This window comes from Ochlerotatus camptorhynchus, unplaced genomic scaffold (genome assembly GCF_037179485.1).
Source record: "Ochlerotatus camptorhynchus isolate MF236.1 unplaced genomic scaffold, CSIRO-AGI_Acam_v1.1 ptg000349l, whole genome shotgun sequence".
NCBI lineage: Eukaryota > Metazoa > Arthropoda > Insecta > Diptera > Culicidae > Ochlerotatus > Ochlerotatus camptorhynchus.
In genome coordinates this window covers 69,804-179,170 of record NW_027040837.1, presented here as the reverse complement: position 1 = coordinate 179,170, position 109,367 = coordinate 69,804, and the positions used below count along the sequence as shown (strand labels likewise).

Below are 109,367 nucleotides of genomic sequence, written 5' to 3'. Positions count from 1 at the left end.
AATTTGACAGATGGAAGGTTATCGGTTAACCCTGCTATCCGAGCGTGATTATTTCTGTCAGACAAGAAGTTAAATGTTGACAACCGTAGCTGAGTTCTTCTCGAAAACCGGTCGATCGACAGCACAGGGATTTTCGAACATCAAGAATAACTTTGTGGTACATATAGAAGATACATGAATATGAAAACTAAGTGTGTACTCTTTATATATCATAACCAAGGAATCAAAAATATCTCCAAATGACAAAATGACAAGCGATCAACGAACCGAATAATAACGCTATGTCAGAAGTGCAAAGCAATAATGATATAATCTTCTTCGTTCTTTTTTATGACAAGCAGCCCGTGCGACACAACTCATTCGGGGCGGTAGAAGGAAACGAGCAATTTGTTGGCAAACTGCTTCACGAAGTAAAGCCGAAGATGATACACGTGTGTTAATGGGAATTTTTTTGTTATGTCTTTTCTCGATTCATATCAAGCTATGTCCTCATCGGTGTATATTGCAACAAAGCAGGCAAGCAATATATCATTATCCTTTTACCACTCGGATCGAGCTATGTTAACGATCGAGTTTGTCATGGTAGTCGTAGCAACCATTTTGTCTTTATCGTTGGTTGCTTTATGTGTTTGGATTCGCTGATCGTAACAATTTAGACTGGTAAGTTACTGTAGTAACTGTAGTACTTAGGTTAAACATTAAATGTAATTTATTTTGAATTAGGAAAAAAATACAAATAACAAAATAGAACATGTAACGCAATTATGGACGATTTTGAACGTTACTAACTTAGCTGCCCCTAGACCAATTTCAATAATTTTATCACCAATCGATCAGAAATATTTCTACAGATTGACAACAATGATTTTTACTGTTAACAAGAAACTTTTGAAAAAGTGGTAAATGTCAAGGATTATCCAAAAGCGTCGAAATAACTATCAAATCCAAAATTACGTACATGCATATGCTGCTTCCCCAACACAGTCATCAGAGAATCGTTTCTAGACGAAACAAGTCGAAGTGGCATTCGTCTCCGATCTTTAGGTGTGTGTGAATAGGGAGCATACAATTGCGTAACATTTTGCACACTCATCGCCATATTCAGAACCACACGCCCCCAGAGACCACACAAAATGCTCTTCAGAGTTGTAAACTTGGAAGCAGGGGTGCAAGTGATTTTGATCGATTCTCTTCATTAACTTTCTGTTTCGTTAATAACTCAACGGCAAACATATTCATTGATACGTTTGTTGTTCTGGATGAAAGAAGAGCATCTCAGAAATAGTGCTAATTTGGTTAGTGAAGCCATGGTCCACGAATGAGGAAATCGATGAAGATAATTGACTTTCATCCCTCTGCTTCTAAGCACCTTAATGTAGTCGTCGTCATAGCAATGAAAACTAGCATCGCACCGCTTTTGGTTCTTGGGTTACACTTGCTGGTTGCAATTGTGCTGTTCGACGTTTTCGAAGGACCGGAAAAAAACATGAAATTACCAAGGGTAGATCACTCCGCCCACCAATCTTGGGTCATCTTTTTTGTCAGTGTGCCACAAGTGTGCCGCAGGTGTACCGATTGTGCCGGTCATAGAGCAAGCTGCGATTGTTTGTAAAATACCCATCCCGGCAACCCGGTATTTCTGACACCTTGAATGTTTTGGTTTGAAATCGCAAGGATAAATCGGATTAAGAAACGAGGGGAGGGGCGGGTAAGCGAAATTTTGGTGTTTTGTGTTCCATACACACCCCTTTTTTTACTGCTGGAAATCAGCAAAATTTTGCTGGATTTTGCCTAGCTGGAAGTTCAGCAATCTTTACAGCAAAATATGTTTGCTGGATGACCAGCAATGTGGATTGAAGTCAAAGTGACAACACATTACTGAAAAATCAGCAATCTATACTGAATATACAGTAAAGTTGAGTAACAAACTTTTTGCTGGAATCTCAGCTAGTTTTATGTACCTATGGTCTTTTCATATTAGCAGCAAATAAATAGATTACTGAATTGCATATACTTGATAACATTAATTTATTACACTGTTATGTTGATTAAATATCCCTTTTAACGCTGATTATGAACCATCAATCATAAATACGGTCATTAATGATAGGCAGAGAGGATCATTGGCAGGATATAACTCTTAGCTTATTGAACAAGTTTATCTTTAATTGGAGAGGCTGTAAAGAATAGGGAGTTGTTATCTTTCACGAAACACAAAGATGTTTATATTTATTCAATGGTTTAATAAATATTTACCTGCATTTCCTTAAATTTTATCAGAGGATTGGCAAGAAAAACTCCTTACAGTATGTACAACATGGAGTTCGCAACGAAAATCAATAAACAGTTTGACAGTTCATTAAATTCACTGAGCTTCCAGCAAAATTAGCATATTTGCTGAATGTACAGTAAAATTTGCCAGCAAATCATTTTGCTGGAACTCGATTTCAAAATTTGGTGTGTAGGGTAATAAAGTACTGCACACTAATCCAGGCCTCCGTCGTTCGGTAAATTTTGAACTACAGAACTGTTCGGTAAAAGTTTAAAAATCAGTGAAAAATCCAATTATTAAAAAATTTATCCCAAACTTGTACAGAAGTTGTTCAGTTTACCCCATTTATTGATGAAAAATAAAATTAATATATTTTCTTGATTTCTCACGTGTAACGCTCATTTGAAAATTTTACCGAGTTGTTCTGCAGTTCAAAAACCCAGTAAATTTCTACCGGCTTCGGTGGTCTGAATTAAGTGTGTGTGTTTTAGTGTTTTATAAAGCCCTCAAAGGCAGACCAGAAACCTAGCCTTTCGGCCGGAAAAGGTTGGAACCGGTGGGAAGCATTGTTGGAAACCGTTCTATAGTCGGTGACGATGAATAGACTTCTTTAGTTTGTTTTATGTGAGTTGCAGCATTATTTGAATTAAGGGTACTAATGGGGTCTGATTAACTGCCTCTTTCTCTTGAGCCCACTCTAGAACCTTAATTTCTTGTTTAGATCTGTAAGTGAACTGCTTGGAAATTACACTATTTTCTAGGAATGTCTAAAATTCCAATTATTCGATTAACGATTAATCGTAAACATTTTTTCCAGCTGTTCGATTAAATATTTCCAATTTTCAATTATTCGAGCGTGTAACCGACATCCCTTCTTATTTCTGCTCGTTTGATTTAGCGCAGTAGAGAAAATAAATAAAAGTACTAATTTATCTGAACAGGCATAGAGAAGAACCATGACTTGAAACAGGATCATAAATTCACCGAAAAAAGTGTTAAGCGTCTTTCAGCTAAAGGCCAAGATTTACCAACTTGCTGAGTTTAACGAGAAAAACTGAAAAGTGGAGGAGCATTCGCTGGGTGGACACTGATATTTTGTGGCCTTCAAACCTGTCAACAGTTCAACCTCTGTCCAGCAGCAGACGGGCCGAGCCTCTTGCGAGTGCCCAATCATTGGGATTGTCCGGTCCGATTTGCTGACCCAGCTGCCTACACGTCATCATCATCTCCCAAAGGCTTTAAGCCTGTACTACCATCGGCCTTTTTCAGGGCAACCAAGATTTTCCAAGAGTTAAATTTCTGAACATGTCCCATATTTGAAATTCATATCAAAAGGTTCTTTTCAGGGCAATCATAGTCATACTAAAGAGTATAAACAGAGAGAACCCCGCTCAAATTTCTATTCCTACACAAAACACATGCTCCTGCTGCAGTTAACAAATAACATTTATTTGCCACACTCTTACGTAAACTATTTCCATACTTCAAATCGGTCCTCTTTGTGAAGACATAAGTCAATGATTGCTTTGTCCAATATTTGTCTTGATTTTAGTACGTTATTTTCCATAAAAGCATATGATCAATCGTAATTCAAATCACCGAGTCACCGACGAAGGAAAAATCAATCCGGTGCCATCAATTTGAATCAATTCGATAATTGGACCAAGGAAGTTTGAATTTCAGCACCAACTAAGGCCATTTCGGTTTGATGTTTCAATTTGTCAACGGAATTATTTGCTTGAGGGTCGTGTTATTTTGGAGATTTTCTTCAATAAGTTTTCCATCGGGATTCGTTCTATAAAGGTAATTGTAAAACTTTAAAATTCCTCGTTATTATATGATACAAAGTCATCGCGTTTGCCGTCCTGCTAGTTCGCAAACTATTCAACACATAGGGCATAGTGCCAAACACGACGAAAGGGGAACCAATTTGCTAACGGTGGTGGCATCCAAGCGCCATCATGGCAGACACCGAAATGGGAACAGGAAATTAGTAGAATGATTAAACTATCGAGGTCGTTCTTGCTCTACTCCTGCTACACGGAATGGAGAGCAGCAAAGCATAAGGGAAAAGGATACGAAATGGTAATGGTTGTCCTGCTCTATGGATTGAATTCAGCTCCAACGTAGGTAATGATTTGCTATACAGTTTGATTCTTCAGTCAACTATTCCTCGCTGAAAAGATTCCATTCTTCACATTCAAATGGCTTAGAAATTCACACCGTGATGGAAACAGACCGAGATAAACAACAATCACAAACAATACTCCGGCATGCAGCGATGATGCTGATGATGTGCACTAGCAATTATCATACACCCGACAATTGTTTCTTCTACGGGTGCTATTTTAAAACTACCTTAATTAATTCAACAATAAGTGATCACATGTTGACAGGCTCCTAATGCCGAACCAGTGTACACACTAATCGAGTCAGTACGGTTTTACTGAGTTTTTGAATTGCGGAACTGTTCGGTAAAAGTTTAAAATCTGTGGAAAATCTATTAATAAGAAAATTTGTTCTGAACTTGTGTATACTTAGTTATGTTAACCCCATTTAATGATAAAAAATAAAATTGGTCGATTTCATTGATTCCTTACGGATAACGGTCATTTGAATTTTTACCGACTTTTTCAGCAATTCAAAAACCCAGTAAAAAAATACTGACTCCTGTAAAAAAATCTTAGTGTGTAGGCTTTGTTGCGATTCCAAGTTGCCAAGTCAGGTGCACTTATGTGACTCTACACATTCAATTAGCATCCCAAATCATTCGCTAATGAACAGTTGACATCGATTTGCCGACGAGATCTGATATGACACTTCGTAACTTCACAAAGTTGTGAAATCATTCGCTAGATCTGCGAAATCTAGTTGTTGCTAGAAGCGGTTGACTTTGGATTGCCGATGGATGGATCAATTCATTGTCATGATTTCGTTGTTTACTATTTCGATGGACGACGATCCGGAAACCGTCACTACAAAGTCGCGTGGCAGATGGGCAGATCAATTGGTAGTCTCGGACGTTCTAGCTCGAGACGTAAACATGTGGCGTCAATTGGGCCTCGTTAAGTGACTAGATCAACTTGTTGATAATCGGTTCTAATCGATGTATGGTCAGTTCCGCTGCAATGGAATGCGCAATGACGACAAAAGTGGGAATAGACATGACGTCAAGCAAAAACGATCATCCTTGATATGCATTCCAGCATAATTCATATTTCCAGCACACAATTGCTCGATAACAATCCGGATGTGAAAGGCAAACGGTGGCATACGAAAGGTAGACGTTTTGTTTGAGGTATACTGATTTTTATTCATTTCTTTGGTGTTCAGATTTCGGTCTCGGACGGTACAATGCTTCCGATGGCCACAACTAGCATGCTGTTGAAGACTGGCATACCCAAGTAACCAACATATAATATGACTTTCAGTCATAAATACCTATCATATATATGTACCTAACCTCGTATTAATGCTGCTGCTGCTCAATGCAAAAACCATGATCTACTTTCCAAGTGTAAGCATGTATAATAGAGCCATTATTAATTTGTTTGATGCTGAATTAACGCATAACGAAAATGAGCAAAGAACCTTAAAACTAATTTGTGAAAACTTTAAAATTTCGGTGGAGGAACAGAAACGTCAGAATCACAAGATTCATATACTCGCCATTAAATACAAATAAAAGTGGCTTGAAGTTAATCGCATTAAAATCTGACTAAAGGTAAATTGGTACGCATAAAAAGACCTGTAATTCGTGATTCAATAAGATTAAAAAGTCCATCAATGGTTGATTTACAGTACTTTTATTAAAACTTCAAAGTTACAGCATTAGATGGTTACATTTCTCCAGTTCGAACGAAATCTCGAACCTTCTTCTTGATGGAGCCCATCAGCGCCCGCACAGATTTCCACCGCGCCTTTAGGATTTCCACCATACGATGTGATTGGAGCAGTGAAAAAAAAAATCACTAGAATTCATCGAAGAAAGCGCATAGAAAATAAGAGTAACACTCCAGGCGCTGATGGAAAATACAGTGGACCGAATCGAAATAATATTATTGGAAATTCGTCGATGCAGAATTGTCCAATCTGTGGAGCAACTCCAAATATAATGAATGACATAGATAAATTTGAGGAAGGATCTACATCAAACGAAAAGGCATTGCATTACGGCATATCTCCACTTCATGCTTGGATACGATTTTTGAATGCCTTTTGCATATTGCATATACAGGGGTTACTCAAAATAACTAGGATAGGCAAATTTTTGGTCAACTTTGGAGTGTTGTAACTTCGTCAAATATGATCCGATTTTAAATCTTCCAAGAGCATTTGACTGGAATACTAATATTGTTCTACGGTGTAGCCACGAAAATAAACCTGGTCACCGGATACCGGAGATATTCCGAGTTTCCGGAGGGCATAGACAACTTGCTAAATTTTTGGTGAAATTTTATACCAAATATTATATGCTGGTTCAATATATATTTATTTTTAGTGACTCCGGAAAGGTCAATGTGGTCAATGATCCAATTCAATTCTATAGAAAGCATATTCATGAAAATCCATGAAGAAAGAGCTGTCGCACGGCATGTTTTTGAGTAAAAACGCAATTTTCCCCTGCTACAGGTTCCCCCGGAGGTATCCAGTGGTTCCGAGAGCGGCCAATGTGATCAATGATTCACTTTAAGTCTATAGAAAACCTATTCTTGAAAATCCATGAAGAATAAGCTGTCGCACGGCATGTTTTGGTGTAAAAATGCAATTGTCCCCTGCTCCAGGTTCCCCCGGGGGCATACTAGATGTTCCGAGAGTGGCCAATGTGGTCAATGATGCATTTAAAGTTTATCGAAAGTCTATTGATGAGAAATCATGAAGAAAGAGCTGTCACACGGCATGTTTTGAGTGATTAAATGATCTGCCCGCATTCAGAACCCTCCCCAGAACCAGGGAAATGGCCATATATCGGTTGATTATAGGCCGATTTTAATTCTTGGCATATGATTCGCTTTAGAAATGGTTCTTCTTTCGTTGTATTTACTAAAAAATATATCTATATTTAACCAGTATCATACATACAATTTCCCCAAAAATTTAGCAAGTTAGACAAGCCCTCCGGAAACCCACTTCATTCTCGAAATCTTTAATTATCTTCGAGTTCTCACGATCTTGTTGTCTCTGGATCCTGACTTGCCGTTGCAATCTTGCCGCCTCCGTTTCTTCCATTTCGTCCGTGGATATCTCATCGTCGACGTCTTCGGTGATCAGCTCGATGCGCATCCGAGCGTCAATGAACTTCTGCCAGATATCATCCATTCTGGCTATGCGCATGTCCAGCGAACGTCTATTAGTTCCACCTTGAATCGATTGGACAAACTCCTTAATGTTGTCCTGAAAAATACGCAAGGAACGCTCCAGCTTGTGTAACAGCCGTAGATCATCGTTTGCTGGCATAATTCGACACTATCACAATTACTTGATCACTTCACTCGAACGCGAAACTCGAATTCAAATTCAAAATGGGAGATCAAGAACAAGGTCAGCCAACCTACAAAGCGGACAAAGCCAATAAGATGGTGAGATGGTCAGGGCTCAACTCAGCTTCAAATAAATTGGACACCACAAATTTGATCATGCAAGCAATTTATATAATCTTTATTCACGGTAGTAAATCGATTTCGTTTCACTTCGATTCACTCGGGGCCCTCAGTACTTTTGAAATGCAAACTTCGAAAGCAGATAATATGCCCCCCAGGATTCATTGCTCCTGGCCTACAGGATTCTAAATTCGGCACTGTCCTCAACAAACATTATACCGTATGCGTGATAATGTTTGCACCATCGTACAAATAAGGTTCCCGTTTCACCTTGCATGCACGTAATCTATAGCTCATACCGTAGTAGCATAGAGGTAACTCTAAGACCACTGGGTCCCGAAGAAAATCATTATTATTTTTGGCTCACTCAGTACCAGAACAACGGTCCCAAGCAGTCCCAAGCTATTTCACTCACCCCTGCATGTTCTGCATGAATCCACACACCCCTGATGTTATCTGTCAAACTTTCATAGCGAATCAAAACAAACATAGTGTAGTAATAGAATTTCGACTAGAATAGGGTACGTTAATCGTTTGCTTGGGACCAATAGGCTACTAAAGTGGTGAGCCAATTTAAAATCGTTAGTTTCGTATTGATTGTTGGTAGTAGGCTGTATATAAAAGAAAATGATTTACTTAGTTCGACAGTTGCACCATGACGAAGTGGCAGTGCATTCGTGATTTGTCCCACGTGCAAATGTCGCAAAAAGACATTTCAATCGCCGTGGGAATGTCCCGTCAAAAGGGTTTTAGACCGAGAAAAGAAAGGAACACGGGATCAGTGACTTTACGGCACGGAAGATCGTCAAATAAGATTGCGGGGCGAAGTCGAGGGCACGGAAAAAAAAACTCATATGATTACCAACCGCATCCGGGAGTTACGCGTTGAACGATGCAAGAAAATCTTGAACTTCCTTAAGCGAAAAAAAATCCGGTAATCCTGTTCACCGACGAGAGTATGTTTACCGTCGATCTCGTATCAAATTCCAGAACCGACCGGTATATTACTTCTGTTCCGGTAAAAGACGTGCCGAACGAGCACAACAACATGTATCTGACCAAGCATCCTGCTAGCGTTATGGTGGCTTCCGATGGAAAAAAAAATGGACTCGGGGTTCATTACAGAAGGTGACAAGGTCAACACGAAAGTCTACATCGGTATTTTAAGTAAGTATGTTCTTCCGTGGATCAAAGAACAGTACGGTCCGAAGCCACATATTGTATTTCAACAAGATTGGGCTCCGTGCCACACCTCGAACCGCACTCAGAAGTGGTTGCAGGAACATCTTCCATTCTGGGCGAAGGATATGTGGCCGCCATTCAGCCCCGATCTTCTTAATCCACTGGATTACTCAATATGGCGCGTCATGAAGGCCAAGGCCTGTTCTTAACGCCACCCGAGTACAGCAAGCCTCAGACAAACATTGACCCGTACCTGAAGAGAAATGGATCCAGACTACATTATTAGAACCTGCCGTGCATTCCGGAAGCGTGTAGAGGCCGTAATTGCAGCAAGTGGAAACTCGAACGATGATTAACATAGTTTAAGACTCTGAAAACTTTGAGAATATTTTTAATTTTGACATTGCTCAATGGTGCAAACATTATCACGCATACGGTATAAGGAGAAGATCCGAAGTTCAAATTCCATAAAGAGGACGGATACACCGGACGCAATTCGGACAGTGATCGAGAGAGCTAAAATATCGATGAAACAAAAACGGAGGGGAAATCGATATTGCGCCGTGATAACGATTAACATCAAGAACGCACTTAATAGCGCGAGTTGGGAAGCCGTCCTCGAAACTTTGCACAGAATGAGGGCAACTGATTACTTTTCAATGATTCTTAAGCACTATTTACTGAACCCTCCGTTCTATTTTCAGAGACGATTCAGCCCATCACGGAAAGTATCTGTAATAAATAATAGTCCCATGTGTGGACAGAGATCAATTAGAAACACTTCAGGATTTCCACAAGGCTTCATGCTTGGTCCAACGCTCTGGAACGGTATGTACAACGGTGTGCTGACGATTAAGCTGTACAAAGGAGCCGAGGTCGTTGGCTTTACTGATGATGTTGTCTTAACCCGTAAAAGCCCGGAACAAACTTTTTATTTTCAAAAATTTGTATCTCAGAGATGCCATGGCCGATAAAAATGACTTTTTTTTAACATCATTCCGGTGAGTGGTTCTGACATTTGTTGGGTGATACTCCCCCCCAGGACCCTACATCTTTTCTATATATTCAAGAATGTGTTGGCGCGTTGGTGTTTTTTCAATCTTTATCATATATCTTCCATATCATCACGACAACATATTGATTTTTTTCGAGGAACTCCCGGAAATGATAAAGAACATTCATAAGATCACATGCCTACCATGGAATCGGTTCCGGATATTCCGGATTATGGTTCCGTATGGTCAAATTTTATATCGCTCATAACCATACCAAGCGGCATATCAAATCACATCTACTTGACGAAATATGACCAATGGCACTCAAAACAACAACTATAGAGCCATATGGCTTGCGTAGAACCGGTTCCGGATATTCCGGATTATGGTTCTGTATGGTCAAATTTTATATCGCTCATAACCATACCAAGCGACACATCAAATCACATCTACTCAACCAAATATGATCAATGGCACTCAACACGACTATCACAGAGCCATAGAACCGGTTCCAGATATTCCGGGTTATGGTTCTGTATTATCAAATTTGATATCGCTCATAACCATACCAAGCCGAATCACATCTACTCGACGAAATATGACCAATGGCACTCAAAACAACAACAATAGAGCCATATGGCCACCGTGGAACCGGTCCCAGATATTCCGAATTATGGTTCCGTATGATCGAATTTTGTATCTCACAAAACCATATCAAGCGACATATCAAATCACATCTACTCAACGAAATATGATCAATAGCACTTAAAACGACTATCACAGAGCCATATAGCTACCGTAGAACCGGTTCCAGATATTTCGAATTATGGTTCCGTATGATCGAATTTTGTATCCTTTGGAATCATATCACGTAACATTTCAAATCGCATCTACTCGATGAAATATGACCAATGGCACTCAAAACAACAACTATAGAGCCATAGGGCCACCGATTTCCGATTTTTTGTGAAATAAGTTGAGAGAACGGAAACGGAATTCTCTTTCGGAATCGTTTGCACATCTCGTCTACATAGCTGGCGCCGGTGGTGTAGTGGTAAGCTTGACTTATTTCTCACCCCAATGGGTCTGGGTTCAAACCCAGCCGAGGTCCATGGGATTTTTTGTGGCATAAAAACCTCTGGTCACGTCTTCCTTCGGAAGGAAAGTAAAGCCGTTGGTCCCGGCCCATGTGTGTTGAATGTGTGCGATATCCTGCGCAGGTGTGGAAGCTGCCTTCCTGCACATTCGATTGCCGTCAATGGATGGCAATCGATGTCCGTCGGTGATTGTTTCATCAAGTAGATGTGATTTGAAATGTTACGTGACATGATTCCAAAGGATACAAAATTCGATCATACGGAACTACAATTCGGAATACCTGGAACCGGTTTCCCGCTGTCCCTATGGCTCTATTGTTGTTGTTTTGAGTGCCATTGGTCATATTTCGCCGAGTAAATGTGATTTGATATGTCGCTTGGTATGGTTATGAGCGATATCAAATTTGATCATACAGAACCATAACCCGGAATATCTGGAACCGTTTCTATGGTAGCCATATGGCTCTGTGATAGTTGGTTGAGTAGATGTGGATTGATAAGTCGTTGATATGGTTGTGTGAGATATAAAATTCGATCATACGGAACCATAATTCGGAATATCTGGAACCGGTTCCACGGTGGCCCTATGGCTCTATTATTGTTTTTGTTTTCAGTGCCATTGGACATATTTCGCCGAGTAGATGTGATTTGATATGTCGCATGGTATGAGTATGTGCGATATCAAATTTGACCATTCAGAACCATAATCCGGAATATCCGGAACCGGTTCTACGGTTGCCATATGGCTCTATAGTTGTTGTTTTGAGTGTCATTGGTCATATTTCGTCAAGTAGATGTGATTTGATATGTCGCATGATATGGTTGTGTGAGATATAAAATTCGATCATACGGAACCATAACCTGGAATATCTGGAACCGGTTCTACGGTAGTCATATGGCTCTGTGATAGTCGTTTTGAGTGCCATTGATATTTGGTTGAGTAGATGTGATTTGATATGTCGCTCGGTATGGTTATGAGCGATATAAAATTTGACCATACAGAACCATAATCCGGAATATCCGGAACCGGTTCTACGGAAGCCAAATGGCTCTATAGTTGTTCTTTGACTATATGTTTTAGTATTACTTCTACGTGAAGTCAACGATTTACATAGTTGAAGATGCTAATTTCAAATAACAGACTGTAGATGAAAGCATAGAGTTGATAGTTCCGTTAGAGTACGGCAGTGTGAAGATTGCATATAGATATTAGAATAGCGAGCTAGGACAACTTTTAAGGAAGGTACAAATCGGTTGTTTCATCTCTTTTTACCAAACTCCCCCTTTGGAGAGGGATGGTGAGGGGTGTCCCCCCCCCCCCCTGGTGTAGTTGTTGTTTTGAGTGCCATTGGTCATATTTCGTCGAGTAGATGTGATTTGATTTGTCGCTTGGTATAGGTATGAGCGATATCAAATTTGACCATACGGAACCATAATCCGGAATATCTGGAACCGGTTCCACGGTGGCCCTATGGCTCTGTGGACGTGGTTTTGAGTGCCATTGGTCTTATTTCGTCAAGTAGATGTGATTTTATATGTTGCTTGATATTGTTATGACAGACAATAAATTTGACCATATGGAACCATAATCCGGAACATCCGGAACCGATTCCATGGTAAGCATGTGATCTTATGAATGTTCTTTATCATTTCCGGGAGTTCCACGAAAAAAATCAATATGTTGTCGCGATGATATGGAAGATATATGATAAAGATTAAAAAAACACCCCCGTGCCAATGCATTCTTGAATATATAGAAAAGAGGGAGGGTCCTGGGGGGAAGTACCACCCAACAAATGTAGGAACCACTCACCGGAATGATGTAAAAAAAAAAGTCATTTTAATCGACCATGGCATCTCTGAGACACAAATTTTTGAAAATAAAAAGTTTGTCCCGGGCTTTTACGGGTTAAGGGGGAACACCTGTGTTGGTGAGTTTAAAAAAATCGAAATTTTGTATTTGCATTTTCGGCATCCTTATACCTTCTAGACTGTTGTGATGAAATTAATGGAAAAGCAGAAAGAATGTATGCTGCTGTTAGTCTTGTGTTAAACGCACCTTAATATAACTCAAATCTTCAAACAAGTTTATCTTGAAGGTTCTCGGAGACTATTCGATCAATTTAGCTGATTCTTCTGTTCGTGATGTAAAAATGAATTATTTAAAATCTAATAGGATTTTTCGGATATTCCAACTTATCAATTTTTTACGCGCATTTGAGTAGCGATTTTTTTTCAACGAAAAATCGAACAGTGTTGCTTAACAACATACTGAAAACCCGAAGTGATTGCATTTATTCTAATGGTAAAAAAATTAACAAAACATACCCTTTTTTGAGAGATCTCAACAGGTGTCCCCCCTTAAACGGTAATAGGTGAGACTAGAGCAGAAGTTGAAATGATAGCAACCGAGGTGATCGAAACGGTTCAGAATTGGATGCAAGGAGCGATCCTGCAGATAGCGCATCACAAAACGGAAGTGCTATTAATCAGCAACTGCAAAGTGGCTCAGCAGCAAGAGTCAATTCCATAAAGATAGACAGACAAACAGATAGAAGGATATGAATAACCACACGGCGAATGAGAACGACCCAAATTTGAGTTTAGCTAACTCATAAATCATATAAGTGCAGGAACTCAGCGATGAGTAAAATTCTAAACTGAGTAAAATTTGCGACAATTTTCCTCACTTTCCAGCAGCTTTTTAGGTTTTCCACCGGAAAACATGTGGCAAATTTACTCATCACTAAGTTCCTGCACTTTTGGCAATTATGGGTGAACTAAGCCCAAATTAGGGTAGTTCTTCTTCGCTAATTTGAACTATCTAATTACAAAAAAATCTGAACCTTCACAATAAAACGAAAAATGAAAGGACACTACAAAAATTGAAAGCACTAGTTGAACAAAAATGGCCCATTACATAAGGTGCAGAACAACGCCGAAAGGCGTACGACAAATTGCGAAGTGAAGTGATATTTTGCTTCGAATCCTTCCTATGAAAAATTAGCACTCCTGCTGAAAAAGATACATGAAAGTGATGAAAATTTAATTATGACTCGACACGACACGGCCCGGTATGCCTCTGTTCGAGGAGCACTAGTGTGCTGTAACGGGCATACGGGTGAATTGAAAATTAATTATGAAATGTATGCCCCTTCATGGGTAGGTCCGACAGAGATTCCTAGTTTAATGCGAATCTTCTAGGAGGTGGAACGGGGTAGCGGATGATTTTCTAATGGTTAATATGAGCAAGATGATGAAGCAACGATTTGCCTGAGACACTCCCCCGCTACCACCGGAGTTCGTTTGTCCTCCAGTAGCTGGAGGAAGGACATGAGCGAGAAGCACAACTAATGGCGTAACAGCTGAGGAATGACGTAATAGGTTTTTCCTCGCACATCGGAGAGTAAGAGAGGGTTTGTGATCATCGCTCGAGAGGAAAACATCGCATGAAAAACTGGAAAGTCGGAGGAAAATCGGTTACACAATCAAACCGTGAAGACTGGAACAGCTCACTGGAATGAACTAGAGTGAATGGAGAGGAGAGAATTTTCCCGACTTTTGGAAACTGGAGACTCTTTCCACCTTACGACCAGAATCCAGTTCAAGGAGATCCACTTGCATAGAGAAGTCGGTTCTATGTGGTCATAGTGAGCGCGTTTGTCCTTTCTTGTGTGCTCTTCAGTGGTGTTCAGTGATTCTGGTGAAAATTTTTGTGATCCTACAGAAACCGTAAGATTTTCGTTTTTTCGATCCCTTTTGAGCCTCTGCACTAGCTGGTCGCCTGCCTGCTCTAGAGCAGTGAAATAGGAGACTTTTGGAATCGTTGACATAATCCGGGAAAGGGAATTGGGAAAAGCGAAAAGAGAAGGGAATTTTTACATTTTCACTCCCTAGTCCAACGACAGCGCACAAACTTCGCGGATAGGTTTTGCAAAATTTTCACCCGAATGTTCCGAGCAAGTGAAAGAAGTGAACTTTTGGATCAGAAAGTGCTCGTGAAAAAAAATTCTCCCCACTGAGGAGCAGGGAACCGAGGAGGTGTAAAGCAGTGTACGAGACTAGGAATCAGGAACGAGGACACTCACGCTTTCCCATATACCAACCGACCACTACCGCCGCCGTCCGATCTCGGACAAGTAGACAACCAAGCGACCCCTTCGAAATCGACTTCCTTGCTGGCCGCTCGCATCACTGTGTTAGTATCACTGCAGCGTCGATCGAAGTGGGAGCGCATGCGGCCTGATCCGTTTTGCGCAAACAAACGGAAAAGTCAGTAGTGAAAATTCACAGCATGGATTCAGCTAGCGCTCTCTCCCATTCTCTTGCTCACCCCCCCTTCCCCCCTTTCAAGTGCCGCTCGCTCGGATGTGTGTGAAAATGTGTGAAAAACTGTGAACAACTCTCAATACTCAACATTGCCACAATGTTGTTTCCATGTTCCATGCTCTCTCTTTCTCTCACTGACGACGGCTCCTCTCGCTCTCACGTGCAGTTTGATGTTCCTCTCTGTCTCTATGAATTCGGGTGCAAGAAGAGCGAATGATTCCAGTGCAAGCACGCGCCAAGGAAAATACCCACTGTGGGTCGTTCGATGAGATGGGAACGGTCAAAAGAGAGAATGATTGCATTTTTATGCAATTTTGCGGTGTCAACACGAGGATCGGTTCCGTATCGATTGGGAACTATAATCGCTTTCCATTGCCTATATCTTTCGCATGTTGAATCTATTGCTATCAGGTTAACTGAAGGAGCAAGTAAGAATTGGTTGGTGATTTGAAATATGTTTTTAATTAATAGAAAAATTGTTGATGGAGACGTTAAGTTAATATCGTAATTAGTATATGATTGTATTATACATCTAGCCTGTTGTGTGCTGTTGAAAATTACGTTCGGCTGCTCGATTGGAAGACGTGTCTTTTTATTCAAGAAAATTGAGCTGAATGAACTTTATATCAGCTTTACATAACAAAAAGATTAATGAGTAACTTAGGTGTGGTGCACATCGCTAGGAGCATTTGTTTTAAATATATTGTTACACGTTTAACGTTTAACGTTTTTTAACGTTTCGTAATACGAAAGATTCAGCCCATAATACCCATTTTTATATGAAGACAATAAAAACTGGTAGAAGATCAATTACAATGAAAATTCACTGTTCCACTATATTTTATCTCCAAGAGCTTGGACAGAGAGTAGTTCTGTTAAATCCACCCGTAAATCATAAAATAATGAATTTTTACCACCACAAATGTTCCGTAGAGAAGTTTGCAAACAATCCCACATCAGACCACCAAAAGTATTGTTTATGATGATGATGATGATGATGATGATGATGATGATGATGATGATGATGATGATGATGATGATGATGATGATGATGATGATGATGATGGTCCCACCCGTAAAAAGGATTTAGCTTGACGATTTATCTTTAAGATAATTAAGTGTAACATCTTAACCAGATTAGCAAACAAGCTGGTTACAGTTACAGGTATAAATTTTCTCACACCGAGACAAATACACCTCATTCACAAGCATAATTTTCAACAACGTCAGGAATACTCACGAACCACCGACATTCAACTACTAGTTCACGACATCTACCAAATAAGCTTCATAGTTAGCGGTACCGGTGGTGTAGTGGTAAGCGTGATTACCTCTCACCCCAGCAGGCCTGGTTTCAATCCCAGTCGGCACCGCCGGGATGTTCTGAGACATAACATCTCTGATCACGCCTTCCTTCGGAAGGGAAGTAAAGCCGTTGGTCGCCGGTTCATGAGTTGATGGATCGATAGGTAGGGTCCAGGTGTGGCAGCTGCCTGCCTCCCTGGCGTCGGTAACATTGATGCTCAGCAAAAAAAAAAAACAAGATCGACGGGAAATAAATCCAGGAAAGCTTCATAGTTCCATTTTTTTTAATCAAATTTTAAATTCATTCCTCTATATCCGTAATACGTGTGTGAGGCTCAAACCCTTGCAGACTTTTAATTTTTTTATTATTATTATCAACTACTATTAATTCAAATATCAAAAATCGCCATCGTAACGAACAAAATAGTTTTTGCAGCGATTCAATAATTATTAAAATGTCGTTATGACAGCTATCCATACAAAATAATCCATTGAAGATAGCTTCGTAAAGATACATAATTTTTCAAATCATAGAAATTCACTGGATAACAGTTTTAACATATGAAATGCAATATCTCTTGAATTCTGCTAGTGTTATTGCACGTTTAATATGTCAAAGTATCGAATTGAAAACATTTATGCTTTTAAAATAAAATGAATTCTGTGAAGCAAATTTCAAGAAATGTGGTGCTCTTATTTCATCCGCGTTTCTAGTATTAAATCTATGAAAGACACTTTCTCTTTCAATTCGATCACACAAATATTTAAAAATGAATATCATAGTGAAATATACAATTATTTGCACCGACAACCATTTTAAAGCGTGAATCAATAACATCTCAAAATCAAACGCATTATTTACACGGCAAGCGCTGTAAAGACTGTTCATTAAAGAAAGTAGACACCTGTTTCTCAAGTTTCTAAGTTAACTTTATATAAATGAAAATCATGTTGAATGTTTACTTCTCATTTTTGAAGAACGCTCAAACTTTTCTCTTGATACCACCCATTAGATTCTGCATAACTTTCTTCTTAACTTTTCGTTGTGCTGCAGACCAATTTTTTTTTTGAGGCAGTCAACAAGAGCTTACTTCTCTTCCATCTTTCCTAAGGTGCCGTTTAATGATTGCCCAGTATCTTTCGATAGGACGCAGTTCAGAGCAGGTTAGGAATTTTTGAATTTTTCAACAAATTGACTTTTTCCTTATTGAGCATCTTCAACCTAGCAGAAGCATAGTGAGCAGATGCCATATCCGGCCAAAACAATGGAGGATCCGTATGCTTTCGGTAGATAAGTAGAAGCCGTTTTTTGATGCATTCTTTTCTCTAATTTTCACCATTGATTGTGCCCGTTGTGAAATACGAAGAACTCTTCAAGCTACAGGAGCATATGGCTTGCCACACCAAAACCTTTTTTTTTCAAAATTTTTGGTTCGGATGTATTGCACATCATCAGGCACATCTATCCTCTGCTCAGCGTTGAACAATTGCGGCCCGGGAAGTGTATTGGTATCCAATTTGACGTACGTCTCGTCGACCATCAAAATGTACCGGTTCGGCCTTTGAAGGAGAACGTCATACAAGTTCCATGACCATATTTTCGAAGAAGGTTTCTGTGAATCCGTCCCTTTTGGGTGCTTTTTGCTTCTTGTAGGTTCTGATATTGTAACGTTTTTTTGATATTCTGCACAGTTTCGACGCTAATGTCCAATTTTTTGGCAATTTCACGAACGGAACACGGTTTATGCGATTTCAAAATCGCACTGCTGCCAGCTCCTTTTTCTGGTTCGATGCCCCCTTTTTGCGCCCAGATTGCGGTAAATCTTCAAGAGAACAAGTTTCTCCAAACTTCTTAACAATCTTGAACAGTGTAGATTTACTGCACTTCACACTTTTTGCCAATTCTCGAAACAACAACTGTTCGCAAAACCATTGGTGCAGAATTAATCTGCGAGTTGATAACCTGTCCGACCCATCGTTCGAAATTTCTCACTTTTTTATTTATCAGGTGTGTTGCCAAAATAAACAATGTTTTATACACACCGAGCAAAAATTCACAATTTTTCGTTACGTTTTAACCCTAAACCATTGATAAAAAGGTGTCCACTTTCTTTAATGAACAGTCCTTAATCTCGATATTTGTGTTTCATTGACCAAAAATATTATGTAAGGGCTAAAGTCCAGATGAAGAGAGATGATTGGTTTGTATAGCTGTATTTTGCTGGCAATAGTTAAATAGTTTTCAACCGACATTGAATTCTATACTTCTTGGCAATTATCTAGATGACATTGTCAATGGGAGAGTTGAACTTAATTTTGCCATCAATAATCATCGATGTGATCAAAAGCCTTATCAACAGAGACGTTCTCATTTACTTGATTCCACCAAATTACCATGAATTTAGTTTTACTTATATTTAATCTCAATTGATTTTACTTCCACCATCTACTTAGAGAATGCAAATCTTTATTTGTCATCATCAAAATCCTTATCTGCAATAAATAACACAGTATCATCTGCAAAAATATTAATGTCTAAAATCGACGCATGTAATTAAAATCACAGAGAACAGACATCCAAGCTTGAACAAATGTTACAAAAAATTGTGTGTAAGAATTCAAATTAAAATACGTTAGAAACACTAGCGCCGCCATACGGAATGTTGCGACAAGAGTTTGCGATTAATGAGTAAACTGAACTAAAATTTGGGTTGACCTTATTGGCCGTGGCCATAGTCAAATCAGTTCAAAACAAACAAAACAAAACAACGAAAATCGATCGAGTTTCTGCGGAACCATTATTTTCAAATAAAAAACTAAGCGGTGGAATGTTAGTTATTGTGATAATTTATTGCAACAATGATTTGTTTCAAATCAATTTCAAAGAGGAATTCGAAAAGCCTCCGGGGGGAAGTGGTCGTAACATAACTTTTTCGTTGCTAGCGCTTGGATTCCACGGGAGAAGAAAATCTCCTGTAGTTCGGGTGACTCGCAGCGATTTATTCAGTGGCTGCACCGACAATTTGGAAGGATGTTTATGAATGAATCGATGTAAAACGAAACAATAAGCAAATACTTACAATTAAGCATCCTTTGTTTGACCATTGTGAAATTTTTTTCGCTTGGTAACACCTTGTTTATTTGTGCACCAGTAAAACTTGCGGCCCATGTTTTGATCGGTTGTTTTGCTCATACACATTTTGACATTTATGTAAATATGGCGTCTGCCGGTCGTCGACGTTGCTAGTTTAAAATGTCTATTCAAAATAGCAGTTACATTTCTTACACACTTTAGGAATTTGACTTGGATGTCTGTTTTCTGTGTTAAAATACATAATAAGTAAAAGAATCCCCATTATACTTCCCTGGGGCAATCCATGGTTATTCCTCACGGAAATCAGAATATTTAAGAACAGTCCGTTGAGTAATGTCACACAAATAGCCTTCAAATCAATTATATTCAGTACTCGTATTTCCAAAGCGTTTGATGAATCTTGACAATAAGGGCCTAGAAATTGTTTCAAAAGCGCGTTTTAGATCCCAAAAATCAGCAGCAATCGTATCACTCCAAGTTATCTTTCCACTTCGTTTACACCAAATTCAATGCGGTTTCACAATAATGACCTTCCAGATATCCCGATTGTCCTGGTATGAACAAACTACCCAACAAACATTGAATGTTGAATAAGAGCTTATTCAGGCAAAAATGAGCTTCTTCAGCTTAAAAATAGCTTATTCAGCTGTTGATCAACTCGAATTGTATGTTGGGTATTACCATAGAGGTAACTCTAAGACCACTGGGTCCCGAAGAAAATCATTATTATTTTTGGCTCACTCAGTACCAGAACAACGGTCCCAAGCAGTCCCAAGCTATTTCACTCACCCTTGCATGTTCTGCATGAATCCACACACCCCTGATGTTATCTGTCAAACTTTCATAGCGAATCAAAACAAACATAGTGTAGTAATAGAATTTCAACTAGAATAGGGTACGTTAATCGTTTGCTTGGGACCAATAGGCTACTAAAGTGGTGAGCCAATTTAAAATCGTTAGTTTCGTATTGATTGTTGGTATTACCATTTAAATACTCCAACAGTTGGCCTTTCACAACATGTTCCAATTTTTCTAATGTATGTAACATTTTGATGGGGCGAAACTCTTCAGCTTTAATCGTTCCAGTAACTTTTTTCAATAGGATCAACTAAGAATGAGATTTGAGGCGATCGCCTATCACAAGGATCGAGTTAAAATTGATTCCGAACCACTTCGTCAATTAATCACTCAGTCGAGCAGTTTTGGGACAACTACCCAACTAACAATCGCCTATTGAAGAAACAACTTCTTGACGTTTTTATTCAACTGCATGCTAAGTAATACTTGCATTATTTTTAATAATAACTTCTGCTCAGGCTTTGTTCACACAAATCTGGAGAATTTATTCAACCACAACGTATTGAATTATTGGTGTTGGTGTTGTATAAGGTATGTCAAGAAGCTGTTATTCGACTTATATGAGTTGTAACAGAGCTTATTCGATGACATTTTTGATTATTCAGCGTTTATTAGACATCACTGCTTCCCCTTAATTAAAACAGTGATGCTCTGTACACGTTGATTCTCATGTGAAGTAACGTAGTTAGACATTATTATACATTTATTAAACAATAAATTCAACTGTGGAAAATTAACCCGAAAATAAAGAGAGACAGGGATGGGTGTTAGTTATTCTTAAGTATTAGAAAATGAACTACATGCATAAAGGGCGAACACGAAATTATTGCGACACCGAAAATGTCATGCCAATTTTCTTATAATGTTTAGAATCAAACCAAAATTTTAGGGTAGTTTTATACATATATTTACTTAAAAAATCGAAAGAAAAGTTAATCTATGGAACCTTGAGTGTAAAATTGAACGCATTTTCGCTTGATGCCCTCCAACAAAGTCTTTACAGTGTCATCCGGTACCAGTTCCTGAGTTTTTTTTTCCATTTTCTTAACATGTCCTTCTCGTCTTTGACTGTCTTCTTGCTCTTACGAAGTTCCCGCTTCATTATTGCCCAGTACTGCTCCACCGGGCGCAGCTCCGGACAGTTTGGCGGATTCATGTCCTTTGGAACAAAATGGACAGAATTGGCCTCATACCACTCCAGGACACTTTAAGAATAGTGGCATGATGCCAAATCTGGCCAAAATAGCGGAGCTTTGTCGTGCTGCTGCAAGAACGGCAAAAGGCGCTTCTCGAGGCACTCAGATTTGTAGATCTCGCCATTTACTGTGCTTTTTGTCACGAAAGGTTCACTCCTCAGTCCGCAAGAGCAGATGGCCTGCCAAATGAGATATTTGGAGGCGAACTTCGACATTTTCTTCTTCTTAAATTTGTCGTCCACATCGAACTTGCTCTTGCCGGTGAAAAACTCCAACCCCGGAATTTGCTTAAAATCGGCTTTTATATACGTTTCGTCGTCCATCACACAGCAGCCATATTTTGTCAGCATCTTCTCGTAGAGCTTCCGTGCCCGAGTTTTAGCCGTCGATTGTTGCCGCTCATCGCGGTTTGGGAAGTTCTGTACCTTGTATGTATGTAGTCCAGCTCTCTTCTTTGCATTCTGGACGTAGCTCTGCGACATGCCGATCTTTTTAGCCAAATCACGGCTTAAGACGTTGGGATTTGCTTTAATCATCCGCTTCACGTTTCCCTCCGTCTTTTTGTTCTCCGGTCCCGGTTTTCTTCCAGCTTCTTTGCCGTGGTCCAACGTCAACCGCTCCTGGAACCGCTTCAACACTCTGGAGACGGTTGAATGGTGAATGTTCAACATTTTTCCCAACTGCCGGTGCGACAGGTCAGGAAATTCCAGGTGTTTGGAAAGAATTTGTTCTCTCAACTCGCGTTGGTTCACCTCCATTTTCGTTGAATCGAAAAACACGACTTCGAGTTTGACAGCATGTACACAATACACATCAATGAGAAAGTGTGCAAAATTTGATTGATTTTTACCCAATGGTAAAAAGGTTATGCCCTGTTGAATGTGTCGCAATAATTTCGTGTTCGCCCTTTATACATGTCGTTGTATGGGATTCGAACCATGGATCTTCCGATCACCAGCCGCTTGCCTTGTCATATGAGCTATCCTAGAATTCATCATATGGACAACTCAATAATCAATAAAAGCTTGCTTGAAAGTGAATACCTATCAGCGCTTCCGAACGCAACTCTAGCTTCTTAAAGGCCTGATTGTTACCTCTTCACCTCTCCAATTCTAAGGAAAGGATGCTCGGTTATTTTTTTTAACCTAGTTCAATGCATTCATTGTCGTGAGTCAAGTGATCGATGATTACCATTTAAGTTAATTAGGCGTAGAATACAAATATAAAAAAAGGGTTGAGCTTGGGGATTGAACTCACGTCCTTCTACTTGGAAAGCAGAAACAGTAACCACTACTCTACTGATTTCGTCTTGTTGTTAGTCTGAACCAGTGTTGTGTAATAATTAATCTAATACGTCGTTTACTAAGCATTTACAAGGCATGTGATTAAAACATGGACGCATAGTGGTATAAGAGCTATTATGCTGACTGTATTCACCTTTATTCAGCAATATTGTAAAGCAATGCAATGAAATCTAATAATGAAGCTTCATCTTTTCTTCTTATTCGCATTTCAAGCTTATTGCTTAGCGCAAATTAGCTTTTTGCTTGCTCTCAACTTAGTGTTCTAAATGCACTTCCACAGTTATTAATTGAGAGCTTTCGATGCCAATACCAATGCATGAATTTGTATATTGTGTGACAAGCACAATGATACTCTATGCCCAGGGAAGTCGAGAAAATTTCCAACCCAAAAGATTCCCTCGACCGGACCGGGAATCGAATACCGTGCCTTTACTGACTAGACTATGAGGCCCCTACAGAACATTTATTAGACGTCTTATAAAGCATGTTATTAAGTCAATTGAAAACAGTCGAATTAAAGTGTCAATGTATGTACACATTACAGTTACTCAGTTTGTTATTAGATCAAACTTCAGGCGTTGAATTGGGAAGATAGTCAACGATTATACAGCTTTTAATAAGAAAATTAATCAGATCTTAGCAAACAGTGGAATAAATGTGCATCTATCGATCTCAATAAGGTTTTTTCAGCACATAATTCGACTACTCGTTTTATTCAGCATTGTACACTGTAAATCAGCATTTATTCAATATATATGCTTATTTGTGACTCTGAATTGTTTGTTGGGTAGAGATTCTATGACAATGAAGCAATACATTCTAGATTTATTTACCTTAGCGTAATAAAACCCTCTTTTTTACAAAATTCTAGAATAAATAATCTCAAAAACTGACTCATTAACTAGTAAATCGGCCGGTTATGTTTTTATAAGTTATTTTTTAAAGAATCTATGAAAGATTTTGATATATTTTTACAATATTTTTAGAAAAACCTAAACGTGTCTGATTTTTTTTCGGAGTGGTAAGCATTCCGATAATCTCATCAAATGAGCACTTTTAAGTGACATTCCCTACAAATCGATCTTTACTGTGAATCAATATTTTGAGATTTGTTTCCTTCAAGAACCTCGAGGAAACGGGGTTTTATTTATGCTCTCTCTAAAAAATCTGCAAATTGTTATCGCATTTCTTTAAACCCCTTGTAGAAGGTCGTCTAAAAACTGATCGGCTATGAGTTAAATTAAGTGTTCACTCTGCTGTCGACAGAGGCAGACCACTCTCCATGTGTCTCACGCGATCGTCTGTTTACTCGGCAGCAACCCTTGTGTGGTCCTCCTTATTGTTCTTCATCAGCAGTTCTTTCAGTCGATGCGTCGTCGACTTTGGAAAGCAACCGTTTCGTGATGTATGTGTGAGTGCTGACCACAATTTGCGTTCATTGCTGCAATAGAAGCGCTCTGACCCCCGTAGGCGAAACTGCCATACAATGAAACCACTGGAAGCGGTACCCGTTTTGGTGGAGGAGGCTTATTGGATAGCGGAAGATAAAATGTTTATTGTGTTGTACCTTTTGACTATAGTTTTAAGCTGTATTGTATAGTGAACAAGAATTCTCGGCTCTGTAAAGTTAATTCGTTTGAGCTTTATCAAATAAATTAATAAACAAAAAAATGTTTTAAATTGGGAAGTTATTTGATTCTCCGATGCTATGACTCTCGATTTATCCTGTCTCTCAGCGGTTCTCAAACTGTTGTCGATTGCGACCCACTTTGAGACATTCCATAAGCTCGCGACCCACCAACATTAAACACAGATTAATGATGGTGGACTCGAACTTGAGGGGAATTGCTTACTTTAACGGCTTTCTGAGTCTTAAGTACTCTAACAACTACGATGTAATCTGCCCGTTGGTTTGGCCATGGGTTGTGCTTGGGCATACTACATCGTAGTCGTTAGACTATTTAAGACTGAGAAAGCCGTTAAACTAAGCAATTGAACACAGATTTCGTAAAGCCTAAATGACCTTTAAACTGTCAACTGGCATCAAATCGCTAAAGAAAACTGATCGATTGCCTGAAACCCTAAACCAGACTGGCATTTGAACGGGTTGAAAATGCCGAAATAGCCCCAAACAAAAATGCCAAAAAGAGATAAAAAAAAAGTTGAAGCCGACAAAACTGCGCTAAAACGGCAAATCAGTCCATAAACGGCTTTAAATGGGCGAAAATGAATCACTAAAAAGCAATCGAAACGCATTAGTAGAAAATGCCAAAGTAGTATTAAAGTTTTATAGAAAAATACACCAAATGGATGAAATGATTAAACCCAACTCTGAGCCAACTTTCAACGCCAAATAGTCTTGAAAGAATATTTAAAAAATGCTTAGTTTCGCATAAAAGACTATCGACTGCTTCGTGAAAATCCACATCACAATCTTTAAAATGTCAAAACATATAAAAAAATTTGTCTATAATTTCCAAAATTAATTTTAATCACTAAAATGGCCTAGAATAGGTTTGGAAACGCCAAAACTTCCTTAAATTATTACAACTCTTATTATAATCTTGAAACTTCAAAATTAAGGGTGTATTCGATAAAAATGGTTCACACGTAAACAGTCGTTGAGGCTGTAGAGTAGACTGGCCCACAAAAATAAAAGTTCTTATTTTCCACCACGGTCCAACCTTTAGATTTGTGCCTATGGGTGAGAAAACCATTATCTGAAAGTTTCAGTACATTTGGTCCTTCTAGTTTGAATTTGGTTTGGAAAATTTGGTTAAAACTCATGAAAAATGACTCTCCTACACTCTATTGATCATAAAAAAGTTTGCTTATTCTCAATTTGATTCAGATTGTCAAAACTTATAGTTCAAACAATGAGCAACAACCTTGCTGAAGATTGCATCATGAATCCAGTTAGTTTATTGAGATATTCGCTTTTGGATGTATATGAGCATTTTGTATATGTACATTTCAACCAAATCTCCTAAATGAACATTAAACTAAAAGCACCAGCCCACGAGTCAGGATGTTGGCCTGTGGAAATATGAACTTTTTTTTAGTTGTAATCTAGTTGATACGTTGCATAAGCTGCCTGTATTTTGTTGCAATATACGAGCAGAATGCACATAATTAATTAATATCTCCATAATATTTACTTGAATCATGATGCTGTCTTGAGCAAAGTTATTCCTTATAGTTTAAGCTACGTATGCTGAAATTCTGAGTTTAATCGAGTTTGCTGAACCAGTTATATGCACGAAAGAGTGAAGAAATGTTATTCCTCCATACATTTCAACCAATATCCCCATATAAATTTAAATCAAAAGCGCCAGCTCGTGTTACATCCAAACGTGCTGATATTTTCAGAGAGTGGTTTTCTCATCTAATGGCACAAATCTGATGGATGGCCCGTTGAAAAAAATGATAAAAAATTTCCCCCATATAAATGTGGGCTAGTCTACTGTAGAGTATTTCCACTCCAAATAGCAAATCGGTTGGACATGACTCTCTTCGATATGATTGAAACTTGAATGAAATGTAGGTTGCTACCCAAGATGATATTTTCCATAAAAAAAATTCTGATCATTTTTTCATAAGGGCTTATGCAAAAAAATAGGTTTTATTTTTTCAAAAAATCATAAAATGAATAATGTTTATTTGAGCAAAATAACGGTTGAGAAAAAGTTGTACGGATTAGTATGGTCTATCTGAAATAAATATACACTAGACTGATGCAAAATTTGAAATTTCCGCTCTACAGTGCTCGAACGGTTTCAAATCAGGTCCTGATTACCCTCCCAAAATTTAAACTCATTTGGTAAGAAACCGACTTGGCACAAACTATTCGTTTATATAGAAATTACTATGGGAAAACTTAACTTTTTGTTCATTGTCTTCTGCTCATTTTCTATATTGCTTTTTCGAAAGTTTCTATAACCATTCTTACGGGAAATTTTCTAAGCTACAACTTTGCGCAATATTGTTTTTCAGCCAAATGTCAAATTAAATTGTTTAAGGGATTGATAATCTTATGGCATGATCAAGCAGCTGTTCCGTGGGCAAAACTGTATTCTGCAGTGTGACATAGTAGCCATGATATTTGTGCTCTATTCTTCGCACCAGAAACACCAATGTTGCCTGCTGAACAGTTGAATGAGCATAATCATAAGACATCAGTGACTTGAATCATTAATAATTTTTGTTCCTTATATTTGATTGAAAAGTGGTTTTCAACAAAGTTTTAGCTGAGAAAATTTGCTACAATTATTGTTATCATTTTTAAAAACATAGTGATGTGGTGAATTGTTAGATAGATATGAACAAAAATATAAGTTTTCCCATAGTAATTCCCATATAAACTTGAAATGGTTTGTGCCAAGTCAGTTTCTTACTAAAGTAGTTCAAATTTTGAGAGGCTAAGCAGGACCCAATTTGGAACCGTTTAAGCACTGAGGAGCGAAAATTTCAAATTTTGCATCAGCTTAATAATGCAAGCCTCAGTTATGCCCTCAAATCTGGCGCTGAGTGTTTGATGGTAGTATGCTTCAACGGATTTTTTAAATACATTTTGTTTTTCCAAATTTTAAAGCATATTCAAATTTCGTTTTTTTAAATTAATTACTACCTTAAACGGATTTTGTGCATCATCTTTAATGGAGCAGTTTATATTCACACTTATCCTTCATATTCACATCAGTTCATCTGATCTCAAGTTGTTGCGAATTTTAAAAATAGGGAATTATGTATCTCTATTATTTTAGTTCTTTTTCTTATGTTAGTCTCGACGTCCAGCTACTAAATGCATTTGTCATGATTGCATATTATATAACAATAAAATTATCGTCAGACACGGAGACTGTCAGAATCACCCGTTCTGTTTTAGCCTCAACCGAAGAAAAACAAGTTCATGTTGTCCAATATACCCAAGACGAATTTCACACCAACTCTACCAATGGTTGGCAGTACCCCCCTCAGATTCCAAATGACACTACTTAGGTGTAAAGACTTTGAATTATTAAGCAATCTTTGCATACATGTCTTCCAGCAAAAACTGGACAACTTTTTTGTTATTTTTAAAATGTCGAACTTGAAAATCCACAGAAGATTTTTAAAAGCTTTTTTAATAAAAAATAAAATCAAAAATTATTGAAGATGGCCGCTTGAGCCATCCAAAATGTTCGTTACTTTATAAATTGTTCGAGTGACAATTGCCATCATCTATCAATGAAACAGTCATCGGTCATCATTGAAAAGCAATACAACCATGTTCTGTCAATCTAATTGAAACTTTATTGGCTCTGTTGTCTTGTGAATTTTTGCTATAACGGCCTCTTTTCTGATTTTTATCTCTCAAAAGTGATGTCTATACAACAGCCTCCTTCACCCCCTGCACCCCTTCTCCACCATCGCCCCCTCTCACAACCGTACCCCCAAAATTGCTGCGACCCCACTGCCATAAAACTTACCCAGACGACGTGAAAGGTCCGTGGATTGTTTTTGTCTGGCCCAAACAAAAACAATTGAAATATTGATTGGATTTCGAAGGACTCGCAAAAAATGTTTCAGTCGTTAGCGATATCTTTAGAGTGACGCCAAATAAACTGCGCGTCACCGTTGCTGAACTGAAGCAGGCAACCCGGATTGTTGCCTATGAGCTTTTTACGATGGAATATCGAGTCTACATCCCCAGTTGCGACGTAGAAATCGAAGGAGTGGTCACCGAGGCGAGTCTAACTTCCTTCGGTATTTTTAAAAACCGTGCCCTTCCGAAAGTAAAGATTCTGGATTGCATCCAAATGCAATCCGTGTTCCTCACTGGCACGAAGAAAACGTATTCTCTGTCGGACTTGTTCCGAGTGACCTTTTCAGGATGGGCGCTACCTGACTACGCTACAATTGAGAAGGTTCGACTGCCTGTACGCTTGTTTGTACCGTTGCTAATGAACTGGTCGAAATGCAAGCAGCTTGGTCACACCGGCCCTTGCCGGGCTACCCCAAAAGATGTTTACTGCAAGGATACTCTCAGTGCTGTAAATTCTCAAAATCAATTGAACATTTTTGATGAAAATGAGAAAAGCAGCTTTAGCGGCGCCGGTGGTGTAGTGGTAAGCGTGATTACCTCTCACCCCAGCAGGCCTGGGTTCTGAGGCATAACATCTCTGATCACGTCTTAAAGTAAAGCCGTAAAAGAAGTAAAGCCGTTGGTCCCCGGTTCATGAGTCATGAATTCGGTGGACAAGATGTCATGAGATGGGTCGATAGGTAGGGTCCAGGTGAGGGAGCTACCTCTCTGGCGTCGGTAGCATTGGTGCTCAGCACGGTAAACAAGATCGACGGAAAACAAATCAAGGAAAAAAAAAGAAAAGCAGCTATCCGCTATCAAAGGGGACCTCCTTCGAATGGGTGATATCAGTTGCTTAGTCATTTGACGAAAGCATGGATCATTTTCATTTGAGAAACGCTTGATATCATTCAATTGAGTGTAAACTACACATAAACGGATCTCTGGTCGACACTATTAGGCGAAAAAGCTAATCCAACCCGACACCAACCTAACTTATACCAAACCCCAACCCGATGTTGACCCGACATTGACCCGAAAGAAACGCAAAATTGCCCCGACAACAACACGACATCGGGTCGACATCGACCTTAAATTTGCCTTACATTGATCCGCCATTGTGTCGACCTGTCTGTTAGGGACCATTTTGCAGGGTTTCTTTCATACTCCACTGTCGTATATCAAATGATAGTGAGTGACTCAATTTACAGTGATGATGAGCTTCGAATGAGAAAGGGGCTCTTCAAATTATAGTCATGTGAGAATTGGTTTTCACAGAATTGATTCAATGGTTGTATTGGTTCATCTTCAATCAAATGATATGAAATGGATACTCTGCATGCTTTGGTTGATTGCCCGAAGTACAAACAGCTGTGAGAAAAACTTAAGCGGTCTTTGCAAGCTCGCTCGAAGAGGTCATTTGCAGAACTATTAAAAATACACTGCTTTATCTTCCCAAACCACCCCAAAAAGCAAAAAAACACATTCCCATTTGCCTGTTGATGATCAGGGCTCTCAGAGGTCAGTGAAGATAGTTCCTTTGTCTTTAAAGGCAAAAGCGATTTAAAAAAAAAACGTCACGTATGGACTCTTAACCCACCTTGACAAATTTGAGAGTTAGTGGAAATATACCGCAACCCCCATCACCGGGATTTAAATCCTGTATTTTTAACAAGGACTTTCTGCCACATCCGGGATCATCTTAAACCCCAGAAATCTCATTACTTTCAGCCAGGAAAACAGCTGAATAATCAGCAAGAACATGATGCCATGTTCACGTTTTCTGAAATTGTGGAGAGCATCTTCAATATATTCTGACTCAACGATTTAGTGCTTCCATTTGCGAAACCTCTTTTGAAGCAACTAGCTTCTAGGTGGTCCTTCCTTGCATCGATCATATCTTTTGATGAATAATTTTCCAGATGAGGTCGGGGATATGATCTATGTTCTTTAGTGGAACTGCAGAAGTGTCATACCGAAATTAGACACATTCAAATGTTTAGTTCACAACTCACTTTGTGATGCATTGGTTCTTTGTGAAACATGGCTTTCTTCAGACACCGATCTCCCTTTCCACGATTTTAACATTATTCGCCTTGATCGAGCAGATTTGTATAGAGCGGTGCTTCTCGGGACTAACAAGCTCCATTCATTTTATAGAATCGATCTGCCTTCCGTGGTAGGCATTGAAGTTGTCGCAGTTCAGGTAAATATTCGAGGGAAAAGCCTTAGAATTGCCACAGTACATCTTCCTCTGAGAACTGCGATTTCTCGCCAAGGTCTCTTAGATATCTGCTTAGTTTTATCTGAGCCTCGGTTGATCTTAGGAGATTTTAACTCCCACGGTACAGTCTGGGGGGAACTGTACGATGACAACCGTTGATATACGATCTAACTTCAATATGACAATTCTAAACACTAGGGAAGTAACACGAGTGGCCTGCCCCGTAACGTGGGTAGATCACCTTTTCGTGGTACGTTATGGGATGTAAGATTTATTACCGATTCCTAGTCCTGACTACTTCAAACTTGGGGAACAGGATTTTTCAGTAATCAAAAAAACACATCGTAGTCCTTGTTACTTTTTATTCCTTGTTGATAGTGACAAGACTCTGCTTTGTCCACCGAGTATAAAGAGCGGGACCTTTCAATTAGAGTCGGATCCTTGCGATAAATGCAAGAATGACAACTGTAAAAAAACGAATACTTCATCATTTCTCAATAGTGATGGAGTAATACGACGAATAAAATTAATGGTCGCAATGGTGTTAGGTCCCGAATAGAGGAAAAAACACGAGTGGCCTAACATCCATCAAAAGAATGAAGATTATATGGTTCGAGTTCGCTATCGTTGTGAAGTAATCCAAGATTCCTACGGTAGTGACCACTTGCCAATCAAAAATTCTGTTACCAATGGTTCATTGTCCACCCTTTTTATCGCCACTCATCGTTGATTGCGCTCTTCAAGCACAGACAAAACACGTTCCGGGTATTTCTGTTCACAAACGACCTCCAACTTCATGAGGGGATAAGGAATTATCCGACGCAAACAGCGAGAAGTCCGCCGCGTTTAAACGCTTTCGCAAACACGGTAGGGTCGAAGATTTCGAGCGATACACGGGCCTCGAGAAAAAGTTAAATATACCCGTTTACTGGCGTCGGTTCGTCGACGGTCTATCGCGAGAGACATCCATGAGACCGCTCTGGAAGATCGGCAAAAAAAATACAAAACGCGTCATCGCCGGCCAACGAATACACGGACTATTCTCTTATAGATGGATCCTTAGCTTTGCGCGCAAAGTTTGTCCTGATTCAGTGCCAGTTTAAAGCAATGTTCTTGATCCTCCATCGGGTAGGATCGTCATAGATTCCCTTTTTTCGATGACAGAATTCTCAGTTGCTCTCCTTTCATGTAACAATTCAGCTCCGGGAAACAATAGAATCAAGTTCAACTTGCTTAAAAATCTCCCAGACGACGCGAAAAGACGTTTGTTGAACTTATTCAATCCATTCCTAGAGCAGAACTGTTCTGGATGATTGGAAGCAAGTGCTATTGCCATTCCTGGTAAACCCGCGTCGGATTATAACTCGGACCATACTACGCAAGTAACCAACAAGCCCTCTAATTCGCCTTTATGCAATATAAGGCCAATATGCGATTAATATAAAGCTTACCATGCCCTATGTTAGCCGTGTATTGCCTTATTGCCTTATATTGCAAAAAGACGAATTAGCGGGCTTGTTGGTTACTTGGGTATCGCGATCCAGCATACGAAAATTGATGGAAGAAAGATTCGTCTTCGTCTGGACAAATGTAACGGTCGATCATTCACAATTGAGCTAAAACTCCGCAATTTTTAAGGTCCTACAAAAAATTAAAACTTGTGTATTATATGTTTTTTTAACAAATCATATCTCGAAAACGTCACTTGAATCGAAATGACGTCGGAGACAAAGTTGAAGAAAAAATAATTGCTTTTCGGAGAAAAAAACACACACTCAACTCTGTTTTTACGCAATTTTTTAACTCTCTATTTTTGAACCCGTAATTTCGATTTTCAACCAAATGTAATGCAACTTGTTTCAAACAACCGAAATCAATGAAAAATCAGGAGCTCCAATTCACGAGAAAAGCACACAAGAAGCTTTGATTACAAAAGCTGATGAGACTTTTTCAATTTAGTGCTATGCGTGAAAATCTGGGGGGGGGGGGACGTGCTGTCAAATCAGCCTACTGATCATTCTTGTATGAAACTGGTTCCAAACGTAATCAAACGCTGTAGGTTTCTTATGGCTTGTTTACGTTTGGAACCAGTTATGCGAGGTAGGCGACGATTGTTTGAATTTGATAGACACCTCCCCCCCCCCCCTCCCCCCTTAGTGAAAGTGGGAATATGATTGCGAAGATTTTTTTCCTTCACGTAACACCCTAATGACTCGATAGGCTGGTTCAAATGGGACAATCCATTTTAAATCACGTAGGGTGAAATGTAGGGTTAATATATAATTTCCATCATACTAAGCACAACCAACACTTACCCTCTCTTTTTCATACTAGTTTGAACATAAAATAAAGTGTTTCTATCCAACTCCGTTGTTGCCAGATCAGCTGTAATTACACAGAGAACCAATAGACGTTGTCTAGGATTAACAATTATCCTCAATGTGTAAATACTGGTGATCTAGAACCAGGCAATTCCAGCGCCGGCCATGTTCGAATGCTGGTCAAGAAAGGAATGGGTAGGAATATGTTGACGTGATACTCGCTTTAACGAAAGTCGAGAACACATCTGCACTTTCACGAGAAATCACTGGGATGTTGGATATAAGGGTTTGAACCCACGGACTTCTGCTCAGTAAACAAAATCGGTTGCTACAAGGCCACCGAACTCCTTATATCACAAAGTTTCAAAGAGTTTCAATTCCGTCCAACCACAGTGAAACGTCATTGGATTCACTTCGGTATATGGATGAAGGTGGAAAAAATAAATTCACTTTTAGCGCTTCTTTTGATTTTGAGAGGAATTGATGTAACTATTGATATTATGCCATAGACTTTATTTAGTTGCTTTTGAACTAAACTATCGTAATAAAATGATTGGTTTGTTCACGTCGAAATCATTCATGTACACTCAATTCTGTTTTTACGCGATTTTCCTTTTTTCGATTTTGCCTTTATGCAGGATAGGTACGGTATTTTTTTTTTTAGATTTTTCGAAATAAGTTGCATACTGAGATCACACGATCCGAAATAGAGGCGGACAAAATTGTGCAATAACAGAATTGAGTATATTTGATGTTTCCGCTCGCTTTAACGAAAATTGACGACTATGCCGAAGTAGTTCTCTGCCCTACGTGGAGATTATTTACAAAATATTAAAAAAAAATCATCAAAAGGTTGTCAAATGTAATCAAATCGATGGCATTAATGTTCTTCTCGGTGACAACCGAAATACATCGGCAGAATAAAAAATCTCTAATTTATTACACCACTTTACGACGACTCTCTTTTGACCGATTATTCCACTTCCGACGATCCACCGTGCCCAACATAATGTCACACTCTCAGAGTCTTGCCATTTGCTCCCCCACCCACTGGACGACATGTTAACATCGAATAATGTCATTGGGAAATTCTCACTTTTGGCTCTCCAGCCAGCAACACGCTACTCAGCTCCACGCTCTGCTCCCCCAAGATGGAACAGACATAAGCTCTCCGCGAGTTTCGCCTTTTTGGAGTATATATAATCAGCGCTCACAGGAGAGCAACACACTGCTCAGAGTCGAACGGCACGCGTTCCATTCAACTTGTTCCGATTCTTGGAGAGGAGCGACGTCGACGTCGACGTCGTTGGAAAAAGAAACGGTTCAGCAGGTTCAGAGGCTCAGGACACAGGATCAACTGCTTGCACGGTGGAGTTCGTGTCGTGCAGTGCTGAAGAGCGGACAGCTTTGTGGGAACTGTTGGAGGCCTACTATGTGAGTTTGGGAAGTTGGTGCTAGTGAGTGTGACAATAGTAACTGTTAGAAGTGATTGATACTGGACATGATCTGAAATCGCGAATCAAAGGACAGTGGAGAATATTATTTTCTAAATTAGTGATTTGAAGTGGAGGAAACTTCTGAATCGTGATTTCTTGTGCGGTTATTATTAAGGACTTTGGAAAAAAGTGAGAAGGGAAAATTCACTGGAAAGCATGTGATGGAGTGAGCGAGTAGGAGTGAATGGGCGCTTTTCGTGTGTAAGGGAGCTGGAGAGAAAGCTGGAGTGAGAACACAAATAGGACACGCTGGTCGGAGAGTGTAGTCGCGAAGAATTTTCATTACTGGCAGATTGTTACATAAAAATTCAAGGAAAATCGGATCGGAAAAACGAAAAATCGCCAAGACTTGAGGGGCCGTGTGTGCGCGTTTCTAGTTTGCAATAAGCTTTTGGATGAATTTTGTGTGTAATTTTGATGTTGGTTTCTACTTGCAGTCTTGAATGCTGGTTTCGGTGAGGAAGTGAAAAGTTGAATTTGGTCAGCAGCAAAACGAGATCAAAGATTTCGCGAGTTCGGTAATACATCACGGGAACGGTTTTCTTCTCGCCTAGCACTTAGTTTGAAAGGAAGGATTAGCCAGTGTGAAAGGGCACAGCCATGGCCGATAAGAAAGTAGCGGAACAATATTATACCCCACCCGAAAAACTGGGAAAATGGGAAGGATTCAGTAAATTCTGCTGGAACAGCGAAACCAGCCAATGCCTTGGAAGAACCGGTTCGAGTTGGGGTAAGTAGATTTTCTGACTCGTATGAGTCATAATTATCCATCCCTTCTAGTGTTGCAGGGATCCTTCGGGGGACAAGTTGTCCTTCTGTTTCTAGAGAGCAGCCATCTTGTTTTTCCCACCCTCCTTGCAAAAGGGGGTGTTAAACTTCTCCCTCTCTCGAATTTTCCGTTATCGCTCTCACTCCATTCGACGTCCAACGGCTATGGGTATCGACTCTGCATTTGGCATATCCTTGAAAGATCCTCTCATTTTTTGAAACACATTCTCTCGCACACCTTCCGAACAACCCCCACAATCTCACCAAACCTCTCGATACTCGCACATATCCAAGTGAGAAAAACTGATTACATAAATTTTCCAATGAAGTAAGATTCCTATCAATATTGCGATATTCCTGGCTGAAATAAAATCCCCAATCCACCCCATAAACCAAATCAATGCATGCAAATATTTCCAATCCAGCTACAACTGAAATCAATCATCGAAAAACTTCCCCTTCTCATCGCATCGCGAAGGCGGTGAGATTGAAATAAAAACGAAAACTGGTTTACCATCTTCAGAAAATCGATACTTTGACATGAGTTCGAATAAAAAAAAAGAACTTTTGTTTCATCGGTAACGAAATGACCTCAATCCGATTACGGCCCGTGTGGGTGGAAATCTTCCTCGCATATCCAGATCACTACCGGGGTTGGGAAATAGTCTCCTACAATAGGAATGTTTTGTATCTGCGGACTGGAAACCGTGCGGTGAAAGCAATTTTCCAGTTACATAACCCTTTTTTCTCTGCATTCTCCACTTTGGACCGAGACCTATCGACGGACCTACCAACCATCCGACCGACCGACCAATGCATTGGTTGGCTAGTTTTATATGTATGTGATTGCTTGGAGGATATATCGCCGTAGGTGGTTAATGGGTAGAAACAATAGGATGACACTTGATCATTTGAAACTGATATCATTATGCGATTGGATACACACCTGGGATGATATTAAGATGTGAGATTACAATTATGCTGATATCTGGTAATTCAAAAATTTGCCCAGAAATGTTCATTCGATGACTGAATCGTTATAATCGAAAATGTTACTAGAGCTTCTGAACATTTTAAAAAGCGCACTTTATTAACGGAAAGCCATCGTACAGACAAATCTTGTTTAGCTGATGGTACTAAAACCTGCATTATTCATGTTGTGCCTTTGTCCAGTGCTGAAAAATTTCAGGACTATCATTTGAGGATGTTGAAATAGGTGCTATCACTGTCATGGGACCATGTCACGAGATTTCACATAATTTTTCACTGACATAGAATATTTTTTAACACATTTTTTTGTAACATTTTACATGAATTAAAATAGGCAAGTATTGTATGGAATTAATATTCAGAGAAGCGATCATCGAGATATTTAATTATCAAGTCTTAAAATAACAATCCAATGCAAAATCGCTATCACAGTAGCCATGGAATGCATTTTTACTATGGTTCTATAACTCGATATCGAGTTAGTGGACATCTTGGGGATGGTTGACTGTATTTTGAAAATACACTTATCCATACGTCACCATTATGTGCCTCACACTTAGGTTCGTGCAAATTATGAAACACGCCCATTTCGTGTGTGAAACTTATGCTATGAAAAATTCCACAATTCAAATACAGCTATCCCCCGAAGAACGCGTTACCCTCTGAGTTCCACCCACGTCGGAGAATTTTCATTACTGGGAGATTGTTACATAAAAATTCATGGAACATCGTTCAATCAGGGTTGCTCCCACTCACTTCGCGATAAAAAAAGTTTTTCGAAATTATGAAATGATTGCATGCTACAATCATATTTTGGGCTTGTAAGCTACAAGAAGAGACTGAAATGTATGTGCTTGATTCATAAAACCTGCCGATTTCGTTTTCAGAGAGTCACAATCAGCGATTTTATGATTCGTGATCGTTCACTCAAAATGAGCGCTCACAAATCATAAAATCGCTGATTGTCACTCTCTGAAAGCGAAATTAACTGGTTTAATGTGTGAAACACATACTTTTCAACTTCTTCTTGTAGCTTCCAAGTACAAAATACCATTAAAGCATCCAAGCATTCGAAAAACATTATTTTATAGCGAAGTGAATGGAAGCAATCATAGTAACAATAATTCCAGTAAATCAGCTTCTAATGGGCAGCCCATAAGCCATTTAGACTGTTTTTGAAGCAGTTTAGACCCAAAGGGGTCTTTGTGGTCTATGAACAGACTCTAATTGCAATTTTAGATATCCAGCAACTCATCACCCATATTTGACAAATAGCTGTTTCCGCTATAAATTTTTATGGTGTAATCAAGTGTAATCTAAGCAACCTCTGATCTAGCATCGAACTACTAGAACTGTTAATTCTTTTTCTGTACACGGTAAGAAAAAAGTACCCAAAATTAAGTTCTTTTCACTCATCTCGGCACTATAAAGGGTGTCCCACATCAAATTGCATCACGGAAAAAACGCTGTAGAAAATTACCTAGTTGACCGATCCTTTTCAAACTTTTATGCAATAAAATATAACCCATTAGTAAGCTTTTGGCATATTTATTTCATTCAACATCAATACCATAACCGTATGCTCGCACCTTACGCTTAACTCCACTCATTAGGTTCTGTACAACATCTGGCTGCAGCTTCTTCTGTACCCACTTTTTCTTCATGTCTTCCTCAGATTTGAACTTCTTGGGAGGCTTCCGTAGTGCCTGCTACATAATAACCCAGTATTTTTCGATAGGCCTTAGTTCCAGTACGTTGGGAGGATTCATGTCCTTGGGTACGAAAGTGGCCCCGTTGTGGTAGCTAGATCCGGCCAGAAGATCGTAGAGCCCTCGTGTTGCTTCAACAGAGGAAGCAGACGCTTCTGTAGACACTCCTTGAGGTAGATCTCCCCGTTTACAATCCCAGTAGTCACGAACGGCGCACTCCGTTTGCCACATGAGCAGATCGCTTGACAAATCATGTATTTATTGACAAACTTTGAAAGTTTCTGCTTCCTTACTTCCTCCGGAACATCAAACTTGTGGTGGGAGGTGAAAAACAGTAGCTCCGGAAGCTGCCGGAAGTCCGCCTTGACGTAAGTCTCATCATCCATGATGAGACAATGAGACTTCGTCAGCATCTGGGTGTACAGTTTCCGGGTCCGTAGCTTTCCCATCGTATTTTGCCGTTCGTCACGATTTGGAGTATTTTGCACTTTGTACGTATGCAGTCCCTCCCGGTCCTTGGCTCTTTGAATGAAAGAGTTGGACAGATTCAACTTTTTGGCTGCATCCCTGGCCGAAGTATTGGGATTCCGCTTAAACGCTGCCATGACACGCTTGGGATCCTGATCACTAATATACTTCTCTGACGTTTGTGAAATGCACAAGTATTAGTGCATAACTTGGGGTAAATTATAAGTATTAGTGCAAGAATTTACCCAAAGTTCTGCACTAATGCTTGTGCAAATAACAAACGTCAGAGAAGTCTATAGAACTGATAGCATTTCTCCTTCCGTTCGATACTCAGAGTTTCGTAGTAACATTTAATCACACGACTCACCGTTAACTGCAAGATTCCGAGTTGTTTTCCGATGTCCCGATGAGAGAGTTGAGGATTTTCCAGGTGCTTTCGCAAAATCAATTCGCGACGTTGCTTTTCGGGTGACGCCATTTTTTCTAACTTTCGAAAAACTGACAGCTATAAAAAATACATTGTAATCAATACACTCTAAACTACTTCCACCCAAATTTTCAAGAGAAAATACTCAATTTTCTACAGCGTTTTTCCCGTGATATCAACTAATGTGTAACTTTCCTAATAATAATTAACCTTTGTAAAATCAAACACATTTCTTTAATAATTACCTTTCATTCAGCCATTATTCAGCTCAGAACTATCATCGGATTCTCCTTGTACTAACAATGAAAATATCCATGGAACTTTTTTCGAACCTTGAATTTCTCGTCAGAATCCTTTAGATAACCCCCCCCCCTTATTGTAATATTCCTCAGCTCTGAATTTCCTTTGATTTTTTTTTTCAAATTTTAGTCAAAACATTCAACAATAACCCTCCTGAGTCTATTCCTTTAGCAATTATACTCAGAACACTCTTTAAAGACTGTTTATCCACAGACAAACAGACGTAACAGTTTAATTCCAGTCATCGTACATCTATTTAACGTGCATTTTGAATATCTTTAGTTTTGTGAACCCTCCGCTCAGCGCTGGCATCGGATCACTTTGACGTTTCTTTACATTCTGATGAACTTGTATGCATCATTGCATTGTTTGCGACGTATAAAGCAAGCTTATTTTACTTTTACGCGAATAGCTCGCTAGATGTCGTCAGGGAGTTTCGTGAGATATTTTAAAGACAGATTGTTCAAATAGATACGTATGTTTGTCTGTGGTTTAACATTCTCTTTGAATTCTCGTCAAAATTATCTTGTAATTAATTTTAAAATTTACTAGCTATCCTTCTCACGATCCCCAAAAAAAATCTCCTTAGAATCACCTAGGAATGCTCCTTGAAGTTCTTTTCACAGCTCCCATGAAACTATTCTTAGAAAAACTCAGGAATTTAATTCAGACCTTCCATTCTTCTCCCCAGAAATTCCTTAGAATTCTTCTCACAGTTCCTAAGAACAATATCTCAGAATTATCTGATGAACTCCCTGTGGATATTCACTAGAAATTTGTCCTTTAAATTTGTCGAACCTCTTAACGAAATCCCTTTATGAAGAGCTTTGAGTGGGTTGGTTTATTTCCTTTAAATTCCGTTATAATTAACCACTTCATTCGAGCTGTTGAAATGACGTTTACTACCACTCGAACTTTGAAATAAAACATTATTTTGAGATTTTTTCTTCTAGAGCCACGAGAAAAGTAGTCAACATTTGTGCGTTTCATAAAAAAAAAATAGAAATTAGTTGGTCCAGTTTTGTGAAATCGCTGGTAGAAAGTCGCGCCAAAACTGCTTGACAAAGTGGTCAATTGCTTATCGTTTGACAGATACGCGTATTTCGTCTACTACTTGCAGACTTCATCAGTGCCAAGTACTCAACACAACAGGTGTTGGTGTTGAGTACTTGGCACTGATGAAGTCTGCAAGTAGTAGGCGAAATACGCGTATCTGTCAAACGATAAGTAATTATAACGGATTTAAAGGAAATAAACCAACCCACTAAAAGCTCTTCATATAGAAATTTTATTAATTCTTCTCGTTAATTCTGTTAATTCCTTTTGAATTATCCTTAATATTCCATAGGTATTCTTCTCTAAATTCTTCAGATTGATTTTAATTGTTGGAGCCTAGAGCCACATACGAACAGACGTTACGGTTTCTTTTTAATCATCGTACATGCATCTAACGTTCAATTTAAATATTTTTAGTTTCGCGAATCGCCCACCACAAACAATGATGGCATTGGATCACTTTGACGTTTCTTCTTCTTCCTCGAATTTTAAGTTTATCGCATATTAGCTTATTGCGTGCTCTCAACTTAGTGTTCTAGATACACTTCTACAGTTATTGATTAAGAGCTTTCGATGCCCGTACCATTTTTGTATAAGTATAATTGGGTGGCAAGTACAATCTTATACCCTATATGCCCAGGGAAGTCGAGAAATTTTCGAATCCGCCATATTCCTAGACCGGTCTTGCTCTGTTGTTGCGTCTTTACCGACTCAGCTATGCGAGGCCCCACTTTGACGTTTCTATACATCCTATTGAACTTGCATACAACATTGTTTGAGAAATGGGAAGCAAGCTATTTTCCGCGAATAGCTCGCAAGATGCCGTTAGTGATCTCCGTGATGATGTTTTTGAGGAATATTTATTTAAAGAGGTAGGTCTGTTTATCTGTGCTAGAACATTTTTCTTTGTTGTTAAACCGTTAAATCTTTCCAAGAACCAAATGTGTGTTTTGTTGGTGCTGCGATCCACTACAGCGTGCTGTCAATAGGCTGTTTCTATGCACCACCAATGTAGAGTGCGCTAGGCAATTATGACAGGCAACGTCAACCAAACCGTTTGTTTGCATCAACATTACAATTTTTGACATCTCAAATTAACGCATATTGTTATGCGTATCTTTCATATTTCCATCGGGAGGGGTCTTATTTTATTATTTTTCACATATTTGAACGGATTTACAGCTCAAATAACACCACATTAAAAATCCGGAAGATCATAACCTCTGGGGTAGTTTATAAATCTTCACTTTTCTTAACAAAAATACGTGGAAGCACCAGCCGGTTCACTCCAAAATCGATACAGAAAATAATATATTCCATGTGGATGATAATTACAAGCATCTGCGATGGATAAATTAATCACAAAAGGTAAAAACATTTGCCTCTTCCTATGCTTCACCGTGAAAATGTCAGCCCTCTTCACTCTGTTGATGGTTCTCTTATTCACCCCCAGAGGTTGAAACGATCGCTTAATTTCTATTGGATTCGCCTATAAAGTCAATGACATTTGAAATTGCACCAGCACTGAATTTCACTTCCGACACTGATATTCATAGCAACCATGATATCGGACGGTATAGTTTTGACATTGCACACAGAAAAAAATTCTGAATTTTAACTATCGCATAAAATCTCCTTTCGCTTAATTGTGAGCTATACATGGCATAAACAACGAAATCGTTTACAAGCTTGCATACAATATTGCTAATTTATGCGATACTGCGCTTAAATTTACACGAAATATCGCGTAAATTTATGCCAAATCTAGCGTTAATTTTATGTGCGCTATATCTCGCAGAAATTTACATGAATTTTTCGAACGGTGCAATCCATATAAATAACATCTAGCGGGCAGCTGAAAATCTTACTTTTATCTTAATAAATAAACTGGCTCGTATGACCATTGCATTGTTTCAATAGTTCCGAAGTTTTTCCTAAAGATCAGTACTCGATTAGCTGTCGTGGGACATATTAGCTACAGAACTTCGAATTTCATTTGCGCACTGATATTCACATTAAAGGGTGTACTGTTTAAAATCCGCACACACAAAATTCATTCTCAAAATTCAAGTTTTGATCCCATTATCACCAAATTTTCAGGGAGTAAAAAGAAGCAATTAAAGTTAGTTTTGGCATCATTCAATAAAAATTACTTTGCCTTTATATCCGAATGTGCGAACCTTGGCCTTAACCTCAGCCATGAAGTTCTGCACGACCTCAGAATCGACAGCATATCAACCCATGCTTTCTTCATTTCTTCTACATTCTTCACCAATTTAGGTCATTTTAGAAGGTGCTCCTTTATGAAGGCCCAGTATTTTTCAATTGGGCGCAGTTCCGGAGTATTCAGATCTTTCGGCACGAAATTGACATCGTTCGCCTTATACCACTCTAGCACGTCCTTCGTGTAGTGGCATGATGTCAAATCCGGTCAGAAGATCGGTGGACCGTCGTGAGCCTTCAGGAGAGGGAGAAGCCGCTTTTAGAGACACTCTTCCAAATACACCTGTCCATTCATGGTACTTGCGATAACGAAAGGTGTACTCCGCTTTCGGAAAGTACAAATCATTTGCCAAATTAAGAACTTCTTGACGAACTTCGACATCTTCTGTGTTCGGAGGTTCTCGGGAACATCACACTTATCCTTGGTAGTCACATTCAGGTTTCCTGGAATCTGGTTGAAGTCCGCTTTCACATATGTCTCGTTATCCATTACGCAGCAGTGTGGTTTCGTTAACTCCTGGTCGTACAACTTCCGGGCACGGCTTTCTGCGACCGTATTCTGTTTCTCGTCACGGTTTGGGGACTTCTGAACCTTAAACATACGTAGTCCAGCTCGAGTTTTGGTATTCTGCACGAAATTCTTGCTCACATGCAACTTTTTAGAACTGAGGCGTTCGGTTACCGTTTAAGACCTCAACCACGCGTTTGTGATCGTTCTCGTTGATCTGACGGCTTTTTTTATACGAATCTACGCTTCCGATCAACAGTCAAACGTTCTTTGAACCGTTTCATGATACCAGACACCGTGGAATTAACGATTCTTATTTTTTTTTTCGATGACACGATGCGACAGATCCCTATTCTCAAAGTACTCGTGCAAAACTTTTTCGCGCACGCACTGTTCTTTCGTCGCCATTTTGAAAACTTTTGCACATCTGATGAAATCAACTCACACAACTTGAGTGTGTGTGGATTTTAAACGATACTCCCTTTATGTGAAGTGATGCTGATATCAGGTGGCTAGTGAAAATCAGCATTTTTTTTATATTGAGATTCATGTTTTTCAGAACAACTAGTATCTTGTGAATTTAATAAAATTCCACATTTCGAGTAGTTTTCCCCTATCGTATATGTTATATTTTGACGTTGGACTACGTCTGTGATTTCTATGTGGGGGTACACTTTGTTAAAAGCGAATATGGAACAAGTAACAAAATTATGAAAGATTTTGAACGTTAATAACTCAGCTGCCCCTGGACCAATTTCAAAAAATTTATCACCATTCGTTCAGAAATATGTCTACACATCTGTCAAATTTAAGGCTTTAACATTTTTCAAAATTTAAAATTGCACGAATGTGCAGATGTGGCTATGATAATTGAAATAATCACCGATTGCCTGCGAAATGCGATTTCAAAGTTGAATTCCACCCGGTCTTACCAAACGGTGTTTATTCAATTCGCGTGGTGTTCTCTAGTACACAACAAAAGGCTCCCCGCAAGCAGCTATGCTGGCCTCAACCGCTGATCAGATTCAGTTCCAATCACCGTGTGTGGTGGTGTCCGGTCGTCGACATCAGCAACAGCAGTGCTTTCGGCGCGTGGCGTTGAACATTGTTCTCCAGTACACAACGAAAGGTTGGCTGCAAGCAGCAAGCTGCAGCCCACATGAGCATCGACAGAAGGAGGAAGAAGCCGCACCGCTATTGATCGGAATCAGTAACTCTTCGGGAGTCGCTGTGGGCCAACTATATCAAGCGTGTCATACTAAAGAGTACAAACGGAGAGAACCCCGCTCAAATTCCTATTCCTACACCAAGCACAAACTCCTGCTGCAGTTAACAAATAACAAATATTATTAGAACCCAATTAGTCATACGTCACCATTGCGTACAACCCCATAGGGCTGTCCCTTGTAGTTTTTTTTTCTTAATCTAGGATCTTGAAGATTTTTATAAATCAAAAATCTTAAAACTAGAATGATAATTTAATGCTCCTTACAAATGTTGAAGCCTCAGAATCTTGAAAATTTCCATACTCCCATTTTCAAGAATTTGGTTATTAAGGGCCACCCACATTAGATCCGTTTGCGTTGCGTTGACGTAAATTTGACAGTTAGACAATAGATTTAGCTGTCACTTTGCCGCAACGCTTCCGATCCGGATCTAATGTGCGTGGGCCTTTACAGAATACGGAGATTTCCGAGATTTCCAACTATTTTCCCAAGATCTCATCTGTATGAAGTTCAAGATTTCTAAAACAATTTCTCAATTCAATTCTTCACTTTTTGCAATTCCGTCTATCAATTCGGGACCCATTTTGTTCAATTGCATTTGGCTTAGTGACCATAAATATATTCCATGACTCAATTGCTCAGTCAGTTCTGGGCCTTTGTATAAATAAGAGGTATCGAGCTAAGATTTTGTTTTGTCCACAACCAGCTCGAAACATTTGCACTTTAACACATTAAAAAAATCAAATAATTCATAACTTCCGTTTTTGCTGAATATGTTTAAGCAGGAAATTTTTGAGATTTGAACCGGGAAACCAGGAATCCTAAATGAAAATTCACTGGTTACCCTGAAAGTGATAGTTTCCATTAATAAGCATGAGTAAAAATGATGCCATTTTAACTATTCATATTGGTTAAAATATTAAAGTTTTGCGATGAATTTTCATCTATCAGCGAATCTGAATAAATATTATAAAAAATAATTTCAATTACGACCAGCTCCCACTGTGTTAAGCTGCAATGGAAAGAGGAAAATTTTCAAACCCCTCACGATCATTTAATTATTTACGACCCATAAAAACTAAAGTGCTAACTGCACCCAAATAAGGCACCTAATAGTATTTTTCTCCGTTGGCTACTAATAAAGCCATGAAAACCAAAATATATACGCTCCAATGCTGATTGGGCTCATTTTCGTTTTGCCAAACTGCCTGGGGAAGCCCAGAACCGGTTTATATCCGCAATGCAAAAGTGTTGTGTGTATACTTCGATTATGTAACTATGTCGTCATACTGCCATACTCCTGCTTCTGATCTTTTTTTCTGCAAGCTGGACGAAATCAACCAACTAAAAGTGTATCATACATATTTATGGGCAACATTTCCCCATAAACCAAATACCGCACCACCGTAGTTGCCATGCCATGGTTCGTCCAAGAAAAAAAAAATCGATAGGCCACGAAAGTTTTACGATGGAATCAAGCATTAGAAGTGGTCGTATCCGGCCCGGATCCCTTCCGATCCAAGGAAGGTGTATAACTGCAACCCTCCCTACTATGTATTCGGTCGCCCTGATCAATGCGTGCCCTAATGCCATTAGCCCATCTATAGGCGACTTTCTATGGAAAATTACCAGTCAATGGGGCAGAAAAGAATGGATTTTTCACCCCCACAAGCTGGACAGTTGGATTGGATTTATCACCGTGGAGCAAACCACACTGTTGTATGAAAGGTGGTTTGCTTCGTTGAAAAACGGGTTAGTTAGATGTATAAGGATACTGGATTTGTTGCAGTATCCATAAACATCAAATTCTCAATAACGGTTTTAAGTATAAAGTGCTCAAAAATAGTCATCCGAAAATGATTCGATTCAACTCTATCAAAAACGAAATCATTGCTACCAGCTATTCCCCAAGCTAAATTACATCGATGGGATATAGGAGCAGAAATTTAAATTTTAATGAGTTTTTCATATTTCCTTTGCCTTATTTCACTGTCCCTAGCCTCAGAAGCACATGGCAGCAGGCAACTCGCCGTTATCGAACCAATTCTTGGAAAACCGATTCAGGCATAACCACCTCCTCCGTCCTGTAGCACTCCCTCTCCCTCTACACAGTGGCATTTTCGAAGGCTTTTCCAAGTTCATAAGTCTGACCTGTGGTTGATAGGGGAGGAGGGGGTCCAATTGATATGGATGGATGGAAGTTCGACTCGGTTCCAACGCCGTCATCGTCGTCGTCGTCGTCGGCGGTGTGTGACATACAAACACACCTTAGAGCGCCTGCGCATTGACTAAAAATAACCCGATTTCCGTCAGCCCTCGTCGTCTTCCGTCCGTGCCATCATAACCACCCACGATTTCAGGTTGCTTCAAGTGTATCTTTTTTTTACTGTACTCCATCGAGAATCACACATTGAGCGTGTGCGAACGCGAAGAACATGGAGGACAGCGCAAGGCAACATTTCACCTTCGGAAGACACTCTGTTTTTACGATCGAGCTATACAATTGCAAACTGCTCATTGAGCTCACCACCACGAGTCGTGTCCGAACCTTGTGACAGTAAAATATTATGGAACCAAAAAATACAGCTGTTTAATATTAATGTACAATAGGGTTAAGAGCTCATTTCCGTCATACCAAGCCAAACCCGCACTTTATCTATTTTTTCTTCCTCCAACAAATTCGAACAAAAAGTGGAATGTTTCGATCAAAGATCACGTATAATTTTAATTAACTTTCCATACGTACCGTTAGATTTGATAAAGAGCCACAAATTGTTGAGATATTGGTAAAATCTAACACTGCTTCTTGATTCCAATTTCGTCATACGAGTTTAAATTCCGTCAAAACACATTGAAACGTCATTGGATTCACTTCGGCATACGAATGAAGGCAGGCGAAAATGATTCCCTAGTAGTGTTTCTTTTGATTTTGAGAGGAATGGTTGTAAATATTCATATTGTGCGTATTAAAAGAATTTGTTTTCTAGCTTCTGAACTCACATCGGTCACGTCGAAAACATTGATATATTTTATGTTTTTTCTCGATGTGACGGAAATGGGCGCATATGCCAAGGTAGTTCTCCACCCTATATGAGGCTCGGGCGTGCTAAAGTTGCAGTTCACTACACGGCAGTTGAAATTGCCTGCGAATTTCAAATCACATCACGCGTCTCCCTACCAATAATGGCAATGAGTCTAAAGGTCTACGTACACCTAGCGATCGTAGAGATAAATAAAATTTAAACCAGGGCCATAAGCGAGCTGACGGTGTAGCAGATTTTTTGTTTGTCTCTTTGAGCGTTTCAATCCTAATTACATACAGTTCGAAAAGGTAGGGAGTGTCGTATATTAAACACGTTTACGTTATACAACGGGTAAAATTATTGGACATGTCGTAAACTATTCCAAATATTGTATGAAATCGTCCATCTTGCTAACAAACTTGTAAGCAATCTTTCTCTCATTACTATTATTACACGTGGCGTAATTCATCTTTGATGTAAATTGGATTTTTTTCGTAGTTCGTACACAATTTCAAAAATATACTTAAATTTGTGCGCTATCTACACAGCAAAAAAAAACTGTGTGCAAACTTGTATTTATTATCACGCAAATTACAAACTTGCATGCAATATTATTATCAAGGATAGACGGTTACATACAACATTTGTAATATTTAATTAAATGTCTCATAAATTTACATGATCAATAATGTAAAATTGTATGATATATGACGATCCATTCAAGTACAGCATACTGAATAGATATTTGCACTACTTTTTCGAACTGTGTTTTCAATGTTAGAAATTTGTTAATTTAAGCGCAATACCGCATAAATCAGAAATATTGTGTACAAGCTTGCAAACAATTTCGTTGTTTGCGTTAATCACAACTCAAGCAAGGGAAAATTTATTTATTTATTCATTCATCTGACTTTTTGTCGTATTAATGAATGTGATGGGGAAAAGCCAATTTAACTGGCAAAAAAAACTCCATATCTGTGAACATAACATAAAGTAAACATGGCATATCAACTGTAGTCAAAGTAAATAAAAAAAACTTATAATTCAATCAAATCGATTGGTCATCCATCATCCGAAGTGCCGAAAAAATTTACGTATTCTTGTCAATCTAGGCAGCGTCCGCACTTCTGTTAGCAATTTTTCAACGTCACGTACACATATGACGTATTTGTTTGTTTGTTTACATTTATCTGCTGCTTGCTATTCTATCCATGACAATCGACAGAATTGTCCAAAACGGTTCTAGAACGTTTCTACAACGCTCCAACCTTCTCAGGTGAGTGTGACTATTGTCGGCAGCCGGTTGTCTAACTGAAACCATTCCATTTGAACTCTGTGTTAACCAGCTGTTCTATTATCGACAACTCGAAATCAGCCATATTTTGTAGTACGTACATTTCATTTGAAAAAAAACTGGCATAACAGGTTAGTTCAGTTGTAAAAATGTAATCAGACTAAGGCATCGCTTAAATACATTCAGCGAAGTGTTTTGCTGCGACAATACAGCGAAATTAACGTTCAAATTTTGGTAGCCGAAAACAGTCAATGGGTGCCGAACAAGGGGCAATCAACTCTGCACACTGTTCCGAAAGTCATCGTAGCACACTGATCGGCACGTTAGGGCACACGATGACAAGTGTTATTACCCATAAATATAAAATGGCATCACTGCTTTGAGTTGACATTTTGCTAAGCGTTGCTAACGTTTACTACTCTGCTGACTTTAAAGTAGCGGGGAAGTTTCATTTTCAGTTTCATTTTTTTGTTGATTTCCCATCGACGAGACTCTCCGTACTTATACCTTTTGGGGGATGGACCTCGAAAGGAAGTCCACAGTATATTTTAGGGATGTCCATAGGAAGGATTCATGTTTTGGGGGAAACTCAAACAAATTAGTCAGAGTTAACATGCGTCGTAGAATAGGCCTGCTTACGTATTAACCCCAGATGGAAATAGGATACGGGCTGAAAAAAAATTGTTTAGGTGAGGATAATTGCATAATTCAGTTCCAATTGTATAATTCTAGACCAACAATTGAAATAGGCAGAACAACCAAACGTAAACAATGGCTTTAAACGCAAATTTCTCGAAAATCAAGGTACATCGACGCAATCTAACACCAGCATCTGAAAGAGCAAACTTCCTTTATCGAATGGCATTGTTAGTTTGCGTGGGTGTATTGTAATTCTCGAGAAATTTGCGTTTAAAGCCATTGTTTACGTTTGGTTGTTCCACCCATTCCAATTGTTGGTCTAGAATTGATGTACGGTGTCAACAACAACCCGGTACCGAACGATCCCGTCATTTTGCAGATGAAACTGTAACCGCAGCAGTTTCTCCCGAAAAACCACTTGGTACGATTGATGGTCTATGAACTGAACAATGTCAGACATTCGATTGACTGTGAAGGGTCAGTGAATCTTGTGTTAGCAACATTAAGAAGGATGCTGCTATCAAAATTGTGAAGGTTATTACACCGGAGGTAACGGAGTCAATCTGAAACGCAATCGACAGTTTCAGGGGGATAAATATGCAATTCCAGCCAGACCAAGCAAGGATAAAAATTATGAAGGAACAACAAGCAGATACAAAGAGAAGGTAGCAGTAAAACGTTGACAACCTGTATTTAGATCCTGGACCAGCATTTGGATGCTGTTGGAAATTACTATTTTGTTTTTGTTAATGAACAATCTCAGCGATTTCCTGGGTCTTCTGTTTATTTATTACGATGTTCAAAAGTTAAAAACCTTGTCGATTAGGGGAGTCAAAACGAATTCAGTACCCAAAAGCGATGGCTGACACTAGGAACCAACTGAAGGTCTATTGCTCCTTTTGCTATCGCCCGTGGGAATTTTAGGTCCCGGTCTGATTTCTAGATTGTAGCATTGTCCAAGTAGCATGATGATAATGTAGAGGTACATCTTCCATTTGCCGGTTGGGTCATAAGTACAGGTTTCGGCGAATGTCCACCAGAATGACTCACGGTACAGAACTTTCTTCTCCTGGATGGATTGCTTCTGCTATCAGTCACCCCTCTTTTTCTCGTGGAGGGGTTGAAGTTAAAGGTTGGGAACGGCAACGGTGGCTAACAGTTCCAGCAGTGGCTGACTTTCTCGTGCTTACCAATCTTCTCACTCGTTTGGCATCGTTGAACCAAGAATAATGAATGTTGTACAAATCAAACTCACATGCATGTTATTTGGTGTACGTTTTACTTTAAACAATAAATAAATAAATAAATAAATAAATAAATAAATAAATACTATGCAATATGCACAGAAATAGCCCGTTTAACCATCCATGAGAACGTGGTAACGTACACTGAGATTATTATTCCATCAGATTTCATAGAAATATCGTATGGTTTTTTGCGACAAGATTTTATGTTGGATTTCATACGATCCGACTATGAAAAACTGTCAGATGTTTTCAACCAGCCATCGTATGATTTTTCACGTATACAACTATGAATTTGAATACAAACGAATGATGGATATCATGGAATTTAACTATTGATTTCGTACGTCATATGTTTTTAATTTATTGGATTTATTTACTCGTATTTCATTCAATTAACTTAATTTTTAGAAAATTTCACGAGTTTTCTATTGGTAAATCAAAGTTGGCACTCGTCGAGAATAGACGAACTACGAAAGTTATGATGCATACACCTAAAAATCTGAAAAGAAATTATTTTTTTCTATATTATATATCTATTGAGTAGTCCTTAAGTTTTCTACTAACGTAGCATTAACCAGATTTAAATAAAATGCTCCATTTGCAAAATAAAGGCATTTTAAGATTGAACTCATTTTGAAACCATCATCACTTTCATAGTTCATCTATTCTCCACGAGTGCCAACTTTGATTTGCCAATCCTGATGCAATCGGTGTAGAATAGACTATGTTGGTGCGAAAACTAGAAAAAAAGTTCGAAGGATCCAACAAACTTCTCGTTCCGTTAGCGTTCGAATTTGATGTAATTGGGGAAGCTATTCGGTCAGTCGGTGCAGCTATGTGCGATGGATGCGGAAGAACCAGAAGCTAATCTGCAAATGTATAACTATATAATTAAAATCATAAATAACTTAAATTTTCTTAATCTTACAGGTTTACGAAGCCTTATACATACAATGTCACGAAACTGCATCCGCCATCTTTGTTGTTGTTGTGATTTGAACTAACCTACTACCTTTCATACGATCGTCTTATGACTTTTTGACATAAGTTGCGTCAAAACAATTCATAAGAAGGGTTTATGGAATTCAAATATTTTTCGTGCACCTTTTATTGTATCCATCTATAAATGCTATAGATGGAGTATGAATTCATACGATACCTATGAAATTGGATAGAGCGCATGTTTGTATGTGTTCATACGATGCAGCTTATGTAAATAGAAGGGATAGTTTCCTCAGTGTAATCAAACAATCTCAAAAGTCATAACCGCAGGGTTGCCAAACTCATGGGATATTGAGATTGACATCTTGATTGTCACACTTCGGCACGTTTGGCACAACGATGTCGACACAAACAAAGTTCTCGGCACAGATTGAGATGTGCAGAGTTGAATACCCCTTGGTGCCGAAGCCATCACAATAACGAATTTCGCTCGGTCCATCAATGCAATTCAGTCAGTCTACACTTAAATGTTGGCACAGAAGAGTTGACGTCGAAGAGGATGTAGACATCGTTGAACCTAGCCGACATGATGCAGACAGTATCATGAATGGCGTACATCAATTTCCACATTATGGTAGCTTCAACGGATCTCGCCACGGCAGGCATCGTAGGGCAAATCTCATAAATTTTCTATGAATTGCTTCGATCCTACCAGTCCAAGTTGACTGGTACGATCCAGTGGTGATAAAAATCATTTCTTCTACACTCAACTTAGCTGAAAATGAAGACAACCTTAACAGGTGGACAAACTACCTGCATGAATTTGAATGTTGACATTGGTTACGATCCGAACCAGCTAACAAGATCCGCAAAGACACCAATTCTTCCTAGACGCTTCAGTATTATTATGTGGTCAACTCTATCTTAATTTGATTTTAAAACAGTGTATGCGGTGTCGATCTCGGCACCAGCATCAATGTTGCGTATGCAAAACTAAGCAAACTGGACAAAATTTGTAGATGTTGATCTTTTGGGGTAGAAACCGTGCTGATCCGTTGAAATGTAATTCTTGCAAGAGTCGAAAATTACGTCATTTTTTATGATTTCATAACCCATTGAACAAGCACACAACGAAGCACCTCTGTTGTTCTCGATGTTCTGTCGATCCCCTTTTTTAAACACGGGGATAAATGAGTGACGTTTTTAGACGTTTTCTAGCTTGCAGGAAAATTACGCTGCCGTAATATGTTGAAAACTATTCGCCGTATTTTTGCATGATGTTTATTGCGGAGTCCACCTGATTCGGCGTGATCGCAAAGCTTCTCAGAGAACAAACACCACTAGGTGTATCTCTGTGCTATGAAGTGCAGACGACGTAGAATCATTGAATGCGCTTCCAAAGTGTACTTTTCCGAAGCGGAAGTGGTGACTTTATTGCCATTCACATCTCAACGGGTAACCCATTTTCCTTCCGTTTAGAGTTGACAAATTTCCCTTAGGTGGTTTCGAAGATGGCATGCGCAGTGGAACAAAATCAACCAAGTAACACTTCAACACGCTGATGAAGTACTCTATACAGCAATGTCAATATTTTCAGCGGATTCAATAATTTGCCTGTCAGTTTGGCGAGCAGGCTGTGGAGTTTTGAGTTATTAATTTTGTTCAGTTGGTTTCATTCCTGGACCAGTGTGCACTGGCATAGCCGTTGATCAGCTGCACATAGCCAAAAAGGCGAAATAACGTGCCTATAGTTACTTGGGTTACCAGACGGCATGGTCTGTGGAGTCCATAATAAGAACGAATTTATCTGCTACAGCTGTTAACCGACATCGCAAATAATCCGAGGTACACAAATCCATCCACCACCTCGAGCTCATGGCATATACTTAATGTTTTAAATATCGATACTCCAGAAGAACTTTTAGAAAGCTTGTCAAAGCTAGAGCCAAGTCAAATTAACAGCGAACTTGTACAGTTTACAAGGATTCGGAAATCAATAACCGCAAAACAACCAACCAAAGAGTTGCGCCAAGCTCACAGCACACTAACTGCACCCACCAGCAGCACCAGCCTCGGGCATTGCATTTCAATTGGTCTCAATTAAAACCGACAAATTTATTTCGTGGTTAGATATTCATTCTCGCCTGCGGAGCGTAAGTTGATATCCAAGTCCCCTTCTGCTCGTTCGCTACTGTTTGGTTTTGCTAAGCGCCACTTTGAAGAACCCGTTCGTAATACACTGCGCCTTTAGCTATAATTTAGAACCAGTCGGTGTCAATTGGAGCTCGTTTGCCCGAAGTAAAGTTTAATTTGTTTAATTTCTCTCCACTGGGTCTCCACCTAACCAGATATTTACTATTCATCAGTTGCTACTTCACGGTCCTCCGCCGTGGGGTATTTCTCTTACCAGTCCTAACAGCAGACACAGCCACGATGAACGTATGCAAAAATCTTGTTTGTAATATTTCGAAGGCTGGAATCTCATACCGGCTTAAATCAATACTGCGAAATGTGCTAGCTGGCATACACTGCGGACTGTTGAAAGAGAAGTAACAAAAAAAACCAGTTGAACAGGTCACTTGCGCAGTCACCAGGGCCGTCTTTACCCTATGCGGGGGCCCTGGCATTTTTTCACAGCGGGCCCCTAAGGCTTAGAACGTTGGGACTTATTTTTGCAGAAAACAATTACAATAGCTAAACAATTCATGAGCCTTTTTCATAGTTAGGTACATTCATTTTAACTTGCATATATTGTAATTCTTATTAATTCATATTTGAAAAAAAAAATCCGATAGCAACTCTTAATGTCTGAACATTCTCAATTTATTGTTAATTTATCACGATTTAAAACATAATCTGCTCAGCACTTGAAAACATCGTTGGATGACTCTGAGGATGTCTTCCACATAATTCCGTGCTAACATTTTAAAGAGGCGTAAGCTTTAGTAGCCAATTGCTCAAGTCGTTGATTTCTCAAATAAAAGCTCACTCCTGTTAGTGTCGTTAATTTTCATGTGTGAGCTTTTATTCGCGAGAAATCGACGGCTACAGCCATTGTTTACAAAAGCAATTACGCCTCTTTGAAATGAAGACACCGAATTTATTACCTGTTCAACATTCGCCGAACAATTACATAACCAGCCAAATTACCTGTCTTTAGCCCTGCCGTAAAAAACGGCCCTGGATCAGCGGTTAGCAACTCTTTCGGAGAATTTGGACAGGTTAATCAATGACTGCGCGATTGTGACGACATTCGCGGTAGAGTGGGGAATTTCCATGATGCAAAAGAGATCCATCAAGAGGGACTATCATTGAAATTGAAGTTGATCAAGGGAACTATTTCTGAAACTGGAGGAAACCTGTTTCCGAGAGTTCCAGCAAAAATGTGTACGTTATCCCTTTTGGAACAGCACACGATTTGCCGTTCACGTGTTAATTAGCCTCCACAAGGCAGGTGTACAATTGGAATTGTTGTTAATTTGTTGCTGGCCTCCGGTGCCATTTACAGTAGAATTTCTAACCAAGCGTGTCGCAATAAACATAGAAGTGCCTTTCGGGAGAAACACGTTTGTACCGGCTTTTGACGCGATCGGCACACGTGCCAGTGAACAAATGGCAGTGGCATTGCAAGAGGATATTAGATATTTTATTGAGTTCGAAGCTTGGAAAGTGATCCAAGAGTAGGATTCCGAAAAATTGCTAGAGTTCAGAAGTTTATTGAAATCTATGAATATCGTATCTTCTTCTGGGCCCGTGGTCTAGAAAACCTGCCCAACTCCAGGAGATCATGAAATGATGTATCTCCAGGATCTCAATAAAATATTATGTCTGAATTCGATCGGCTCAGAGATTTCCAAAGTTGGGCAAAATACCACTCGTTTGCTAAATTAATTATTAGAGTTACCTCTATGGCATTGCCATAACCATATAGAAGTAACTCTAAGAACAGAAGGCCCCGAAGAAACGTGCTCAACTTTTTGGCTCAGCTCTGATACTCTCTTCGGTCCCAAGCTAATCGATTCACCCCTAGAAACATAGGAAAATCCACGAGCCCCTCTTTTTATCTGTCAAACTCTCATAGTGAATCAAAACAAACATAGTGTAGTACTAGAATTTCGACTAGAATGGGGCACGTTAATCGATTTGCTTGGGACCAATAGGCTAGTCAAGTAGTGAGCCAATTTCAAATCGTTAGTTTCCACCGGTTGGTAATACCCTTTTTTGCTAGAAGATCATAATATGTTATTATTATAATATTTTGATAACTCGAAATTGTATGAAAAAAAAAACAAAATATCATTTGAAAAGTATAGTAAACACAAGGGGTAAGTCACTCAGCACATTATGCCGAAATTAGATTCGGCACAACTTGGGCACATCCATCGGCACAATCTCGTAGGCATTGGATTATTGCAAATAAAATGGGAGCACTGCTGGACAACTGTCATTGAAGTTGTTCACAAAATTACGTGCTGTTTGACTGTATGCTCAGGAACATCCTTTAGTTGAATATACCAGAGGAACTCAGACCAGCAGTTCACTGATAGATCTAAATACGAAATGTAAATTCTAGAGTGAGCTCAAGAGGACTTAAACAGACCCCATTAGTACCCTTAATTCAAATAATGCTGCAACTCACACTAAACAAACTATAGATGTCATATTCATCATCCTCTATAGTCTAGCGCCAACAATGTTCCCCACCGGTTTCGGCAGCTGATAGACCGTTGTTTTTCTCATCACAAAAGGCCAGGCTTCTGGTCTACCTTTGAGGGCATTATAAAACCCTAAAACACAGGACTTTTACTATCCTATGAACACAAAACACCAAAATTACGCACACCCGCCACTTCCCGCGTCATCCTCAATCCGATTTATGCTTGCGATTTCAAACCAAAACATTCATGGTGTCAAAAATACCGGGTTGCCGGGATGGATGTTTTACAAACAATCGCAGCTTGCTCTATGACCGGCAACATCGGCACACATGCGGTACACTGACAAAAGAGATGACGAAAGATTGGTGTGCGGAGTGACCTACCCCTTGAGTAAACACGAATTTTCGAATTTCATTGTCTCTTAAGTAATTATTTATGATTATTTTCAAGAAAACTTTATTCTACTTAATGTTATGTAACTGGTATTTTCCATGATGAAGATTCACCATAAAAATTTATGAAATTTTGTACAACATAAATTGCATTAAACGTCATAACATAACTTACTGAAAAGAAATAAACAGAAATATCGAAATAAATAGCTTGGCGTGCTCGATAACAGAGAAAATGTGTACTAAAGGGTGTCCACAGTAAAATTGCATCATTTAGAAGTACTCGCCAGAAATAAGTCTCTAAACCGATTGTTGTGAAATTTTCAGGAAATGTAATACTGTATATAAGCTTGGTTTATGCATATTTATTTCACTATATTTCTGCACCAAATCTAAATGCGAGCTTCTTAATTCCACCCATAAGGTTTTGTACAACGGTTGAATCGACATGTTTTCTGCTTTCAACTTACAGAGTTCGTGCTTCATTACAGCCCAGTATCTTTCGATCGGCTGCAGCTCCGGTGTGTTTGGGGGATTAAGATCCTTCGGCACTCCAGACCGTCTTTGGAGTAGAGACAAGAAGCTAGATCCGACGAAAAAATTGTAGGAATGTTGGGTTATTTGAGGAACGGAAACAGTCGTTTCTTTAGGCATTCATTAATGTAGACTTGCCCATTTACGGTGGTAGTTGTTACAAAAGGCTTGCTCCGTTTTCCGCACGACGAAACCGCCTGCCAAATCATGAATATCTTGGGGAACTTCGACACTTGCTGTTTCCTGAGGGACTCTGAAACATCGAACTTATCTTTTGCAGTCACTTACTGGTTTCCCGGAATATTTCCATGATATAGCAGTGTAGTTTTGTCAACATTTGTGTTTAAAGCTTACGTGCCCGCATTCTAGCTGTCCTATTCTATCGTTCGTTGCGGTTTTGTACTTTCTGAACCTTGAAAAAACGTAGTCCTGTTCATTTCTTGGCTTTCTGCACGAAACTTTCTGTCAGGTGCAGTTTTTTTTTTTGTGACATCCCTAACGTTATAGCTGGGTTTGCGTTTGAAGGCAGCAACCACTCGCTTGTGATCAGCGTTGCCAGTATTCCAGATTTACCTGGATTTTACAGATTTTCAGTCGTCTTGCCAGATACACAGACAGATCACGTTTATTTCCAGATTTTTTAAATATGTTCCAGATTTTCCAAGATTTTTAAAATGTGTTGCTTTATAAATATCACTGCAATTAATGGTCCCCCTAATCAAAAAATAAAAAGCCAAACTTACTACTTTAATTACTAAAGGTAATCAACGTTGGACATTATTGCAACATCATACATGGAATTGTTACAACATGTTTGCAATACAGTCGCTGTATTCATAGTCTGGCGGATAGAATTTCGATCTATCAAAAAGCGGAAACAATTCAATATATTTTAGATCAACAATTGAAGGTACTATCAACTTTTATAAACAAAACGTCGATTATTCTTTCCTCGCCAATCGAACGCAAATTACCGGCATCATCGAATAGCGGAAACTATCCCCAACCTAAGTTTGGTGTTAGTTTGCGTAGGCGAGCCTTGAGTCACGAGAAAAGGGTTTCCGAAGTTTTGTTCGCAATACCGGATGTTCTCTTTTCAGTTGTTGGTCGTGATTTGCTCGATTGGTTTCGCTATTTGACAGCTCAAGATTCTATCCGCCATACTATGAATATAGCGACCATAGTTTGCAATGGGTTGCACAGTCATGAAAATTGAGACATTTTCTAAACATTTTTGGCTGTCAAAAATCTTAAATTTAAAAAAAAAAAAATCGAACCAGGTATTTTTTAGTTTTTGTTTAGATTTTGGCTATAATTAGGTTTTTTGAAATCCTGGATTTAAAAAATCTATAATTCAATATGAAGGAATTTCTCTAATTTTGGAATTTAGAGATTTCGAAAACTGTTCAGGATTGAAAACAAAAATTGAGCTTTAAAAAATTAGCAAGGCTTTTGAATCTAGACAACCACCACGACTTTGAAGTATGTTCGTGATATATTTGAGGATAATTAATTCGATTTCTAAACAGAGTTTTAAAGTACCTGTAAAAATAGAGTTACCTTAGCAGTCTGAAATACTTTAGAATTCCGAACTGCCCTAGATTTCAGAATTTTAAGGTAATTCTGAAAATAGTATACAGTGAAGTGTAAGTATGCAGTCTGTGCAACCTTTGATTGAAGTGAAGACGGTATAAATTGTCTTTTGCAAACTCTGATGACAATTGCATAGAGATTTTGTTAAGAAAGGAAATAGTTAGAATTCGGAAGAGAAATCATAGAAAATTCTTAAGATTAAACTTAAGGAGAATGCTGATACGAATCGTGAGAATAATTTCAATGGAACCCAGGACCCAGGAACTGGGACCCAGGAAAAATATAAATTCCAGAATTTAGAATCATTTGAAGATCCTGAGACTTCGAAAATGACGCTTTCAGACTTTCATTTTAGTTATATAATAATACTATTCTTTGGCATAAAGTTATTTGTAATGTTCATGTGGAGTTACCCGTCAGTTTAGGTAAACTGTGTGTAAGTACCACGATGTTTGGTTTTGATTCTCACTTCAACCAGGAGAGTTTTAGTTTAAAATAAAATTTCCTCCTGGTCTACCGAGTGTTGTGAGTTGTATGATGTCAAGAATGAAATTGGAAGTCTGATCATTCGCAGAGTAATATTACAATCATTTAAAACAAATAAAAAATTTAAGACATAATCTGGCACTGCATCAAATAAATATTAAGGACTAAATATCATCCCATGAAAGTTGCTTGATTCTTTGCTGCTTCAGAATCCTAAAAATATTGTCTGCATTATTTTACCAAAAATTTTAATCAATTTTGAAATGCTGCGTAATGGATATTTAAACTTAACTATAACTATAACTATACTTTTCTTAAGTTTTGGATGATTTTTGCAATGCTAACAAGTTGGCTTTATATATGTTTTAAACATGGATTTCATAAACATTCTGGTAGACTATGAATAAATTCCAGATGATCAACCTGACCGATTTCTACAGGAGATTGGCACATCACTTTGATTTCAATAGCATTATGTTAAGCGAACCCCACACGGTAAGAAATATTGTCAATACTTACAAGTATTGACAATAATATTGATGATGTGAATACAGAAATATTGTCAATACCGATGTATTGACGTCAATATAAAATGTATTGACAATACGATTATTGTCAATAAAAGCAATCGTGTACGGTCCACATTAAAAACAGGACTTTTTGGAGCATTCCAGATTTTATATATATACTTGGCAACGCTGCTTGTGATTTTCAGCGCAATACGGAACACTTTTTCTTGCACTCACTTGCTTCGGATCGATAGTTAAACGTTTTATGACACGGTTTTTATCAGCCAATTGATAAAAACCACGTAAATTTGCTATCATTTGTTTTTACTATTCATTGATCAATTGATGATAATTATTAGAGCTTAAAATGAAGCATTATCAGTATTTAACAGTTAGGCAAATTGAATGGATTTTCCAGTAATCATTTAATATCGAACATTCCTCTTTTTTCTATTGTCTCAATGATGAAAATCTAGGATTATCATTAAATCGCTGCTCAAAACCAGTACAGGTAATAAACTGTTATTTGAAAAACGTGGCCAGAAACGATGGAACGTGCTCCTTCCACCGAAGTCTACACAAGCTCGGAAACGGGGACCCACAATCAATGTCACCAACCGCAGCTCGTATTTACGGTACACATCATAGCTAATTGTCAGTTTAATTGCCAGCTATATCTCTCGCTCTCCGCGAGGGGAGTTTTGTTTGTTATTGATGAATAACTAATCGATTAACTTGAAGGCTTAGGGGGAAATCCACCACGAACGGGGGAGGATTTCCATCTTGCATCTGACCATCAGGTAATAATGCTAATCATCGATCGTGTCACTTGTAACGAATGCACTGGCAAGATAAGGATGGATAAGAAGACTGCATTGTTTTGATCTTCTATATCCTATATCTAGAATGCTATGCCTCATTCGAGCAGTGTGGCGTGCGCAAAGGCTAGTTTGACACATGCCATATGTTGTCGTGTCATTGTGGTGACACGATAACTTTACGATGTGGCTCGGCTGCTTCCAACGGTCAATTGAACGCTTTCTCGTTTGCTAAATTAATTCAATGGAGAAACAATCAATATGTATTAATATCAATTGAACTTGATACATATGCATGGACGCCAGCGTTCCAGATATACCAATATGAGTGAGGACTGAATGGCCTAGTCGCGCCACGGGGGAAAGAATCTTTATACACTCATCGAATCGATTGGAAGTGTATTTATAATTTCCAGTGTTTATGTCAAACAAATAAAACAAACCGATTCAAGGTTTGCTCGGTGCGGAGAAAACAGGCACATGTAGTAAATCTACAGCGATTCCAAGTGTTACGTATAGCGCTTAATCCATTCGAATGTGCTAGCCTTAACCGACGACAGCTAATAGGTTCTTTAGTCGAGGGCGACAGCAGTTTCATACAGGCATTTGCATGTCTCGTGACCGTGGTGGTGTCATAATTTATTTTTCATACTCGTAGAACCCCTCCGCATTGGTGGCAGAATGTTTTCTGTTTTCCATTCTTGGAACCCAAGCACTGCAGAATTCAGTCTCGAAAGGGTTCGCTGCTACAACGACAACAGCACATACACACAAAACATAGCTTAGTTGACACATTTTGACGCTCGAGACCGTGTGGTTTTCGGTTTGGAATTCCTGCATTCTGGTGACGATGACTGTATGGACAAATGCGACATGTGCAAATGTTTATACTGTCAGCGATACTTGACACACAGATGACTTAATTTAGCACAAGCTATAACGGTTTTGAGCATTTTGATGGAATATAGTTTAAAAAAAAAGTGCCTTTATGTTGATCCTGTGCCAAGTGTTGGATAACGGTCAAATTTTGAACGGAATTAATTGTGCTTTTCATAAACATCATTTCACAACCGCAGCCATTGACGATTGCAAGATCCGCTCTATGAATTGAACCATAACAATTCTCATAGTCAGCATCATTGAAACTGATAAGGTCCCATATGAACCACTACAACCATCATCAATGTTGAATGTTGCACAGCATGCCTCCCCATACCACGTCACCGATGGGAATGCCCTGCTATTATAGCTTGTTATCAGCTGCAGGAACAGCTTACATGGCTCGGTTCATGTACCAGTGACTATGTTTATTCTGATATGCACGGTTTCTTCCCCAATGTGGGGCAATATGCCGTAATAAAATGTCTAATCAAATGCTTCCAACTAAAATCCGGATAATCCCGGAACGGGTTATTCAAGAGATTAGTGTCGATTCGGGATATAACGTTTTCACCGTGTCGTCGTCGTCGTGGTCGTCAATGTGATTGTCTACCGAAACGAATTCAGAAGCTATTTTTAACCAGTCCGGAGGAGGTGTGCTTTTTTATTGATAACCTTTAACCTCAAGGAAGGTTTTTGAATTGAATATGATAATCGTGACACCTAAAGTGTGCACTGTAAAGTAATGTGGAATATAGTCTAAATAGGTTGTCATATGCTTGTGCACGACTTTTCTGATATATTTGTATGTAAAGTTTTAGTCAGTTCCACGCCAAATGACGAATCGATCTGATGACGAATCGATCTGATGCGACCTTCTCCGGTTTGCATGAAACTTTGCACTATTGTTTGTTATGGTCAATCATTCCCGGTTTTGCTAAAATTTGGCCATTTTGAATCACGTAAAAAACTTCAAAATTTCGTATTCAACAAATCTTAACTCCAAGGGCATCTTTAACGGCGGTCCAATTGGCTGGATTGGTCGAAATTTTTGGAACAGATCCAGACCGAGCCCTTGCACCGGTGGTCTACATTTTGTTTTAGACTAGTTATAAAATGTAAGTTTTTTAAACCTGTATACCTCTAGATCTGTTTTAAACTGAGTTTGGATCAAGGCAAGCACTGTTCCAAATCAGTTTGACAGCTGTCGCACTCGAGGTTTTGTTTTGTTTTGTTTTCTTTCGGTGTTGGGATTTTTTTCTGCAAAACAAACCGATTTATTTCCTCGATTTTCTCTGAAGCGAGAGCGGTTCCATGAAAGTGGTCATCGCTAGCGAGAAACAATCGGCTGCTGTTGATACCTAGTAGCAGAGTTCCAGATTTATCGCGTGCAGCCCCGTCATCGGAACTGCGATAGGATCACAAGGGAAGCATCACGCAGAAAACATCCGGATTATTTGATGTAAATTTCAACGGACGCTTCTGTTCTGCAGGATTTGTTCTATTGTATTCTTACAAAGAAGGGTACCGCTTGGAAAACCGAGGGCCGAGTGTTTAATACCAATCGACTCAGCTCTACGATAGCGAAAAATTTATGTGTGTAACAAAATAAATATGCTCATGTTTCTCAGCAACCGCTGCACCGAATTGGACACAACTAGTGCCAAATAAATGGTACTGTCGGTCAACCGGTTTGGAGGTTGCAAACCCAAGGAACAATTGGTTGCATCAAATAAGCACATACGCCTAAGAGAAGCCTAATGACTGCTTCCCTAGTTGAATAATATACTTGTTGAATCATTACTTTAATAAAACATATTTCCATTTCATTAAATCCTTTTGTTCCACTGCACATCTATGCCTGAAGTAATAGTTGATTAAATAACTTTACTAACAAAAAAGTTGCTTTTGTTCCAATAAACATTGATGGTTGAACAATTAGCAGCTTAAAAGCTTTTGAAGATTCTACTAACTGATTTTATCAGCTAATGCATATATGCTTAACGACATATTTTACTAGAGTTGTTGTGTTCTGTACTAAAGCTAATTGGCAGCTTGATTATTTAGATAATAAAACAATGTGAATAATAGCATTGCAATACACTGTTATTCATACAAAAGTAATTTGATCTTGAGTAATGTTTTTTGAAGCGTATCAAACGTTTTTATAATACTGTAGGTGATTTATGTAGAAAAGCGATTTAACAGCATTTTTGTATCCGAGTTCACCTTTGTTCTATCTCGTCCATCAGTTCGGTTCGTTTTATTTTGCTGCTCAAAATGGATAAAATTTACAAAAAATACAAAAAAAGTGGATCATTTTACAGGAAATTGAAACGTACACGTGAAAAATACGAAGTTATGTTTAAAAATATTTGTTCTAACCCCGGGTTCAACAAACAAAATGATTACACAATTAATACCGCATCTGTATCCGATGAATCAACTCGTAAGTCGATGAAAATGTATTAGTACAACGGTAAATGTTTAAAAAATCTATTTGACCTATTTTCTATTTAAGATCTCGGCAATGAGGATCATGAAAATAGCATGAGTATGGCAGCTAATAGCGATATATCGGATTTAAATGGAACATCGTGTACCTATATCTTTGAGGAAGTCAATGGAGAAGGCTTAGTAGACCTCGCAAAGCTGTTCGATAACCCTGAAAAGGAGGACATCCAAACTGCTATCAAAGAGTGTTCTTTACGCCACAACATAACTCACAAAGCATTGAAAGATTTATTGCAACTTATGAGACTCCAATACAATGACCGACGATTATCCGCAGATCCTAGAACATTACTTGCTACTCCACAAGATACGGGAAAATTATGCATCGAAATGGCCGGTGGACAATATTGGCATTTTCGACTCCAGAAGTGCTTAGAATATTGGTTCAATAATCTAGTTGAGGACATTTCAATAAGTATCAACTTTAATATAGATGGACTCCCAATACACAAAAGCTCAAAATGCCAATTATGGCCAATTTTATGCAACGTCCATGGCGCACCTAGTCTGAAACCGATGCCTGTGGGAATTTTCTTTGGAAAACACAAACCCTCAAACATAAATGAGTTTTTAACGCCGTTTGTCAACGAAATTATCCCTATTCTACGGAACAGTATTGTTGTAAATGGCTGCACAATCAATATCAAAATTAGATGCTTCATTTGTGATTCTCCTGCTAGAGCTTTTGTAAAAGGTGAATCATATAATAACTTGATATTAAATCATTTTTAACATAAAAGTAGTTTTTCTACATTTTTAAATCATATCTTATATTTTAGGAGTTGTAAACTTTAACAGCAAAAATGGATGCCTCAAATGCACGATAAATGGCGAATATTCTCATATCTCACGAACAGTCATTTTTCCATCCTTACGCTGTACGCTAAGAACTGACGAAAAGTTTCGAAAAAAAAAATGTATGGGAAACATCACAATGGCGAGGAATCTCCTATCCTGAGAATTCATGATGTTGACATGGTAAAGGATTTTATTGTAGCTGATTCTCTGCATCTCTTAGAGCTTGGCGTAATGAAACGACTTCTAACCGGCTGGAGAGATGGTAAATTGGGATTTACCGGCAAACTGAGTGCATTCCAAATCCAAAAATTATCAGATAGGATTACTAAAATCAGATTGCCTTGCGAATTCCATCGTAAAATAAGATCTTTAGACTGCTTAGCTTTTTGGAAAGGCACTGAATGGCGAACGTTTTTGAATTACATCGGAATCATCGTACTGAGTGATATATTAGAGGAAACACTGTACTACAATTTCCTCGTTTTGTTCACTGCGGTCACAATCTGTTCGTCAGACTTCTATATAAATTTAAGACCGTTGGCGCAAGAGCTTTTTGAAAAATTTATCGAAGTATTCCAAAGCATCTACGGAGAAGAGTATATTACTAGTAATATACACAATCTAGAACATGTGGTAGCTGACGTAGAAAGGTTCGGATCTTTGGATTCCATTTCAGCGTATCCATTTGAAAATTATTTATGTCAGCTAAAAAGATGCCTAAGACAAGGAAACAACTGTTTAGAACAAGTGGCCAATAGAATCCTGGAGAAACAACGATTAGAGGAGATAAAATTTTGCCATAGCCTTATAATATTTGATACAAAGTTTCAATGACAACAAAACATAATTGTATAAGACTCGTTGACATGATATAGTTGTTTTTCTACAACAAAGTGATGTAAGTAAATACGAATTATGAAAGCTGCTAGAAACTACTCTCAAAACTATATCACACGTATAAAATGTTCAAAGAACTTATCCGTAGTCTTAAATCAGCGTAATTGAAAGCGACATAGTAGCAACTTAAACATATGATTTCAACTACTAATAGACCACAAACTGAATAAATTTTCCAGAATTGTTTGAAGAATGTGTGTGTAGCAGCTGCATACCAAGATAAAGCAGCAACTATTCAGTAAGCAACTAAATAAAACAGCTCAAGAAATGTTAATTAGGTATGCAATTGTTTCTTGGGAATCCATCATGCAATACATCAAATTACATTAGAATTTAAAACCAAGATCAATGGTAATCCAATAAAGAACTCAAGACCACAATCGCCACTTTCGGGTATGTTCCCGGTGGGTAGTGGTCATATATAATCTCATATAAATTAAAAAAAGATCAATTTAAGTTCAATATAGTGCCCAGGACCACATTGGCCACATCCGGGCCTGTTCCGGGTACCCCCACTTCCCTGGCCAAAACCCAGCACACCACAGCATGCGAGAAACATTACACAATAACATTAATTTTATATTTGTAAGAAGGGTCAGATCTCACCATAAATACAATTATTTCATTTCTATTTGACTGGAAAGGACAGTTTAAGACTTTTTGTTAAAGCTCAAGGGGCAATCAACTCTGCACACTGTGCCGAAACACAGCATGGTACACTGTTCGGCACATTAAGGCACACTTTGACAAGTAGGACACAGACAATATAATATAAAACGGCATCACAGTTGAGTTTTGATGTTTTGCCAATCGTTGTTAAGGTCCAATACTTTGTTTACTCCCAAATGAAGCTAGTGAGAGAGTGCCATACATATAACTGATGATAAAAGGATTCAATCAAGAATTTAATAACAACAAACGGGTGCCCACCGCACAGCAAAAAATTAATTTTGATATCACATCAAAGTGGATGCACTTCAATCGTGTCAAAAATATGGTGTAATTTTACATGCCAAAAAGGACAAAATTATCATTAATACAGTGCATGAACTGATCTTACGCTGCTTTTACTGCATTTGTTTATTTTTGTGGCCATAAAAATTACATGAGATTTTCAAAGTGAAGTGCATCCTCTAGGATGCAAAATTAAAATTTTTTTTTTTGCTGTGCGGGCGTTGAAGATCGTTCGAAAAATTATATAAGTATTGTCTGAATCATGAATCTCTTCAAACCTAGCAAAACTAAGTCCGTCTGTTCAGATTCACAGCAAAAATCCCAGCGGATCGTGTTTTCATCTAGAACAACTTCTATTCGGGCCTCACTTCAGACGATTTCATCTACACCATGACCGGTCTAGAGCGTCTTGTCGATACGGCAGTCAAGACGGCTAAAACGGGTTACCTCTAGAGACGATTGCCTTTGATGATAAATTCGGAAGGTCACACCACCACATTCATCAACATCAAGCAAATGGATTCCAACTATACGACTGGGATGGCGGAACACCTACAATATGATTCTTTATGTTATTCGTACGAAAAGAAGAGTACCATGCATCCTGCGAAGATCGTAGTTAATTTTGGAACAATGAGCGTCGAGCATTCAGTATTATAAAGTTCACCAAAATTCACTAAGAATCATGATTTTTTTTTTCAATGATAAACTTTTAAACTTCCACTCACATGCCTTATTTCTAAATACACTTCGAATTTTTGAACTTAATATTTTATACTGTAATGAGTATTCTATCTCGAAGCGTACAACGAAGATCACGGCAGGATCTTCTGCGAAAGTTGAGGTAGGTACTTTAACAATTTTGTTATGCAGAATGATCAATAAAGAAGAGAAAAAATGATAAGCGGGACGGCCAGATTTGAATCCCGGTCTTGCCGAGTATGTTCGGGACGGAAATTTACACATTTTCTCCTGCCCTTTTCCTCGGAAGGACTGTATGGAGATGTCCATAAAATTTTGAAAGATTTATAAGAACTGCTATAAGCTCTTGAATCGTGAATCGCCCACGTTTGTCATCTGTGAGGAGCTGAGTGAATTGGGTAGAAACTTCTCTAGTTCTATACAGACCTACTCAAGTAACCAACAAGCTCGCTAATCGTCCTTTTTGCAATATAAGGCTGATGTACGACTGATATAAAATTCGGGAAGCCTATATTTACCTTATATCGGGTAGCTACCCAAGCAAATCGATATTAAAGTGTGCAATTCCTATCATAATGAAAACACATTTTGATTTCAAATGTTGCGACATAAGTCTGATATCATATTGTGCTTTCATTATGCAGTCAAGACTTTTTAAATCAAAGCAACTTAACTTGAAGTTCTGCTGTTTACGTCTTGTTTAAAATTTAATTGAAATTCATCTGTCGTTGAACTAATGATTATTGTTTATTTGATTTGTTTAACACATTTTAGGTCATTTGTGTTTTGCCCGGGGTGAGATTGGCGCCCAAGTCTTTCAGCTTGAGAAACATGAATGGTAACCATTTACTCCAGGCCCGTATTCAGTTGAACATTATGAATGCAAAATCAGTAATCAAATTGATTTCATTGAAAGCAGGTTTAGTTTTCCGTTTGCTTCAACAGTGTAAAATTTTGCTCTCATTTTTGCTGTGTTAACCGTTAAGTCAACCAAAATGAGATCAACTGGAGTATTCAAAATAAGTTACATCATAACAGCAAATTTTGATTTCAATTTGATCTTCAGCTTTGCTCGGGTAGTGGGCTTGGTGGTTACTTGGGTACAGGCACCGGATAAAGCGCTTCCGTTGAAGCCTGTGGTGAACGAGAATCCCATTTCCGAAGTTTGACGGGTCTTCAGAGGGAGATGTTTGATAGTTTTCATCGGTGATGGGAAGGTACCACAACTTAATCAGATCGTAGTTTGGTAGGCTTGAAAGGTAGGCGATACGATCGGCTTGGATTATACACATCTAAAAAAAGGTAGTGTAAATTTCCGTTACTATGATGCACATAAATGGAGCGTCATATATCATACAAGTTTAGATTATAGATCGTGTAAATTTAAGAGACATGTCACGCAATATTCCATATATTGTATGCAACTGTCCACTTTTTTTTGCAACATTTCTTGCAAGCTGCTAGTTTACGTGAAAAGGAAGTTTACATGTATGAATGTTTGCATGCATGGATGTTTACATCGCCAGTAAAATTCAGAATTTTTTTGGTGTGTATCTTTGGGGACATGCACTGATTGAACTATCGCCCGTTCGAGTTATGGGTTTACTTCAATCGGGGAGGGATTTCATTCATCATCGATCGGATGTTTCCTTTGTTTCTGTACACCTGCAAGGCATCAAGAATTCAAAAAAGACATCGAGCCAGAATATCTCGCAGAATATTGTGAACGGGTTGAATTTGCATGATGGTTTCCAGTTCCTCTTCCACCTCCCAACCCGTTAAAGCTCTAATGAGAATGAAGGTGAATGCTTGCCATGATCTATCAGAGAAATTCGTAAAGGTCAAAACTTTCGGGGTTGCCAAACTCATGGAATATTGACACATTGATAGGCATACTTTGATTGTCCTTTATAGGCACGTTCGTCACAACGCTTGGCACAGCTTTCGGCGCAACTCAATAACTCGGTACAAATTAAGGTGTGCAGAGTTGAATACCCCTTGTTAAAGCTACATATTTCTCCCGGAGACGGCCATCGGAGGTCCATTTTGCGGTAATTGACCTGATAAAAACCGTGTACAAAAACATCACTTCTAATCGAAATGACGTCTGAGACAAAATTTTAGAAAAAAAAACCCGAATTTATCCACCTATGGTGTGATCAGACCCTTCTTACTTATTCAAGTTTATTTATTTTATTGTCATTATCAGTGACCAAGCCCCCCACCCCCGTGTCATCCAGTGACGCTACGCCACTGCCTGGGGGTACCCAGAATATATCCGGGTGTAGTCTATTTGGTGAGGCTACCAATCACCTTATCATCGTATTTTAATGTGATTTAATGGGTTTTAATTCAATTCATATTCAAGCAACTTCCCCGGGGTACCCGGAACATGTCCAAGTGTGTCCAATGTGGTCTGGAACACTTAACACGACTTGCATTGATCTTATTTTTGAATTCTGTAGTAATTTGATGTGTCGCATGATGGTTTTGATACGTTTTCCGTTAAATCCAGCGAGAAGGCCCATATTCACCGGATCTTATTCCGGCCATATCTCCGGAACCGGTTCACCGATTCCAAAACCGTTCAATAGCGTTCAATGGGACCCCAAGACCTATCATTTGGCGCCGAGTTTGTCCAAATCGGTTGAGCCGTTGCTGAGAAACGTGAGCGCATTCATTTCGTTACATACACACACACATACACACATACACACGTACACACACACACACACAGACATGTTCCGATCTCGTCGAGCTGAGTCGAATGGTATATGACACTCGGCCCTCCGGGCCTCGGATCGATAGTCGGTTTTTCAAGTGATATCTATACCCTTCTTTGTAAGAAGGGTAAAAATATATTCACAGCAAAAAAAATAAAGTAATTTTGAGTAAAAAATGTAGTAATAAACATAAAAAGCAAAAAATACCATTTACAATATTTTTCGTTAAAATGCTTTAAAAAAATACTAACTTTTTCTAAAAATTTCAAGCTGGACACTTTAAAATTAATAAAAAAAAAAACTCTTCAAAAGTAACTTTCAACAAAAGTTTGAACTTCTTAGACTTTCAAAATCGTTTTCTGAGGAAGATTAAAAATAACCTACAAAACGTTAAAAAAAATGCCCAAAACTTGTTGTTTAAATTTACTGCCCAGCTTAAAATTTTCGCAGAAGGCCGCATTTTTAATCAGCTTTTGAATGAAAAAGCATTGAAGATGCTAATTTTTTGTTATTTAAGCTATAAGCACTTTTTTTGATTTTGTACTCAAAATTACTAGGGTTCATTTAACAGTGTCTATTTTTCCTGAAAAGATTTTTTCCCTACAACTTTGTCTCAGACGTCATTTGGTTTGAAACGAACTAGTTCAAAAAATTACCGAAGTCGGTCATAATTTCTAAGTGTGTACGCCGCAAGTCCCCGGCAAGATGACAGATAACCTTAGTTTCACGTACCCACTTGCAAATAGTACACTCAAAAAATTGCACACGTCATCATCATGAGTATCACACTTAATTGTGCACTTATTGTGAATCACATACATTTCATGTGTGAATTTTATGCTGTGAACCATGCCTCAGCACTATTGGTTTGAATTGTGACACACTTGCAGTCTATGCGCCTCACATGGGGACATCAATAGCTTTGCACACCATAGTTCAATGTCCCAAAATATTCTATTTTATCGACTTCTGCTTTACCGACTCCAAAATTTAATCAACAAATATATAAACAAAGCTGCCAGAGGGCAGACCATACACATGCCTTTTTTAATGGGTCTGATTTGGGATTTAATCCTGGACTGTTGGAGAGTGCTGTTGCCGTTGTCTTCGTTCGATCTCTCTGCGCCACGGTTGTTCTCCTATATATGAGGCTGGATAATAAGTATGAAGTCACAACTCATGTTTTCGATGATTACCTTTCTGAGCAAGCAATTCACATGATATTTAAATGCAAAACACTTTAAATCCATCTGTTTTGAACAGTAGTGTGATTCAATTTCAAATACACTTAAATTGATAGAGAAAGATTATCAACATTTCAAAGTTTGAAACAATATTGATTCCCGCGTAGAACACATTGAACCATGGTGAAATACACTTCAAATAAATGTGATTGTGCATATGAAATATCAAATGTTTAAACACTTCGATCAGACGTGTGGACTTTTTTGAGTGTAGATGTCACCACACAACGTAAACAAAGGGATTGTCCTTCACCGCCGTAACGGTTTTTCTCTATGAGAAACAAAAAAATTGTTTCACCATGAGTGGATGTCAAACAACAGGCAAGAATGCCATATGAAAAGAGCGAATTTATGATTTTCGTGGTGCATTAAATAAATCCATACAAATTGAACCGATTGATTGAGTTTCATCTTATATCATCGAATGGAAATTAAAATACTTTGGTTTATTTAGTTTTATTTTGCTCTTGAATTTGATCAGCTTTCAGATTATTGCTTTGAACATAATTGTGCGATGAATGTTTACTTTCCCCTTTTTCTCTTACGGGGTAAGTAAAGTAAACAGTTTGAGAGGCTGAAATTGGCCTTCGACAGACCTACAAAGTACACCGTTGAACTAACGTTGTACTCTTTTAAGTTAGAAAGAGCATTCTAAGCAGCTTCTGACAGAACTTGAACGGAACTTTTAGAAAATAAATTAAAAAAGGTTTTTGTCCTCTACTACATTATATTTAGTTTGCACCTTTATGACAGTTAATTATAAAGTCAGGTCTTTATGAAAGTTTTTTTCTAAAGGCAGGTATGAAGTGCATTGATTTAACAGCATTAGTAGTAGAATTGGAACTGTTTGAAGAATTAAATACAGTCCTTCTGCGTGAGAGCCCCAGCATGAATCGCTACGTCATCTGAGATATATTAAGGTGAGCTTTTGTCCCGCCTTGTTGGAGTTTTCAGTGCCAGCTGACTGACTTGAATACGAAACACAACACCGCTGAGAATGGTTTCAAAACTTTGTTGTTGCCATGTTTGCCTGAAGTTCATAAGAAGGGCTTAGGGATGCTTTTTGGAACTTTTTTAAAACTTCACGAGCCTGAAGTTCCTCGTGTGCTTTCTATAGCTACTAAAGTAGCCAGAAAGTTGTGTTAGAACTTTATGTGCACTTATGGAACTTGAAAGTGGGTTTTATCGTTAAATGCGGATCTTTTGATTGCTTGGGAACAAAGTACTGTCGCAACTTTATTTGAACTTTATGGAACTTGAAAGTTCTGTCAGAACTTTATTCGAACTTTATGGAACATGGATGTGAGTTTTATCATTGATACAGAACTTTTGGTTAGTTGGGTTGTCGAAATCACCGAAAGTATTCTCGCTCAATTCTCATTTGTTTCGATTAATTCGATGACAACCACATATTTTCGATTGACAAATCATATGTTTAAGCTTTTGGTTCTGTTCTGCTCAAAGACATACGTGACTACATAAAAAAAATCATAAACTGATTATGAATTGTGCATACGACTGAAAATGAAAATGCATCACTGGACTCCGTAAAGTTAATTTTGACGTCGGACTTCACATGTACCACACGTGCGTTCCGGTTTGGTGGGCGCGCGGCAATAAAATGAATTTTAAACTCGTATTTCATTTACTATATATCATTTCCACACTCGTCCTATTCAAACAACACTTCTGAAAGCTTGTGAGTTTGACAGAACCACCAGAACCAAATTATCGGGGTACATTGGAAATATACTAAAGTTGTCAAGTTGCCCCCGGGTTGGTACGCCATTAAAGAAACAGAATTTTCAGCACAACTATTTTTGATTATTGAGGAGAATGGTGTTTTGTTTTTAATCAAAATGTCATTACCAGTTGACCCAAAATGAGCACAAAATGATAAAATGCTTCAATTATTAAGCCCGTAGCAGATTGTCATTAATCATCAGGCAACTATCTTCCAACCCCAACGGCATGTACCTATAACTGCATAATATGCATAGAGAACGTGTTACTCCCGTTGATCACAAGGGTATTGCATAATCTCCAGAGTACACAGTTTCCTTTTTCGAGCACACTCTCAGGGGAAAATCAACTTCACTGCTGCTGCAAGGTGGAATTTCTGCTCACGTACCTACTGAAGACGATGAAAAATCAACCCACCCAACCCACTCCGGTGTCGAACAGTAGGGCTGTTGTAGAAGGCTCCAGGAAGTGGAAGGGGTGTGTGTGTGTGTGGGTGTGCGAGAGAGTACTCGCTCACTCACATACATATTCATAGGGCTTCTTGTGCCATCGCTCTTGCGGGTCGGATTCCATCGCAGCAGTTGTAGTGCTGCTGCAGAGCTTTTGTAGGTCATTTAATGATACGAACGATGACGGTAGAGTCCGTTGCCAGAACAGGAAGCTTACCCGCTTCCGTTCCCCTAGAAGCGGAAGTAAAAAAGGACTCAAAACTCGAGCTTTAACATGATTCATGGCACTGCGCGTGGTACTGCATGAAATACAAACATAGCAAAAAATGTTTGCCGTTGAAAAAGGAGCATATTTTACACAATGTGAACCTCCCTCCATCCATATTCTCGGAAATATAAGCACTTTTGCCCCGTGCTTCTACCCGCAGCAGGAAAACTGGAAAGAGGGAAAAATTGATGGCTTTTGCGTCCTTTTTGTCAAGGTTTCTGATTTCACATCCCAAATGGGCTTACATATGAATCAAACCAACCAACCGACAGTAGAGTGGGGCAGAAATGACGACGAAGACGACGACGTCAACAAATTATTCATTGTCATTCGCTGTTGGTTCCCATAAAGTTGGATCCTCCTAGCGGTGTTGCCCCAATTCCACTATCTTGAGAAATGAGTGGTTGTTGTTACCAACATTTGGCTCTAGGGGAGAGTGGACACACGTGATCCTCTGTTTTGATTTTTGTTATATCTCAGCAAAAAAACGAAACTAGAGGCTAGTTACGTACAGGTTCACAGGGAAATATATGTTGTAAGGTTATAAATAATCTAAGAATTTATTTAGGCTCCAAAATTATGTATAAATTACCAAAACTAGGTTTTTCTTCAGAAAGATGTTACAAATTGCATCTTGAAAAAAGAGGAGGGCTTTTCCTTCTTTACTGACATGCATTGTTTTAAATAAGAGTGGATTCAGGAACTTTTCATATGATTTTTATACTCTTGCAAGCCTTTGACATTCCTAAAAAACCAATTTTTTTTTTAATTTACCGGAAAACGCAATTCTAAGAAATGGGGAAAATTGATCCCTCTGTTTATGATTGATTTATGATTCCAATTGAATATTAGTTTTTACACTCATCCTAAGCTCGAAAGTGTGAACATTCACATGAACACTTTTGTTCACATTCATATATCAGGTTTAAATGTGTGTAAACCTTGGGCGGATCAACTGAGTTTTCAGCTTCATATCAAACTGATCAAAACATCACAAGAAACTGCACCAATTCAATCATTATAATCTATTCTAATTACTCACAACTTTGAGCTGTGAAAATTTTTATACGCTGTGGTTGAAAACCCAAAAAGTTATTAAGAATCCTGATAAATCCTGTATAAAGCAAGAGAGAAGGATTAGTAATTTCCATTTAATTCCACTACCTCGTAGGGCTTCTGGACAATAATAAGCAAATAAAGTAGGGGAATTAAGTGGAAATTACTCATCCTTCTCTCTTTCTTTATTAAGAATGTTCATGCTGTGGAAACTTACCTGAAAAATATCTGCTCAAAATTTCGAAAAATCAAGTGTGTCCAGTATCCCCTATGGTCTTCGTCAACGTTGAACGTCGCACCACCGGAAATGTGATACCGGATAATATTGCTTTCTCAGATCGATGGAGGGGGAGAATGGACTTATTTTTCCACTTTGATGACATAATTAGAGCTCGAACTTTGGGTAGGAACTTCGGTTCCAGTTCCAAACAGATACATTCCACGTGTATGGAATAGATTCCTATTAAAGGGTGATACGGTCAAAATTTGGTCAAGGGAAAACGCGTGTAAATCGGTGAAATCGTTTATTTAAAAATCAAATTAAATTTCTTTTTCAAGTTCAATTAGTATAAAATTCAGGAAAAATATTCAGTTAGGCTTCCGCTTTTCCAAATCCGAATTGCCGGGCCTTACGCTTGACCCCTGCCATCAGATTTTGTACAGCCACCTTGTCCACCTTCTTCGCCGCAGAAAGCCAGTTTGCCTTGAACTGCTGCTCGCCCTTAGCAGTTTTTTTGGTCTTCTATAGGTTCCGCTTGACAATAGCCCAGTATTTCTCAATTGGGCGGAGCTCTGGCGTGTTGGGAGGGTTCTTGTCCTTGGGAACCACCTGCACGTTGTTGGCGGCGTACCACTCCATGGCCTTTTTACCGTAATGGCAAGATGCCAAATCCGGCCAAAACAGTACGGAACAACCGTGTTTCTTCAGGAAAGGCAGCAGACGTTTATTCAAACACTCTTTCACGTAAATTTCTTGGTTGACAGTCCCGGAAGCTATGAAAATGCTGCTTTTCAAGCCACAGGTACAGATGGCTTGCCAAACCAGATATTTCTTTGCGAACTTTGACAGTTTCATGTGCTTGAAAACATCTGCTACCTTTCCCCTTCCTTTTGCCGTATAAAACTCCTGTCCCGGAAGCTGCTTGTAGTCGGCTTTGACGTAGGTTTCGTCGTCCATTACCACGCAGTCAAACTTCGTCAGCATCGTCGTGTACAGCCTCCGGGATCGCGCTTTGGCCGTCGTATTTTGTTTATCATCGCGATTTGGAGTCACTACCTTCTTGTAAGTCGATAGTCCGGCTCGTTTTTTGGCTCGATGCACGGTTGTAGACGATACACCCAGCTTATTTGCGGCATCTCGGAGAGAGAGGTTAGGGTTTCGCTTGAAACTACCGGCAACTCTCTTTGTCGTCTCAGCGGCTTCCGGTTTTCGATTTCCCCCCGATCCAGACTTTCTGGTTGTCGACAAACGTTCCCCAAACACTTTAATTACATTTGTAACGGTTGATTTGGCAACTTTTAGCGATTTTGCCAACTTTGCGTGCGAGTAGCTCGGATTTTCGCGATGCGCGAGCAAAATTTTGATACGCTGCTCTTCTTGCTTGGACGGCATTTTGACAACTGAAGAGTGAATTCCAAAATCAAAATAGGAGCAACATTCTACACACACTCACTTTCAAAATGAGGGGTGTTCAGGTTTTTTAAATGCAAAATTGAAAGAAATACGTCAAGTTGATATTGACCAAATTTTGACCGTATCACCCTTTATAGTGGAATAAAACTGCATACAATGCCGAATTGATTGGAAGCCAATCAAGATGGAAAAGCTGTTTTGGTGATATCGTGGAAGACATATACCTCCATTAGTCATTTGATAGGGATCGCTGATTAGATTGGGAATCGAGATTACTAACAGATCCACAAATGAGCTCCTTTATATTCCAATTTAGCATTGATGTGTTGCGAGAAAAACACAATCCCGACCTCTGTGTCCAGAAGAGCCGACACAATTTTCATCCATAAAATTTCTCAGGCGGGATCGGTAATCGAACCCACTTAACATCATAAGCATACACAGACTGTCATCAAAAACTCCACGGTCTATTAAAGTATAATTGAATTTTACGCATTAATCAAAGTTTACACGGCTACGACGCGCTATTGTTTACAAAATTTGATACGTTGATTTGAATATTTCCTCGGGATTCAATTTTTGAACTCATTATTTTGATTGCAAAATCTGGGTTTATGAGCTTTTTACTTAAGGAGTATGTTGATAGTGAATTTAAACCAAATTTTTCATAAGTCCGGTTTTTGTATGGCTGCAGCTGCACAAAAGTCATCGTACTGTGTTACCTGACTTATAACGAATACACGTTGTATACGAGTACCCCGAATACAACGTATGACTCGTCTAATTTTGCATAGAATTTGCAATGTAAAATTAGACGAACTATACATTGTATTCGGGGTACTCGTATACAACGTATATTCGTTATAAGTTAGGTAACACAGTAGAACACTTTGCCTTGACTCGCCTTACCTAACATTCTGACATCTTGTGCGTGTCTTGGTGTGGTTAAAATTTATCGGAAATAGCACAAACTGTGATGAAAAAAAGGTAATACCATGTTTATGAATCATGAAAGATCAGTATCATACAATACAGCATTTTGAACATTTTCCAATCTTCAGAGTCCCATAAAATTTAAGGATTGTATTCTACTATAAAAATTGAATCCCCCATCTGACATTAGACGCTTACTGTTATAGCTCATTATGGCAGCATCTAAGCAAACGATGATTTTACCAAAACTTGTTTAACTTCAACCACGGCTTACATATACCTGGTTAGCTCATTAGAGAGTAAACATCAACCGAAGTAGGCCGAAGTAACGTCATCAGAATCGTTAAAGTAAATAGTGCAGAAGGGATTTTTTTTTTCAAAGCTCTCGGGTTTTCGACGTGCCTCACGGGATTTGAATTCATCCGGGTTTTGGCACATGGTGACAAACCTGGAACTCAAGCAGCTCTAAGAAATTGAATTTCATGTTGTAGATGATGCTGATAGCTTCGTGTTCCGGCAGCAGTTCCTTATCCCTGACATCGAACATCTAACACATCTTGAGCATCGGAGCCGGTGCCTTCGGGGAGTTTTCTTTCGATACCCTATGAGATCCTACGAGGTGGAAACAGGGGTGGCTCGGAAAATCATCACCCCGGAAGCCACATTCGAGAGCTAGAGGTAAACATCCGTTAGCTTTTTAAACTGGCGATTTAATTATTGTTGCATTTTTCATTGCATTTAATATTATCGTGAACTTTATCTGATCGCAGATGCATAATTTTCATTAGAAAAGTTTAAAAATTTATGTATATTGACAATGAAAACTTGTTTGTTTATTTCAACGATTCTGATGATGGCACACAACACATGGAGCGAAGTAGCTAACCTGGTATATGTAAGCCGTGGCATCAACCAGCTGTCAAGTTTTATATAAGTGTTATTTTTTTCATTACCGATTGAAGACGATAGATATTCACCCATTTATTTTTCAAATTTCTCCTGAAAGATATGAAGGCACTCTGTTTCGTGATTTCTAATGGGTTTCTGTTTAATACCCCGTACATACTATGCATAGGCATGTATACAATCCATGGCTTATATCATGTAATATAGGCTGTCTTGCAATGAGCACTCATGCATCTAGTTTTCACTGCAAATCCTATGTATGAGTGTTACAAAAGCCTACTAGGTAAGAAAAAAAGTAACGGCCAGTTCACTTTTACCTACTTTAGACTAATTTGTCGTGGGGCTTTAGGTAATGATGAAAACGTCACTAGAACTATTCCACAGCCGCAGTCAGTTTATGAGCAAAAGAGGGACGCACATTTTTGCCTGTAGACTTGGAGACATACTTCAAGTCTCCGCGTACATCGTACGGGTTAGGCAGAAGATGTGCGTCTATCTTTAAAAACTGTCGCATTAATGGCCCTTCGCTCATTTTCAACTTCTATTCAATTTTCATACTGCCGTACTCTAACGGAACTATCCACCTACCCTCTTCTAAAAGATCATTCTCTAGCTAATAAATTATCACACTAAAGTTTCATGTTAGCATTTCCAACCAACTCTGAAATTCGCTAACTTCGCGTATGAAGTAACATAAAAACACTTTGAATGTTTCGAATGTTGTCAAAAACGGAGGAGCAAAACCACCCAACAGGTAAAGTGTGGTAACCCAACGTTGCGTGTAATCATGTTTACCTACTTTTGGGTACAACTGACTTACTTTTGGGTAGAAAGCTAGTAGAAAATTCCATACAATAGCACACAAATAAATGAAAACTACTTTGATCCGCTTTACCTAATTTTGGGTTCCTGCACTATAGTCAACAATCAATACGAAACTAACGATTTTAAATTGACCCACTACTTGACTAGCCTATTGGTCCCAAGCAAACGATTAACGTACCCCATTCTGGTGGAAATTCTAGTAGTACACAATGTTTGTTTTGATTCGCTATGAAAGTTTGACAGATAAAATGAGGGGTTAGTGGAATTTCCTATGTTTCGAGGGGTGAATCGATTAGCTTGGGACCGAAGAGAGTACCAGAGCTGAGCCAAAAAGTTGAGCATGTTTCTTCGGGACCTTCTAGTCTTAAAGTTACCTCTATGCTATAGTGCCGAGATGAGTGAAAAGAACTTACTTTTGAATACTTTTTTCTTACCGTGTATATTACATGATATAAGCCATAGTCTGTACGGGGTATTAATCAACAATGTTTGTTGATTTCAAAGGAATCCCTTTAGCAAATGTGACTGAGAAGGCGGGGCAAAACATGTGTGGTTATCAAATTTTTCCTGTTATAGAGATTTTCACGTCCGGTTGTATTGGTGCGATATGCGAGAACGTGTTAGTGAAAATCCGAGGAAAATACATAACAAATCGCTGTCAAACTCATTTTGGCAGATGTACTTTCATACATTTTTTAGGTTCGCCAGAGGAAAATAATAAACAACTTTACATGGCGGTGCACCCTAGTGTGCGTGCGTTAAACGTCACTAATCTCTATAGGTATTGCTGTCAATCGGAGCACGAAAAAGCTTTGCAATATTTTTAAGCTCTAGTATTTCAGTGAAATGTTTAAGTTTTAAAGAATCAAGCAATTTCAGATTTCTTTCTATCTAATGTGTTTGTTAGAAAACGAATCACGTATTGTCTTTTGCACAAGGGGATGGTCACTCCGTACAGTGTGCCATAACGCAACTTGGGTACAAATGGGCACACTCATTGGCACTGTTTTACACACAAGGTGTGAAATTTTCACAATCTTTAAAGTTACAGGCAACACTGTACTATTTCTGTGCCTGCACAGTGCGCATGTGTTAAAATTGAATTGAATCAATGTTGTTGATACATACAGCTTTGGGAACCGCAACCGTGAAGTTCCACAATGGATTCCCTCTCAGCTATATCTTATTGATTAGCGGCAGAAAGTACTGGCATGTTGCCTGTAGAAGCTTGCTCAACGCTGATGATTTATTACAGTATATTTAGAGGTCCTTGGTGGCATCGTTACTGCACAGGATGCACGCTTCCGTCTTCATCTTTTTCAACAAGTTATTACCGCTTCGGCCCAACCGGCAATTTTAATTGCTTTTGGTTGACCTTGGCCATACGCTGCACTAAGTTAAAGGCTTTCTTGAGCTGTTCGTTGTGCCAGTTGCATGATTCCACGTTGACACACGGCAACCACAAGTACAGGCTGTACTGCTCCTCAATAGTAAAAGGCATGCAGAGCGATAAAAGTTTCAGATCAAGGTTCAAGCAAGTGTACAACGTCTACCGGGTGGAGACCTTAGCTCCCTCGGATCCGGACTGGAACACCAGCATCAAGCACTCCAGATAGACGTCGCACAGATAGTTTAGCCGAAAATCTTGGCACGCGCTGGTGGTTTTGGCAAATTCGTACCTATCGAAGCCCTTGTTGGTCATGTGGAGTTGGTCAGCCGGGACAGTATCCAGCAGTCGATGTTGCTCCCGGAGCCACTCTGTACATGGATAGAAATCTCCTTATACTTTTTGGCAAATTTCTATTGTTTATTATTCATAAAATGTACAAGTCAACTAATAAGCAGACGCCTTGCAAAAAGTTAATGAAGATCATGTGTCAAATGAAATGTATAGGCGGTTACACATACCTTTTATGCATTCTTATAGGACCTATAAAGTTTGTCTTATGGAATGTATAAGGCTGATGTTTTGGCAAAAATGTTTAAGTGAAACACATGTATTAAATAATTGATTTTCGTTTCGTGTGGAGTGACGATAACAGTATTTTCTTTTAAACTTCAAAGTGGAGCGTGACAAACTTACCATGCCCTGCAGTACGTCGTACTGCTTCCCGTCGGTGAAGTACATCAGCGCAAACTTAGTCACGTTCCTCAGTTTGTTGTACATGAACCGATGCACTGGATGCACATAATGTCCAAGTTGATGTCCCGTTCCTGGGTGTCGTATGCGTACAGGACAAACCCCATCGCGTCCGTTCCGCACTCCAGAGTACCGTTTGGGAAGTTTTGCTTCTGGCCAGCCTTGGTTTTCTCGATCTCTCACGGGTCCAGGTTGGAATCCTTTACAACTGCAGGGCAAGGCCTTCAGTGAGTTGCCCGTAATCACATCCATCGGAGCGTACTCACTGGCGTCCGTGAGGATTTATCCCGCTGCAGTTTCGTGTCTCGGTTCGCGCAATCGCGATGGGTTTTTTTACTTGTGGTTTAAGCAAGCAAAACAAAACATACGAGCTGTCAAAATACCGGGTTGCCAAACATGTAAACGAAATTGTTTACAAGCTTGTATTAAACACTGTTGGTTTATGTAAAATTGCACTTGGAATATCGTGTAAATTTACGCAAAATCTAGCGTTGAAAACGTGTGCGCTATAAAACGTAAAAATTTACATATATTTTTCAAACGGTGTGGAGACGAAACACAAAAAAACACCAGCGTTGGGCCGCATCCTATCCGAAGATCTCTAAGTAGGATCGTTAAATTCCACTAAGCTTGGAACCTGAAATAATAAAGTCTCTCCATAGCTCAATATCATACTTCAAATCAGGAAAATTGATTAATTCTTCTCTCGGCCAAACGTAATTTGGCCAAATGACCCATTTGGCTAAACGGCGTTCGGAAAAATGGCATTCGTATTCTACCCTTGGTAATCACGTACTATATAATTTATTTACTATACTTCGAATCGAAACACATCAACCGGCGTTTTGTGTTCCACATTTGCAATGTTTTGTTTCGCTCGTTCGGTTCGATCCATTTAAGAGAGGAGGTTGTTAACATCCGCCCACCAACCGACCGTTCAACATCGCTCGATGGACCGGGGCGATAAAGCAGTGTCGATGAAGAAATTTTAGCAAACTCTGTGGACCACAATTTGATAGCACCCTCTTCTCGCTCTGGTTTGTTGCTTAATTCAAAATTTGAAGAAACTACGAGAATCGTTTAGTGGAACGTGCGATTTGCGCATGTGGGAAGCATCGGAAACTTTTCCGCATTCACGTGAGTGTCACGTGCAACCAATGTGCTAGGGAGAAGACGCAACAAATTTCCCCCAATACATGACCTTGATGGAAGGAAGAATAAGAAGAAGAGCGCGGTATGCCTAATGCTGTAAGAGAAAGCCGTTTGCCGCAAACACCATCGGGAAATGATGTAGAATTCTTATCGACCGAGTAAAATTATTCAACTATCCGGCTGTTTACGCTGGTCTACTGTAAAAACTGAGTCACTCTCTTTTGATATTAGACGCTCACAGATATAGCACACATTATGGCACCATCTTAGCAAACATTGATTTCACAAATAATAGACCTCCGTTATCCAGCTGTCTTTGTGCCGTTATCCAGCTGTCAGTGAATATGAGTGATATTGAGGCCTATTCTGAACCGCTTGATGTCACTAGCGAGGTGACAAAAGTCACCCCATGCTAGGTGACTCTCCGTTTGATTTGCACGGAGAGTGAGTATTGTCGACTCACTAGTGACACCGAGTCACCTCACCTCACTTGCGGCGCAGAATAGGGAGATTTATTTTTCTACTAGAATTTCAGCAAATGATGATAAAGGGTGATACGGTCAAAATTTGGTCAAGGGAAAACGCGTGTAAATCGGTGAAATCGTTTATTTAAAAAATCAAATTAAATTTCTTTTTCAAGTTCAATTAGTATAAAATTCAGGAAAAATATTCAGTTAGGCTTCCGCTTTTCCAAATCCGAATTGCCGGGCCTTACGCTTGACCCCTGCCATCAGATTTTGTACAGCCACCTTGTCCACCTTCTTCGCCGCAGAAAGCCAGTTTGCCTTCAACTGCTGCTCGCCCTTAGCAGTTTTTTTGGTCTTCTTTAGGTTCCGCTTGACAATAGCCCAGTATTTCTCAATTGGGCGGAGCTCTGGCGTGTTGGGAGGGTTCTTGTCCTTGGGAACCACCTGCACGTTGTTGGCGGCGTACCACTCCATGGCCTTTTTACCGTAATGGCAAGATGCCAAATCCGGCCAAAACAGTACGGAACAACCGTGTTTCTTCAGGAAAGGCAGCAGACGTTTATTCAAACACTCTTTCACGTAAATTTCTTGGTTGACAGTCCCGGAAGCTATGAAAATGCTGCTTTTCAAGCCACAGGTACAGATGGCTTGCCAAACCAGATATTTCTTTGCGAACTTTGACAGTTTCATGTGCTTGAAAACATCTGCTACCTTTCCCCTTCCTTTTGCCGTATAAAACTCCTGTCCCGGAAGCTGCTTGTAGTCGGCTTTGACGTAGGTTTCGTCGTCCATTACCACGCAGTCAAACTTCGTCAGCATCGTCGTGTACAGCCTCCGGGATCGCGCTTTGGCCGTCGTATTTTGTTTATCATCGCGATTTGGAGTCACTACCTTCTTGTAAGTCGATAGTCCGGCTCGTTTTTTGGCTCGATGCACGGTTGTAGACGATACACCCAGCTTATTTGCGGCATCTCGGAGAGAGAGGTTAGGGTTTCGCTTGAAACTACCGGCAACTCTCTTTGTCGTCTCAGCGGCTTCCGGTTTTCGATTTCCCCCCGATCCAGACTTCCTGGCTGTCGACAAACGTTCCCCAAACACTTTAATTACATTTGTAACAGTTGATTTGGCAACTTTTAGCGATTTTGCCAACTTTGCGTGCGAGTAGCTCGGATTTTCGCGATGCGCGAGCAAAATTTTGATACGCTGCTCTTCTTGCTTGGACGGCATTTTGACAACTGAAGAGTGAATTCCAAAATCAAAATAGGAGCAACATTCTACACACACACACCTTCAAAATGAGGGGTGTTCAGGTTTTTTAAATGCAAAATTGAAAGAAATACGTCAAGTTGATATTGACCAAATTTTGACCGTATCACCCTTTATATACAAGAATCGATATTACTTTTCTTTAATTTCCAATTATAATCAGTCCGCAGTTTATAGCAAATTACTATTCAAACTAATTATAATTTTTACTGTTTAATAAATGAGCGCAGACAGTCCATAATGAATCCTTGGTGTTATATGACACCAATAATCAATATTGAAATGTAAACAATCGAATTATAAATCTAATTCAAAGCATTTTCAAGTCAATCGTATATTGTTGTCCTCTGAGTGCTTTATGATGTACAGCCAATTTTCAAATATATATCATCCTTTATTTGGATGACAATCATATGGAAGCTCGTCAGCTGATGACGAATTGAACCATAAAACAATCATGCGAAATTCGAAAGCATATTGTTGAACAATGCAATGCAATCATTCGAAGTACTGCGGATGTTTTCGTTCAGTGTAGAGGAAACTTCACCACGAAGACAATCTTCGATTTCCACGCTCGTTTGTGAGCTCAGAACTGCAAATGACGTTCGATAGAATTATTTAAATCATCGTTTTGGATGATTTTCTTTATGGGCTGAACCAATAACATAATTTCAATTTGGGATGACAATCAACTGAGATCCGTTCGATTCTCGTTTCAATGTTCATCCTGTATTCGAGAGAAGTATCATCTGATGACAAAACAACCGCCATCCCGTTGCAGCTATCATTGAAAAATGCGATTTCCATGTTTCGATTTGAACGGTCTGAGGTTTCATTCGAACAGAGGATGATGTTTTGGTACAGTCTACTGCTGGTTCCATTCTGCGTGCATGTGTATTTCCTACATGTGTTGTCAATTAAAATAATGTACGATCCCCGGGTGATGATTAATGACTTTGTTGTACGGCCTCGTCCACACCAAACTAGTTGTCATCTGAAACTGTTCGCTGAGAATTTTAAGAGGAAATATGATTCTACTGTTAGACGCTCTTCGAGCTACCAATCTAAGTATTTGGCATTGACGTAAAATATTATGTATGCGTAATATTTATATACACTAGGGCGGTTCAAATTTCTGAACAGTTTTTCGTTTTCCTCCAAACATTCGTCCTTGGTTGTAATTTAACATGACACGTTATTTAGCACATGCGTTGCAGTAAAGGAAAAAGCAATGTTGCAATATTGAGAAAGGACGATGAAAAATGAAACAAGAATTTCTTACCTTCGTACACGCAACGGAAATCAATTATTTTATTCATGTGAATCACTTATACATTTTTGCCAAAACATCAGCCTTATACTTTTCATAAGACAAACCACATAGGTCCTATAAGAATGCATAAAAGGTATGTGTGACCGCTTATACATTTCATTTGACACATGATCTTCATTAAATTTTTGCAAGGCGTCTGCTTATTAGTTGACTTATACATTTTATGAATAATCAGCAATAGAAATTTGTCAAAAGGTATAAGGAGATTTCTTTCCGTGTAGGATTACCAGAAGTTCAAATTAAATGAGGTTTCGTTCAAATTAAGGGGGTCTACGGCATTTATGTGCGTGCTGTCAACAATGTCAGTTGACATTGAATATTGCTCCAGTATGTACTGAATTCCACTTCCGACACTGATAGGGTCGTACTAAGCACAACCCACACTTTACCTCTCTTTTTCGAACGGGTTTGAACAAAAAATTGAATGTTTCTGTAAAAGATGACTTCTTAATTTATTTACTTTTCCACATGGATTTGATAAAAATCTATCGCGGCTTCTTGATTCAAATTCTATCATACGAGTTTCAATTCCGTCCAAATACAATGAAAGGTCATTGCATTCACTTCGGCATAGGATGAAGGCAGAAAAAACGGATTAGCTAGGAGCACTTCTTTTGGTGGTCCTCAATCATGTGAATAAGAATGGTCAAAATTACACTTGTCGTTAGCAGGTGAATCTTTGTCACAGTCGAAAAATGAATAAGATTTTGACAAAGGTTAATGTGAGAGTCAATTCTTTCAGTGACAATGTCAAATATTATCGTGGGAAATAATTCAACGACAATGACAAGACCACTGGTCCCAACATTGGCGTTGACGGCACCGTCGAAAAAATTTCTCTTTCTGCAAATATAGACAGTTTCTTATGAGAATTTTCGGTGAAGTGAAAGGATAGTACAAAGTCCGCCATGTTTCACGCACAGTCTGACGTTTGCTTATGGATTTTCTCATAGGAGTAAAGAGCTACAGAGTCGCCGTCAACGCCAATTACTAGGGGAAATGGATGTAATGTCGGCCTAAATGCCCCTAATTTGGGCCCATACATATATTTAGCAATCGACTAAATTTCCAATAACGACCAAAAATATCCATTAGTACCATCCCAATGACGCGTTCATCTAGATAAAATTGATAAATAGCAGATTTTTAGCGATGGGTCCAATCTTAGATCCATTGGCCCAGTTTAGAGCCATTTCCCCATATTTAGGGTTTTTTTAAGGAGCAATTTAATGTCTTTAATCATTTATCAGTACAGAAATCCCCAGAGATCAAGTTATAGCTATTTTTAAATTAAATAGTCGTGGGGTTAACCAAAATTTAGTAAAAATATTACTAATGTTAGAGAAAATTTTCCACAACATCAACTATTTTTAAGTAAACAAAACTAAACAGTTGTGAAATTTGGAGATACTTTACTCAAAGATTAGTATTTTTATACTGATTTTTAGTAACGCCACTGTATACGAGCTTAAGTAAAATCCTACTCAATTTTAAGGTAGCCTCAGCGGCACTGCACCAATTCATCTAATCTAATATAATCTAATATAACACCAACACAGCCAATTCTTGAAAGCATCCTGGATAAAGATGAATATACCTCCATCATTTTTCTTGTTCATTTGACGTATCTTTCACATCTAAGATATGTCATACATTCCAGACCTACTATGCGGCATTTAAGGGGCAAGATGATTCAGAAAACATCGGTCCTATTTAAATCAATGATTTAAACACGATGCTTCATAATCCAATAATTTATGTAGAAAGTGTACTTCAAAAAAGTTGCAGATACCTGAGCTCGATATCGCTTTGTATGGATGACTTGTACCGCCCTAACATTTACATAGTTATGCGTCGATTCTTTCAGTACGCACGCAGAAGCCAGGCGTCTATTTTCGGTCAGAATGAGTCTCTTGGTAGACGTCACGGTGAAAATTGAGATCCGAGCGATGCTGATTTATTTTTCAACACCCAAGTTACCCACGTTGTTGCCTTTGGTCAGCAGTTTTCTGGGGGGGGGGATGAGAAAATGACTTACGAAGACTGGTGAAATTCGGTTAAAGTTGGTAGTAGCTGTCTACCTAATTTCCGTCTGGCATATATCCGAGTGTTTTTTTTTTGTTCTTCCTGACGTACACATGTTCTATGGAAATATATGAAAATAGATTAACGCACGATTGATGCCGGGAATGGATGCTGCTGACCGTGTATTTTTGTTCCTACTAAGCGTGTGTTTTCTGTTGATGTCATTACAAGCCAACAGCTGTCTAGACAGTAGCCCTGTGGCGTATGGGAGGATTGATGATTAATATTAAAAATTGATAAGGCTGCTTTGTTGTGTACAAACATTTCATAGTAATAACTTGTTAATATGTTCGAGAAGGGTAATATTCCGTCAAGCTAATTATTATTCGAGCACGGTTATCCTACCAATTACAGAAAAAAAAAACGCGATTGTCACCAAAAATTGAGCTTAAATATTAAAGCATGGCTGCCCAAATCTGAGCAAAAGAGAATTTCAAACTTGTACGACTAGCTAAACTAAACTGAAACTAGTTCACTTTTCACCTAGTGAACGGCATTCACTAACTGAATTACATTTCATATTTCAATCTTCTGACATTTCGATAAATATTGCAAAATTTTGACAGATTAGTGTCATTTAGCGAACGTTTGGTTTAGAGAGAGGGTGGGTTAGATGAACATATTAATTTAAATAAATAATTTCTATGTGTTACGTAGAATATATTCATCGAAATATCAGTCAATTTAGCACACAGATAGGATTCTACACTACCCCCTTCAAATCTTAACTTTTTTGTATTTTGACGATTTCATCGCAAAAAAAGAAACAATCGCTCATTTTACTCCCTATGTTGATTGTACTCCTAGTTCCCTACTAATTAAATGAGTGATGCGATAGTTTTCAAGGAAAACATTGATGCCTTTGATTACAGCTTCTTACATCCTCTCGCAAAGTGGCACCTTTTCCTGAGAAAAAAAAACAAAAACTTATTCGTGACATGCGCATTATTTGCTTACATATTCCTTGCTCGAGATAATATTTTGTTAAGAGCGGAACTAGTCTCAAAATGCTTATTCAGTATGAATCATAGTGATGTTCTACTTTCCTTCAGATCCGTTTATTTAGATGGATTAGTTTTCACTGTTCTCTGTATTGCAATATGTTATTTTTTTTTATATATATTTACATCAATTAGTTCAAAATTTACTACGAATTGTTATTGTTTTATGATCAGTAAATACACCATTTTGCTTGCAAGATCAGCATATTGTAGGTTAAAAACATGCTTGACAAACTGCATACTGCAATTCATTTCTAATTGTGATATTTGATGCTATTTTTATGAATCAGAAACATTCGAAAAATTCTCAATCTTATTTCGGTGCGGGTGAAACGGATACACTCCCGATCAAAAGTTTGGGGTCACTCTTTAAGAAAACTTGTAAATGTGTGTTGCTCATATCTCTGTGATGTGTGATGATAGTGGTCTACCACTCATTGTTGCAGGGAAACACTAGTCCAATAGCTGTGAGCTCTCTTCACTGTTGAACTTGATCAAGCTTAATTACCTCTGATTGTCATAAGCAAATCGCTGTATGATCTAATCTAATCTAATCTAATCTAATCTAACACCGACACAGTCAGTTCTTGAAAGCATCTTGGAAAATGATATATATATACCTACATCATTTTTCTTGTCTATATGATATATGTTTCACATCGAAGATGCGTCACACATATCAAAACGGCCAGGCCTACTGTGCAGCATTTAAGGGGCAAGATGATTCAGAAAACATCGGACACGATGCTTCAGAATCCAATAAATTGATGAAACGTGGACATCTCGTACCGTACGTTCCGATTTTGGTAATTATATGATTGGTTGGTCGTTGGAAGCATGAAAGCTAGAAAGGTTAAGTGATGCTCCATTTTCATCTGACGGTTGGGGCATGAGTACTAACTCTTGGCCTAGCCTTTTATGACTTATGGCTATAGCGCCATTACTCGCTTTCTGAAAAGAAAAGAGTGAAAGGAAAAGGAGAAGGACAAAGGGAAAAGGATTATGTGAAATCTATGAACATAAGCAATATTTTTTATTTGAAATATAGGTACAATGTAGAAATGCAGAACGGCGCGGTGGTCACTACCCAAATCTTGTCATTATTATCAAGTCATAAAAAGTAACAAGGACTAAAATGTGATCCTTTGATTACTGGAAAATCCTGATGCTTGGGACTAGCAATCATCCTCAATGTGTAAAAACTGGTGATCTCAAACTAGGTAATACCACCGCCGGCCGCGCACTACCGCAAATCAAGAAAGGAATGGGTAGAAATGTGTTGACGTGACACTCGCTTTGATGGAAGCCGAGAAATCCTCTGCACTTCCACGAGGAATCACTGGGATGTTGGGTAAGAGGGTTGGGTTTTCGCGTTCAAGATTTAAAACGTTTATTAACAAACCTTTAATCCACCTATTCCTTTGCAGTTAAATTGTACCCGTTCAATTTTGGCAGCAAGCCTGAAAATTAAGTGTTGCCAAAATCGAACGGTCTTGTTTTGAAATTCAATTTATGATTTTGTTGATTTCGGACCACTGCGAGGCATCGCCATGACATAGACGTTACAAATAATACATCTTTTATTAAAAGTTGTAATCACAAGGAGCAATAACACACTATTTTTAAATTCCGTTCAATCTTGGCTCGTTGCCAAAATTAAGCCCCGTGTCAAAAGCGAACGGTTTTGTGATTCTAAAATCTAACCGTGCCTAAATCAAACGACTACTGTACAAATATTTAAATTTAATAAATGGTAAGCTCTCACCAGATTCTGCAGTTGTTTGTGACCATTCAACACTGTTGACCATCATAATCACAAGTGTTTAAAAGTAGGAACGAACTCACCAAATGAATCCATGAGCAATGTAAACAGAATGAAATTGCATGGTGTAACTGGTACTTTCATGGTCCACCTTTATTGCTTGAATCAGGATGATATCCACCTGGTACTATTCAACAGAATTAACATGTTGCCTCTCCTTGAGTACATCCCGATTCCTAGTTATCTTTTTGTAAGTATCACATTTTGATCATCCAAATCAGGTTCAGCTAATATGAAATATCGCTAAAAAAGTCCCCAAGATCAGCCTTTGTGGTTCGCTTCTCCGTGACGTCGTCGCAAACGAAATAACGTCGAGGGTTCACTGGAGGAGTTTGTTTTCGGAGCTGCTGCCCTCTGAAGCTCTGAAAAAACTTCATGACACGGGTTCTGTTGAGAGTCACGGAAAAACAGCCCCAAACTAGAATAACTTTAGAAATCACTATCAGATTGGGCCGAAATCGCAAATATGCAAAGAAAATGCACGTCAAACTTGTTCAAAGGCAGAGCCTACTCCATCAGCAAATCGCTATATGAACTGCAAAACACGAATGGATGGATTGATAGACATGTTGTCTATTCATTTCCTTGGGACAGTTAAGAATCTCATTCCAAAAATTTGGTCAGCCAATTGGTCAGAAAACGAGCCATCCAACAGGAAGATGCCCCAATGAATGGGGAGAAGAGCCTGCCCTTTATCCACGAAATGTTAGCAACAGAAAGTTGACATCTTCACTCTCCCCACCCAAATCGCTTCAATTGGGTGCCTTGATGGTCGCTCGTCATCCCGATTTTTTTATGTATAGTTATATGTGATATAATAATCAGATAATCAGAAGCATAACGTCTAGAAAAATATCGTTATATAATGAGATCCCTTGCTATACAATCCCCCCTTGAAATGTTTCATGCTTTCTTAAGTTAAATGGTTTAATAAATTTTACAATTTGTGAATCCTAAAACTTCTCTTAAAGTTACAACATTTTCCAGAATTGACACTGAATAGTCATGACTGATTTTCTCGGAATACCCATACCCTTCGAGATACGTTTGTGAAATTTTGGTTGAAAAATTTATAATATGCTTTAAATAGTTATTCAAGGCATCGATAAAAAAGTTGGGGTCACCCTACAGTGTTGTAAGTTTACTGGGAATCATAATATAAATATATGGACAACTATGATGAGCCACATAGCAATGAAGTAAGATCTATTCATTGCCTTTCAAATAATGCAAAGGGCCTATTCCTGCGTAGTGGTTAGCATGCATGCCTCTCACGCTGAAGGTCACAAGCTCAAATCTCATCCCCGAACAAGTCACGACTGACCTTAAAAGTGTTACTGACTGTACAAAAAATAGAATTTTCCTTAAAACAAAAAAATTCGAACAGAAATCGTGATCCGCTTTGCAGGACCGAAAAAACCTTGACAACAAGCAGATTAAAGAGTGACACAAAAAACCGCACACGGCATGTCGGTTACATTTGGTAATTTTTTACATTTTAAGCCATTCATGCTTCATGCTACACACCACTCTATGCCAAAAAGTATCAAGTATCCCCATACCTAGTTGGAACCGCTGCACAGAACCAATCCAATTTTCACCCTCCAGCAGAGAATGAGCAAGAGAAAAGGCTAAGACTTTCTTTTTCCGCACCGACAGTGTGTCACCTCACCCACTATCAACCTCCCACCTCCCCTCCACCAGACTAATCACTTGAGCGTCAAAGTTGGTGCGAAGCCTATGGTGAACGGAGGACGCAAAAGTGTTCTCTATTATAAAACGAGATTAGATTGCCCATGTGTCTAAAGTGGCTCGTTTGCCATTCGTCCATTTGTGATGCGTCCCCTCGGGCTGGTTTACCAACGACGACGTCGACGATGGCGAATCATTAGATTCACTTTGGTAAACATAACCTTTTGCCAGTTTCTCTGGAAAAGGAGGTGCCAGTCCATAAGGATGAACGAATGAGACGTGTCTGTGTACTAGGACTCCATATTCATGCTGTTTTCCCATCAGAGAGGCAGTCGTGAACATACCCACACTCGGACGGTATTATCCTCCGGGCGGGGGTGTCCCTCAAAGCGAAAAAGAAGGATTATTTTCTTTCGCTGTTGGATAACTTCTGGGCATTAGATTCCATGATATGGAGATGTGATTTTTGTGCGGCATGAATTTAATAAGGAAGCAGGAAAATAGCATTACTTTAGGAGAATGTTCATGGTTTGCAGTCAGTTCTTTCAACATTTATATAATTCCGATGAAAACTATATCAGGCTATTCAATCATGCAAGCTTTGTGTAAAAAACCCGTTTGCAACGGAATACCATATAGCCCTATTGAATATTTGGCTGCGAAGATATGACCAAAAAAGTGAATTTTAATAACCCTTTAGAAATATAGAACATCTAGATATGAAGTTTTTGTATTCAGCGACTGAAACTGCTATCGAACAGCCCCAACGAGGGAATAAACTTTGATGGCACCAGGCAGGCTGATGCAGACATCTATCCACCTCGAATGACATAATTGCTCACGATAGCGCCGTACCCATTTAGTAAAAATCGATTTTAGTTGTTCCCCGTAGTTTGTTTCCCTCTTCCCCCAAAGGCGTAACCATCGGGCATTATCAGAGCTAGCAAAAAAAAAACAATCAATAGCAAATTAATTGTAACCAAATTCCTAAATTCCCATGCATAATTTGACTCGTTAACGCCTACGACCGTTGTTCGTCTTCAATCCCATTTTTTTTCCTCTCCACGCGGATTGCTTCATTTCCTATCGTGTAGGAGGACTCGTGACACTTTTACGCTGCGTGGGTGGAGAATTTTTGCGATATTTTTATCCACGCACCCCGAGAACGACACGTTTTAAGAAGACTGTAAATATGCAACAGAAAGTCGTTTCACCTGCGGTTTACCGAAGCATGACCTCCAAAGAAAAGCAAGATGGCTGTGTTCGTACTTTAGTTGATTATAAAACAAAAATGAAAACTAACCACAAATTCCGTTTTTTCTTTTTTCCATTTACAGCGAAAATTCTCTTCTTCTACCTGGTATTTTACGCAGTGCTAATTGGTTACTTCTCAGCGTTGCTTGCAGTGTTTTGGCAGACGTTAGATATGAAAATGCCAAAATGGCAGCTCGGAGAATCACTAATAGGGTCCAATCCAGGTACGTCTTCTCATCGATCATAGTAGGCCAATCGAGCCGACCACTTATCCAAATTTCCTCCCATCCGAACCCAAACAGGTCTTGGTTTCCGGCCGATGCCAAAAGACGACACCGTGGAGAGTACATTAATTTGGTACAAGGCTTCCGATAACGGTAACATTGAAGCCTGGACCTCAGAGATCGATAAGTTCTTAGAGCGTGAGTATCACACATGACCCAACCTGTCTCATGATAATTCCATAATGATTCACCTGCTTTTCACTATCCAACAGCATACCACCAGGACGAAGACAACCGCGTCGATTGTTCATTCGATAGCCCACCGGCAGAGGGTAAGGTTTGCAAAGTTCCTATGAACGAATGGGGCCCCTGCACCAAGTTGAACCGATACAACTTCAAGAAGAAGAGCCCGTGCATATTCTTGAAGCTCAACAAGGTGAGTTCGCTGATTTCTGAATCCACGGCACGGATATTTATACCTCAATTTCCCAACTTCAGATCTTCAACTGGGTCCCAGATCTGTACAATACTACCGAAAGCCTGCCGGAGCGCATGCCAGAAGATCTCCGAGAGCACATCGGTGCCGAGCTTCAGCGGGGAGACAAAAACGTAAGTTAACGGTGGAACAAACTTCGGACTTCTTTTGACTAATACATCTTAAATCACACAGGCCAACATTGTTTGGGTTTCGTGCGCCGGTGAAAATCCAGCCGATAACGAACACATCGGCCCAATCAACTACATCCCACGTCGAGGATTCCCCGGATACTTTTTCCCGTTCAAGAACGTCGAGGGATACCTGCCACCGATCGTTGCGGTGCACTTCGAGAGCCCCAAAAGTGAGTATTATCGATGAGAGATAAAATCTTCATTAAAACCATATATATCCGTAAATAAGACCTCCCAAGTAACAACTTTGGTTTTATGAGGGTTCTGCAGACCATGATTATACTTGTAGAATGCTTTAACACTTCGATAAAACTTGCAATGTTACTTGGGCTAAATCGTGAGTTAAGGGGTGTTTGGGTTTCCCAAATATCTTTTTTAACTAGTTCTTTTATTTACGAGGCTCACTCGTGTGTAACACTTTGCGGAGCCAAAAATCCGTAATGTTTTAATTAACATTTTAACTAGGTTAGTATTGGGTACCAATTACTCGTGGCGGGCTCGAGGTTAATGGTTAACAATTTCGATTGGAAGGAGCTAGGTAGGAAACAGGTTTCTGCAGCCTCTTTCAGATACTACTCTCGAACGGCTGACCAAATGCTGGCTATGTAGGGGCAAATCGCACAGAAATAGGTGGATAATAATACTGGGACACAATGGCTGGAAAATGTGAGGAAAGGAGGGGATGTTCACATCAAACTCTAACATCAGATAAACAAAGGAATTCGTACATCGCCTGCATGTAGGGAAGATCACGGGTTCCCAATACATCTCTTACTTCACGGAAGGGTTGTCCACCTCGGGTCACTAGGGTATCCAAGAGTCGTGATCTGGAGGCGTCATTACCCGGGCAATACCAAACTGCGTGATCGATGTCATCATAACTGGTCCTGCACCTACATATATTGCTGTCAACGAGGTTAATTCTGTAGAGATGTGCGTCTAGCGAGTTGTGGTTGGCGAATGAATCTCCGACTTACAACCAGACCTTTGAACCACGCTCTCGAACAAACAGTTGTAGTAATGGAATGTAACCACCACCCAAGAGAATTAATTGTCCAATCGTTTTGCCAACTTAGAACAGAACTCTGACCCATCATCCATTAAATTAGGATTTAGGCCTTATTAGCGGAGATAAATGAGTTTGGAGAATTAGGACAATCATGGCCCCTTTCAACAACTATTTTGGCCTTATTTATGAAGATAAATGAGTTCAAAGATTCGGAAAACCCGAGCACTCTTTAACTCGCAATTACACCCTTTAACTTATTTACAGAAATGAACGGGATTAAGTACCCGTTAAGGTAAATTGCTGTAGAAACCTAATTTCTGATTGGTCGTTCTATCAACAGTTCTATTACCTCGAAATTATAAGAGCATAAATATCAGCTCCCACAAAACATACAACAATGTAACTTGAACTCCACAATTGATGCAGAGCGGGAGTTCCAATTTCATGAGCGTAAAAGTACCAGTGTACGAGATTTGTGCTCTAGAAAACGTGAAGTGATAGGGTATATCCATAGAGGTAACTCTAAGACCAGAAGGTTCCGAAGAAACGTGCTCAACTTTTTGGTTCAGCTCTGGTACTATCTTCGGTCCCAAGCTAATCGATGCACCCTTCGAAACATAGGAAAATCGACGAACCCCTCATTTTATCTTTCAAACTTGCATAGCGAATCAAAACAAACATAGTGTAGTACTAGATTTTCGACTAGAATGGGGTATGTTAATCAATTTGCTTGGGACCAATAGGCTAGTCAAGTAGTGAGCCAATTTTAAAACGTTAGTTTCCACCGATTGGTATTACCGTGGCCCCGCACCAGAAACTGGAATCAACATGCAATGCTGGCGCCGGTGGTGTTGTGGTAAGCGTGACTGCTTTGTCACCCCAATGGGTCTGGGTTCAATCCCAGCCAAGGTCGGTGGGATTTATCTAAGACATCAAAATCTCTGGTCACGTCTTCCTTCGGAAGGGAAGTAAAGCCGTCGGTCCCGGCCCATGTGTGTTAATGGGTACGATATCATACGCATGTGTGGAAGCTGCCTTCCTGCACATTCGAATGCCGTCAATGGATGGCAATCGATGTCCGTCGGTGATTGACACTAGAATGCGGAACAGATACCGACGTTAAATTGAGAAATCCAATTTAAACTCATGCGCGCCTGGTGGCAGGAATAAGCACTAACCGACGGTGATAAGTCTGTGACAGACCTTGAAAATTTCATTGATTGTTTGCAAAATTATTTAATTTCAATGTAATTTCATGAAAATTTCTTGTCAGCATGGATGAATCTTGTACAAAATGCATAAAACTATTTTGTAATGCATTGTTCTTAAATAAAAAGCTACTTCAAGACTTATAAATTACTGAAAACATGTTAAGGTTTGAAATCATGTGCCGATTAAACAACAGACAAAGTTGGCCGACTAAATCAATCGACGAAAAACTATTAAATAGGCCGATTGCTCGGTGTAGCACCAGACGAAAAACGATTTAATCTGCTGATTAATACACCGACTGAAATTAATTTTTAAGTGACAATAGATTTAGTCGGTGCACGATTCGGGTGATTTGGATGATGTTTCTTTATTTGGAAGATATTTTCGAAACAAAGCACGATAAAATTCAGCATTATAGCCATTATTACGAGTACTACTTTTTTGCTCGGATCATGTTTTGACTTCCACAGAAACTCGCTAGAATAAATAGAAAATAATAGTTTTTTGGATGAAATTTCAAAAATGTATTCAGTTTGACACATTATTTCGGACTTATCACCGCTGCGATTGCAGCGTCACGGTGGTCGATTGAAACATGGATTTGTCAATAAACGAAACGAAAATACAATCTAATTAGCTGAAAATTGAGGCAATCTTGAAGGATAAAGCAACTACCCGCATGAATTTGAAATGACATTGACAGCGACTCTGTAAGTGTAGGGAGATTTGACAACCTGATGATGATCAATACTTATCATTCTTGTATGATGATGTATTGGTTCCAAACGTAAACAAACCATGTAGGTTTCTTATGGCTTGTTTACGTTTGGAACCAGTTGTAAAAGGCTCGCCGTTACGAGAAAAGGGTTTCCGAAAATCTGTTCGCAAAAGCTGATGTGCTCTTTTCTGTTGTTGGTCGTGATATGCTGGATTGGTTTCACTATTTGACAACTCAATTTTTACAAGGGTGATTTTATCGGCCAGACTATAAACACAGACAAACAGACATAACACATTGAATATTTCTCACTGTAAAACATCGTCGCTAAAACATTACCGCCATCTGTTGAGTACACTGTGGTGGGTAGTACGCTGAACAGATGGCGGTAGTGTGCAAACGTCAAACGCAGGGAATTGACTATGCGCGCCACAGGTGGCGGTACTACCAACTACGATACTTTTAAATTGTCCGTTAAATGCTTGTTCGATGAACACCTTTCGAGAGTTATGTCTGTTTGTCTGTGCTATAAATATAGCGACTATACGTTACTCCTATGGTAAAATATTTATCTAAAAACAAAGTAATCAAAACAAGGCATAACGCGTATTATATCAGTTGACAGAGCAAGTGATAGAATGTCGGTGAAAGGAAATGGAAATCGAATTGAAGCTCGGTTTCAACTCGAAAATCGACGTTACATCCATTGAAAGGAAATGAGCATAGCAAAGCGAGGGAATCCACTTCTAGCCTATCATTCTGATCGTGCTTCTTTTTCATTTTTGTTTGGCGTTGCTAGGCTAGACATGCATTTTTGAAACAATGCGTTGAACACGTTGCCTGAAAAAAGAAAAATCTTCAGATCATTTCAGAGCTTCGAAAATGTCCTGGTGAGAAGGTTACCTTCCAGAACACACCGAAATATGACCGAAAACTAGGACCTGTGAACGGAAAGATCACCCAAGTTTTCGTCGAAATTTGTTTGAAGATTTTAACAGAAAAATATTTACTTATCTCCTAGTGAACGGCTTTCACAATGAACTGAAATGAATTTTATGTGTCGAACCAGTTGTCAAATGCGTTTAAAATGCATCAATATTTATCCTCGTGTTCATCTGGTTCATCATTACATCTTAAAAGGCATAAATTTAATAGGTACGTGTCCTTTGACTGAAACATTTTGCAGTTAGCGGACTTTCAGTTAAAAGTCATTCAGTTAGTGAACGTCTAGTGTAATTTTAAATTACATTTTACCTCATCCAACAGCACGATTTGCCTCTCCATCTGTTTTTAAGGACCATTTTGTTCCCCATGACTCATGATCGCACATCCGTTTCGTTTCCCCCTTTCACAGATGGCGTCCTGGTCAACATTGAGTGCAAAGCCTGGGCACGCAACATCCATCACGACCGAGCTGACCGAAGAGGGTCCGTCCATTTCGAGCTGATGGTTGACTAAGAAACGCGGCCATCGTCCCTAGTAGCAGCTGGCAAGAGTAAAGCAGGCCGAAGAAGATGAGTCTAGGTGCAGGCGAGAGAAGAACTACTACAACAACAACCAGATGAAGAAGAAAATGAAGAAACATGATGAATACCGAACAACATCAACAACAACAACCTATACTGCAAATAACAACGGCAGTGTGCGAAAAACAAAACAAAAAAGAGAGAAAACCAAAATCAACAAATAATTTGTGTGAAAAGATGAACATCAGTATGTTAAAAACAATTAATTATTGATAAGAGAAGCTTGAGCAACTGAAAGGACAGAGCGTGGTACGGCATTTGAAGGTGGTTGAACATCGGAACCGATATAAATGCAAACTATTAACAACAAATTTAGGTGCGATCTTTAATTAATTTAAAATATAATTAACAAATACAACAAGCTAGAGGTTAATTGTAAAACAAAATACATGCGCGAAACATCATCTCGTTTAGGAAGAAATCGAAGATAAACCAACCAAACCATGTACAGCTCTCAAACGGTATCATCATAGAGAAATCGCGAACATAACCGAAGATCCAACAAATAAGTAAACAAATTGAAAGTGAAGAGGTTAGCCGAGTTCGACGTGATAGCCAAGAGCGGTTGGAGGGGTGATGTCGGTTATTTGGAAACTTGACTGATATGCAAGCAAACGTCGAAAAATATAAGAAGGAATAAAAACTAGAAGCGGCGAAACAGAAGTGGACGGATTCTTCTAAATAAGGCTAAAGGAAGTGGCACACATTTCGGGGTGATTATTCTAGAAGTAATTTGAAAACACTGAATCAGTTTGTTTTCGAATTTCGAACTGTGTACAAAGAGGACATTTAATATGAAAATGCAACTTTTTTTCTGGAGACAGGACGCAAGTTTAACGCGAGGAAAGGTTATGTTTTTTTTTGTAAGAATCGATACTACCTAAAACATTGTGAAGCTTTTTATAGAGGTTTAACAAAATTGCACTGTGGAAAACAAAACTTATAAGAGGTATCGATATATTTGTGGTTTGATTGAAATCAAAAGCCAATCTTGTTCCGTTTACTCGATTTAAAAGTTTAATGCGTTGAAATAAGTGGTTTATTGAAAATGAATGCAAATGAGAGTGGTGGAAGATACAGAAATCACAAGTAAATCTGCGCGGAAAATCAACAAAAAACAAAAATCTGAACTAACAGCAAAGCACAGTTAGGAGTAATTGGTCTTACTGAAGAGTAGTTGCTGTCAGATAAACAGTAAAACAAATAGTCAAAGCAAAATCAGCTGGACGAGAAACACGTTGACGGGCCTCTTTCTATTCTTACATTCACTGCCCAACAAAAGAAATAATAAAATTAAAATTAAAAAAAAATCATGAATTGCCCAAGTGAAAACAAGTTTACGATCATACTAAGCAGATACACACACACACAGTAAAACGACATCAAAACAAAAGAAAGAGCAAATCCGTGCAGAAAGTATAATTTGATGTAATTAATAGCTGAAAAAATGAAGAAGAAGAAAAAACCCGATACATAAGCCGTACACAAGTAAATTTGATAATGTAATTAGGGATTTCGCCATTTAACAAATGAAAATAATTAAACTTGATCAAGTTGACTAGGGAAGACGCGCGGTCGGGATAGTTCCAACCTGGCAACGGCTCCGCTGGAACGACCACGACAGCCGCCTTCGAAAGTGAGTCTACTTTTGTTTCCAGTTCCACACCGGGAAAAATCACGGCACTAAATTTATACACACCATTATATGGTGTCCCGGAGAAGCCGAACGAAAGCAACAGACAGAACAGAAAATATCGATTCTTGGAAACAAAAGTACTGCAATTGCAAATAATAAAAGGAAAAGGAAAATGTTGTTGAAAGTATTATTAATAATTATTATTGGGGAAAGTTGATAGAAAAACTGATAAAATCAAACACAAAAAATTGAGTCTCTTATAAATAAAACAGTCACCTAGCGAAAATGAACAGGTAAACAAAAAGCGACGGAAAACCAGCAGCGAATATGCAAAGCAAGCTATTATTGAATGTTACTGATAGTGCGCTTTAGAATTTTCAATGTGCTAACTTAATTTCGGTTGGAGAATTTATCTCAGTGTATAAGCAACATTTTCTTTCCCTTGTTGTCGTCCATTCAGATGTGTTGTTATTTATTCTTTTAGTGATATATATTATTTATTTAGAATTTCCTATTTCAAGTATTTCGTTCAATTTTAATTTCAACCAATTCAGTTATCGATTGCGCACTGTGTTCATATAATGAAATCATGATGGAAACCAAGTTAATGAAGTTGATGAAACTGTTTTAGTGAAGATAGATTATTTGTAACAGATGATTAAAGTAGTATAAATAAGGTACATTCACAGCAGAACGTGGGAAAAGCAAATGAATGCCATGCTGTAGTAGCATTCATGCCTTTTCGAGCTTTGACGTTAGTAGTTTTATATACATTTAGTTAACATTTTTAGAAAAAAAAAAATCTCTATGAAATAACGAAGCTCCAAGTGAATCTTTATTTAAACCGTATTTAGTTGTTTGAACTATGTTAAGAAAGCTACCCAAGGAGAACCGCTATAATTACTACAGGAGGTATGTAAAATTGATTGAGGATAGAATTTTAGATTTTTCTTTCCTGGTAGGTATTTCGATAATTACCATCTGAAGTGAAACGAACGAGTTGACGTAGCTGTAAGCCGAAATGCAACAAGCGTATACAAAAAATACCAACATCAACTCGAGTGCAGTAACACTAATTGTTAGATTTAAAACTATCGCAGGCAAAGATACATACAGTTAAGCTCCCGTGAAGAATATAGAAAAAAAAACAAAGCAACCGCTGTTAAAACTTATTAAAAAAAAAATAACGCAAATGAATCAGATAGAATCAACACACTTTCTAGTTTTACTGTCAGACCGCAGGGTAGCGTCGCTTTCAAGCAAATCACAACATGCGAAGAATAAAAAGGCATTTAAAGGGGTTCTCAACACGAATAAACAATAGTTTCATTCACTTACAACAACAACAAAAGAACTATTCAAACACCCACCACACACACGATTACAGCTAAACGTAAAATAAATAATGGAAGTTATGAATAAAAAGTAATAAAAATGAACAAAAATTAACAACAATGTAAATCTACTATATCTTTTTAATGAATGATTATTGAAATAAAAACCGAGAAATCTGTAGAGACGAACTGTTAGTTTGATTGACACGCTTTTATCGGATCTTGTTTAGTAGCTAGAGGAAACATTCATACAAACATTTTTTTTTTTCGAAAATCCTTGTTTTGATTTCGTGCATTGTTTACCTTTCGCTCATCGTCTGTCCAGGTCACTTTGCGCAAGTTTTGCAATTCAGTCCGCATCATCGAACATTTGGATTTCTGTATGAGTTCACACTTTCGCATTTTTTCGCCGTCTTTCTTTACATTCATGCATACACGCGCAATCATTACAGCTGTCACAAGTGGAATGGCAACCCATTACCGCTCACAATGGACCACTATCAAACTGACATTTCTTCCAAGGCGCGCATATTGCGAAAGAAGAATTGTGACGGTTTGCGAGACGTCGCACATTTTTACAACAACAGAACAATACAAAACCGATGAAAACCCTAGTCGAAATAAAATTGATTTCATTTCCTAAAAATGTTTACATTTAAACAAGAACAAACACATGATCAGACAGTCAACCAACCGATGATGAGATCAGTGAAAAACTGTCGCCTTTGCCTGCGCGTAGCGTATATTTCTAAGAAACTCAATTTGACGCCCTTCCGCAAGGCTGACATCTTGTCAATCGTAGTGTGCGTCGCCTACCATGGGCTGGCACCATAAACAAAGCAAACGCTTGTCTGTCAAAGCAAATGAGATGCCTTCTGTGATCTGTCATACACGTTATAAACGTTACGTCCACAGGCACGCTTTGTTTACGCGCTACGAGCCAACATGTCGACCATTGCTGGCAGACACTTTTCCGTCAGTTTCCCCCCAATAAAAATAGATTGTAAAATTTCAAATAAAACTTAAACTACATGTAAAATAGGTGCAAAATTGTAAATATGCATTAAACTCCTTTTCCTCCGATAAGACAAGCAACCGTTAGCAGTCTTTCCATTGGATTTTTTGAATTGGTTTCCTAATTTTCAATCCCGATTCTTGAAGAAATTTTACTTTCATTTGAATTTGAAATTTAGCGAGTGTTTTCGATTCAGTGTTATTTTAAGCGCAAAATTACCGTCGAAGACAACAGTAGCTACTAACGAATTTTCACGTTACGAATGTCACATAGCCACATCATGCCCAGTAACTGTCAAAATGGGAAAGCCGCCACTGACCGTTAAGAACAAATCCAACATTGCGATAAATGTTAAGATAAGTTACTTAAAATTAAAAAAAAAAGCAGAAGAGCTATTTAGGCAGAAAATTATGATGAATTTCAGCACTTGCAGTTCACTAGACTCTAAGAAATGAAATAAGGACAACTAGAAATGAAAGCTACGTATAAGGCAGACAAAACAAATATTAGCGAATTAATATCAAACCCTAAATGTTGAATCAATAACAGTGACGCTGTAGTTCTTATAAAGAAAAGATATAAAAATAAACCAAAACGCGAAAGATAACACGAAAACAAATCAAGTAAAATATATTAAAGTAAACAAAATAACTAGATTTTTCATTTCCTTACAGTCGAACACTCGGTTATTTGCTATGACTAATTAGATTCAAAACAGATATATTGACACAAATTGAAAAAATACAATTACCCTAACTATAAGAATACAAAAGCTGAAGAAATTTAACAAAAAAGAGCATATAAAACTTGTTATAAATAGTTAGAATGTACGTACTTAAGTGTTACACGTGCTCCAAATAGTCTAGCAATCTAGGAACAATTTACCAAAACATCGGAAAACTGAAACAACTTTTTCAAACATTCAACAAGTAAGTAGGTAACACTGTTATTCAGTTGATTGCTTCTGAAAAATAAAAACTGACGATTTTAATGATGCTCCTTTTTAATAATCGAACTAAAACTATTTTCAATGCTTTGGTCGGTTGACGGAAAGTGAAGCGATAACCCGCCGCTAGAGGAAATTTTAAAAGTCTGTCGGTTTTATTGTAGCTGCATGTCTCCGAATGCAAAATAATGGATGAATAGGTCCCCTTTAGAGCTTCTGCGTAGCTGCTTTCTTCGCTATGGGCGATCTGTTTTTTTCTTCTTCTTCAAACAATTCATGCGAAGTAGCCTAGCGTTTTCCCCAACGCAGCAACATCATTCAAATGTTATGATGTTTTTGTTTCTATGGTAACACGATGTCGAGATCCTTGGGCTCGTTGGTCGTTATCAACATCATGGCTCTTGGCGATTTAAATTAATACAAATACATTCTGCCGCGGAGCTTCAACCTACTATCACGGCTGCGAGTTACATCGCAACATCACAGAAACGAAAGTAACATTAGGGTCACCTAATGAAAACCTTGCGTTGCTGAGAGACAAATAACGCTCTTCTCTTTTCTTCCGTTTACATCCTCACAGCTACCTACTTAACAAGAAATAATTGATTCTAGTATGAAAAATAAACACACCGAATAATAAAGACATGACGAACGCAACTGTGGTGAAATTATTAAAACAAAAAAAAACATTAAAATTGTTTTACAAAACGAAAAACCATTTTATTTTGGGAAACGTTTTCGATGATGGCAAGATAAAAAACAAAAAGATATGTTAATTGAAGTTTAAAACCCAAAATACGTGTGTAAGCGTTTTATTAACAACATTTATGAAAAAGAAAAGAAAAACGATTAGTAATCGTCTGTTTTAGTTGATGATGCATGCAAAACTAATGTTAAGTACTTTAAACTAATTGAAAGAAAATTAAGAAAACTAAATCTAAAAAAGAGTAAATAAAATTGCTATATCTAAACAAAAAAAACACACACACAACAAACCTAACTGCAGCGATTGAAGCAATGACAGGATAACATCAAAGATAAATGAACAGAAGAAGACAGAACACGTAACAGTCACTGACATTTGACAGACATAAATCCAGATGAAAAAGATGAAAGCATGATGGCTTCGAAAGGCTACACTGTTTGGAGTCTCGTCAAGAGCAAACATCTTGAAGAATATGATACGAACACACAAATGAACCAGCTACACGCAAATTGGAGCGCAGTGAATAAGAAGCAGCGGAAATAATAATTTGAACGATTAATTATGCTTAAATGTAAACATTTTTAAGAAAGAAATCAATAAAACATCCATAGTGGTTCTAAAACTGAGTGGTTTTATTTGATTTACATGTTTTGTTGCCTGGCGGTTTAATAGTATCCTCTTTATCAATTGCGGTTAATTAACCGATAGAAGCCGCATCTGCAGGTGGTCAAATGTAGGGGGCCACTCATAATGAATTTTTTTTAGACTTTAAGGAGCCTACAGCCACAATGCAATGTATGGGCTTGATAGTTTTAGATCTGAGAGTGTACGGAGATTTTTCGATTATGGTAAAAAAAGTATCCCTATTATTTATGAACTGGCCTTTGTGAATATTTTTTGCGCATCTACTTGTATTACCTGTTTTGCAGATGAATGCGTAGTTGTTAACAAATTCATGATATAACGATTTTTCCCATAATGGAAAAAAAACTGTTTTACTTCCACGGAAAAAAAGCAAAAACCCACAACCAAAACATTGTTCATTTGTGTTGTTTTAGTCTCGGTTTTAGTTAATAAAAAATGCTATCCAATGATGAAGAAAATATAGCTATTGTTGATGGTTGATCCACCGACAAACAGACATAACACTAGCAAGTTATTCATCGAACAATTATTTAACGGTCAATTTAAAAGTATCGTTGTTGGTAGTATCGTCACCTGTGGCACGCATAGTCAATTCCCTTGCGTTTGACGTTTACACACTACCGCCATCTGTTCAGTACCCACCGCAGTGTACTCAACAGATGGCGGTAATGTTTTAGCGACGATGTTTTACAATGAGAAAAATTCAATGTGTTCTGTCTGTTTGTCTGTGGTTGATCATTCCACCATGAAAGGCATTTACAATTTTATGAAGCTGAAATCAACGTATACATTAACGAAAGTGGACAAACAAACTACATTCAGGTAGATACAGCGGCGGTGGTGGTGTAGTGGTAAGCGTGATTGTTTCTCACCCCAAAAGGCCTGGGTTAAATCAAATATATCATATTAACAATATGATCCATTCATGTCTTTTCCAAATGTTGCAATGGCGACTAGAATTACTCAGAGGGAGAGATGGGCGGAGAAAACAAAATACAATTCGGCAGCAGGGATTTGTACCTAAATTATCTTGCAACCCTTTTAGAAGCTAGCATTTCACATGACTTTTACTTTTGATTCGATTTACGTGCAAAATAATAATTGAGTGCATCACAATATTTTGCACATTTCTTGGTGCTATTTGCTAACCAACTAAGATCAATTAATCAATAGAGTTAGAATATTGTTTTTTATTCAAAAAACTAGTTGAATTTGAGAAGCACATGAAACATAAAGGAGATTGAATTTCTGTTCGATTGCAATACTCTCAAATTTAATCTAGTAAGAATAGAAAATCCTCGGAAAAACTCTAATGGGAATGTTCGATTGCCTCAGATTTTGACAGTTCATTTGGCTCAAAACATTCTCTTCGCCTATCTCTCGCTCTGAGTATTTCTAATGGTGACCCACAAAATGTTGCTTCACGCACCATCTAGCGTTGAAAAAGGTCAGCAACAATCATTTAATTACAATCGAGGGGTGCGAATATAGCACTTATTACAAAAGTAAGAGTCAAATTATTTTCATTAATTACATTATGTACATTACTTTAAAATTTGTCTAACATGTCACTGTTGTCATCAAATAAAATGAAATGCTGAAATACATTCATTTGAAATATTAAATAAATTTTCATTTTGTTTACCCCTCGTGACGATAGACAAATACATGTAGCCTTTTTGGCCACAAAGGTGCTTTCATCGCTAAAAATTCGGTTCACCAGCTAAGCGAAAGAATGGATCATATTGTTAATATAATATATTTGGTTAAATCCGAAGACAACAAATCAAGAAGACTGGCAACTTTGCCAGAATCCAAGCGACAGATACAGTGGCGCTGCGCTTGAGTGAAGGTGGAAGCAACGCATAGAAAAATGAGCAAATACACAAACCCTTCTTCTGAGGATGTAATCTTTGCTATAAAATTCGTTCGAAGCATTTACCTTTGAGCGGCAGATGACGCGATTGTACCTGTCTCATAGCGTACGTATGAGAAAATTGAAGAGTTGCCAGTCTTCTTGATTTGTTGTTTTCGTTAAAACCTAGTCGGCGCCGCCGGGATTTTCTGAGGCATAAAACTTTGATCACGCTTTCCTTCGGAAGGGAAATAAAGCCGTTGCTCCCCGGTCTATGAGTTGATAGGTCGATAGTTAGGGTTCAGGCAAATATATAATATTAACAATATGATCCACTCTTTCACTTAGCTGGCGAACCGAATTTTTAACGATGAAAGCACCTCTGTGGCCAAAAAGGCTACCAATGTATTTGTCTATCGTCACGAGGGGTAAACCAAATGAAAATTTGTTTAATATTTCAAATGAATGTATTTCAGCATTTTATTTTATTTGATGACAACAGTGACATGTCAGATAAAGTTTAAAGTAATGTAATTATTGCAAATAATTTGACTCTTACTTTTGTAATAAGTGCTATATTCGCACCCCTCGATTGTAATTGAATGATTGTTGCTGACCTTTTTCAACGCTAGATGGTGCGTGAAGCAATATTTTGCGGGTCGCCATTGCAACATTTGGAAAAGGCATGAATGGATCATATTGTTAATATGATATATTTGGTTCAGGTGTTGGAGCTGCCTTCCTGACGGCGGTAGCATAGGTAGTCAGTACAGAAAACAAGATCGACGTAAAACAAATAAAGGGAAAAAATACGCCCCATTAAAATTTCGCCCCTCTTCTAAACGATTGTTTTTTTTTTTGCTTAGGTATTTGCATTGTTGGTATTTCACATAATTCAATTACAATATTTGACCTAGGTACACCAATGAATTTTTATTATTACATATCCCAGTTTGTTATATGGTGAGTCAAATATATATATACAGCAATAAACTTCTTTTTTATTTGTTACGTAAAGCATATATATATTAGTCGAGGTAGTTAGTAAAACCACCGACAAACCGACATGAATTACCATAGCAAAATAAATAAAATTCCTGACCAAAGCACACTACTGACATCTGGCTCCATGTTCGCGGGAAATATTTAATTAAGCCATGGAACCCCATGCGAAATGTGTGAATTGGTTCGTGTCTGATGCATTCTGAACAAATTATTTTTATCTACATCAAAAACTCCTATGGTTTTGACAGTTCGGATCACTGCAAATGTAAATCGGCCGTTTACGATTTTCGGACATAAGTCAGAATTAAGTGTCATGTCGGTTTGTTGGTGGTAAAACCACAAAGACAAGACGACCTACTTCCACCAGAAACTTGTGTAAAGATAAGTGGGAACTTCGCCGTTATGTGGCGCTAGCATCTCCTGATTTCCTCTATAAATTTTAAACTTTCGACCTATTTGGCGCTAGTATCGATAAATTTTCTGTTCGAAAATTAGCATTTGGCGCTACCGGCACTTAGTGTCTAGTGTAAGTTGTGCAACGCCAGCGCCATCAGGTTGTCAAAGAGGGTTTTTAAGTCACCGTTAGTGGCGCTTAAGTCGAATAGGAATCTTTACCCTAGTTTTTACCGAAATTTTGTTCGAGACCAGGCCAGTGACAAGGCCTATACCAACAGCAGCGTTTGACAGTAGGCAGCATGTCCCGGGCTTAAATCGTTTATTTTGCTGTGCTGGGCCCGCTGTCACGGTATAACATGTTGCCTACGCGCGCCTTCCACTGGGCTGTTCGCGAGGCTGTTCGAGCCTCAACGTCTGTTCTCTGCACACTACTGCAAATAGTTCAACATCTCTTGTACAGTTCCAAAGTAAGTTATCATTTATGTAAAATACTGACCTTCACCAAAGACAACAAATCAAGAAGACTGGCAACTCTTCCATTTTCTCATACGAACGCTATGAGACAGTTACAATCACGTCATCTGCCGCTCAAAGATAAATGCTTCGAACGAATTTGATAGCAAAGATTACATCCTCAGAAGAAAGGTTTTTGTATTTGCTCATTTTTATATGCGTTGCTTCCACCTTCACTCAAGCGCAGCGTTATTGTATCTGTCGCTTGGATTCTGGAAAAGTTGCCAGTCTTCGCCATAAATCTGATAAGATTTAGGCAGTGAGCAATACAAGTAGAGCAGAGAAAAAATCATAGAGGTCAATCGTGTATTTGGGCGCCCCAATAGCTCGGTGCCCCTGGTGGAGGCCACTTTCGTCATCCTCTCACTACGCTCCTGCCTACAGGAGATTAAAACTACACTCATAAAATAAATCACATAACCAGTGGAAAATATTCATGTGAATTTCACATAACTTTCATGTGATTCCATAATTGGAAATTGCACCACTAAATCACATGAACGTTGTGTTCAATTTTTTTTTTTTTCCTTTGGTTTGTTTTTTCCGTCGATCTTGTTTTCCGTGCTGAGCACCAAT

At 38.7% G+C, this 109,367-nt stretch overlaps 2 protein-coding genes across 6 annotated transcripts; both read left to right on the top strand.

Moving 5' to 3' along the window:
• The first annotated feature begins 7,794 nt into the window (after positions 1 to 7,794).
• Positions 7,795 to 16,570, top strand: LOC135709105 (uncharacterized). The gene is made up of 3 exons (XM_065231304.1): positions 7,795 to 7,851; positions 9,759 to 9,950; positions 16,409 to 16,570. The coding sequence occupies exons 1-3, from the start codon at positions 7,795 to 7,797 to the stop codon at positions 16,568 to 16,570; spliced, it is 411 nt and encodes a 136-aa protein (XP_065087376.1).
• nrv3 (nervana 3) lies at positions 14,760 to 103,025 on the top strand. Of its 5 annotated transcripts, XM_065231271.1 has the most exons (9): positions 14,796 to 14,878; positions 15,044 to 15,344; positions 35,274 to 35,566; positions 93,466 to 93,606; positions 93,685 to 93,804; positions 93,879 to 94,042; positions 94,105 to 94,215; positions 94,277 to 94,445; positions 98,569 to 103,025. In XM_065231271.1, the coding sequence occupies exons 3-9, from the start codon at positions 35,437 to 35,439 to the stop codon at positions 98,670 to 98,672; spliced, it is 939 nt and encodes a 312-aa protein (XP_065087343.1). In that variant the 5' UTR covers positions 14,796 to 14,878; positions 15,044 to 15,344; positions 35,274 to 35,436; the 3' UTR covers positions 98,673 to 103,025. The 5 variants fall into 5 exon arrangements, with proteins under 5 accessions (XP_065087342.1, XP_065087343.1, XP_065087345.1 ...); XM_065231270.1 differs by lacking the exon at positions 15,044 to 15,344 and having other exon boundaries at positions 14,760 to 14,849; XM_065231273.1 differs by lacking the exon at positions 15,044 to 15,344 and having other exon boundaries at positions 14,857 to 14,878.
• Positions 103,026 to 109,367: the final 6,342 nt, after the last annotated feature.

Coding starts and splice junctions, on each gene's coding strand:
- nrv3 (XM_065231270.1), top strand. CDS start 35,437: ATGGCCGATAAGAAAGTAGCGGAACAATATTATACCCCACCCGAAAAA. Junction 93,805..93,878: donor GATCGATAAGTTCTTAGAGC/GTGAGTATCACA, acceptor ACTATCCAACAG/CATACCACCAGGACGAAGAC. Junction 94,446..98,568: donor GCACTTCGAGAGCCCCAAAA/GTGAGTATTATC, acceptor CCCCTTTCACAG/ATGGCGTCCTGGTCAACATT.
- LOC135709105 (XM_065231304.1), top strand. CDS start 7,795: ATGGGAGATCAAGAACAAGGTCAGCCAACCTACAAAGCGGACAAAGCC. Junction 7,852..9,758: donor CGGACAAAGCCAATAAGATG/GTGAGATGGTCA, acceptor TTCTATTTTCAG/AGACGATTCAGCCCATCACG. Junction 9,951..16,408: donor TCGTTGGCTTTACTGATGAT/GTTGTCTTAACC, acceptor AATGTTCCGTAG/AGAAGTTTGCAAACAATCCC.